General features: G+C 46.1%; 2 protein-coding genes across 3 annotated transcripts; both read left to right on the top strand.

The window, feature by feature from the left end:
* The first annotated feature begins 45,440 nt into the window (after positions 1-45,440).
* On the top strand, positions 45,441-60,080 carry LOC119963284 (G-protein coupled receptor 26-like). Of its 2 annotated transcripts, XM_038792143.1 has the most exons (4): positions 45,441-45,757; positions 46,106-46,821; positions 48,009-48,122; positions 59,143-60,080. In XM_038792143.1, the coding sequence occupies exons 2-4, from the start codon at positions 46,154-46,156 to the stop codon at positions 59,375-59,377; spliced, it is 1,017 nt and encodes a 338-aa protein (XP_038648071.1). In that variant the 5' UTR covers positions 45,441-45,757; positions 46,106-46,153; the 3' UTR covers positions 59,378-60,080. The 2 variants fall into 2 exon arrangements, with proteins under 2 accessions (XP_038648071.1, XP_038648070.1); XM_038792142.1 differs by having other exon boundaries at positions 45,442-46,821.
* Positions 60,081-60,403: 323 nt separating this feature from the next.
* Positions 60,404-124,814, top strand: cpz (carboxypeptidase Z). Its single transcript, XM_038792141.1, has 11 exons — positions 60,404-60,569; positions 85,896-85,925; positions 87,878-88,252; positions 100,290-100,493; positions 101,876-102,072; positions 109,117-109,278; positions 117,309-117,467; positions 117,554-117,689; positions 119,011-119,150; positions 123,905-124,004; positions 124,106-124,814. The coding sequence occupies exons 1-11, from the start codon at positions 60,485-60,487 to the stop codon at positions 124,450-124,452; spliced, it is 1,935 nt and encodes a 644-aa protein (XP_038648069.1). The 5' UTR covers positions 60,404-60,484; the 3' UTR covers positions 124,453-124,814.
* Positions 124,815-144,179: the final 19,365 nt, after the last annotated feature.

Genomic DNA, 144,179 nt, shown 5'->3' with positions numbered 1-144,179 from the left:
TAATTGTTATAGATTCCAAAACTTGAAACTGGTTTATTGATGGGAAAGAAATATTCATTATACACTTAAATTACACTCCAGGACCACTGCCACCATATGACTTGTTTTCTTTTTACCTGATCTGGTGCAATAGTGCATAATTTAGTGAACATCATAGAATTTTGAATTCATTTATATAATAACTCCAAGCCTCTAGCACAACAGTTATTTTGAGTAGGCATATTATTAACATTTTGACCACTGACATTTCAGATAATCTGCATTATAATACAATTATACAATAGTATGCAATGCACATAAGCACTGAAGTGCATAGCTGCGAATATTAATCCATGGGATAATGGCAAGTACAACAACTTTCACAACTTAATTGCAATGTTGTAGTATCATTCCCAACAACATTTATGGCGATTTAAAGCTTCTCATACAAATTTGAGAGCGTTTCATTCTCAAAAAAGTGAGACCAAATTTACACCTCACTCCCATCCATTTTAAACTGCCTATATGAAAATCCAACACTACAGAACCCGGATATCTTAAACAGTGACCTTTACAAATGCTCTAATCATTTCTGATCTTTGATCATTTTCAAATTTACCAATGCACATTCTTCTGAGAAAAAAGAGATGCAATGTTTACCAATATTCCCTCAGGATTTACTTATCTGTGAAAGAATGTGAAACAGCAGGAAGGATATTTGTTTTTGGGAGGGACACTGGCACTGGAATTAAATCCGGATACAGCCCCGCACCATGTTGGAAAAAGGTCACCTGACATGATTTTCAAAGGAATGGCCAATTAATGCCCAAAGATTAATGCTCACTGTTCAATTAAAGACAACAGGTGGCACCCAATGCTGAACAACCAATAGGAAAGGCAGAAGTATGCCACCCACCTTATTGTTTCAGGCAAACAAATCAGGGGCTGGAACCCATATCAGTCCTTGTAGGGCTCAGTGCAAACCAACCAACCTGAATGACAGGAAGATATAAACAGGATGGTCAAATGGGCAGTAAAGTGGCTGAGGGAAGTTAACCCCGAAAAATGTGAGGTGATACACTTTGGAAGGTGTAATATGACTAGGAAGTATTGAATGAACGCCTGGCACTGGGTGGTTCCGAGGAACAAAGGGGCATTGGAGTGTTTGCCCATAGATCTCTGAAGGAAGAAGGGCAGGTTAATAGGGTGGTGAAAAAGGCTTATGGAGCACTTGCCTTTACCATTCAATGCAAAGATTACAAAGGCATGGAGGTCATGTTGGCGTTGTATCGAACTTTGGTGAGGCCACAGCTGGAGTAGTGTGTGCAATTCTGATCGCCACATTATAGGACGGATGTGATTGCCCTGGAGGGGGTGCAGAGGCGATTCACCCAGATGTTGCCTGGGATGGAACATTTAAGGTAGGAAGAGAAGTTGGATAGATTTGGGTTGTTTTCATTGGAGCAGAGAAGTCTAGGGACGACCTGATCAAGGTGTGTAAGGTTATGAACAGCATAGCCAGGGTGGATAGGGAACAGCTGTCCCCCTTAGTTGAAAGGTCAGTAACGAGAGCTGACAAGTTAAAGGTGAGGGGCAGGAGGTTTAAAGGGGATTTGAGGAAAAGCTTTTTTACCCAGAGGGTGGTGATGATCTGGAATGCACTGCCTGGGAGGGTGGTAGAGGCGGGTTGCCTCCCATCCTTTAAAAAGTACCTGGATGAACATTTAGCACGTCATACATTTCAAGGCTATGGGCCAAGTGCAGGCAGATGGGATTAGGTAGACAGGTCAGGTCTTTTTCATGCGTCAGCGCAGACTCGACAGGCTGAAGGACCTCTTCTGCACTGTATTATTCTGTGATTCTGTAAGTAAGTATGTAAATGTACTGAGCTTAATGTGGAACTGGGGTGTGAAGAAAATAAAGTTAGTTTTAAAGAATTTCTATTTGTTTTGGTAAGCATTAAGAAATAAGGTATGGTTTTAAGTGTGTTTAATGTTTCTGCCTGCAAAGGTAAAACCTATAGTTAGATTCCTACTGGACAAAGGTGTTTGCATGTGTGGGGGTGGTTCAGTTCCAACTGTGTCTCCATTGTGCTTAAAGAGGGTTACACCGTGAAACCTAAATAGAAGTAAGTCAATGCTTTGCAACAGGACACCACTTTCCAGAGGGAAGGACTTTCCTTTGATTTGGTTTAAACTGGAAGCCAGAGCAGCTGGAGACAAGACACTGAGGATGAATAGCTCTTGACTCTGCCAGGGAAAGCTGGACAGGAAAAGGGACTTTCTGAGATGCAAGCTTCCTAAAGAACGAGATATAATCCAGATAACTAGGGAATTGGGACAGAAAAAAAACATTTAAGACAACTAAAGTTAAGAGAACAGATGCCAACGTATTGTTCAGAAGAATTCAAGGAAGACTATACAAAGCATTCTGAGTTAAAGAAACAATTGCAGTAACTAGATGTAAAGTGGGACAGCAGACTTCAGAGATAGATGAAATATTTAATGTCACTATAATATGTCTGGGAATTGAGATTTAAAGTAATTGTGATTAGCTTGTATGGCCATCATGACAAGAAATCCTAAAATGGGTTGGTGTAAAATCCTGGACTGGATTTGCTCTTAGAAGTGTAGTGAAAGCTTGGGTTAAAAGATTAATTTGTAAAACCTGGCTTATGCAGGCAGCACGGTGGTGCAGTGGTTATCACTGCTGCCTCATTCTCCCCATGTCTGTGTGGGTCTCACCCCCATAACCCAGAGATGTGCAGGATAGGTGGACTGGCTATGCAAAATTGCCCCTTAATTGGGAAAACAAAATTGGGTACTTTAAATTTAAAAAAGTAAAACCTGGTCTGGATGTACAAATTAGGGGCATTGGCCATGCCAAAATTGCCCCATAGTGTCCAAAGATATTCAGGTTAGGTGGGGTTACGGGGATAGGGCTGGGGAGTGGGCTGAGGGAGGGTGCTCTTTCAGAGGGTTGTTGTAGATTCAGCGGGCTGAACGGCCTCTTTCTGCACGGATTTTATGGGAAAAGCATTATTATGAGAGAGGATTGTTTTTGGGAGTGGAGTTTGGAAACTCTCATGAGATCATTGGGGGATTCTAAGGAGAAACCCATAGAAAATTGCTTGGGTTCAGAACGGAGTGCGCCCATTTCATCATAGGTATCTTGTGTCTAAAAGGGACTTTATATGTTAATGAGACCATTGTATTTTAGGATGCACTTTTTAATCCCTGTTAATCTTAAATCTATGTGTATTTGTTAAACTAAGGGGGGAGTAAAGGAGTATGGCATGATAATCCAATTTTTCTATGTTTATTCAATGTCTTTTCTTGTTGTTGAAACCAATTAGTGGTCATGTGACTGTTCCTCCACGTTAAAAACAGAAAAAAAATTATGGGGCGGGATTGTCCATCGGCCGACGGTGAAAGCGGAAAAGGTGATTGGGCGGAGAATCGGTTTCGACACCAAAATCATGGTGGACCCTGGGTTCATGCCAAATCACAATTCTCTGCTGCCTTGACAGTGGTGCCAATGTATTCCACTCCGCACGTACAGGAAATGCCGTTTGCATATCATTATTTGGACTGACCTGGTATTCTCCGGGGCCTCCACGATGCTCTGCCTCCACTAGGGTGAATTCCTGACAGTGAGTTTCAAGTGTGCTTTTAAAAATCCGGAAGCAGGCGTCGTGGCTGATGAGGGAGTGAGAGGAGGTGGGACATGCAGAGGCACGACGGTGGGCTGCCGGTCCTGACACTGGCCAGGCAGAGGCGCTCCAGTGCTGGGTGACCCCCCCCCCCCCCCCCCCACAGGACTGGACCTATGTCCAGAATCAGACCGCCATTGCCGTAGCCTGCAATGCAGCCATTTTGCTGCGCACTCCACTGACCCACACCTTGGTCCCTGGTTCAGCAGTGTGCCACTGGCACCCAACCACCCCCGTACCCCAGCCCACACTCTCCAACTCAGGCACCACCCCCGCACCCCACCTTTCGCCATACCACCCCTCCACAACCGGCTGGCTCCACTGGCGGGGCATCACGCAGCCCGCCCAAGGGTAACGCTGCAGCCCGCCCAAGGGTAACGCTACAGTAGCCCCTACAGAGGGCCGCCGGATGGGCGCTGCGGAGCGTACTGCTGGCAAGGGTAGAACCAGCCGACGGTGCCCCTAGCAGGGATGAGCAACAGGGCCAAAGACCCCCAAGGTGCCAGGTACCAATGGGGCTAGAGATGGGGGAAGGGGGGTACATACGAGGGCAGGGTCCGCAGTGCCAACTAGGGCCACCATGTAGCCCGTAGGACCTCGTTGGGCACTGGGTAATCACCATGCTAACATGTCAGCCTTTCACCCGCTTCAGAACATGGATATTGGAATACAACCAGACATAGTGGCCTTGCGCCTAGTCACCGCAACCCTGGGGGATGTACTGTTGTTATATGAGCTGCGGTTATTGCTCGAGGAGGAGAAAGCTGTAGCAGTGAAGCCTGCCCCAGAGGAACAGGAGGCAGCCGGTGAGAATGGAGAGCCAGCTGTCCAAGAGGCCGAGGAGAAGGAGGAGGTAGAAAGGCGCAGCATGAGGCCTCGCGTGTACCGGCAGCACTTGTCCTTCAAGGATCTGCCAGACTGGGCATGCCGTTGAAGGCTCTGGCTGAGCAGATGACAGTGTGACCTATCTGTCAGATCATGACATACCGCTCCCATTGGCTGTCAAAGTGACTGTCGCCCTGAACCTTTACGCCATGGGGTCCTTCCAGGCGCCAAGTCCAGGATCTCACGTAGCTCAGTGCACAGGTACATTGTCGCCGTCACAGAGGCCCATATGCCCAGTTAGCCCAATGCATCCATTTCAATGTTCTTTGCCCATCAGGATGCCCGGGTCCAGGGGGTGATCAATAGGATGTCGCCTTCGAGCACCTGCAGATGACAGGCCGATCTTCACAAACCGAAAGGGGTTACACTCAATGAACATGCAGTTGGTGTATGACCAAGAAATGCGCATTATGCACATCTGTGCCCGATACCTGGGCAATATGCACAATGCCTTCATCCTGGCATACTCGATGGCTCCTGGTGTCTTCGAGGTGCACTCCCTGGCTAGAGATTTGGCACCTGGGCGACAGGGGTTATCCATTGCAGTCGTGGCTGATGATGCCTATCTAGAGGCCACAGGCCAACGCAGAGTCTACAACAAAGCCCATGCAGCGCCCAGGAGCGTGATCACGTGGTGCTTCGGCATCCTGAAGGTGTGGTTCAGGTGTCTGGACCGATCGGGGGAGGCCCTCCTGTATGACGCTAAGAGGGTTGCCTGCATTGTGGCGGCCTGCTGTGTCCTCCACACATTGCGTAGCAGAGGGGTGACATGCTGGAGGAGGAGGTTGAACGGCAGGCCTCATACGATGAGGAGGATGTGGGGGTGGGCGAGGATGGGCAGGACATGGGGCCCAGGCAGGCATGGGAGGCCGCACATCATGTGCACCAGGGCCAATGCGGACGGGACACTCTCATTGTCTCCAGGTTCACCGACTAGTGGCCAGGGGCATGGACACCATATCCCACCTCCACATCCCATTTCACCCCCAACAATCCCACTCCCAGCCTGCAACTCCCTCCCTGATACCTACCCACTGCATTGCAGTGTGCAGGGCTAGGGTTCTCAGGTCTGGTCCATGGGATGGAGGATGATGAGAACCTGCTCTGCGATGAGCTCTGGTGCTCTGTATCATTTGACAAAGTATGACTCATGCCCACAGTAACATTTTCCACTGTCCACCTGGGTTATTCCTGCATGTGAGCTCGCCATTCCATCACGGTGCCATGGAATTCCTGGGATGGCGGAGGTGGGGGGAAGGGGAGAGGGGGACACTGGAGCTATGAGCTCTGGCTGAACCGCGGTTCCTGGGCCAAGCCCACCTGCAATGTCCGCCAATCCCGCATCACCGGTTGTCATCCAAATTCAACCAAAAACACCAGCGGTTGCAGTCAACATGAAAAAGCAGAAGCCTGAGGTTCCCTGACAACCACACAGGAATCAATGTCCTCCGAAATGTTGTTTGTTAATTGTTCATACTGTAAATTTTGATTGTTAATGTTATACTGTGTTTCATTGCAGGAACCTCTTGTGTAAAGGGAAAGGAAAGCGTTGTAGCCTCTTGTTTGTTTTTAGTTGGAACAAGGTCACCTTTTGGGAGTCTGATTATGTGACGTACCGATGATGTCATCAGCTGTTGGGGCGAGCTAATAACCAGTCCAGTCTAGCAACCTGTAGAGAAGACCCTTTTCCAATAAAGCTCTTGTTTGTTTGTACCTTTGGTGGTCTGCAAGCCTATCTTTTTAAAAGATATCACAACAACAACCTATCAGAAACTTACCTTGACGTCTTCTATTTGAAGAATCATAGAATGATACAGTACTGTGTGCAGTTTTGGTCTCCACATTTAACAAAAGGTTAATGTGCCACGCTGCATTGAAGGCAGTGAAGGTTCACTGAAATTGTCCCTGAAATGAGGGGGTTGTCCTATAATGAGAGGCTGAGCAAATTGGTTCTATTTTCTTTGGAGTTGAGAAGCGCATGACGCAATCTCGTGAAACGTACAAGATTCTGAAGGGGCTTGATAAGACAGGTGCTGAGAGGTGGTTTCTGCTGCTGGGGGAATCTAATGGGCAGGGCCACAGTCTCGGGATAAGAGGCCAATCATTCAGGACTGGGCCGAGGGGAAAATTACTTCACTAAAAGAGGTTGTGAATCTTTGGAATCCTCTGCCCCAGGGGGTTGTGGACACTCCATCATTGCTCTTGTGATTTGGCGCTGACAAGGTCATTCGGCCCATCATACCTCTGACTCGGAAAGAACTGTCTAAATAACCCCATTTCCCCTGCTCTTTCTCAGGACTCTGCCAATGTTTCTGATGGAACCATCAATTCAGCGAACACGTGTAGTTGGATCTGAACAGAGGCTTTAATACACTTACAACAGAGCCAGCCTATTCGTCGTTGAACTCCAGATGAACTGCAGGCTGGCTCTAAGGCACTGATCTTTATACATCGGTCCCAGGGGGAGGAGTCCTGGGTGGAGCCAAGGGAGGCGCCCAGTACAAACTCTCGCGTACTCCCAGAGCGACTCTCCCTGGTGGTCGGATAGTGCAACTGCACTTACAATGGTGGATAGTGAACATATATACACGGAGTTATATTGGCAACTATATACAGCATTGATCTTACAACGGGTAGATAACGAACATATATACATGGAGTGATATTGGCAACTATATATAGTGTGAATCATATTCACCACAGTTTCCACTTCAAGTATTTATCAATTCCCTTTACAGGGACATCTGTTTTGACAGTCCTTTCAGGTCCTGCCTTTCGGGTAGTGAATTCCAGATCATCTTAAATCCGACATAAAATTAATTCTCCTCACCTCATACCTGGTTCCTTTAAATGTACATTGTTTCGTTACCAACTCTCCTGCTATTGGAAGCCATCTCGCTTCACTTACACTATCAAAATCCTTCATGTTTTGAACACCTCTATGTTACTTTTATCTTCTCTGCTTAAAGGCGAGTAATTCTATCTTCCCAGTCTCCCACATAAATGTTGTCCCTCGTCTCTGGCACCATGGGCAGGATTCTCTGATCCTGAGGCTAAGTGTTGACGTCATCGTAAACGTCGTCGCGTTTCTCGACGACTTTAACATACCCTCAGGAGCAGTGATTCTGACCCCTACAGGGGCCCACCATGGCTCTGGAGCGACCCACGCCACTCCAGCTGCCGATTACAGCGTCAGATGGGCGCCGCGGGTCTGCGCATGTGCAGTGGGACTGGCGCCAATGCATACATGCGCAGTGGCTCCCTTCTCCCCTCTGGCCCCGATGCAACATGGGGCAGAGCTACAGGGGCCGGCGCAGAACAAAACAGGCCCTGAGCCTGAGAGGCCGGCCCGCCGATTGGTAGGCCCTGATCATGGGCCAGACCACAGCGGAGGGCCCCCCGCCCCCCAGGGTCAGACACCCCCCCCCCCCCCCCCCCCAGACCAGGCCGTCCCCGGATGTATGCATACCGAGGTCCCGCCGGATAAGAACACACGTGGACGGCGCCAGCGGGAGTCGGATTTTTTGTGCTGCCCATCCTGGGCAGAGAATCGCCGGGAGGGCCGCGGAGAGTGGCCCCCGACCGGCACCGTGCCGGTGCCAATGGTGCCGATTCCCCACTCTCCGGCGTCGTGCGATCTGCACCCGGATCCGCGATTCTTCGGCCTGGCCTGGGCTGAGAGAATCACGCCCCATATTCTTAACAACCTCTCTAAACCCTTGACAGCCGTGCTAAAATGTGGCATCCAGAATTGGACAAAATACTCAGCTGGAGTCGAATCAATGGTTTCTCAAGCTTTGGAATAATGTCCTTACCTTTTACGCTTCCTGGGCAGAATGTTACAGCCCTGTCCCAGCTGTGAGTGGTCAAAAATCCATTGATTTTAACGGGACTGGAAAATCCCGCCAGTGCGTGGGAGCATTAAATTCCACCCTGTGCACCTGCTTAGAAGTTCATGGATCTGATTAGCTTTTTTAACAGACTTCTCGACTTGTCCTGTCCCTGCGAAGATTGTGCACGTGTACCCCAGCTCTTTGTGCCTGTGCCTGCCCTAGTATGGCAGCTTTTATTTTACATTGACTCTCCTCATTCTTCCTACCAAAATGAATCATTTCACACATCTCTGCACGAAATGGCAGCTGCCATGTGTCTCCCCATTTCACCAATCTGTGCAAGTCCTCCTGAAGTCTGTTACTATCGTCCATGCTATTTGCTACATTCCCGAGTTTCATGTCAGCAACAAAATTGACATTATGCCGTGTATGTGAGTTGTCATTCAATATGGCATCTTAAAATATGAGGCTGATGAAACGCTTTATCTCTGACTCTCCCTTTCTCTCATTCTCCTTCTTCATTTGTGATTCTATCTCCATTTTCCTTTATTCACAAAAGAGATCCGTCTGTAGCTCACATTTTGTACACGTGTTCTACATTTTCTGGACACTCAGTGTCCTTCTCGTATACATTGGGTGAAATTTATTGCAGGCAATATGGGTCCCTGCCACGGACCTGAAAGTGGGTTTCAGTGTCGCTTGAACAAATGGGCTGGGCTGAATGCAATCGCATGACAGCTGGTCAACTAACCAGATAAAAGCACGGGACTTTTTGATTCAGATAACGTGGCGGGCTGAAAGGTGGAAATACTGGCGTAGCTGCTTGTAGCACATTTGCTGCTGCCATTTCTAAATGGCAGCCAAGCCTGCTTGCAATGGTTCCAAGATTTCTAACTCCTTTTGTGACTGTGGCTGGATCTATATCCAGCATTGGCCACAACAGAATCACGCGCTTCCAATGAGGTAAGAGACTGCAAACTGCAAAATGGCGCAGGTCAGACAGAGAATGGCCTGATATTTCCAAGTTGCTGACCCACCCCACCCTGGCAGATTATCCTCCAGGCAGGTCTTGTTCCCGCCCAACTGAAAGAAGTGACCATCCTACCTGAAGGAAATTTGGACGCAGGTGGCAATGGAGGTTAGCAACTATGGAGTCCAGCAGAGCAACTGTCAGAAATGCGTCGATGACCTCCTTAGCACCAGGATGAGTGTGAGTGAATGGTGAACATAGTGTGGTTGCCAGGTGGGAAACACGTAATGGATCTCAAAGAAGGGGAGGGATCAACCTGCTGCTCAAAAGGATATTATGCCCTAGCTGCAGCTGCCTCAGGAGGAAAGGATGTAAGCAATAGCCATCTGCCATTCAGTGCCAACATCTTCAAGTCCCATGACAGTGTACGTTATGAGAGAGAGACATTCATGAGGACTCGCCATGGGCCTGAGTGATGCCAGGAGAGGAGGGGTCAGTTGATCATTGGCTGGAGACTCACTTTCCCAAACTGCATGCTGAAGGAAATGGTCCACAATACCAAGGAAATGGCAAATATGGGCAGGAGTGTGCCAGATCTGAGGACCCAGGCAACTGCTTAGATGGATGCTCTAAAACTGGGCAGAGAGCATCATGGTCAGGCAATCACTAATTGAGAGGTCAGAGCAGTATGTTCTGTGAGTAAGGTGGCCTAAAATGTTTGCAGAACGGAAACATGTGACAAGCATGAATGGGAGGAGCAAGTGAGAAGGCCTAAGACTTAACTGTTTCTGTTCTCCCATCCAGGTATGCATGCTCCAAAGGGACTGGTTTCTGCCCGGACAAATACCCTATAATCCACCACTAAGGAAGAGGGCATCCTAAGGTTAATGGATTTGGAGACATAACTTTCCCCTACACCAGCACAGATACATTAACCTTGTTGGGTATACTTTTGCGAGTTTGATCGAGGTCACAAACTGCTGAACGCTTCACAGACATGCAGGAGCAGCTGACCGAGGACGTGACAGCCAAAGGCCCTGAAAGTCAAAGGACTGTTGGGGGCCACACCCACCCCAGGCTGATGATGGACCTCTGGTCTCAGCCACACTCAACACTTTGGAGTTGCAGTGGCTTACAGAGGAACATTGGGTAGAGTTGCCAGACTAACTGCAGCCATTGCATGGAAACCATGCAATCCATGAATTCCATAGAACCCAACCAGTGCATAAGGAGGCCATTCAGCCCTTTGAGTCCGCACCAATACTCTGAAAGAGCACCCGACCTAGGCCCACTCTCTCGCCCTATCACCATATCTCTTCTAACTTGCACATCTTTGACATTAGAATTAGAATTAGAATTAGAACAGTACAGCACAGAACAGGCCCTTCAGCCCTCAATGTTGTGCCGAGCAATGATCACCCTACTCAAGCCCACGTATCCACCCTATACCAGTAACCCAACACCCCCATTAACATTATTTTTTTTAGGACGCTAAGGGCAATTTAGCCTGGCCAATCCACCTAACCCGCACACCGTTTTGGACCTGTGGAGGAAGGAACAGGAGACACCCGGAGGAACCCACGCACACAACGGGGAGGACGTGCAGACTCCGCACAGACAGTGACCCAGCCGGGAATCGAACCGGGGACCCTGGAGCTGTGAAGCATTGATGCTAACCACCATGCTACCGTGCTGCCCATTAATAGGCAATTTAGCATAGCGAATCCACTTGACCTGCACATCTTTGGATATGTAAGGTGCAATTCAACGTGGCCAATCCATCTAACATGCACATATTTGGATGGTGGGAGGAAACATTGCCACCCAGAAGAAACACCACACAGACTCAGGGAGAACATGCAAACTCCACACAGACTGCCCCCAGGCCAAATTGAACACAGGTCCCTGGAGCTGTGAGCCGTAGTGCAAACCACTGTGCCACCAGCCCCCATTCCACATGCCGCAGGTATGTGACTTTCCTCCCTGGGGAAATTGACAACAGTCATGGGGAGCCAGGCAGCAGACCACTCAGTGACTAGAGGGTAGGCGTGCAGAGCCGAATACCATCAATTTTGGCGACAGCTCTAGGCAGCAGTGGCCTGGCCAAAAGGGGGATGGAGCAGCTGCAGTCCTCACCATCTCTGGCGAAAAGAAAGGTTGGAAGATTTTTGAGCAAGCAACCAGTGGCGTGCATCAGTCACTCATAAGCATTTGCAAAGTAACAGTCATGATTTGCAGCTTGGAACTCATTTGAATTCTTAGGCTATGGCATCCAGATATGGACAGGCTATGATTGTGCACAAAGGTAAGAGTGGGTGGGGGGTGTCACAGTCATAGAATGTGGGGTGCGGGGAAACAGTTCCCGAAATATCAGAACTGCTCTGAGAGCACTGATTTGTATCTCAAAGGACCTACTTTGGGGAGGTGGTGGTGTTGTGGTATTGTCGCTGGACTAGCAATGTAAGAGGTCCAGGGCACTGCTCAGGCGATCCACGTTCAAATCCCATCATGGTAGATGGTGAAATTTGAATTCAATATAAATCTGGAATTAAAAATTATGGAATTATGACCATGAAACCATTGTCGATTGTTGCAAAATGTACACTAATGTGCTTTAGGGGAGGAAATCTACTGTTCTCACCTGGTCTAGCCTATATGTGATTCAGTGTGCTTGACTCTTACCTGCCACTCACTTTGAGGGCAATTGGGGATGGGCAACAAATGCTGGCCTTGTTAGTGATACCCTTGCCCCATGAAAGAGAGAAGAATACTGCCCTCTGGGCATGAAGAAGCAGGCACCTTTCCGAATGCCACCATTGGGGGAGACATGGCATAGTGGTAATGTCACTGGACCAGAGGGCCAGGCTAAAGCTCTGGGAGCAGGGTTTCAAATCCCACCACAGCAGCTAGTGCAATTTGAATTCAATTGATAAATCTGGAATTAAAAGTTGGTCACTGTGAAGGTGGCCACTATCACTATCATCCATTGCCATAGAAATCGACTAATGCTCTGCAAGGATGGAAAATTCCCAACTGGTCAAGCCTGACTCAGGAGAAAGTGCCCCGACCAGTCAGATTTTTCATTCCGGAAGAGTGGGTATTATAATAATAATCTTTACCAGGCTCCCCCAACAGGCGCCGGAATGTGGTGACTAGGGGCTTTTCACTTGTGACAATAAAGATTATTATTATAATAATCGGTATTATAACACAGTAACTTCATTTGAAGCCTACTTGTGACAATAAGCGATTTTCATTTTTCATTTCATTTTAAGTAGGCTTACATTAACGCTGCAATGAAGTTACTGTGAACATTCCAGCGCCTGATCGGGTACACTGAGGGAGAATTCATAATGTCCAAATTACCTAACAGCACGTCTTTCAGGACTTGTGGGAGGAAACCAGAGCACCCGGAGGAAACCCACGCAGACACGGGAAGAACGTACAACCCAACACAGGCAGTGACCCAAGCCGGAAATCGAACCTGGGACCCTGGTGCTGTGAAGCCACAGTGCTAACCACTGTGTTGCTGTGCTGTTAACTGGATCCGGACCCACTGACAGCCCTGGAAACAATTTGGGGACCGCTGGGTGCCAAGGCAGGCAGGCTAAAGGACCAACTTTAGTGATCTGGGACTTTGCCCTAGTTAAAAAAACAGCAGTAAAATGTAAAACAGCCATCCAGCCTTCACCACTCATACACCCTCACACCCACAAACTCCCCTTGCGCCATTCCTGTGCAATTTCATACCCCCAGGTACTTGATGCCCTTCAGAACAAACCATGACCTCAATATCACTATACCCTTTAGAGCCCTTATACCAACACAGTGTAAACTCATGCTGACCCATAATGAATGAAAACAAAACTTGTTGTACTTGAAATGTTAACTCTGCTTTTCTTTCCACCAATGCTGAAGGACCCTGCTGAGTTGTTCCAACACTTTTTGTTGTTTCAGTTCTCCTGCATCCACAGTATTTTACTTTTATTTCCATGCCAAACCATGATTCTCACTTATCCCCATAGCCCTTTTATAGCCCCATACCAATTTAGTGCTAACCCATGCTAATCCATTACCCTATCCAGCACCCTTTGCCTTTACACCTCCCTGAAAGCCAACTCACCCAGCATCCACCATGGGTAGACATCAGGAGTCATGGTGAGATTAAATAAAATATATTTCTAAGTGTATATTACAGACTGCACCACATGAAACAAAACTATCTAATTGATTTAGGGACATTTAATACATATACATCTCTTTAAGTACCTAATCCCATCTAAAGACAAATATTTGTATTCATAGCCCCACATTAAAGACAGTTTAATAGCCATTGGAGCCTGTGAATTTACAGGCTCCCACTATGATAATAGGTTATGGAAGCAGTCAAGCAGAACTAATACGATAGTGATAGCACTCGGGTTATGTCATGGAATAGCTATTGAAATTGTAAGCACAGATGTTTTTCAACTGCAGGCTGGATTTTGTTTTAATTTAAAGGGCAGCAGATTTAAACAGCTTGGCAGCTTGACCATTCCTTAGAGTTTATTCACATTATATGCACAACCATGTATGCTATTAGCAATCCTAAAGGATACCTGATATCTCCCAAAGGTTACTTGACCACTCCAAAAGGGGCACTTGGCACCTACAAAAAGACATCTTACCTCTCCAAATAATTCTAGAAGGTCCAGACCTTTTCCTCAAATGTTTAAAGCCACTTGTTGTGTTTCTGAAACTTTGATGACCAAAATTGAAGGTAGCTTCTCTTTTCAGAGGAGTTGTGAAATATGTCTCCCTACTGTTCATCAACAAAAATGGTCGGTAGTGGTTCAGGGGCGCAACTTCCAGAATTGAGGCTCCAGTGGCCATTTTAACTTAGACACTTCCAACTTTCCTGAATCTTTAGGCCTCCATCTCCATCTGCACTACCTTCTTGCTTCTCTCCCTGTTTCGGATCTCTTTTCACCATCATTCTTTGTGTATTTCAGTCTTATCTGTCTCCTTAGCTGTGAGGCTGGAGAGTCCTCTCTCTTCCTGGTCCCTTTATCTAGTGTTGATCCTGTGACTATTTCTTTGGCTGTCTGTCTTATAAGTTGCTTTCTTTGTCTCTGTCTGTCTCTGAATTTCTCTTTGCCTCTCTCACTCAAACCCACTCTGCCCCTTCTTGTCCCACTGTATTGGTCTGTCAGCAGTAAAAATGTCTTCTTGAAAAGGCATCTGTGCCAAAAGGTGCTCAAGAGAAGTCCCAAAATTTATGCTTGAGCTTATTTTGACCTCCAAAACAAACACATTTCTTACAATTGCAAGAGTCGCAGGCTTCAAGGAGCAGGGAACAATTTAGCCGCTGAAAATGAAACCAATGCATGCTGAGAATTGCTCCACAGTGCAGACACTCAGACTGTGACATACTGGGAATGCTAGGAACAGATGTTTGTTGAGACTTGCAGTTGTTAAGTGCCCTCAGCTGCCAGGTCTCAAAAATAATACCATATCACACTCAGTGATGCAAAAAATAATTATATTGACAAATTTAGTTATATTATCGGAAAAGTAAATACTTTACATTTTGATTGTGTTACAAAGCATGCCATCAACCTTATTTTTAGACACTTCAGGAACCAAGAAAACCAAAAGTACAACAGAAGGAATTTTGAGGAATATATTTTGAGTGTTTGCACGTAATTCGACTTTTTTTTATACTGGTAGCTGTTTTGATCACTAACTTTCGGTGCATTTTTTGATATTCATTGTTACATATGTATACATAATGTGGATTTCCTGCGGTTTTACTGATTTAGAATTAGAGTTTGTGTTTTTTACAAGGGTGTTCTGTATTATAACAAGATGTAATACAACTATCATTGATTTATACTGATTCAGAAAGCACCCTCGCCAGGATTCTCCCCTACCCGGCAGGTCGGGGGGTCCCGGCGGGATGGAGTGGCGTGAACCACTCCGGCGTTGGGCCGCCCCAAAGGTGCGGAAGTCTCCTTTAGGGGCCAAGCCTTCGTCTTGAGGGGCTAGGCCCGTGCCGGAGTGGTTGGCGCTCCGCCGGCTGGCGGGAATGGCCTTCGCGCCGCCGCTAGCTGGGGACGAAAGGACTTCGCCGGCCGGGGTAAGTCCGCGCATGCACCGGAGCGTCAGCGGCTGCTGACGTCATCCCCGCGCAAGCGCTGGGGAGGGGGTCACTTCTGCCTCCACCATGGTGAAGACCATGGCAAAGGCGGAAGGAAAAGAGTGCCCCCACAGCACAGGCCCACCCGCCGACCGGTGGGATCCGATCGCGGACCAGGCCACCGTGGGGGGACCACTCAGGGCCAGATCGCCCCGCGCCCCCATAGGACCGCGGAGCCCGCCCGCACCGCCTGCTCCCACCGGTCAGGTAGGTGGTTTGATTCCCGCCGGCGGGAGAGGCTTGACAACGACGGGACTTCAGCCCATCGCGGGAAGGAGAATCGCCGGGGGTCCCGCCGACTGGCGCGGCGCGATTCCCGCCCCCGCCGATTCTCTGGTGGCGTATAATTCGGGACACGGAGGGGGCGGGATTGACGCCGGACCCCGGCGATACTCCGACCCGGTGGGGGGTCGGAGAATCCCGCCCATGATATCATAACATTCTAGGATATTTGACAACACTTTGACCTTATGTTCCACCAAAAACTTAAACTAATTGGGAGGGATTCTCCATTTGTTGACGCCAAAACGCGGAACGCGATTGTGCGAAGAATAGGTTCTGTGTCAAAATTGCAGCAGGCGCCGATTTGACGCCAAGTCGCAATTCTCCATCACCTCGACAGCGGTGTCAATGCAGTCAGAATGCATATAGAGTAAACATCGTTTGCATGTCATTAACAGGCCGACCCGGTATTCTATGGGGCCTCCGCGATGCTCTGCCTCCGATGGGCCGGGTTCTCGATTGTGCTTTGAAGAATCGGGAAACCGGCGTCATGGCTGCTGAGGGAGAGAGAGGGAGTCCGGTAAGCGTCAAACATCGACATAGTTTTCTGACAGCTTTGGCACTGGCTGGGGGGCTTTTGCTAGGGCCGGGGAAGTAGTAGGGAATGACCAGGAGGCGGGCTTTGTGGTCGGGGTGAAGGGGCATGGAACACCATTGCCACAGCTGGCAAGGCTGCCATGCAGCTGTGCACAGCGCTGACAGCCTACTGTGAGCCGAGGGCCATGGGTCATATAGGTGTCCCCAAAGGCCACCCCTGTAGGTGCCTTCTGGCCCAACCGACCCATCAGCTGTATGAGCACACTCCAGCACAACCAGTGCCATCTTGTTGGCTGGGATGAGTGTGTGTGGGGATTGTAATGTGTATATGTGGCTGCCGCTTGTCAGCCTCTCGAATGTCAATCAAAGACACGGTGAATCCCACACTGTGTTCCACATGGTGCCGATGCTTGCCCCTCCACAGTTGCTGAATCGGTCCAGGTTTGGGACCAGTTTTCCTGTCGTGAAAGTCCATGAATTCTGCTCGTCATCACACTTAGTCCCAAAAACGGAGAATCACACCCAATATCTTTAATATTGTTAAGTTATTTCACTTCTTGCATTATAACCTTATAAAAATGGACGCTTGTGAGAAGATGGTCATGGTCGATTAGATTAGAGGTGAAATATCAGTACACGGACCAGACATCATGAAGTTCAGCACCAGTGCGGTTTGGTTGCATCAGGGGCTGGTTTAGCACAGGCCTAAAGAGCTGACTTTTAAAGCAGACCAAGGCAGGCCAGCAGCACGGTTCAATTCCGTACCAGCCTCTCCGAACAGGCGCCGGAATGTGGCGACTAGGGGCTTTTTCACAGTAACTTCATTTGAAGCCTACTTGTGATAAGCGATTTTTCATTCATTCATGTTTTGAGTAACAGAGTTGCCTTAAGATTTGTCAAAGCTGAAATGGTAGTTCTGTAGTTTAACAACATTAGACAGATGTTTTGAGGTTTGTTAGCACAAAGACGATATTTGAACATAGAACAAGAACATAGAACATACAGTGCAGAGGAGGCCATTCAGCCCATCGAGTCTGCACCGACCCACTTAAGCCCTCACTTCCACCCTATCCCCAGAACCCAATAGCCCCTCCTAACCTTTTTGGTCACTGAGGGAAATTTATCATGGCCAATCCACCTAACCTGCACATCTTTGGACTGTGGGAGGAAACCAGAGCACGGGGAGAACATGCAGGCTCCGCACAGACAGTGACCCAGCGGGGAATCGAACCTTGGACCTATGCGCTGTGACGCCACAGTGCTATCCACTTGCGCTACCGTGCTGCCCACGGCCGAATCTTGGTACAGATTATTGGTTACTGGCATGGAGGGGTTCTTGGCTTTGCAACAGTTGTTGTGGGGCATCCATTGATTTAGCAGCAGTACAGAGAGGGAACGTTCCAGTTAGGTAAAGTACAGGAGCTCGGTGGGGGAGGGGTGGGGGTGCAGCACGCACAGCAGAAATTCCAGGAAAGAATTCTGTAAGAAATCAGATGTAGAAGGGTGAAGAAATTGCTGAATTCTTGGAAAGTATAAATGTTCTTCTTTGCCGCCACAACGGTAAAAAGACACATGCTCTTCTAATAATACGAAATTGCCCAGGGAGCATCAGTATGATTTCCTTGGAGCAGCTGCAAGCATAGAAACCAATCCTAGCATAGACTTTGTTTATTGAGTTTAAGAAGTTCAAGCTTAGACTTCTGGAGACGGGGATGTGCTGACTGGATGCATGGAAAGATGGATCTCCTCCTAAGAATTCAAAATTAGGCACTTTTTGTCATGCGCACCGATGTCGGGCACGCATGTGCAGTGTGGCCAAATTTTTTATCTGTTCCTGGCCATTTTGAAGGTCGCTCGCAGCTGGTATTATTAAAAGCGGACTGCTGCAGCTGTTGCGCGCAGATTTGCATGATCGGGGGCGCTGTAACAGACGGCTCCGCGACCCTCCCGACACCCGTCCGTGACCCACTCGCGGGTCGCGCCCCTGAGTTTGAAAACGCCTGGTATACACCATCAACGCGGGGGGGGGGGGGTGGGTGGTGGGAACAACTGGTAGTGCACAGTAAGGGGGTGGGGGGAGGCGGGAGGGGGATAAGCAGAACCATAGTGGGAGCATAGCGACAAGGTGGTGAAGGGCTCTAGGCTGGCTACAACAGGCCACCATGCAACAGAAATGAAATGGCACTGCAGGCAGCCACTTCGGAGGTCCCCAACATAGGGACTGTTTTGATCACTAACTTCGGTGTCATTTTTTGATATTCATTGTTATATATGTATACATAATTTGGATTTCTTGTGGTTTTACTTATTTAGAATTAGAGATGTGTTTTTTACAAGGGTGTTCTGTATTAAACAAGATGTAATACAACTATCATTGATTTATACTGATTCAGATAGCACCCTGGCCGGGAATGCTCCCCTACCCGGCAGGGCGGGGGGTCCCGATGGGGATGGAGTGGCGTGAACGCACTCCGGCGTGTTGGCCGGCCCAAATGTGCAGAAGGTCTCTGCACCTTTAGGGGCCAAGCCTTCGCTTCAAGGACTAGACACGCGCCGGAGTGGTTGTCGTTCCTCCGGCTGGCGGGAATGGCCTTTGGCACCACGCCAGCCGGGACGAAAGGACTTCGCCGGCTGCGTAGGTCCCGCGCAGCGCCGGAGCGTCAGCGGCTGGCTGACGTCATTCCCGCGCAAGCGCTGGGGAGGGGGTCACTTCTGCCTCCGCCATGTTGAAGACCATGGCAAAGGCAGAAGGAAAAGAGTGCCCCCACGGCACAGGCCCGCCCGCCGATCGGTGGGCCCCGATCGCAGGCCAGGCCCACCGTGGGGGCACCCCCGGGGCCAGATCGCTCCGCATCCCCTCAGGACCGCAGACACCCGCCTGCGCCGCCTGCTCCCAACCAGTCAGGTAGGGGTTTAATTCCCGCTGGAGGGAGAGGCTTGACACCGGCAGGACTCATGCCCATTGCAGGACGGAGAATCGCCGGGGGGTCCCGCCGACTGGCGCGGCGCGATTCCCGCCCCCGCCGATTCTCTGTGGCGTATAATTCGGGACACGGAGGGGACGGGATTGACGCCGGACCCCGGCGATTCTCCGTCCCTGCGGGGGGTCGGAGAATCCCGCCCATGATGTCATAACATTCTAGGATATTTGACAACACTTTGACCTTATGTTCCACCAAAAACTTAAACTAATTGGGAGGGATTCTCCATTTGTTGGCGCCAAAACGCGGAACGCGATTGGGCGAAGAATAGGTTCTGTGTCAAAATCGCAGCAGGCGCCGATTTGACGCCAAGTCGCAATTCTCCATCACCTCGACAGCGGTGTCAATGCAGTCAGAATGCATATAGAGTAAACATCGTTTGCATGTCATTACAGGCCCGACCCGGTATTCTATGGGGCCTCCGCGATGCTCTGCCTCCGATGGGCCGGGTTCTCGATTGTGCTTTGAAAAATTGGGAAACCGGCGTCATGGCTGCTGAGGGAGAGAGAGGGGGTCCGGTAAGCGTCCAACATCGACATAGTTTTCTGACAGCTTTGGCACTGGCTGGGGGGCTTTTGCTAGGGCCGGGGAAGTAGTAGGGAATGACCAGGAGGCGGGCTTTGTGGTCGGGGTGAAGGGGCATGGAACACCATTGCCACAGCTGGCAAGGCTGCCATGCAGCTGTGCACAGCGCTGACAGCCTACTGTGAGCCGAGGGCCATGGGTCATATAGGTGTCCCCAAAGGCCACCCCTCTAGGTGCCTTCTGGCCCAACCGACCCATCAGCTGTATGAGCACACTCCAGCACAACCAGTGCCATCTTGTTGGCTGGGATGAGTGTGTGTGGGGATTGTAATGTGTATATGTGGCTGCCGCTTGTCAGCCTCTCGAATGTCAATCAAAGACACGGTGAATCCCACACTGTGTTCCACATGGTGCCGATGCTTGCCCCTCCACAGTTGCTGAATCGGTCCAGGTTTGGGACCAGTTTTCCTGTCGTGAAAGTCCATGAATTCTGCTCGTCATCACACTTAGTCCCAAAAACGGAGAATCACACCCAATATCTTTAATATTGTTAAGTTATTTCACTTCTTGCATTATAACCTTATAAAAATGGACGCTTGTGAGAAGATGGTCATGGTCGATTAGATTAGAGGTGAAATATCAGTACACGGGACCAGACATCATGAAGTTCAGCACCAGTGCGGTTGGTTGCATCAGGGGCTGGTTTAGCACAGGGCTAAAGAGCTGACTTTTAAAGCAGACCAAGGCAGGCCAGCAGCACGGTTCAATTCCCGTACCATCCTCTCCGAACAGGCGCCTGAATGTGGCGACTAGGGGCTTTTCACAGTAACTTCATTTGAAGCCTACTTGTGATAAGCGATTTTCATTCATTTCATGTTTTGAGCAACAGAGTTGCCTTAAGATTTGTCAAAGCTGAAATGGTAGTTCTGTAGTTTAACAACATTAGACAGATGTTTTGAGGTTTGTTAGCATAAAGACGATATTTGAACATAGAAAAAGAACATACAGTGCAGAGGAGGCCATTCGGCCCATCGAGTCTGCACCGACCCACTTAAGCCCTCACTTCCACCCTATCCCCAGAACAAAATAGCCCCTCCTAACCTTTTTGGTCACTGAGGGCAATTCAGCATGGCCAATCCACCTAACCTGCACATCTTTGGACTGTGGGAGGAAACCGGAGCACGGGGAGAACGTGCAGGCTCCGCACAGACAGTGACCCAGCGGGGAATCGAACCTTGGACCTTTGCGCTGTGACGCCACAGTGCTATCCACTTGCGCTACCGTGCTGCCCACGGCCGAATCTTGGTACAGATTATTGGTTACTGGCATGGAGGGGTTCTTGGCTTTGCAACAGTTGTTGTGGGGCATCCATTGATTTAGCAGCAGTACAGAGAGGGAACGTTCCAGTTAGGTAAAGAACAGGAGCTCGGTGGGGGAGGGGTGGGGGTGCAGCACGCACAGCAGAAATTCCAGGAAAGAATTCTGTAAGAAATCAGATGTAGAAGAGTGAAGAAATTGCTGAATTCTTGGAAAGTATAAATGTTCTTCTTTGCCGCCACAACGGTAAAAAGACACATGCTCTTCTAATAATACAAAATTGCCCAGGGAGCATCAGTATGATTTCCTTGGAGCAGCTGCAAGCATAGAAACCAATCCTAGCATAGACTTTGTTTATTGAGTTTAAGAAGTTCAAGCTTTAGACTTCTGGAGACGGGGATGTGCTGACTGGATGCAGGAAAGATGGATCTCCTCCTAAGAATTCAAAATTAGGCTCTTTTTGTCATGCGCACCGATGGTCGGGCACGCATGTGCAGTGTGGCCAAATTTTTTATCTGTTCCTGGCCATTTTGAAGGCCGCTCGCAGCTGGTATTATCAAAAGCGGACTGCTGCAGCTGTTGCGCGCAGATTTGCATGATCGGGAGCGCTGTAACAGACGGCTCCGCGACCCTCCCGACACCCGTCCGTGACCCACTTGCGGGTCGCGTCCCTGAGTTTGAAAACGCCTGGTATAAACCATCAACGGGGGGGGGGGAGAACAACTGGGAGGCAACAGTAAAGGGGGGGAGGCGGGAGGGGGATAAGCAGAACCATAGTGGGAGCATAGCGACAAGGTGGTGAAGGGCTCTAGGCTGGCTACAACAGGCCACACATGGCAACAAGAAATGAAATGGCACTGCAGGCAGCCACTTCGGAGGGTCCCCAGAGGGGAACTTCGGTGTGCAGGGGCTCACCCACATGGCATACACATTGGTGGCGGCCATGTGTGTGACCCCTGTACAAAGGGAAACCCCGGAGCGCAGCTGCCTGGCCTCTTGTTGAGTATAGTGACCGTGGCCATCTTGGATGGCGTCCTAACAAAGGGAAACTTTGGAGTGCAGGCCGCATCCACAGGGCAAATATGGTTGATCCAGCGGGGGTGGAGGGGGGGCAGAAACCCTCCCATTAGTATATTCACCTGGAACTTCAGGGCACTTAACAGACCAGTGAAAATGTCCAGAGTCTTCGCCCACCTGAAAAGTATGAAAGCCAACATAATAATAATCTTATTGTCACAAGTAGGCTTACATCAACACTGCAGTGAAGTTACTGTGAAAACCCCCTATTCACTACATCCCGGTGCCTGTTCGGGTACACAGAGGTAGAATTCAGACTGTCCAAATTACCTAACAGCACGTCTTTCGGGACTTGTGGGAGGAAATCAGAGCACCCGGAGGAAACCCAGGCAGACACAGGGACAACGTGCAGACTCCGCACAGACAGCCACCCAGGCCGGGAATCAAACCTGGAACCCTGGTGCTATGAAGCAACAGTGCTAACCACTGTGTTACCATGCCGCCCTAGTCTACCTTCAAGAGACACACCTGAGCGAAAAGGACAGACTGTGGGTAAGAAAGAGCTGGGTGGGACAGTCATACCATTTTTGCTATGGGACGAGAACTAGGGGGGTAGCCATATTGCTTAATAAGAGGACAGCATTTACCACAGCGAGGTCAGTTACAGACCCAGCGGGACGGTACATCATGGTCAGAAATGTCCTGGAAGGGGCAACAGTGGTCCTGGTCAACGTGTATGCACTCAACTGGGACAACACAGATTTCATAAAGAGGATCATGACGGAAATCCCCGACATACACATGCACCGACTAATCATATGGGGGGCTTTAACTGTACAGGACCCAAGGATGGACAGATAAAACCCCAAATCGGGGAAGACTGCAAATATGGCGAAGGAACTATGTGTATTTATGGAACAGATGCGGGCAGCGGATCCATGGAGGTTCACACACCCAGGGGTGCACAAGGTATGCACACACATTGACTTCTTTGTGGTGGAGAAAGCGATGCTTCCAGGGACGGTAAGAGCAGAATACTCTATGATGGCAACCTCCAACCACGCTCCACACTATATGGACGTGAGGTTGGAGACAGGCCATGCCCAACGCTCCCCACGGAAGTTGGACACGGCCCTCCTTGCCATCAAGGCTTTTTGTAATAAAATATCACAGGCCATAGATGAGTATATTACTAAGGGAGGCGCTGAAGGTCAAGGGTGAGATTATCGCTTATAAAGCGTGTAGAGACAAGCACAAAAGGGTGGCTGGGCAACAACTGGTTGACTCCATACTGGAGGTGGACTGGTAATACTCTGAGGCCCCAATCTGAGAGCTTCTGATGGAGAGGAAAAAGCTACTTTGGCTGGCTCTCCACCAACTCCGTCGGAAAAGGGGGCCCTTTTATTATCAGAGTCAAAGCCTGCCACTTGCTGGCTCACCATCTGAGGAAGCAGCAGCCACAAGGGAAATAGCACAGATTAGAGAAAGCTACGGCAGACTAGTAGCAGAGATGGCAAAGGTCATCAAAGCATTTGAGGCCTTCTACAGGGGACTGTACACCTCCGAGCCTCCCGAGTGGGACTCGAGGATGCAGCAGCTCCTCAATGGACTGGATGTGCCAATCGTGGGGGATGGATCGTAAACGGGGCCTGTAAGCACCATTAGAACTGGGAGAAGTCATGGAGAGCATCAACTCCATGCAGGCCGAGAAGGTCAGGACCAGATGGATTTCCGGCGGACTTATACAAAACATTTGCAGCAGCACTTGCACTGTACTTGTGGGATATGTTCACAGACTCGCTAGCAACGAGCACTCTGCCTCCAACATTAGCACAAGCCTCAACCTCACTGATACCCAACATAGATCCGACTGAATGCGGGTCCTACAGACCCATCTTGCTGCTCAATGTAGACATGAAACTACTGGCCAAAATCCTGGCTAGGCGACTGGAGAGCTGCAGACCAGAGTTGGTCGCAGAGGACAAGACAGGCTTTGTCAAGGGTAGGCAGGTAACAATGAACATCAAGCGCCTGCAAAATATGATAATGACCTCATCCTGGGAGAGAACACCAGGAGTGACATCTCCCTGGACGGAGAATAGACATTCTATGGAGTTGAGTGGAAGTACTTCATAGAGTTACTGGAGTGGTTTGGGCTTGAAGCGGGGTTCACCACATGAGTGCAACTTCTGGACAGCACTCCGATGGCGAGCATGCAGACTAAATACTTCCAGGTGCAGAGGGGCACAAGGCTGGGATGCCCGCTGTCCCCTTTCCTATTCGCCCCGGCAATCGAGCCACTGGCAATCGCCCTCAGAACAGTGAAAAATTGGAAGGGGATCCAGGGAGTTAACAGAGAGCAAAGAGTCTCACTCTATGCGGATGACCTACTCCTCTATGTTTCAGACCCCCAAAGCTGCATGGAAGGGATCATGAGGTTCCTGAAAGAGTCTGGAACCTTCTCCGGTGACAAACTCAATCTGAGCAAAAGTGAAGTATTCCCAGTGAACCCGCAAGGGAGAGGGGCAGAGCTGGAGGAACCGCCTTTCAAGCAAGCCGGAAAAAAAAATTCCGCTATCTGGGGATCCAAATTGTCCACGACTGGACACGGAATCAACCTGACAAGTCTGGTGGAGGAAGTAAGAAAGAACTCGCAGAGGTGGGACACACTCCCATTCTCCCTGGCGGGGAGGGCAGACAATCAAGATGAACTTGCTGCCCAGAGCCCTCTTTCTGTTCTGATCCACGCCGATCTACATCCCCAAGGCCTTTTTTTAATACAGTAGACAAAATGATCATGCATTTGTGTAGTTGTGGTCGGGAGGAAGAGGGTGGGGGGAATCCAAGGATTCCCAAAAAGTCCTGCAGAGAAAAAGAAACATGGGAGGCCTGGCCCTTCCAAACCTACAATACTAGCACTGGACGGCCACAACAGAAAGAATGAGGGGATGGGTGACGATGAATGAGAGCTCCTTCATCGGCCTGTCTCTCTAAGCTCTGACCACAACAGCGCTCCCATCCCTGCCAGCCAAGGACTCAACAGGCCAAGTGGTAATAGCCACGGACTGGACATGGAACCAGCTAAGGCAACACTTCAGCCTGACCAAAATGTCCACCAAGGCCCCTATCTTCAGCAATCATAGGTTCACGCCAGTCACAATGGAAGCCACCTTTAGAAGGTGGAGACAGGATGCGGGGGGGGGGGGGGGGGGGGGGGGGGGGAAACACAGACAGTTGTGACTTTTACATGGACAGACTAGCGACGCTAGAAGAACTGACAGAGAGGTTTCAACTGCCCAAAGGGAACACGCTACACCACATACCCATCAAAAATGTCCTCCGTAGGGAAATGACGAAACACCCATGGATGCCGGGACACTCACTGGTAGAGGAGATGTTGCACTCGGTGACTTAGGGAGGGAGAACTGCAGGGACGTGTATGGGCGACTGTTGGAGAAGGCATGCTCCCTGCTGGACAAGACAAGGGAAAAATAGGAGGAAGAACTGGGGATAGAAGTAGGGTGGAGATTCTGGAGCGAAGCACTGGCTAGGGCAAACTCCACCTCCAAATGCGCAAGGCTAAGCCTAATGAAGGGCAGCACGGTAGCACAAGTCGATAGCACTGTGGCTTCATAGCGCCAGGGTCCCAGGTTCGATTCCCTGCCGGGTCACCTAACCAGAACCCAAATGAGCAGGTTCTTCCCGGAGGACAAATGCTAGGGAGGCCTGGCCAACCACACCCATATGTTCTGAGCATGCCCCAGACTTGTCGGGTTCTGGACAGCCTTCTTTGAAGCAATATCCAAGGTTATGAGGGTGAGGGTGGAGCCGCACCCAAAGTGGTGGTCTTCGGGGTCTCCAAACGGGTCTCTGACGGGTAGGGGAGCTGACGCCCTAGCCTTTGTCTCCCTCATTGCCCGCTGATGAATCCTGCTCGGCTAGTGATCAGCAGCACACCCAAAGTTGCAGTCCAGTTGTTGTCCAACCTGTTGGAATTTCTCGAACTGGAGAAGATCAAATTCCCCATCCAGGGGTCGGAAGAGGGCTTCCACAAGAAGTGGAAGCCATTCACCAATGTGTTCCAAGACCTGTCTATTACAAACAGTCAATAGAGCGGGGCACGGGGGAGGGGGGATGGGGGAATCTAAAGCTGGACCACAAAGCAAAAAGGAAAGGGAAGGAGGAACGGGAAAAGGGGGAATGGGGAAGATGAGGGGAAAGGGAGGGGGAGGAGAGGGGAAGGGAGGAATGGGGTAGAAACCAACAAAGCAGACATTAGAAGGTAGAAAACACAGCCGCAAAGGAAGGACCCAAAAGCAGAGTCAAAAGTTTACAGGGCGGAACAAAGGTGGGACACACTTATATTTACACCGGCCATAACCTGTGAGGTGGGGGGGAAGGTGTATTTGTCAGTCTCTATTTCATCACCCCCTTTCATAATGAAGTAACAAGTAATCAGCTGACAATATGGAAAGCTTTACTTTAAAAAAAGTACTTAAAGTCATCTTTCAGATTTCAAATTGTTAGGAACAATTGAATCATTTAAAGTATGCAGAGGCAAACACCCAATTTGCACTGAGATAGATTTTCTGCAAGCAATGGCTGTTTTTTGAGGGGTGTGTAATGTCATCTCTTCGGCTGGATTTTTGTGGAGTTGGGAAGGTTTGCCAGACCTTTAAAAATGGAAGACATGCGGTAGTCTTCTTTGGTAGTGTGGGACTACCGAATGCGGTAGTCCCACACCCATTTCCAACAGAACAACTTATTGTCAGTCAGGGGAGGGGTGTGAATCACACAGGGTGAAAACCCAAATTAGCAGTGCCATTTGAACTTAATGCTGAGTTCAAACAGACCCTATTTTAGCAGCAGCAGCGCCTGAATCAAGAATAAAAGTCTTGCATTGATGAGCGTTGCATTGATAAACACTCTTGAAGGACAGGTAAAGCTGTAAGAACTGTCATGATCTGAAGCTTTTTAAATGCCCATTCTTTAAACATGGAGAAAATTAGGCTGCAGCTTTGCATGATAGATAAAAAAAACAAACATCTGCTGGACTGCTTTGATAGACAGGTGCAGGTAAGACAAAAACAGTAGCCTTTGGTGGTGCAGGCAGAACAGAGTTATTTTTTGACATTTCCCATTGGCTATCATTATGCCATTTTGAATGCTTGCCTGATTTTCAAAAAATATTAATATCTCAGCAGAGAGTTCCAAGGTCAGAGTTTGATAGTTTTATCAAAGGATTAGCATCTTTTATGTGGGATCAAAAATAGAAGTTTGTTTTATCAGAGATTAACCACTGGAAGAGATTTAAATGTATTGGGTGGATCTTATGTATTGGAGATTATTTTTCAGTATCAAATGTACATGAATGAGAGCTAGATTAGATTGTTAAAAGTTTATTTTTTCAGCTCCATACAGCTGCTGAGGCCGTCCTATGGTGAATTCTGGGTGAGTAGCTTTGGGGGTGGCATTGAAGATATGAGGGGCCTTGAGGGTTTGAGAGTGGGAGGGTGAGGTGGTGGGAGGGACTCAGGACCTAAGAACTTCTATCCATCCAGCCTGAGCACTCCCCAGCAGCCACCTAAGCACTGCGTTTTGGGTCAATTGTATCCTGCTGCTTATTGATCAATTTTTATCAGTGTTAATAGTTTTTAATTGCGAAATGTCACTTTAATAAAAATAAGTTCGATCTAATCAACTTAATTTCTATAAATTGATATTTCACTTTATCTGAAGTATGAGGGACATTGAAATGTGCCATTGAAATATGATAGAAAAATGTATAAAAAACATAAAATTTTTAACTCTGAATGAACTGCTTAAAAAAAAGTTCAAGCTCCCCCCACCCCGCGCCTCACCCACATATTTTATTTTTAAAAATACAGCTGCTAAGATTCTATATTCAGGTACAGTTGACTTCAATGAGATGAGACAGGATGTTCCCAGTAACCTGGGTAAAAAAAACAAAAAATCAGTGGGAGGTTTTCAAAAAAGGTGCAGGCTGGGATTTTCCCACCAGTCGTGGCGACCCATTGCAGGACATTTGGCAGCCAGTCAAACACTCATTGGAGTTTGGCAGCACTAGACAATCCCAGTGGTGGGCTGGGCTGGGAAATCCCACCCACAAAACCAGTTTATAACCCTTAGGAGCAAGAACTCTTCTTTAAAAAAAAACAAGTCATTGTAACTAAAAAGAAAAGAGCCAACAAATAACTAAAAGTAAAAGGATTCATGCAATGAATAAAAAAATAGATCTCGGTGACTGGGAAAGACACAAAGAACAAAAATACATTGTAAGAGCTACAAAAAGGAAGCAGGAAAAGAAATGTGCAAGAGAGATTAAAATCAATACAAAAATGTTTAATAACTATATTCAGAAAAAGTGGGTGGTCAGAAGTAATGTGCGCCATTTGACAACACTGATATTGCCAATGTGAATAAAGAAATAATAATAATCTTTATTGTCACAAGTAGGCTTACATTAATGCTGCAATGAAGTTACTGTGAAAAGCTCCTATGGTAGACATTTTGAATAATTATTTTTGCCTTCACCAATCTTTTTCTCTTCACATACCTAGAGAAGCTTTTACAGTCAGCTTTTATGTTTCCCGCAAGCTTACTGTCTTACTCTATTTACCCCTTGTTAGTCAATTCCTCTACCCTCCTTTGCTGAATTCTAAACTGCTCCCAATCCTCGGATCTGCTGTTTTTGTCTGGCCAATTTTTATGCCTCTTCCTTGGATCTAATACTATCTCCAATTTCCTTGAAAGACATGGTTTGACCACCTTTCCCATTTTACTTTTGTGCCCGACAGGAATGAACAATTGTTGCAGATCACCCATGCACTCATTGAATGTTTGCTATTGCCTATCCACAATCATTCATTTGAGTAACATTTACGAATCTATCATAGCCAACTCGCACCTCTTACCATCATAGTTTTCTTTATTTAGATTCAGGACCCTAGTCTCAGAGTCTCCTACATTCCTTCCATTCCACCTTGGTGGTCACTCCTCTCCAAGGAGTCTCGCACAATTAGATTGCCAATTATTCCTTTCCCATTACACGATACCCAGAGTAGGTGGCCTGTTCTCTAATTGGTTCCTCAATCTATTGGTCCAGAAAACTATTCTGTTTCCAGTTCAGGATTTCCTCCTCTGTGGTATTGTTACTAATTTGATTTGCCAAATCTAGATGCAAATTAAAGCCACCCATAATTACAGATGTTCCTTTATCTGTCTCTACTTTCCTGTTTAATGCCATTCCCAACATCGTCACTACAGTTTGGCGTCTATATACAATCCCCACTAATGTTTTTTCTCCTTGATGTTACTCAGCTCTACCCAGGTTCCACATTGTCAAAGCTAATATCCTTCCTCACTATTACGTTAATTTCCTCTTTAAGCAGCAATGCCTTTTCTTTTCCTTTGCACTGTCTTTTCCTTTTTGCCTGTCCTTCCTAAATACTGAATATACCTTGTTATAACCTGCCTGCTTACCATTGGCTGGGGACTAATGGCGGAGAAATCATTAGCAGACTCCCTGCATAAATAGAGCTGGCCAGTTTGGAACCAGCAGAGAGAGAGGAGTGACCAGCAAGGGAAGTTGCTGTTGCTGTTGCTGTTGCTGCTGCTGCTGCTGCTGCTGCTGCTGCTGCTGCTGCGTGTATATGTGTTATTGTAAATAAATGTTATTTCTTTGTATCCTGAAAACTCGTGCTGGATTCTTCGTGGCCCTCACAAAACACCTGTATGTTCAATTCACATCCCTGGTCAACATGCAGCTATGTCTCTGTAATCTTGACTATATCATACCAGTTTACGTCCATTTGCACGATTTATTCATTCACTTCATTGCAAATGCTCCATGCATTAAGACAAAAAGCCTTAAGGCTTGTCTTTTTAGCATTCCTTGTCCTGTTCCCATTATTTTTCACTGCAGCCCTGTTTGATTCTGGCTGTTGATTTCTCTGCCTATTACATTTCTTATTCCCCTTTCTGTCTTTTGTTTTTGTTTGTGGCTCCCCCTCCTCTGACTCCTTTCACAGGTTCCCATCACCCGACCATTTTAGTTTAAACCCTCTCCAGCCACTCTAGCAAGTACTTCCCCTCGGACATGAGTTCTGGTCCTTACCCAGGTGTAACCTATCCAGTTTGTACTTGTCCCACCTCCCCAGACCCAGTTTCAATGTCCCAGGAATCTGAACCCCTCCCCCTCACACCATATCTTCAGTCGCATATTCATCCAAGATATCCTGCTATTTCTGCTCTGACTAGCACGTGGCATTGGTAGTAATCCTGAGATCATTGCCTGTGAGGTCCTACTTTTCAATTTACGTCCTTTGTTCTGATTTTAGGATTTTGGCCCCCGTGCACGTCTGCAGTTCTGGCGAGTCTAACACCCCAAGTATGGCCAAGGAGTGGGGAACCAGTTAAATTTTCAAAATTGCCGATGTGGTGCTAAAGAAGGAGACCTAAAAGCTCATAAACTTAGGGAAAGAGCAGAAAATGTGCACATGATTGGCCAAACAACCTGACCAGTGCTCATACTTGCCTTCCACCCTTGCAAAGAAACTACTCATTCTGATTGTGCCCTATAAGCAACCTAGTCAGGTGCACCCTATAAGCTACTTTGAGTTGGATTAAACCAAACCTTGCGCATGAGGATATGCAGGGCCTCGCTCCATGCCTTGACATCCAAAATTCCCCTTCCACCTCCCCCCCCCCCCCCCCCCCCCCCCCAAAACCTGGTCTTGACCCCCCTCCACCAACACTGAATACTCCGATATAATCTGCCCATAAATACCAGAGATGTGCCCTTCCTCCGACGCTGCGAGCGAAATGAACCCTCTCTGTTAGAGATTAGCAGCGCCACAGGGAATATCGGGAATTTTTTTTTCGCAAAGTTGCGAACTTGTAGATATCTAAATAAGCCAGGTTGCAAAAAACCCAACTTCTCTGCCAGTTCTTCTAAATTAGCAAACCACCACTCCAGGAACAGAACACCCATTCTCTCCAACCCTTTCCCCTCCCATTCCCCAAAAGTTTCACTCAATCTCGCAGGTTCGAACAGATGATTCGCACAAATGGGAGCCAGCTTCAATACTGACTTAAAATACTGTCGGAATTGTCTCCATATCTTCAAAGTGGAGACCACCACTGGATTCACCGAATACTTTGCCGGTGAGAACGGGAGCGCGGCCATCGCTAATGCCCTCAGACCAGACACTTTCCGCAATTTCGATTCCATATGGACCTAAAAAGTGGTTCCCGATCACTGCACCAAACCAACACCTTCCCGGCATTCGCTGCCCAGTGATAATATATCAGGTTCAGCAATGCCAAGCCCCCTGACTGTCTAAGCCCTTTGAAGGACTGTCCTCCGAATCCTCGCAGTCTTCCCCATCATATAAAGGGCGTAATCAAATAAAGAAGCACTCATTCTTTTCCAAGATTTTTTTAGAAATTTAGAATAGCCAATTATTTTTCTTTTCCAAGTAAGGGGCAATTTAGTGTGGCCAAACCACCTAACCAGCACATCTTTGGGTTGTGGGGGTGAAACCCACGCAGACATGGGGAGAATGTGCAAACTCCACACGGCCAGTGACCCAGGGCCAGGATACGAACCTGGGTCCTCAGCGCCGCAGTCCCCAGTGCTAACCACTGTGTCACATGCCACCCCCCCCTCCCCTTTTCCAAGTTGAGCATATACCCTGAAAATGAGCCAAAATGCTTCATCAGTTCCATTATGTCACCCATGGGGGGACCGGGTCCGTCGCATAAAGTAAGAGATTAGCAGACAGGGACACCCTATGCTCCATCCCTCCCCTCGCTAGTCCCTCTACTTATCTGAAGCCCTCAAGGCGATGGCCAAAAGCTCTATCACCAATGCAGACTAGAGGGGGGATAGAGGACACCCCTGCCTCATTCCCCTATTTAATTGGAAATACCCAAGCTCATGTGTTTGGTGTGAAGACTAGTTGTTGGGGCCTTGTACAACAGTCATACCCAAGACACAGACTTGGGTCCCAACCCAAACTTCTCCAAGACTGCAAAAAGATACCCACATTCTACCATATTGAATGCCTTCTCGGCATCAAATGCATCAATTACCTCCAGATATGACCCCTCAGATGGGAAAAGCACCACCTTTAGCAATCGTCACATGTTAGACGACAATTGCCGACCTTGAACAAAACCCATCTGATCTTCCCCAATAACTTGAGGAAGACATGGTTCCAGTCTCAGTGCACCACTTTGGCCAATATTTTGGCTTCTACATTAAGTATGGAAATAAAGCGGTAAGTGAAATTGATTCTTGCATCAGCGTCTTGGGCAGGGAATCCCATGTTATCAAGTCCTCATCAAGTCCTTATCAAGTTCCCACCAATAAAGGCACCAGCTGTCCCGCAGACTTCTTACAAACTCCACTGGGAACCCATCCAGCCCTGGGGCTTTATCTGTCTACATCCACTCTATTGCTGTCAAGACCACCTCTACACCCAACAGCCTCTCCAACCCTTTAGGCTCCGCATCTGGAGACTCTAAAGCCCTCCAGGAACTCCAAAGTACCTTACCACCCCCCCTCACCCCCCACTCCCGTGGCTCCGACCTATAAATGTTCTTATAGAATGCATCAAACACCCCATTAACTTTGTCCGGAGCAGACACCCGCCTGCCACCCGAGTCACTGACCTGAATAATATCTTGGGAGGCCACCTACCACCTCAACTGGTGCAAGCCAAGAGACAACTGGCTTTTTCCCCATACTCATGCATAACCCCCCTCGAGCACCGCAGCTGGAGCACCACCTTATCTGTAGACAACAGGTCAAACTGCAAATGCACCTTCTTCTGGCTGGCCAAGAGCTCTGGAGGTGGGTCATTCGAGTATCTGCGGTCGACGTCCAAAATATCATCTGCCAACTTTTGGCATTCCGCCCTTGCCTCCCTATCCATATGGGCTTTGAGTGAAATTATCTCCCCTCTATTCACTACTTTCAGGGCCTGCACAGAACCGATGCCGAAACCGACCCATTCTCATTAAACCCACAGACTCGCCTATCGTCCTCAATATCCGTCCACAGAACCCCAGGTCTCCCAATAACCCCACATTCGGCGTCCATGCCGGGGGCTGAAGCGGACCTATTTCTAACACCAAATCTACCGAATGAAGCACAAGGTGACTATCACGGAGTATTCAGCTTTCCTCAGCCCAGGCAGAAGAGACTTTCCCATCATAAAAAAAACAATCCTCAACTATACTTTATGTACCGGGGAAAAAAAGAATTCCTTACCCCCCCAGAGTGCATAAACCTCCACGGATTCGCCTCCCCCAACCCCAGCTCTCTATAAACGCCAACACCACCTTTGCTTCCGCTGATGAAGCCAATGACCGGCTTAGACCGGTCGAGTTTCGGATTCAAAACACAATTCAAGTCTCCCCTGAAGATCAACTGATGCGCATCCAAGTCTGGTATTGCAGCTGTCTGTGCGGAGTGTCCACGACCTCCCCGTGTCTGCGGGGGTTTCCTCCGGATGCTCCAATTTCCTCCCACAGTCCAAAGACGTGCAGGATGGGTGGATTGGCTATGATAAATTGCCCTTAGTGTCCAAAAAAAAAGATTAGGAGAGGTTATTGGGTTACGGAGATAGGGTGGAAGTGATGGCTTAAGTGGGTTAAGTGGGTGGTGCAGACTCGATGGGCCGAATGCCCTCCTTCTGCACTGTACGTTCTATGCAACAGTCTCCTCATGAATGTTACATCGAGTGAAAGCTGATCTGGCAAGGTGGGATGGTCTCCCTCTGTCATTGGCGGGTCGAGTACAGGCGATTAAAATTAACGTGTTGCCACGATTTCTGTTTATTTTTCAATGCCTGGCGATTTTCCTGCCAAAGGCTTTTTTCAGAAAGACAAAGGGAAGGATTACGTCGTTCATATGGGGAGGGAAGGTGGCCAGAGTTAGAAAGGTGCTGCTACAGAGGGGAAGGCAGGCAGGGGGTTTGAGTCTTCCGAACCGGATGTATTACTACTGGGCGGCGAATGTGGAGAAGGTGCGGAGCTGGATCAGAGGGGTTGATTCCCAGTGGGTCAGAATGGAGGACAGTTTGTGCAGGGGGTCGGGATTGAAAGCACTAGCAACAGCGCCGCTCCCGATAGCCCCGGGGAAGTACTCAGGGAGTCCGGTAATAATAGCTTCATTGAGAATTTGGAGGCAGTTTCGCAGTTTCGATTTGGGGGCAGGGTCAAGGGAAATGCTGATTCGGGGGAACCACAGATTTGAGCCAGGGAGGTGGGATGGAAATTTTCGGAAATGGGAGGAGAAGGTGATTAAGACACTGAAGGATTTGTTTCTTAGGGGTCGGTTTGCAGGATTGAAGGAGCTGAAAGCAAAGTATGGGCTGGAGTAGGGAGAAATGTTTAGATACATGCAGGTTTGAGATTTTGCCAGAAAGGAGATACAGAACTTCCCGGAGGAGCCGGCCTCCACATTGCTGGAAGAGGTGCTGACGACAGGGGGACTGGAGAAGGGGGTAGTGTCAGCAGTCTACGGAGCTATTTTGGAGGAGGAGAAGGCACCGCTGGAAGGGATCAAAGCAAAGTGGGAGGAAGAGTTGGGAGGGGATATGGAGGAGGGGTTCTGGTGTGAGGTGCTCCGGAGAGTGAATGCCTCCACCTCGTGCATGAGGTTGGGCTGATACAGCTGAAGGTGGTATACAGAGCACACCTCACGAGGGCAAGGATGAGCCGATTCTTTGAAGGAGTAGAAGATGTGTGTGAACGTTGCGGGGTGGGGGGGGGGCGCTAACCATGTTCATATGTGTCGGAACAGCCAGGGTTGGAAGAGGCAGATGTTTTAGCCTTCGGCTCGTTGATCGCATGAAAGCGGATCCTGATGGGTTGTAGGGCAGCCTCTCCACCCTGTGCCCTGGCGTGGCAGGGGGATCTGTTGTAATTCTTGACTCTTGAGAAGGTTAAGTTTGAACTGAGAAGGATGGAGGGGTTCTCCAATTCATGGGCACTATTTATTATGCACTTTCAAGAACTGGATAACATCGAACATTAGTTGGGGGGGTTGGGTGGGGGGGGTTGGGGGGAGGGGGGCTATGTGTGTTGATGGTGACTATGGGTAATCCCTGATCCCTTTTTATCATTTGTTTATGTGAACATGTGGGCGAATGTTTTGGGTTTGGTGGGAGGATGGGATCGTTGTTATTGATATGGGGATTGACTTATTTGTTACTGATTATTGTTTATTGTTGGTGGGTGTAAATGTGTGAGAAAATTCAAAAAAGGAGGCGAATAAAGAAATATTTTTTTTAAAAATGAATGTTACATCATCCCAGTTTGGGCCGTACACATTAACCAACACCACCAGCTTATCTTCCAGAGTACCATTGGCTACATTATATCTACCTGATCTTCCATGACCCTTTCCGCTAGAAAACAGACCCTTTTATTAATTCAAATTGCCACCACCCCCACCCCACCCCACCTCCGGGTCCTGCTATCAAAGTCCGAGAGAAACACCTTGCTCACCCAGCCTTCCTGAAGCCCAGTCTGATCCCTCTCCTGCAAAAGCATCACATCAGCCCATAAATTCTTCAGGTGAGAAGAAACTCTTGATCGATTCACTAACCCCCCCCAACCCCTAAATTTCCATGTGACTAGCCTGATCAGGGGTCTCTCATTCCCCCTCCCTATCAAGTCAGCCATTTCCACCGTGAGGGATTATCCCTTCCGTCTTCCAGGTTCCTAGCACTGAGGCCCACCTCGGTTTGCAAGTCTTTTCGGGACCTGTGGGAGGAAACCAGAGCACCCTGAGGAAGCCCACGCAGATATGGGGAGAATGTGCAGACTCCACACAGACGGTGACCCAAGCCGGGAATCGAACCTGGGACCCTGGCGCTGTGTTAACCACTGTGCTGCCAATATTAGTTACTCTTGGACCCTTGTTCCCTGGCCCTTGTTACGACAAAATATTGATCTCACAAACTATAAGCGATAAAGTTAGTAAATACTTACCCGACTTACCCCGACCGTACTCACCCAATCAGCTGCTTCCACTTACCCCACATTACTTTTGAATCCTGATGTAATCCCAGGAGCTCCAAACTCCTGGCCAGCACTTCTATCTCAGTCTCACTCTTTCGCTCTATTATCCCACCTCCACTTCCAGTCTCGCTATTTCTCATGCTCTATTATCCTTCCGGCTCCACTGGCAGTCCAGCTCTTTCTCACGTTCTTTTATCTCTCAAGCTCCCCTCTCTGTCCCACTTTTTCTTGCACTCTTTTATCTTCCCAACACTGGTCTCAGTCTTGCTCTTTTATCCTCCCTGCTCCGCTCTAAATCTCTGTCTTTTATCTCCGGGCTCCACTCCGAAAACAACTGACCAATTTCTATAGAGTTTCTATGTACGATACTGTTGGATAAACTTGAAATTCATGAAATATAAGTCAAATTATTGACCTGGTTAGGAAATTAGCTGTGTGGCAGGAGACAGAGATTAGGGACAATGGACAAGTACTCTTAATTGGCAGCATGTAGCCTCATGATGTCTCGCACATCTGCAGCGGAATTCTCTGTCGGCGCGATCCTCCAATGGGGTTTCCCAATGACGTGTGATGGCCACACCAGGAAACCCCATTGGCCAGCTCCAGAATAAAGAGTGCTGCAAATCAGCTCCTATTCATTTTTACTATAGAACAGTACAGCACAGAACAGGCCCTTCGGCCCTCAATGTTGTGCCGAGCCATGATCACCCTACTCAAACCCACGTATCCACCCTATACCCGTAACCCAACAACCCCCCCCCCCTTAACCTTACTTTTATTAGGACACTACGGGCAATTTAGCATGGCCAATCCACCTAACCCGCACATCTTTGGACTGTGGGAGGAAACCGGAGCACCCGGAGGAAACCCACGCACACAGGGGGAGGACGTGCAGACTCCACACAGACAGTGACCCAGCCGGGAATCGAACCTGGGACCCTGGAGCTGTGAAGCATTTATGCTAACCACCATGCTACCCTGCTGCCCCTATATTTCAAAAGGGGCTGCTGATAAAGCACCTCATGTCCCCCTTCCTGCCTGAGGCCTGAATAGGTCACTTTTTGGCTTTCCCCGGCCGCTTGACTCTTTCCGCCAGCCTAAAAATTGCGGCTGCATGAGAAACAGTCCTTATGAGGTCAATAATTGGCCAATTAGGGACCTTGATTGGGCTCAAAGGCAGGTGGGAACCCAGTGGGTAGACCATCTAAAAAATTTAAGCCACCACTGCCTACAAAGCCAGTAGCGGGTGAAGATAAAATTCTTCCCATAGGGTAATGCAGGGAGGTACAATTGAGGAAGGTGAACAGCCACGGTCTTACTGAATGGTGGGGTAAGCACTGAAGATCAAATGACCGATGCCTGCTCCTATTTCTTAATTTCATACGCTACATTTTAAAATTAACCCATCTCTTGCCAGTCACGAGGGGATTAATATCAAAACCATTATTTCAGTTGGGCTGACAAAGTAGTCATCAGTTCTGGGAAATTATGTATTGTGCACTATGTATTGTGCACATGCTTAGACAGTATCACAGATTGGCTCATCACATCTCTAATAGCCAAATGCCTTCTGCCTAACAAAAACTTAACGGTGGGCAAAAATGTCAAGCCAAAAATTGAGATCTCCTTTTAAAAACATTAATAAAGTTAATTAAGACATAAAAGAAACACTTTATAGGTATGTGCATCCATATTATTGTGAAATCTGCAATTTTAATGCATTTGCTGTTTTCCAAATCTTACTTTGAACCATATAAACCTCAGTTCCTGAAAAAAATGTCATGATTTCAAAAGTTATTGTACCTTTCTAGCAGAGTGCCTCACTTCTGAATCTTGCATTGTACCTCGTTGCTTTTTTTTTTACATCCAATTAATGGTGACGGAAACTCTGATAGAAAACATAAATAACATGATAGAGTCACCAGAAACTGAGAGGAAGTGAAAGAGTGGGAGCACAGAATGCAGACAATACGACCTGAGTGTGATGAGAAGTAAGTGCTAACTTAGGAATTTGGTGCATGTGGAAAGTCTCTGGGTTTTTTTTTTCAGCTGTAATTTAGATAAACAGTCAAGCACTGACTTAAAACTTTAAAACTGCAAGCTACTTAAAAAGCTGACTTTAACAGAAACTGCCTGATAGTGGCAGTTATCTATCAATCATTTAAAAGTGGTTGTCTGAATGTGTGGTAATTACTCTAGCAGAAAGCTGACATAGCAGTTGCAGCTGGATGAGAGTGACCAGCCCTTTTTAAAAGCAGACAGGATTTTTGAGCACAGAGTGGGAGCACAGAGAGGTGATGGTAAGGCTTGAATGCAAAGAGTTATGAGTATTAATTTTGGAATTTGGTGAAGACGGGAATTCTTTGGAGAGGTGGATAGACGTTCTGCTACTCTGCCTTTGTTCAGCTCCAGTATCTAGTAAATGTTCAAAGGCATTAATTAGGGGAGCAAATAGGTGATTGTGTGGCGAGTTTTAAGATTTTATCCTGAGAAACATGAGCAGTAGTTCACACAAATACTGGAGAGATAGCAGTATTGCATTAAATTTATGGTTAAACTAATTAAGCTACTTAATATAACTACAGATAACAATTAAGTGATATTTCTGAACTTGAACTCTAATTAGTTTAATAAACCACAATGGAAGTGACAGGGTAAGATGTTGTGTTGCAGCTGCAGCATGTAGGAGGTTGCGGATGCTAGGGTAATCCACTGCAAGCACATCTGCAGCGTCTGCAGCTCAAGGAACATCAGCTCAGAGTTGATGAGCTAACATCTGAGTTTCAGATACTTCAATGCATCAGGGACATGTTGTTCAGGAGGCAGTCACGCCCTTTAAGCTAGATACTTCTGATTTGGTTTGTGGCCAGGGGTAGGAGAGTGTGACTGCTGTTACGACATCTTGGGCAAGTGCACGGTCAATTCCAGTCCCACTCACCTCAGAGTCACAACACAAGTGAGTTAACCAATAATTCTTATGAAAATGCACAAAACCTTTGGCCCTTGGCTGTCCAATAATTACAGTCACCAGGTTTGTATGTTTAAACACAATAACTTTATTTATTAACTGTTTATTAACCATAACAACTATAGAATAGACAATAAAACAACTAGTGGACAGTGAATGAATACCTGACTCCCCTTAAGTCACCTACTCCCTACCCACACACATAAGGCAGACAGTAACAGAAGGGGAAGGAAAGTTGGTAAATAATAAGGATTAAGGTGAAAAGAGAAGAGTCCTTGCTTCAGATAACGTGTCCTTTCAGTGCACTTCCTTCACAGTATCAATGTGGTTTCTCGAGAGAATTCATCAGATATTTGAAAGAGAAAGAGAGAGAGAGTTGGAATTCCTCCATCCAGGCTTCAGAACCAAAATTGGAATGACACAATCAGTCTTGTGGCTCTATAAAATATGCCAGTAGGACCATAGCCAATCAACACTGGTTACCAGCAAAGCCCAGCATTTAGAGCTAGTTCATTGCCCACCAGCCAAGTCAGTCAAACTGAGTATTCACTAATATTATAGCCACCTCGTCAACTCTCAACAGTGGCGAAGAGATTGGACCAGAACCATAACATTTCTAAATTTGTAAGGAGGTATGCAAAGATCGATTTTGGTCCAGGAGTGTTATCATAAGAAATAGGGCCTGGTTACTTTATAAGCAAACTTTATTAAAACAAAAGAAATACAGTATTTAAACTGATAAACTTCAGCCCTAACAATTACAGATCACAGGTAGTTTCTTAACCTTAACACACGAGGTCCGTTAAACATCACTTCAAATGAACATACAATTTTCTTTCCACTTACACAGGAAGGCAAAGATGACTTGTATTTTTGAAGCAATTTTCTGCTGTTAGCCAAGTTCCTTTAGAAACTTTTTCAAAAACATTTCTCTGGGACATTTTTTCATGACGTCTCTCAGTAGTTTTTCAAATCCTGCTCTTCACCTGTTCAGAACAGAATTCTTTCTCTCCCTCTTTGAGCTCTGCCTAGCCTCTCAAACAAAGGTTCTCTCCTAGGGTTCCCAGACTTGAGCCCATCAAGAGGCTGGTTTAGCACACTGGGCTAAATCGCTGGCTTTTAAAGCAGACAAAGGCAGACCAACAGCACGGTTCAATTCCCGTACCAGCCTCCCCGAACAGGCACTGGAATGTGGCGACTAGGGGCTTTTCACAGTAACTTCATTGAAGCCTACTCATGACACTAAGCAATTTTCATTTCATTTCATCAGCGATATCTTGGCTGTTTGATTTCCCTCTCCCATTTACACAAAGGAACAGAGCCATGCTATTGATATGCAACTAACCTCCCATTGACGGGCTAAGAGACCATTAAACTCTGTAATGGGCTAATAGCTGGCTAAACAGGTGTGCCCCGAAGGACAATGGATCTCGAGTGACTCATCCTTGCTGAACAGGGGCATCCTGTGTATTCCACTAACGAGTATAAGTCTGAATGGGACAATGTAACTCAGGCCAGATGTGGGAATATCCCTCTGACTCCATGCTAGCAGTTTATTCTTCAGTCTGTTTAATTGCCTGCTACATCTTCGACCCCATTGCAAGAACCAATTTCCTAATATCTCCCTCTCATAGCACTGATGTTTACTGTTGCTGCAATCCTCTGCTTGAATGTAAAGGCGCAGGCCATGTGAAAGCTATTTTGCCTTAAACATTGAGGCTGCGTTAAAATCACAGGTACATTCATCTTCCATGGATCAAAATTGTAATAGTAAAAATGAAAGAAAGTGGAGAACTGGAAATAAACAGGGTTTAAACAGAAATATCTTAATACTGTGTGTGAGGTAGGTATGGGTCCCAGAGGGTAGAAATGGAGTAACCTCAGCCCCTAAAAATGTTCCAACAGGTTCTTGCAGCTTGTATTAATAACAGATATGGCTTTGGGGTGAATTAGCAAACTGACTATGACACCCTGGTGCAGAGAGCCATTCAAATAGGGGGAGTAAAAACAAATGTAGTTGTAATAGGGGGCAGTGTAGCTAGTAGATAGATACAGCTCACTGCAGCCAATAACGTGGGTACTGAAGGACGTGCTGGCAGCCCATTGCCAGAGTTAAGAACATATTTCCTCAGGGCTGGAAAAGAACTTGGAATGGAAGGAGGAGGATCCAGTTATTGTGGTGCACATATTTACCAATGACATAGGTAGAACTAAGATGAAGGTTGTTCTGAGGAAGAATGAGCAACTAGAAACTAAATTAAAAAGCAGAACAACAAAAGTAATAATCTTTGGGTTATTACCTGGGTCATGAGCAAATTGGCATAGGTAAATAAAAGCAGAGTTGAACGCATAGCTCAAAGATTGGTGTGGGAGAAATGGGCTTCAATTCATGGGGCACTGGCACCAGTGCAAGAAAAAGATGGAACAGTACTATTGGGACAATCTTCAATTGAACTTTACTGGGACCAGTTGCTGGATGAGTCATTTAATTCGAGCTGTAGGGAGGGAGGTTCAAAGAAAAACAGTTGGACGGGGGTGGGAGATGGTTCCTGTGAGAGATTTGGAAAGTTAAACAGAAAAGGCAAAGCAATAGTGCAGGATAGTGATATGGATAATGGTAACCAGTGTGTGGTAGGAAGGAACAGAGTCTGGAAACATCAGAGTGCCTTTAAGGAAGCACGGTAGCACAATGGTTAGTACGGTTGCTTCACTGCTCCAGGGTCCCAGGTTTGATTCCCGGCTTGGGTCACTGCCTGTGCAGAGTCTGCACGTTCTCCCCGTGTCTGCGTGGATCCCCTCCGGGTGCTCTGGTTTCCTTCCACAGTCCAAAGATGTGCAAGTTAGGTGGATTGGCTTTGCTAAATTGCCCTTAGTGTCCAAAAAAGGTTAGGTGCGGTTACGGGGACAGTGTGGAGTTGTGGGGATAGGGTGGAGGTGTGGGCTTAGGTAGGGTGCACTTTCCTAGGGCTGGTGCAGACTCGGTGAGCCAAATGACCTCCTTCTGCACTGTAAATTCTATGATTCCAGAAAATAGCTATAAACTAACAAAGGGGAAGTGGGTTTAGATGAAGGCAATTTGGAAATCCAAAGATAAATGTTGAGACAATAGGAAAATATATCAATGTGGGTAAAGACTAATTGTGGGAAAGAAGGGGAAGGGAGTTTTAAAGTAATAGTGCACCAGAGAATAAGATCCATGTCGGAAATAGTAGTAAAAAAATTAACATTTAAGTCTCATTATCTGAATGCATGGAACATCCACAATAAGTTGGATTAATTAGGAGTGCAAATAGAGATAAATGATTTGGATCTGTTAACCATTACGTAGTCATGATTACAAGCTGAGCAATGTTATGAAATAACTATTCCGAAGTACATAACATTTCAAAAAGACAGACAGATGGAAATGAGAAGGGGTAGCCCTGATAATAACAGATGACATAACGGACATTAGTGAAAAAGGATCTTGGCTCAGAAAAATAGGAAGTAGCATCAGTAAGCATGGAAATTAAGAAACGTAAGAGTCAGAAAATTCTGCTGGAGTCATTTATGGCCCCCAACAGTAGCTGCACCATTAGACAAAGCATTAACAATACATTATTGGAGTTTTCAACAAAGTCTATGTATTAGTTGTGGTGGAGTTTAATCTTCATACTGTCATGTGAGTGTCCCTTTAAGAAATGTTTTGTCTTATCACATGGCTTCAGTGATGTCATTGTGTGACTGTGGCTCTGGGAGTTTTACTTTGGCTTTGGTTTGGGGTGTGTTTGTGGCTCTGAGATTTTGCTTTCATTTCCACTGCTCTATTCAGAAAGAGAAGTATCTTGGAGTGTCTCTATCTTCATTTTAAAAACAGTTTCCAGACTACTTGATAACTAAAATAAGTAATTGATTTCTGGAAGGAATTCAAACCTGCTGTTTTGGAAAGGAAACAAGAGCATCCATACCACGTCTTCAGTGCTGTGTGCTGGGCCACAACTTTTGAAAAGGGGGTACTGGTTTATAGGATCTTGTTGTTAAATTGGAACAGTTAAGGGGGAATTTATTAAGAGTTATACATAGATTACTATAGCTGTGTGGGGTATTTATGGTTGTAGTTGATAAAAATTCTCACTGTGTGTGTTTATAAAATGTTAACAAAATTTGTAGAATAAAGCTTGTTTTTGATTAAAAGTGCTGAAGGCCTCTGCTGAATAACCCCTGAAATGCAGGCCCTTGTGCTCATCGTAACCAAAATAAATAAGCAGTTGTAGATCAGGTGACTCCATGATATATTTTGGAGTTTTCTGAACCCTGCCCATTATAATATAGACTGGACCAATCAAATTTCCAAAGGTGTTCTGAAAGGCGAGTTTGTAAAATGTTATTGTGACAGTTTAATGGAGTAGTGGAGCAATATACTGTGGAACCAACTAGGGATAATACAATTTAGACGATGTAATGAGGCAGGGTTAATTAGTTATCTCATAATAAAATATCTACTGGGAAATAATCATCATAGTACAATTAAGTTTGAAAACAACATATTCCAATCACAATCACGGATCTTAAACTTAAATTACATAAGTGTGAAGGTAACTAAATGGATAGCCTAATTTGCATCATGTCCAGTTCATTCATCACCCCTGTACTAACCATCTTGGCTCCCATGAAGGTAAGTCTCATTTTTTTAATTCTCATCCTTGTTTTCAAATCCCTCTGTAAACTCTTCCAGCCCTACAGTCAGCTGAGATCTCTGCACTCCTCCAATTTTCTCCTCCCATGCATCCTTGATTTTAATTATTTCACCACTGGCAGTAATGCCTTCACTTGCCTGGACTCTCAGCTCTGCAATTCCAACCCTAAGCCTCTCCACCGCTCCTACTTTCTGTCATTCGTTAAAACCTACCTGTTTGGACAATCTTCAGGTCATCTATTAGTTCCTTATATGGATTGGTGTGGCATTCTGTTTGCTAATACTCCTATGAAGCATCTTAGATAATTTGGCTGTTCAATATAAATGCAAGTTGTCTAGAGACAGAGATAGTTAGATATAAATAGATAGACTGACAGACTGACAGACATAGAAAAAATAAGTGATCGTTTTTCTTTCAATAAGAAATCAATTAATCATGATCAACTATAAAATAAGAAATGAAGAGCTTCAGAAAAATGCAAAATGACTTTGCTGAATTAAGTATAATGACTTCAGATGTATGTATTGCTCACTTATCTTCTCAAAGAATGTGATCTATTTTGAAAACGCTACATAATGCCCTTTATAAATGAAGTTAATTTGGAAACTGCCCCTGTAACAGTGGAGATATCAATCACATGAACATCAGTCCAACACACCAATAATTAAAATGAAAACCGAAAATTGTTATTTTTAATAATATCTGCAGATATTACAATGTTAATTAACTTTGCAGGCTCTTGTGTTTTTTTTCTCAATTACAGCTGAATTGAATCACGTTTGCTTCAACATTTAACTTAATAGGCATTATGTTTTCCATGCATGTTAATCACAACACGCTCAATTGTGTCGGAATTACTGGCGGAGTTATGAAACTGAAAATATTGCCTCCAGGCAATCAATATATTTGGAAATGTGCACCACAATGCAAATACCTTGACAACAGGAAAAGGTCAATGGCCCCAATAAAAGGGTTCCTTCAGACTTTTACATCATCTGTTGCAGCCAATCATTCTAGCATGACCTTCCTGTGCATTTCAGAATAATCCACTAGTGCACCGTCCTTAGTAAGGCGATTACTCCCTTACCCTCACAGTGCTGTTGTATTCAAATCAAATTGATAATGAGTAAGAGGGCTGCAATCCAAAAAAGGTATATGTTCCTGGCTGTAGTTAGATGTATGGCTTCCTATCACTGAAGCAGATTTAATTTGCAGTGTTTTAATGCAGCATGCAGATTACAGTCAATGAGGTGACACCACACATTTCGGTATACAGTTGCGAGAATGTCAACAGTTTACAATGACTCGGCAGCATAACATTCATTCCCTCGCTCCCCCCCCCCCCCCCCACCCCCCACCACCAGCTCATGCAAGGCAACAGAGACAGGTGGGCATTGCGAACTTATTGTTTCTTAATGCTCGGTTGCCATTCAATGGTTTCTTTTACTTTTTTTGTTTGAACTGAACGAGCGAAAGCACACCCTCCGCCAGAACTCCCCCTTGTTAGCGCGCTTGCCCCCTGTGCTTGCTCAAAGAGTTAACACTGCTGGTTGAAAGATATCGCCGTCAACTTGTGCTTGAGTGGCGCTGGTAAGACTGCAGAACGTCACGGCTGGCATGGAAATAAGACAACTCCAATGAGGAGACAGGGCACAAGGCGCCACCCTGACTTGGCGAGCAGTCTTCAGGAGAATCCCCATTCCACTTTGGAAGAAGACAAGGAGCTCTCGCTCTCTCGCTGTGTGTCTCTGCCTCACTGCAATGCTGTTCAGTTTGATACCGAGGGTCCCTATGCGCATGACTCGAGCGGTGTTGTTAGACGGAGCTGGTGATGGGAAGGTGACAACCGCTGTCTATTTCTGGGAGAGAGCAACACTGTAGTTGGCTCAGTGGAGGGCTGTGGATGGGAGGTTAAAGCTTGAGCAGGAGAGCTGGGCGGTGCTGAAGTCCTTGTTACTGGGAGCCGGCTGCACAGATGAATAGTGCAGGCACTGAGGTTAACGCCACTTTATTCCAGCAACATTTCCAAATTCTCAACTCTTCACGACTCCCTCCTCCAAGCGGCTCCGGGGCTTCGGACAGCTCCGCTTCCTTGGGCATCTGTTGAGCGCGAGGAGAGACAACGAGCTTCGGGAAAGGTTATTCGTGGCGGTGCTGATGTACCCATTGTTTTTTTTCTCTCTCCAGATTAAAAGATGGGTTTTGACCTGTTGCTCTAAGGCGACCCTTTGAGAAATGGACTTGGCAGAAGTTCTTCTGGTGCTGTTCATCGTTGTGGTGCTGATCGTCTCCTTGTTGTCTAACTTGCTGGTGTTGATATGCTTCATCTACAGCTCCGACATCCGCAAGCAAGTGCCGGGCATATTTATAGTTAACTTGTCTTTCTGCAATCTGCTCCTCACCGTTTTGAATATGCCAGCGACATTGCTGGGGATTGTCAAAAAACAGCAGCCATTTGGCGACTGCATCTGTCAAACAGTTGGGTTTTTGGAAACATTTCTCACCACGAACACTATGCTGAGCATGGCAGCGTTAAGCATAGACAAGTGGATTGCCGTGGTTTTCCCCTTGAGCTATGCCAGCAAGATGAGGTACAAGGACGCCGTGCTTATGATGAGCTACACTTGGGTCCACTCTCTCACTTTCCCGGTGGTGGCACTTTTCTTCACCTGGGTCGGTTTCAATAACATCTACGCATCGTGCACGATGCATCTGCCGGAGGAAGTGGAGAGGAGACAGTTTACAGTGTTCACCATTGTCTTTCACGCCACCAGCTTCATGCTTTCCCTCGTAATATTGTGCTTTACATATCTGAAGGTTCTGAAGGTTGCACGCTTTCATTGCAGAAGAATAGACATTATCACCATGCAGACTTTGGTTTTACTGGTGGATATCCACCCCAGGTAATGCCGGCTGACTTCTCAAACTTTTTTTTTGAAAGTCTGTTGCAACCGGATTTCTATGATATGGGCACCGTAACTATTGAAGACCAGTAAAATGCAATTCAAGTGAACTAAACGTGTTTTATTTGACGTGAACACAAACACCTCTGTGTTCCAAGGGAGCTTCGAGCTCCTATACAACAATCCCCTTCTGTCGAGTGTCTTGTTAGCAAATAAGGTTAAAGGATTATGTAAACTTTTCTAAAATGAGGCCTTTCGGTCCGTTCACCCAGTGCTGGCCCATTTACGCCTCAGAAAGCGGAGCCATTCGGCCCATTCTTTCTGTGCTGGCACCTTTGCTCCATAGTAGGTGGCGATTCGGTCCATTCCTGTGTTGTCTCCTTTAGTAGGAGGCCATTCGGCCCATCGTCCCTGTGTCGGTTAATTGAAAGAGCTATCCAATTAGCCAGCTCTCCCGCGCTTTCTCTATAGCCCACAATGTTTCTTGTTTTTTTACAGGAATATATCAAGTCCCCTAGTTACTATCGCATCTGCTTCTACCAACCATTCAGGCAGCGTGTCCGAGGCGATGAAGTTCTTCTCTTATCCTTTCCGAACAGAAAATTAACATTCAACGTTTGCGGATTTCGACCCCAATTTTATATGATTGCTATTTAATTTATATGTGTGTGCACAGAGTGTCATAACGAATCTTAGTAGATTGGTACCTTTGTTTCCTTTGACCGTATTTGATGTCGTACTTCTGTGATAAATTGCGTCTCCCCCTCCACCCCCTCCCCACCCCAGATTGTGGAGGGGATGTTGGGGAATCGAAAGCAATTTGGTTTTACAAACGATGTTGCTTCTTTTTGCGTCCGGACACATTTGGAATGTTCCCCGGATTGTTCGCCGAGTTGTCACACCGACCAACAGTCACCTTGTTCCAAACGTGAAACGTAAAACACATTGGAAACCGTCATGTCGAATTAAGGCAGGGAAACCGTTTGATTAAAATTTCTGGGGGGGCTTTTATTGCATCCCGTCCCACTGACTGGATATTTTTCTTTGTTCAAACGAGCAAGACGAAGTAAAACGCGATGTTTACTCAAGTGATTGTTTTTATGGTGGTGAGAGCCCCGGGGAGGGCCCTGCATAAGGTATACCTCGGCACAGTGTGAAACTAAGCGCTGCTTTTCTTCTCCTTTCAGTGTGAAACAGCGTTGCCTCGCGGAGCAAAAAAGTAGACGACAACGTGCAACCAAGAAGATCAGCATTTTTATAGGGTCGTTTATTGTCTGTTTTGCTCCATATATTATAACCAGGTAAAAAAAAATGCACTTCAGATGTCGTTAGTTTGCCAAACAAATGAGATTTTCTGATTAAGAACGAGAAATAATTCCATTTGATTAAGACGTATCAGAAAAACGTATGTGTTCGGGAAAGGTGGGGCGGGGGGGGGGGGGGGGGGGGGGGGAGTGTTAACGCACAATGAAATAATCTAAGCACCAGAATTCGCCACAGCGGTTGTGCAATCCCGGGACGGTATTCCGCCATTGGCGCACACGTCCAAACCAGTATATCATGTCCAAATTAACGTGAATGATCGTCCCCCCCCCCCCCCGTCCCCCCGCAAATAATCCATTGCTTATTCTGATATGTTAAATAAACAACCCGCCTGTGAAAGTTACAAGAAACTTCATTCAAGTGTGCAGAAGTGCGCCGTCAACGCGTGACGGTTGTCCCCTTGTGTCTGAAATTGCACGTCCTGAAGATGTGTCAATAATACTGAAACTCCACTCCAAAGTAAATACCGCACTATGGCACCCAAGGACCAGACCGAGCAATTATTTGAACGCCTTAAATGCAATCCACCACTATCCCATTAACATTTCAGCAAGGAACATCTGTAAACTGTGCCATGTGATCCAAATAGGTTTACATGACATATTCCGTCTTTTACCGACTGGCAATGTGACCACCATGTGATTATTTAGTTAATAGTATCTACCTTCTTGTCAAGCATGCAAATAGTGAAATGCATAAATGCCAATTCAGCTAAATTCATTGCAAAACAGCAAGCTGCATCCCGGAGTGATACATGCTTTGGGGAATGATTTGCAAGGTGCCAATCAATGAATGTGCAATGTGGTCCCTTCCACACCCGATAATGATAGCACGCATCGATTCTGCCTGCCTTTTACGCGCCCCTGCCAATAGCAACATGGACCACAAAACTTTTGCCTCATGCGTTATCTCTCAGAAAGTAGGAGCCGACCAGAAAACATTCGGAACAGATTATGTCAATCGCGGTTCAGTTTGATCCATCAGTCCGCCCAAGAGAACAAAAAGCTTCAACTCATGCGAAATGGATGTGTGAGCACGGCGTTAATCACTTGTCACACACACACATTTACAATAACATGCGGAGGATCAGTGCAAACTGCTGGGTGTTAGACTGGACGGTATGCGGGGTATCACAAACAAACGCGAGCCTGTCCTTGACTAACATCCACACAAAGATGCTTGCAGCTTGACTCACTGTATTAACGATCAGACCAGGAATGCTGGTTATTTCGGTTCCTCTCTCTAACCTAATGGTTCGGAGACTGCTTCCTACAGCACCCCCTCCCCCCCCCCCCCCCCACCGGAAATCAGCTAAATCAGGAAGAGGGGGATTAAATATGGATTCTTTCTCTCCATTGAGTTTATTTTAACCTAATCCAATCTTCACTAAAATGTAAAAATGAGCAGTATATAAACTGGACATCCAATGCGATTCTGTCAGTACCAGGTTAGATGACAATTATCCTGATGCAGGGTCCAACACTACAGGGCAGTTACCATTGACTCTTTGGGTAATGGAAGTTTTATCTGTTTGCATCTGAATCAACTTTGCAAAGTGTTGTGTTGAGAACAGAATCTCTTTCGGAATGATAGGAAGAACACTTTCAGTTAATTATAGCTTCTTACTGAAAATATACAGACTAGGTTTCACAGTGTGATGTCCAGTCTCAAACAAAGTTAGCTACCTACCTCTGTAATTTCCTGTTTGGTCATAACAACCCTCCTCTTCACTGACGAAAAACGATTGCAGTCCATGAAATATGGCCATGCCATTTGAATCAGTTCAAATGAATGCTGACAGTCTCTTTTCAGTGCCTCACAAGCATACCGACAAGGCTTCAGAACCATATTGTTTTCACAACGTGGAGCAATGATGGAACAGCCCAGCAACTTGAGATCAGTGTTACATTCTCCATTCAACAGGTTGTCCAGGACGCTGATAAGAACATACTCAGCACTTATCTCAGCTTCTTCTCTCGATATTTGACCAATCAAGTTAGGGAACACAGTAAGAAGTCTTACAACACCAGGTTAAAGTCCAACAGGTTTGTTTTGAATCACTAGCTTTCGGAGCACAGCTCCTTCCTCAGGTGAATGCTGTGCTCCGAAAGCTAGCGATTGGAAACAAACGGGATTTTAACTTGGTGTTGTAAGACTTCTTACTGTGCTCACCCCAGTCCAATGCCGGCATTTCCACAAGTTGGGGAACATAATCTTTGAGTCAGACACACCAGAACAGTAACTTAGATAGTTATTCGAACACTGTGCTGTGGAAACATAAAATAGAGCAAAAACAGAATATGTTGGACAATCGCAGCAGATCTGACAGAATCCGTGGAGAGAGAACGTTGCTTCCACAAAGAGTTATCCAGACTAGAAATGTTAGCTCTGTTCTCTGTTCACAGATGCTATCAGACCTGCTGAGATTGTCCAGCGTTTTCTGTTTTTGTTTCAGATTCCAGTATCTGCAGTGATTTCCTTTTATAAAATAGAGCAAGCTAGTTAAACTAGTTGTTCATTGCCATGTTCTGAGGTAAGTTACAGTAATGGATGATCAGGTCCTTATTTTAAAATCTGTGCATTAGGGGAGTGCAGGTCACAAAATAAAAACAGAAACCAAGTTTGACTTTGTTTGGTTTTGTCAGGCCATGTTAAATCTAAGCTTTGAAAGGCTCACATTTCCGTACATTCAATTTTTTAAGTTTACAGGGGGGTTGTCTCTTGCTGGCAAAAATAATTGAAAAGGCTCAGAATTTATTTTCTCACAGTCACACCATAGTAATCGTTGCAATGATATTTTTCAAGGTAATATTGCTGTTTGAATGCAATTTGTATTGTAACAGGCTGTCTTTATACAACAAAGTAACAATGCTCTTCAAATTATGGAATTTGTAGTATAATTATTTTTTATTTGTTGAGGAACATGGAATTGTGGCAGGTTATTTGCCTTTCCCATTAAAATATAGCTTCTCAGCCTTTTGGCTAAGATTAAGTGCTACTTCACAGCTCCAGGAACCTGGGTTCAATTCCCAGCTTGGGTCATTGTCTGTGCGGAGTCTGCACGTTCTCCCTGTGTCTGCATGGGTTTCCTCCAGATGCTCCGGTTTCCTCCCACAAGTCCCGAGAGACATGCTTGTAGGTGAATTGGACATTCTGAATTCTCCCTCAGTGTACCTGAACAGGCGCCAGAGTGTGGCGACTAAGGGGCTTTCACAGCAACTTCATTACAGTGTTAACGTAAGCCTACTTGTAACACTAATAAAGATTATTATTATTAAGTGTTGGATCATGTGTGAGATCAGGTGTAATGCCTGTTCTTGTCAGCTTGGATCTAGTATGTCTCTCTTTGTGGACCATGTTTTGGATTCAACTTGAATTTGAATTATTTTTTGGAGCAAACAATCAGATTTATAAAGGACTGGCCCTGACCACTCTGCACATTGGCTTTGTAACTCTGAGAAAGGAATAATTTTTTTTTTAAACAATCTTCTTAATATCTTTTGATATGAATTTTTAATATATATTCATTCATGGGGTGTGGGCATAATTGGCTCAATGAGCAATTATTGCTGATCCCTAATTGCCCTTGAGAGTCATAGAGTCTACGGTACAGAGACAGGCCCTTCGGCCCAAACTGGCCCATGCCAACCAAAAAGTCCATCTAAGTTAATCCCATTTGCCTGCATTTGGCCGAGAGGTTGGTGGTGAGCTGCCTTCTTGAGTTCATATGGCATAGGTACATCCATTTTGCTGTTACGGAGGGAGTTCCAGAATTTTGACCAAGCGACAGTGAAGGATTGGCGATATATTTCCAAGTCAGGATGGTGAGTGGATAGTTTGGAAACTTCCTGGAGGTGATGTTCCCATGCATCTGCTGACCTGTCCTTCTAGGTGGCAGAGGTCACAGATTTGGAAGCTGCTGTCTAAGGAGCTCTGGTGAGTTCCTGCAGTGCATCTTGTAAATGGTACATACTGCTACCACTGTATATCAACGGTGGAAGGGGTGAATGGGGTGGATTATTGTGGTGAATGGGATGACAATCAAGCGGGCTGTTTTGTCCTCAATGGGGTTGAGCTTCTTGAGTGTTGTTGGAACTGCACTCACCCAGGGAAGTGAAGAGTATTCTATTACACTCCTGACTTGTGCCTTGAAGACGGAGGGTAGGCTATGGGAGTCAGGAGGTGAGTTACTCTCCACAAAACTGACAGCCTGTGAACTGTTTTTGTAGCCACAGTATTTATATAGCTGGTCCAGCACAATGTTTGGTCAATGGTAACCCCCAATTTGTTGATAGTAGGGGATTCAGCAATGGTAATGTCATTGAATGTCAAGAAGAGATGGTTAGATTCTTTCTTGCTAGAGATGGTCACTGCCTGGCACTTGTGTGGTGTGAATCTTATTGACACTTATCATCCCAAGCCTGAATATTGTCCGGGTCTTACTGCATATGGCCATGAACTGCTTAGGTATCTGAGGAGTCGCAAATGGTGCTGAACATTGTGCCATCATCAGCGAATATCCCCACTTCTGACCTGAAGATGGAGGGAATATCAATAATGAAGCAGCTGAAGATGGTTGGGTTTCGGACATTACGCTGATGAACTCCTGCCGCGATGTCCTGGAGCTGAAGTGATTGACATCCAAGAACCAAAACCACCTTCCTTTGTGCTAAAATGGTTTGTTTGAATTGATCAAGTTAACATTTGTTGAATTAATTCTGGTGTGTTCTGATGAAGGATGATTTTGTTTCTATGCAGCCACTTGGCGGAGTGACGGAACTGTTGAAGTTTCAATACAGCTGGAGAATCTAGGCTGTGAGCAATAGGCTCACTTTATAATTACTTCTTAGTATCTCATTACTTTATTTCCAAGTCTGGAAAAAGATAGTGAGATTAATGAAAAACATTTCAATTGTGCTGGCATTCTATGAAAATTAAACTAATTTCTCAGTTTATGAATTAAATCAGCACAATGCTATGTGAGAACATGTGTGTCAGTTGTAAGTGTCAGTTGTAAGTATCAGGAAATATTGAACAGGCTGGGGCTTGTTTTCTAAGGGGTGATCTGAAGGAGGTATGTCAGATAATGAGATGGATTGATGGGATAGATATGGAGAAAATGTTTCCACTTTTGGCAGAGACTAAGACTAGAGGCCATGGATAAAAGATATTGAGTACATCTAATAGGGAATTCAAGAGAAATGTCTTTACCCAAAGAGAAGTAGGAATGTGGAACATCCACCATGGTGAGTAGTTATGATAAATAGCAAAGCTGTAGAAAAACACATAATGGAGAAAGGAATTGAAGGGTATCTGAGAGGGTTAAACAAAGGTGGGGGTTGGAAAGAGGCCCATGTGGAGAATAAACACAGGCAAAAGCCAATTGGGCTAAATGGCCCTTATCTGTCTCTAAATTGTCTGACTGCTTGTCTAACATCCACCATTGTATCAGAGAAGCTTTCCTGTAACTAAATATTGGGAAGACCAAGGCCATTATCTTTGGCCTCCACCAAAAAATGTTTTACTCTTGCCACTGACTCCATCCTTTACCCCTGGCAATTTTCTGAGGCTGAATCAGACTATTCTGAATCTTTGTCATTGTTTTGACCTTGGAATGGCTTCCGGCTACATAATCATGCCATCACTAAGGCAGTCTATCTTCACCTCCATAACATTGCCTTAACCCTGCCCTTGCATCAGCTCATTTGCTGCTGAAATTACCACCCATGCCTTTGTAACCTCTAACTCTGATTATTCCAATGCTCTCCTGACTGGCTTCCCACATTCTACTCTCCATAGACATGTGGTCATCCAAGTCATGTTTACTTATCACCCCTGTGCTTGCTGAGCTGTATTGGTTTCCCTGTTAAGCAATGTCTTGATTTTAAAATGTTTATCCTTGCTTTCTAATCCCATCACGGTCTTGTTCATTAGCAGCTCAGTAACCTGCTCCAACCCTCAGCCTTCTGGGATGTCTGTGTTTGTCAATTTGAGCATCTTGCCGTTTCTGATTTTAATCACAACAATATTGGTGGCTCTGCTTTCATCTGACAAGGCTGGAAACTCTGAATGTTCCTTCTTAAACCTTTCCATGTCTCCACATCCCTCTCCTCTTTTCAGACAATCCTTAAAACCTATCATTTTGAGCGGGTCTTTTTCTTCTGACTAATATTTCCTGATGTGACTCAGTGGCAAGAATTTGTTAGATAAGGCCTTGGGGCATCTTACTACATTGAAGAAGTTATTTTTGTTGTTGAAAAGTTCTATAAAATGAGTTGGCCGAAAGCTGCTAGCCTCACCATCACTTAATTTGAGATTCATCGGCTGATTCCTTGGAATCTGTTAAATCCAATTAAAAATGTGTGAAGTATTCATTAGTTTATATTGTTGTCATTTGGTACTGCTGGCCTTGTCTTGCCAGGCTGACAGCAATTCTCAGAAGGTAAAATGTGACAGGAGATTAATACAGCTAACACAAAATAGACACAGATGAAGCAAGACACACACAGCAGTCAGGCAACATTTGTTGAGAGCGAATGACTAGCCCACAGTTTCCGCTTTGGATGAAATTGGCAATCCTGACACAAATTGCACTCAAATTGGCTAAATTAACTTCAGCTCAAGCTTCACGCAAATTCATTTGCATATTACCAAATGTAAAATCTTCCATGAACTCGGGCAATCGGTGTTTTAGAATATGATTGTTTTTTTCTTGCATTAAGTAATATTTATTTCAAAAGCGGTAACTCACAGCAGATTTATTAGTATAGTTAAAATGAATTAAGATGAAAAATTTAACATTTTTAGCAAAAGTGCCCAGTGTACCAACTGCCAGTAACCTGATTTCAACTCACTGAAAATGGCGTTCGAAAACTATACAGAACCAATTAACAGTTTCATTGTCATAAAGTCATAACAGCACAAAAGAAGGTTGCTCAGCCCATCAACATCATGCCAGCTACCTGTAATCTAGTCAGGCCATTCCCTCTCTATCCCAGTAGTCCTACAAGTTTATTTCTTTCAAAGCACCAACCCCATTTCCTTCAGAAACCAATAGTATCTCGGCTTTGCCCACCCCCTGTAGGCCATGAGTTCCAGGTCATTACCATTTGCTGTGCAAAATATCTCTTTCTCACGACACCCCCTGCATCTCTTGTCAGAAACTTCAAATCTCTTTCCCTTAGTCCTTGTAGCACCAACTAAAGGAACGGTATTACTTTCTCTATCTTATCTAAACCTACCATAATCTTGTACACCTGGAAGAGACCTCCTCTCTCCAAGAAAAACCACATCCTCTCCAACCAAACCTTGTAACTAAAAGTCCTTACCCCAGGACCACTCCAGCAAACATATCTCCTCTGCGTCCTCTCCAGGACCCTCACATCCTTCCAATAGTATGGTGACCAGAACTGGACCTTACACTCCAGTTTTGGATTGAACAGAGATTTATAGAAGTTCAGCACACCTTCCCTGCACTTGTCGATACTTCTATTGAGTTCAATATCTCATATGCTCTTCTAATTAATCTTGAAATGTGTCCTATACCATCAATGATCTATGCACATGAACCCTCAAGGTCCCTCTGTCTCTGCACTTTCTTTCGAACTGCACCGTTTCATCTGTATTGCCTCTCCCTTCTACCAAAATCATCATCACACACTTCCAAATTCCATCTTCTACTTAGTTGTCCATTTTGCTAGCCTGCCTATATCCAGTCGGGTGGTACTATCCTTACTGTTTACCACACACCTTCAAGTTTGGTACCATCAGCAAATTTTGAAACTTTACTTTGTATTCTCCATTGGTGTACTCTATTCAGTTCCTTATAGATGAAATATGTTTAAATATTTTAATACTTTCAAAAGGTACCTATTTGAGCTCCTGTACCTAAACAGATGCTGATGTTAGTATGCCTGTCCTTCCCAGCTGATATAGAGAATCCATCTCAGACAGCATTGATGGTACCTCTCCATGACTTTGAGGTCATGGAGGATAATAATATAATAATAATTGCGTATTGTCACAAGTAGGCTTCAACAAAATTACTGTGAAAAGCCCCAAGTCACCACATTCCCGTGCCTGTTCGGGAAGGCCGGTACGGGAATTGAACCCGCACTGCTGGCCTTGTTCTGCATTACAAGCCAGCTGTTTATCCCATTGTGCTAAACCAGTCCCGATGTTGATCTTGATGTTGATGACAGTACACCTGTTCCCCCAGCTCAACGGAAAAACCCTACAAAAACCCACACGTCTGTACGTAGTCCAAGTTTCTGAGCTGAATAGAAGAGTGGAGAATGACTTCACAAGGATCTTGGTATCAGCACGAATGTCACGGTCATCAAAGACTCTGATCCTCAGGTGGCATGTGGCGCAGTAGTTAGCACTGAGGACCCAGATTTGAATCCTGGCCCTGGGTCACTGTCCATGTGTAGTTTGCACATTATTCCTATGTCTGCGTGAGTTTCACCCCCACAACCCAAAGATATGCAGTTTAGGTGGATTGGCCATGCTAAATTACCCCTTAATTGGGAAAAAAATAATTGGGTACTCTAAATTTATAGAAAAAAAAGACTTTCATCCTCAGCATCTGAGGGAGGTGTTCGTGGATTGGCTATGATGTTGGATCTCTGCATCAATGTCCACCTTAAATGAGAGTTGGCTTCCCAGGTAGGAAAATGTTCTTTGGTAGGGTTTTTCTGTTGGGCTGGGGTAACAGGTGTACTGTCATCAACATCAACATGGGGGATGGTTTAGCACAGTCGGCTAAACAGCTGGCTTGTAATACAGAACAAGGCCAGCAGCGCGGGTTCAATACCCGAACAAGTGCCGGAAGTGGCGACGAGGGGCTTCTCACAGTAACTTCATTGAAGCCTACTTGTGACAGTACGTGATTATTATTATATTATGATTATTATCCTTGAAGGAGCCAAGGGCACCAGCATCAAGGCCATAATAATTGGAAACCAACTCCACTGGGCCAACCATGTGCTTAGGATATCAGAGTCCCGAAAGCAAATCTTTTTGCACAGCTCAAGGAAGGCTCCTTGAACTAGAAGACAAAAGAAGTGCTTCAAAGACACCCTGCAGGCCAACCTCGAAATGCAAAATAGACGTCAATGCCTCGGAGACGTTTGCTCAGAAGAGACTTACTTGGAGGAACCTCCTGATTGGAGGGTCACAATTCTTCGAGGACACCTGAAGGCAAGAGGAGGCCCAGAAATGGAGACTGCAAAAGGAATATCTGCAAACTCGAGTCCAAGGACTGACTCCACACCCGGAAACAACTGCCAAGTGTGTGGTTGAATTTGCAGCTCTCCGATTAGGCATAAACCATGCAAGAATCCACAGAACCCGTGACCAGTAACACGGAGTTTCTTAGGTGCACAATCATCGCTGAAGACCTAAAAAGAGTTGCATTTTAAAGGCTGCCCCGAAGAACAAGCAGTTTTGCAAAATTAGGGCTGAAGAATGGCATGACAGGACGCCCTGTGAAAAGCCAATTCTGCGTTGAGAGTGGATTCAATCTAAAAAGTCGAATGGCAAACAGCAGGATAGCTTGGCGCAGATGGAGTGGGGAACAGAGCAGGCAGAAATCCATGTGCGGGGATTGACATTTAATAACCCTTTCTGCCGTAGGTGATAACTTTCCACGAGCTCTGAGCTGTTAGTAAATGAACCATGTGATGTCATTCTAGCTGTTGATAATGTGATTCTAGCTGTCGATAATGTGCACTTTGTTTCGATGCTGAGTGGGGTCATGCACAAGATGGAACATGTGGAACCGATGTGGAACCGATGTGAATTGTAAGTCCAAGATGGCGGTCCCACCAAGTATACAAATCGCATTTCTAGGTTAATATTTTAATTGCAGGTTACAATCGCTCAAATAGCAAGCACGTTTTACCTCTCTGGATGTTATTTCATTGACACTTTGCTGTCTGGGAGGCTGGGAGGAAGCTGAGGTGAGAGTACAAGGAACGCAGCAAGTTAGGATGCTGGTACAGCAAGCAGTTAGGGAGGAAAATGGCAGGGTGCCCTATATGCTAGGGGATTGATGTGTAAAAAATAAGAAGCCTTACTACAATTGTACAAGGTCTCAGTGCGGCCACATCTGGAATACTGTGTGCAGTTTTGACCTCCATGTGTAGGAAAGGATATATCCACAGTGGAGGTGAGACAGCGAAGATTCACTAAATCAGTCCCTGGGATAAGAGGGTTGTCCTATGTTGAGTGGCTGGGTAAGTTCCCTGGAGTTTAGAAGAATGAGAAGTGATCTCAGAGAAACCTACAAAATGCTGAAGGAGCTTGATAGGGAAGGCGGAGAGATTGTTTCTGCTGCTGCTGGGGCAGTCTAGAACACAGGGCACAGTCTCAGGATAAGGAGCCAATCGTTCAGGACTGAGATGACGAGAAATAATTTCACTAAAAAGGGTTGTGAACCTTTGTCATTCTCTGGAGGGTTCTGGTTTCTCCATCACATTTATAGGTTAGATATGTTTTGCTCTCCCAGGGTATTAAGGGATATGGGGAGGGGGCAGGAAAATGGAGTTGAAGGTCAAGATTAGCCATGATCATATTGAATAGCAGAGCAGACTCGAGTTGGATTCTTCCTGTGCCTACCTCATGCATTCCTGTGTTTCAAAAGCATAGGGTGCTAATGCCATTGCATCCCATAACTGGGAAGAGGGATTTTCTTGTGTGGCAATTAAAGATCACAGTGCCCTTCCATCTGGGAAGACTGCATGAGGATAAATGTGTAGATGGGAGGAGGCTGGGAGGAAGCTGGGGTGAGAGAACACATCCTGGTATAGATCAACAGGACCCAAGGGCCTATCAATGATCTCATGGGAAAGAGGATGGCGTCCCCGCTGGCGATTTGATTGCATGTAAACTGCAGGCTTTTAAAACATCATTACATCATTAACGAAGCCCGTCTGGTTTTCTGCCCCCACCCCCCCCCCCCCTTCCTTCCCCCTCCCCTCCTCTCCTCATTCACAGGTTGATTGAGCTGCTTCCCTTTGTGACTGTGAACTACTACTGGGGAGTTCTCAGTAAGTGCCTCGCCTACTCCAAAGCTGCTTCAGATCCTTTCGTCTACTCGCTGCTGCGTCAACAGTACAAGAAAGTCCTGGTCAACATAGTGAACCGGATGCTGAAGAAGGATTTGTATCCTTCCTCTGGACACAACAGCTCCTTGGACACGGAGAACGATTACTGCCTGCAGAGAATCTGAGGGGCCGTCCAGAAGTGATTCCTTAATTTCACCAACTGTAAATCAAAAGTTCTGCCAGTCGGAAGCCCGTGGTGAGACTACGTTGCACTTTTTGATCATTCCAGTGTTATGAAGAAAACTATAAAAAGCCAAAGGCAAAACGTCTTTTTATGATGTTACATATTTTATTGAAAGAATGTATTATGGTCCGAGTTTCCGTCTTTTTTCCGTAAATATTTGTATTTTCGCAGTTTTGTGCAAATTACTATTATCAAGCTTGAGTATTTATATATATATATATATATGGGGAAGGAGTTGTCATCTGAGACTATCTGTTTGCACTGTATCATTGAAACTTCGTTCAGGCTTTCGATAGAGCAAGCTGCACAACGAACACACTTATTGAAGAGTTAAGATGTTGTTCATTAGCGATAAGTCCTGTGCCAAAAAAAATAGAAAGAACGAAATCAACGCATTCACGACCCTATTCAAAACAGCTACAAAGAAAAAGGGAACACAATTAGAGATCGAGGCAACTCCATCAAAACATTTTAGTTTCTCGGTGTCGACAAGTGTGCGCTCAAAGTCCTTGGTCCTAGACTAGATTTCAGGGCGGCGGAGACCGCCGTGAGATGAATCCTCAACTTGTTCACGGTGTTTACATTCGATGTGAGTGAGCTTCGCCACAGATTAGTGGAGCAACAATAAAAGTTTCATGACACCACTTGCTGCGTCCGGAGCAATTTTATTTCAGCGCGAGTGCGGGGTTGGATGAAATAACATTGCTTTTTCAATCGAATTGCGACAAAAGATTACAGTTAACTGCCCGAAATCGAACTTTTTATTAAAGTACATTTCATACAATGGTTGAAGAGTTCTGTGTGTGTGAGCCCAGGGTGGATGGGTCATATCGAGACGAGCTTGGTGCTCCGCCCACCCCTCCGCTGGTTAATCTCCCCATTGGAATTGTGCCTCCACGTGGCAATACGGTAATACGATGTTCCGCCCGTAATTCTTATAGAACGTGCACATTGCCTTTCAGATGCTCCTTCGCCAAGGGTGCACACATATTGAAAGCTGACGGCTCAGCGCCATTTACCAGGGAGAAGGGCAGACAAACGGAGCGAAATGAACCGAGTGGTGTTTGCACTGCTTGTCCTTGTGGCAATAGTTCAGTGCGCTCCACGGTGTGAACCGGCTGATCAAGCACGAGGTAAGTGAAAGAGTAACAACTGTTGGTGTGTGTCCATTAACACTGCATTCCGGGACTTGAGGAACTAACCAGGGAACGTGTTTCACGGCGCCTTGTTACTCCAGTCACATTACCAGGTGTAACATTTGAAATATTTACAAAGTGTCAGATTGTGTTTACATGTTTTGTATTTGGGGGGGGGGGGGGGGAAGAGAATTGTTCACTGTGTCCTGAGAGCTCAAAACAAGGACTTTTCTTTTGGCTGCCTCCATCAGTCAGACGGCACTGTCTGGATGGGAAACATATGCACTGCTCTCTGGGGGAATTATATACATCGTATAAAAAAATGTGCAATTACCAGAGTTACAGCGTTCAATCTGGAGACTCCTTCCTCATGGGGCATGGAGGAAAAGGATAGTTAATCCTAGGGGTGTTCAAGATGACCCAGAGTGTTGAATTACTTGTGTCATCGTGGCGAGTTTGAAATGCAGGCATTTTCAAAACTTTCAAAACCTTTAACTTTCAAACCAATCCCCTCCCCTAAAAAACACACACTAAACAACCTCTGTAATTTTTAAAGCTCACACTTAGATGGAGGATCCAGTGTCCTAATGTTAGAAAACAGCACGTCGACTTGCAACATATTCGCTGTTAGATTCGTACCCTACATCTGACAGCCATCAATCTGGGGCATGTACAGCAGGGATCCCACCCTCCCCTGTTTGCTTTTAGCAGATGTCTGCAGGCTGCTGGAGAAATCAAAGTCGTCGAGAAACGGTCCCTCCCCGCCATTGGCAAATCACAGCAGTTTAGAATTCCTACAGAGTAGAATGAGGCCATTCAGCCCATCGAGTCTGCACCGACCCTCTGAAAGAGCACCTTACCTAGGCTCATCCCCTGCCCCAACCCCGTAACCCCACTTAACCTGCCCATCTTTGGTCTGTAGGAGGAAACCAAAGCACCCGGAGGAAGCCCACACAGACACAGGAGCTTGAGAGCGTGTCCTCAGCAATTAAATATGTGTAGGGTTCAAATCGAATGAGAATGAGGATTGTATCCGTGCTGGAGTCTCACTTCCAGACCACTTTTGAGTGTTCAGGTGGGACAGGCCATGATGCAAACAGCTCAGAGAATGTAATTTCTGAATTATTTTCCTCCAAACCTAAAGGTGCGTTACACTCCGGATGTCAATGAATGCTTCAATCGAGTTTTCCCTGTTTCACTTTTCACCAACTGTTGGTTTCCCGCCCTGCTCAAAGGCAGGGTGATAAAACGTGAAGTCAAAAGGAAACGAGCAGGTGTCACTGCAACACATTCTTTTTCCAAATCAAACATTTCGGTTCTGCTCTGGCTGATGGAGACATCACTTCGAAAAATCTCATCCACGATTAACAACTTTTCCTTTTGTTCTTTTCCCCACTTCACGGTAAATTGTTGTGTTGAACAAAGCTGGACCTAGTCTCTGCTGCCACCTAGTGCCTGTGTATCTAGTGTAGGGCAAAATGTAAAAATGTCAGGACATCAATTCAGGAGTTTTAATTATCTCAAAAAATAAACACCGCCCACCTGCTGAAAAGCTATAAAAATAAAAGAAGGAAAATGCTGGAAATATTCTAGGGTTGGCAGCATCCCTGGAGAGAGAGGGCGGAATATTATAGAGAGGTGGGATTGGATGTTTGCCAGGGGTTAAATCTCCCATAAATGATGGCGGGTGGGAAATCCGTGGTCCCCACTCTCCTCTGCACCAAATGGGCTGGAATTTATTCCCCTTTAAACATAATTGGAGAGTGGATGAACCATTTCCGTGGGTCCCATGCTTGTTGGGTGGGTTCCCGATGCTACAAGCTCAGTCGGAGGATCTGCAACCTTGGGAAGGATGACAGTCCCACCATCAGAGGTGGGTGCGTCTGCTGCAAGACGGGGATCACAATGGTGCCACCATCTTGAGGTGCCCCCTGAAGAGGTTTGAATTGAACAAAAAACTCTGGCTGCAGTTGACAGGCCAGCCGCTCCAAAGGATGGGCAGTGGTTACAGCAGCAGCTCGCTAATCAATGCTGCTCCACCCACAGGCACTTGCTGGGCTATCAATGTCTGAGATCCAGGCAGCACTCACAAGCAGCCCAAAGTTGGATATTCCAATTGGCTACCCATTGCTGCAGGGTGAGGAACCTGCGCTGGTGATGACCCACTGCAGGAAGATCACTCAGGCCTGGAAGTGGGGAGGCAGGTTAAATCAAGGAATTTTAGAGGGCGTTAGATGATTACTTGAATAGAAACAAGGTGCAGGATATGGGTTAAAGGCAGGGGGAAAGACTCTCAGTCATGACGCTCATTTGGAGAGCTGGTGAATACTTAATGGACCAAGTGACTTCTTCTGCACCATAACAATCCTGTGGTTTCGTGAGTTCAAGAGCAGTTATACTGATTCCAGTTCTATGTGTTTTACCTAACCTGAAGGTGAAGTTTGTAACAGCATATGGTATCTCATTTAGACCATATGCTTCAAATTTGTACAGCACTGGCATTGAGTATTATTTTTTAACTTATCAAGCAGGGCTCATGCATGCAGTCTCCTTTGCAAGTCTTCACTCCAGACAGGAAGGAAGAGTTTTTTGGCCAGGGATACAGAGTAATTGGGAACATATTCTACTAAGGCAGAAGTTGTACGGAGTTGGAGCTACTACCATCCCACAGTTTCAAGCTGCTATATTGGGGTGTCTCAATGAAGACAGGGAAAATGGAGGCTTGGGAAAGCATCTGTGGAACTGATCTGATATCCGGCAAGTGTACTTGACAAATTTCGATAAGGAGCACATGGGCAAGGGTATTCAAACTGCGTCCAATCTGATCTCTGACACGCACTAATGGTTAACAATATATGCAGTCTTTTAACTGACAAATAGGAATAGGGAACTGTGTACACTGTGATAAGTGACAAACAGGAATGGGGGCAGTGTGTGTACAGTCTGATAATTGATGAACATGAATGGGAAACAGTGTGTGCAGAGCATGATAAGTGACACACAGGAATGGGGAACAGTGTGTACAGTCAGATAAGTGACACAGGAATGGGGAACAGCATGTGCACAATCTGATACCTGATGAACATGAATGGGGAACTGCATGTATAATGTGATAACTGACACACAGGAATGGGAGACAGTGTGTGTACAGTCTGATAACTGACACACAGGAATGGGGACAGTGTGTGTACAGTCTGGTAAATGACACACAGGAATGGGGACAGTGTGGACAGTCTGGTAAATGACACACAGGAATGGGGACAATGTGTGTACAGTCTGGTAAATGACACACGGGAATGGGGACAGTGTGTACAGTCTGGTAAATGCCACACAGGAATGGGGACAGTGTGTACAGTCTGGTAAATGCCACACAGGAATGGGGACAGTGTGTACAGTCTGGTAAATGACACACAGGAATGGGGACAGTGTGTGTACAGTCTGATAAATGACACACATATATGGGGACAGTGTTTGTACAGTTTGATAACTGACAAACTTGAATGGGAACAGTGTGTACACTCAGATAACTGACACAGGAATGGAGAACAATCTGATACATAACACACAGAATGGGGATCACTGAGTGTACAGTCTGATAAGTGACTAACTGCAGTGGGGATCACTGTGTATACAGTCTGATAAGTGACTCATGAATGGGGAACAGTGTGTGTACAGTCTGATAACGAGCGCACAGAAATGGGGCCCAGTGGGTTTTTTGTCTGATAACCGACAGACCGGAATGTGGTACAGTGTTTGTCAAATTTTTTTTTTAATTCTCTTTTCCGGGATGTGGGCTTCACTGGCTAGGCCATAAATTGTTGCCCAGCCCTAATTGCCCTTGAGAAGGTGGTGGTGATCTGCCTTCTTGAACCGCTCCATATCGTTTAGGTACAACCAATGTGCTGTTCGGGTACGAGTTCCAGGATTGAATCCTGCTACAGTGAAGAAACAGTGATGTATTTCCAAGTCAGGATGGTGAGTGACTTGGAAGGGAACTCCCACATGGTGGCGTTCCCAGATAACTGCTGTCCTTGTCCTTCCAGATGGTAGTGGTCATGAGTTTCGAAGGTGCTACCGAAGGGGCCTTGGTGAATTCCTGCAGTGCATCTTGTAGATGGTGCACACGGCTGCTATTGTGTGTCGGTGGTGAAGGGAGTGAATATTTGTGGAAGGGGTGCCAATCAAAGGGTCTGCTTCGTCCTGGATATTATCGAACTTTATGAGTGTTCTTGGAGCTGCACTTATCCAGGCAAATGGGGAATATTCCATCACACTCCTGACTTGTGTAGTAGGTGGAGGAAAGGATTTTGGGAGTTAGGAGATGGGTTACCCACCACAGAATTCCTAGACTCTGACCTGCTCTGGCAGCCACAGTATTTATTTGGCTGGTCCAGTTCAGTTTATGGTCAATGGTAAACCCCCAGGATGTTGATAAGTGTCTGATACGTGACACACAGGATTGGGGAACTGTGTGTGCACAGTCTGATGAATGACACGAGGAATAGGGAACAGTGTGTGTACAGACTGATAAGTGACACAGGAATAGGGAACTGTGTGTTCAGACTGATAAGTGACACAGAGGACTAGTGTGTGCGCGGTGTGATAAGTGACACAAAGTAATGTAGGACAGAATGTGTACAGTCTGATTTCCCTTGTTTACTGGAGAGGAACAACGTTTTGAAATCATGTGACATCCAATGAAACCTTTATTTTCTTGCTGTAAATCTACCTGCCCTCAGCCATTGCCACAGGAAACGTGTTTGATTTGGTGTAAACTGAGTGTGCAGGCTCTTGGTTTGGTCCAGAATGCACTCGGTGTGTGGCCTCATGTAATTGTCTCCGAGTTTGGTGAGAGGCTACTGCCCACAGCACTTTCTCTCTCAACAGAAGGCCTTCAATGCTTGTCATGTGATTGCCAATTTCCTGCAAGGCACATCAGCTGTCCATCTTTTTGCTCACCTTCAGCTGCTCTTTCTCGCTGTCAGACCTCAGCACAGACTGGGAGGAGCTTATGCACCTACATGCACCTCTGATGAGGCATGAGAGGATCAAGAACACCAGCGCCAACAGTCCCAGGAGCAGGATCAGCACCAGCCGCATTATCTGCCCCCAGCTTCTCAATCACATGCCAACCCACAGGCCAAAGGGGTAGACATCAACATTCAGCTAGAAGGAGGCGTAATGGCAACCGAGGGCTGAGAGGTGGAGGGCCAGCTCCACAACATGCCTGAGCTGCAGCGGCTCAGATGGTTCAGATTTTCATGGCAATTTATTGCAATATTCCTTCTCAGTGGAGCAGATAGAAATGCGTTGCCAGTGGCTGATAAGTTGCCTTTCCTGGAGGACCACCCTACCCACAATGGGTCTTTGCCTATCATCAATTTGTCATAAGATGTCATCAGCACAGTAAAAGCCCTTCGGCCCATCGTGTTGTGCCAGTTGAAAGCAACCTCCTAACTATTCTAATCCTAATATCCAGCACTTGGCCCATGGCCTTGCACTCCTTGGCATCACAAGTACACATCTAAATATTTCTTAAATGTTTTGAGGATCTCTACCTCCACCACCCTTTCAGGCAATGAGTTCCACACTCCCACCACCCTCTAGGTGAAAAGGTTTTTCCTCACATCCCCTCGAAACCTGTGCTCTCTCCCTCTGCAGGTGGTGCTAGTGTTTGTAATCGCTTGTATGGTGAGGTGAAGAAAGAAAGAAGGACAACTCTGGTTTAGAGTGACTGTGAGGCATGGGGGGAATGTGGGTCTTCCTAGGGTTGCTGCAACCACAAAAATCCAAGAGCTACAGTCAATTTGTTTCACTTTCTTCTATTGCCCTTTTTCCTTTTGTGGAGGTTTGGTTTTCTTGTTCTTCATCTTAAACATTCAGACATATGAAATTAATGGACAGGACATCAGGTGTGACATCACGCTGGCTACCCTGAGGAACTCCTACAGTGAGTGATGTCTCGAGAGTGGAATGACTGACCTCCAACAAGCACAACCATCTTCCTTTGTGCCAGACATGATTTCAACCAGTGGGGAGTTTTTCTCCTGATTCCCATTGCCTCCAGTTTGGCCAGGCCTCTTTGATGCCATACTCGGTCAAATGCTGCCTTGATGTCAAAGCCAGTCACTCTCACCTCACCTCTGGAGTTTAACTGTATTGTTCACGTTTGAACCAAGGCTGTAAGGTCAGGAGCTAAGTGACTCTGGCGGAACCCAAACTGAGTGTCTATTATTGCTAAATAAGTGTCACTTGACAGCACTGTTGATGACCCCTTCCATCACTTTACTAACGATTGAGAGTAGATTGATAGGACGGTAATTGGCCAGGTTAGATATGTCCTGCCTTTTGTGTGCAGGAAATACCTGAGCAATTTTTCACATTACTGGGTAGATGGCAGTGTTGTAGCTATACTGGAACAGCTTGGCGAGGAGCACGGCAAGTTCTGGAGCACAAGTTTTCAGTACTGTTCTTGGAATATTGTCAGGGCCCATAGCCGTTGCAATATCCAGTGCTTTCAGTCATTTCTTGATATCACATGGGGTGAATCGAATTGGCTGAAGACTGACAACTGTGATGCTGTGAACTTCCGGAGGAGGCAGAGATGGATCATCCACTTGGCACTTCTTGCTGAAGATTGTTATGAATGCCTCAGCCTTGTTTTTGCACAGATATGCTGGGCATCTCCATCATTGAGGATAGGGATATTTGTGGAGCCTCCTCCTCTAGTGAGTTGTTTAATTGTCCACCACCATTCACGACCAAATGTGATAGGATTGCAGAGCTTAGATCTGATCCCTTGGTTGTGGGATCGCTTAGCTCTGTCTATTACTTGTTGCTTATGTTGTATGGCATCCAAGTAGTCCTGTGTTGGAGCTTCACCAGGTTGACACCTCATTTTTTGGTATGTCTGGTGTTGCTCCTGGCATGCACTCCTGCACTCTTCATTGAACCGGGGTTGATGCTCTGACTTGTTGGTAATGGTAGAGTGGGGGATATGCTGGGCCATGAGATTACAGATTGTGGCTGAGTACCATTCTGCTGCTGCTGATGGCCCACAGTGCGTCACAGATGTCCAGTATTGATTTTCTAGGTCTGTTCTGAATCTATCCCATTTGGCACAGTGGTAGTGACACACAACATAATGGACGGTATCCTCAATGTGAAGAGGGGACTTTGTCTCCACAAGGACTGTGCAGTGATCATTCCTTCTGATACTGCCCTGGACTGATGCATCTGTGGCAGGCAGGTTGGTGAGGATGAGTATGTTTTTCACATTGTTGGTTCCCTCAACACCTTTTGCAGTCCCAATCTAGCAGCTATGTCCTTTAGGACTCGGCCAGCTCAGTCAGCAGTCGTGCTACTGAGCCACTCTTGGTGATGGACATTGAAGTCCTCTACTCGGAGTACATTCTGTGCCCTAGGTTCCCTCAGTGCTTCCTCCAAGTGGTGTTCAACATGGAGGAGTACTGATTCATCAGCCGATGGTGGCCTGTATCTGATAATCAGCAGGTTTCCTTGCCCATGTTTCACCTGAAGCCATGAGACTTCATGGGGTTCATAGTCGATGTTGAGGACTCCCTGGGCAACTGTATACCACTGTGCCGCCACCTCTGAGTCTGTCCTGACGGTCGGACAGAACACACCCATAGTTGTGTCTTGGCGTTAACTGTAAGGTGTGATTCTGTGAGCTATGTCAGGTTGTTGCTTGACTAGTCTGTCAGACAACTCTCCCAATTTTGTCACAAGCCCCCATCTGTTAGTCGGTAAGACGTTGCAGGGTCGACAGTGCCGGGTTTGCCGATGTCGTTTCCAGTGCCTAGGTTGATGCTGAGTGATCCGTCTGGTAAGGATGGCAGATTCCCTTACCTAAAGGACATTGGTGAAGCAGCTGGATTCCTAATGGCAATCGACAGTAGTGTCATGAACCACCACCTGCCATGGTGAGTTTCAAACCCGGGTCCTCAGAGTATTACTCTGGGTCTCAGGATCACCAGTCCAGTGACAATACCACTACGTCACTGCCTCCCCAGCAGCTCAAGAAGGCAGGTCACCATCATCTTCTCAAGGGACGGGCAGCACGGTGGCGCAATGGTTAGCACTGGGACTGCGGCGCTGAGGACCTGGGTTCGAATCCCGGCCCTGGGTCACTGTCCGTGTGGAGTTTGCACATTCTCCCTGTGTCTGCGTGGGTTTCACCCCCACAACCCAAAAAGATGTGCAGATTAGGTGGATTGGCCATTCTAAATTGCCCCTTAATTGGAAAAAAAAATAATTGGGTACTCTAAATTTATATTTAAAAAAAATCTTCTCAAGGGACATTAAGGATGGACAATAAATTCTGGCTGAACCAGTGATGTCCACAACCTACGACCGAATAAAAAAAACATTATTCTGTCAGCTAGCTCTGACACCATAAAGTCACAATCATACCTCTTGGCCGAGATTCTCCGATCCTGCGGCCAAGTTCTGACGCCAGCGTCAAAAGCGGCACGAGCCACTCCGGAGTCAATGGGCCCCCAGGCCCGGCTATGCACCCCTTCCTAGGGGGCTAGAATGGTGCCGGAGTGGTGTCCGCTGCTCCGGCACTCGGAAGCCAGCGCGCTACGGCCGGCCCGAGTCCGCGCATGCGTGCCACGGCAGGCGCAAGTTCACGCATGCGCGGGGATACCCGTCTCCACGCCGGTCCCCGGGCAATATGGCAGAGCCCTACAGGGGCCGGGCGTGGAGGAACATAGACGCCCCACGGAACAAGCCCGCCCGCCAATCGGTAGGCCCCGATCGCGGGCCAGGCCAGCGTGGAGGCCCCTCCCACCGGATTCCCCCGCTCCCCCACCAGGACGGCCCCCGCAGGTCCTGCTAGGTGGGACCATATGTAACCCACGCCGGCGGGACTCGGGCGATCTCGGTGGGCACTCTTCCCGTCGAGGCCCGGAGAATCGCTGGGGGGGGGGGACTTTCAACAGCCCCTGACTGGCGTGGCGGAAATCCCGCGGGCGCCCGTGAATTGGTGCCGGAGAATCGTCGGGGCGGCGTGGCGCGATTCACGCGCCCCCCTGGCAATTCTCCGACCTGGCGCAGGGTCAGAGAATCCCGGCCCTGGTCTCTGTTGATTGTTGCCTAAAAGGCTGTTAAGAACTGTTATTACCACCAGTCTTCAGTGTTTAATCAATACGACAAACATCCTGAAGGAATAGTAAGCAGCAGTAATGGAGTCTCCTCCATGTGGAGTTCTGTTTAAAGCTGGACCCTCTAGATTTGGCTACTTAATCTTTGCTCCTCCACAACCTTTGAAGCAGGTAGATTTATATTGAGTAAGTTCTCCCAAGTTTGAACAATCTTACTGCGTCCCAGTGCCTGCTGGCTGGAGCAAGGTATAATGGGCTGGTTTAGCACAGGGCTAAATCGCTGGCTTTGAAAGCAGACCAAGACAGGCCAGCAGCGCTGTTCCATTCCCGTACCAGCCTCCCTGAACAGCAGCCGGAATGTGGCGACTAGGGGCTTTTCACAGTAACTTCATTTGAAGCCTACTTGTGACAATAAGTGATTTTCATTTAATTTTTCATTTTCATTTCGTATAAGGTCCTGGAACAAATGGGTGTGATTTAGTTGCCTCGTTGCACCTGACTTGGTGTTGGGATGAGGCCACTGAATCTCTCAAGGGGTCCCTGGTGAGTTCATAATTGATCGTTGTTTCATTTCCACACCAGTTCTTTTGCTTTGTGTGAAAGGTTTGTGATTTGTATACTTTTCTGTCAAATCTTCAAAATTCATGCTGCCACCATGTTACATTCTTCTATTTGCTGTGAATCTACCGATCATCTGACAAGATTTGGTTTAAATGTGGGCTCCTTCTTAGAAGATAGGACAACATACACACACTATTAACTCGGGGACCAAGTTGGCACTTCTGCCTTGCAGGTCTGCTGCTGTATCTTGAGCAGAGTTGCAAGTTCTACTACACCACACCCTGTCTCAGTGGTAATGACAGCCATTTAAGATACATATCCTTAAACGTACATTTACATCATATCACAATGCAATGCTGAAGTACTTTTTTCTTGTCAACTATATTATTTTGTAACTCGCAGCAGCAATTATTTAAGTTATGCCATTTTAAAATGCCTACGAAGGATCATATTTTGCTCCATTAAAATTACTTCCATAGATGAAGCTACTGGCATGTCATCAAAAAACATTTGATTATGCACCATCCAGATTTTGCTCTAATAGGACAGAATGTCAGAAACTTCCTTTGATTGAATTGCAGGTTACAACATGTTCCAAATAATTGATTAAAAGAACTATGAAGAACATTTATCTTTCTTCCAGGAGCTATTTATTGCTGTTAAGTTAAACAAGGATTAAAAAGTTGAAAATGTACATGGACTGGATTCTCCAATTCTGGGGCTATGTCCCCACGCCGGCGTGGTGACAGTGGCATTTTACGCCAGAAAAACTGGTGCAAAATGGCCACCAATTCCGCGTTTTGCTGGGTGCTAGCAGGACGGCAGTGTCGAGCATCCGGCTCTAGCTGCCGATATGCCCCGGAGAATTGCCGGGTCCGTGGCCGCGCATGCGCATGGCGGCGGCCTGCAGTGGCCGCGCCGGGCTACAGGGCGCGGCCGCTCGCAGATCCGGGCCTCGAAATAGTCTCCCCTTCGGCCGGCTTGCGCTCCCCCGACCACCCCAGCCCCGAATAATGATCCCCCTGCCCCCGGATCGGCCCTCCCCCGACTGTGGACTGAGTCCGCAACCACCACGCCGAGTTCCTGACGGGTGAGACACACGTGTCCCATGTCATCAGGAACTCGGCCAGCCGGGGGTGGACCATCAGATTAATCATCTGTCTATCTCACCTTTGAGCAGACTTACCGACCCAGCCTCTACAGCTCTCTGTGGTAAAGAATTCGACAGATACGCTACTCTCGGAGAGAAAATATTCCTCCTCATCTCTGCCTTAAATGGGCGACCCCATGCTCGAAGATTATTCCCTCTAGTCCTAGAGTCTCCCACAAGGGGAAACATCTTCTCAGCATCTATCCTGTCAAGGCCCCTCGGAATCCTATATGTCACAATAAGGTCCCCTCTCATTCTTCTAAACTCCAATGAGTTCAGGCCCAACCTACTCATAAGACAATTCCTCCACACCAAGTATCAACCTACTGAACCTTCTCTGCCTCCAATGCCAGGATATCTTTCCTTTGATCTGGGGGCCAAAACTGTTCACAGTAGTCCAGATATGATCTAACTAGTGCCTTGTATAGACTTAGCAGGAATTCCCTATTTTAATTCTCCATTCCCTTTGAAATAAAAGCCAACATTCTATTTGCCTTCCCTATTACCTGCTGAACTGGCATACTAACGTTTTGTGATTTATGCACAAGAGCCCCCACATCCCTCTGTGCTGCAGATTTCTGCAGTCTTTCTCAATTTAACTAATATTCACCTCTTTTATTCTTCCTACCAAAGTGCATAACTTCACATTTTCCTACAGCATATTCCATCTGCCAAGTTGTTGCCAACTCCCTTAACCTGCCTATATCCCTCTGTAGACTCTTTTCCATCACTCTCACCCCTTTGCCTTCCCATCTATTTTTGTGTCATCCGCAGATTTAGCAGTAGTGTATTCATTTCCCTTGTCTAAGTAATTAATTTATGTTGTAAATAATTGTGGATGTAGCAGAGATCCATGTGGCACCCCACTGGCTACAGGTTGTCATTCTGAAATGGCCCTTCTTATCCCAAGTTAGCCAATCCTCTATTCATGCTGGTATGCTACCCCCAAAATCATGGGATCTTCTCTTATTGTGGTATCTTTTCAAACGTTTTGAACATCCTTCCTCAGAGAAGGAAACAAAATTGCACACAATACTCCAGGTATGGCCTCACCAAGGCCCTGTATAATTGTAACAACACATCCCTGCTTCTATACTTGAAACCTCTCGCAATGAAGGCCAACATACCATTAGCCTTTTTTATCACCTGCTGCACCTGCATGCTTACCTTCAGCGAATGGTGCACAAGGACACCCATGTCCCGCTGCACACTCCCCTCTCATAATTTACAACCATTCAGGTAGTAATCTGCCTTTCTGTTTTTGCTTCCAAAGTGAATAACCTCATCATTACATCTTTTATAATGGGCTGTAACATTTTCCCAATGACCGATGTTAAGTTAATTCACCTGTAAGTAGTTCTTGTCTACCTCCTATTGGTAGTTTTCCAGTCATCTGGGACGTCTTCAGAATTTAAGGATTCTTGGAAGATTACTACCAGTGCACCCACTATTTCCATAGATAATAGGATACGAATTGTTATTTTTAGTAGGATATTAACTTCCTTTTAATATCTTCGGATGCAACCAAACAAATCCAGGGGACTTACCAGCCTTTAACCAGAAGAGACGGTTACTGAAAACTAAAATAAATGAAACAATGGACTTCATACTGCAGTAGCAGACTGACAGCTGATTAATATCTTCATTACACAAAACCTGATTGAATAAACAAGATACATGAAAGAATATCATCGCAGACTAGATAATTGTTGCTTTGGCTTCCTTCAAATTAAGAGCGTGACTGAACATGTTCAGGCATATATTAATTTTCTGATGAATTGATTAGAAAGCTATATTTGTGTAATGACTATTGAAAGCAGAGCGTTCACATGAGCTAGAATAATCTAGTTGATGCATGCCTACTGTTTTAACAGCCTGAGAACATCGACTCTTCAGTAGGTCAGTATAATTGGTATTTATAATGCATGTTATGACACAGATTGAATTTGGGAGGTATTGGTCAGAATTTTAACTTGGCAAATTTTGGTTTGAATCCCCCCCCCCCCCCAAAATCCCAACATGTCGGAAACTCAACATGATCCCGTTCGCTTTCAGCTTTTACCGGCATTGGGGGTGAGAAGCTCGAGATATTTGGAACAGTGCTGGAAACCCCTTTGGAGCTGTTGGGTCAGTCATTAAAATGTTAAAACAATCAATTCATTGTGTCCTTAACCCAGAATTCTGACTTTAACAAGCGATGCCTGGTTTACCTGAGTTGCACCAGAGTTAACAAGGTGAGAGCACAATGGGGAGCCATTGATCAGTGAAACTGACATGCTGAAAGGCTTCTAAAAGAGCGAAATTGCATCAGTTACTTCCCTGTCTAAGGGCTGACAGAACCCATTCTCAGACCCTGCTTTCCCTGCTTGACAGGTGATTTCCAACTTTGTGCAAGTCATTCTTCCGACCTTGGACTTTATTCATTTTGCTCTGCACTTTTCTGCTCCTAGCATTCATGGCAGCATGCTTCCTCTGTTAAGGAACTGGAGCAGCAGCCATAATAACACCATCAGCACCAGCAAGAACAGTGACTGAACAGAACTTCTTTACAATCACTGGACAGATAGAATGGACACAACGTGAAGGAGGTAATTCCCCTAGCAGGGGATTTAGACGCAGGAGATCAGCTTCCTCGACATGATGGACCAACAATGCCTCAGGAGGTTCAGACTTTTGCTGCAGGTCATTATTGACATCTGTAACCCTCTGGAACAAGACATCCTTCCAAGAGGACCAACTGTGCAAACATTGCCAGGGTCATCAAGGTCACCACAGCCCTGAATTTCTTCGCCTCCAACTCCTTCCAGGGGTCTGTTGGTGACATCTGCAGGATCTCATCTGTTCCCACCAAAGTGTATCTGCCAGGTACTGATGCCATGTATGGCAAGGCTTCCACTGCTGTTTGCTTTCACACTGTCAGATATGCAGGCCTCAGGGCAGCACGGTGGTGCAGTGGGTTAGCACAGCTGCCTCATGGAGCCGAGGTCCCAGGTTCGATCCCGGCTCTGGGTCACTGTCTGTGTGGAGTTTGCACATTCTCCCCGTGTTTGCGTGGGTTTCGCCCCCACAACCCAAATATGTGCAGGCTAGGTGGATTGGCCACGCTAAATTACCCCTTAATTGGAAAAAAATGAATTGGGTACTCTAAATTTATTTTTAAAAAGATATGCAGGCCTCACAGGTCGGCCGCAGTGGCTGTATCACAGGATACAGGGACTCATTAACTCAATGCATATGGCAATCAAGACACTCGCTGCACATCCAGCAGTCAGTCAGAAGGGATTTCGCTCCATCAATACTGAGCTGTGTTACAATTCCAGTTGATGTTAATACTGGACAAGTCAGATCCCAGAGTGAAACCTGATTGATAAATCCTAACTTTTTTTAGACCCCATGGAGAAAGATATTGAACAAATTCACAGGAGCCTGCTGATGAGCTTTTAACATGAAGAATGAAATGTTTATTAAACAAGAAAAATGAACTATATTACACCAGACAAAAAGGTTTGGAAATCTCAATACCATCATAAGAAGGTCATTCAATTTCCAATATTCATTGACCCAGCAATATCTTTACAGGAACATAAGCCAGTCAAGAGTTACCACTAGCTTGACACATAGGGAACTAGCTTTGGACTAGCACACATGCAAACATTTTTCTTCCAGTGAATTCTTGAATATTCACTTGATGCTTCTCACCCAACTTGTATCTCTCCCCAAAAACGAAATTTACTATTGCTTCAACTGCATAGCAAACACTTGGGGCGCGATTCTCCGCAAATGCGGCGAGTCGTAAAGGCTGCCGTGAAACTGGCCGTGTTTCACGGCAGCCTCCGCGCCCCCTCCCGGGACCCGATTTTCCCCCCTGGGCGGGGCTAGCAGCGGGGCCCCGTGAAGCATGGCATCGCTAAGTCCGCACGCCAAGCGTCTCGCCAGCTGACGCGCATGATGACGTCAGCTGCGCATGCGCGGGATGGACGGCTCCAACCCGCGTATGCACGGATGACATCATCACGCAGATGCGTAAAACCCGTGCATGCGCGGGCCGTCACGCCCCTCAGCCACCTCGCGGACTGATCCTGCGGGGCGGCGGAAGAACAAATAGTGCGCGGGTATCGGACCCGCTGCTCGCGATCGGTGGCCACCGATCGCAGGCCCATGCCACCCTTGGCATGGCCGTGGTGCGGCCGTGCCAATCGGTGCCATGGTTGTCCAGGACGGGCACTTTGTGGCCGTTTTCACGAACGCTGAAAGCAGGTGTGACCGCGGCCTTGAAAACGGCCGTAAACTCCGCGGTATTCGGCCCATCGGCCTGCGGAGAATCGTTGTTCGCCGTAAAAAACGGCGAGCATCGATTCGTGTCGGGGGCCGGCCAGGGGGGGGGGGGGGGGGGGCTGCAGAATAGCGGGAGGCCGTGAAAATTGTCGGGAAGGCCCTCCCGCTATTCTCCGACCCATCGTGGGCAGCGGAGAATCGCGCCCTTGAATTCCCTAAACTCAGTCCCCCAGTAGCCTTGGAATATTTCTTATCTCGAGAGAGCTGAAAATCCGTCTTCACTCTCTGACACACACTGACTGAACTCTTCCCCAATCTCTGTGTTACTGTATCATTTGACCACTGGTGCTCGGCAGAAGCACAGTTTTTCTACTTTGTTTCTTTCCCAAAATCACTAAACATCTAACCTCTTTCTAATCCATCTCTTTAACTTCAGGGGTTGTAAAACCTCATTAAAATGTGTGTATATTTATATATATTTTCTTTGGCGATCACTCACTAACAAGTATGATTGTCCGCCTAAGAATCTCCATGTTACTGGTCATAGGTTCTGTGGTCCTTGCGTGGCTAATGAGCCCAATCCTAGAGCCGCAAATTCAACCACACATTTGGCAGGTGTTTTTGGGAGGTGAGGTCAGTCCTTGGACATATATTGCTCGTATTCCTTTCTTAGTCTCCATCTCCGGACCTCCTCTTGCTTTCAGGTGTCCTCAAAGAATAGTGTCCCTGCAATCAGGAGGTTCTTCCAAGTAGGTCTCTTCTGAGCAAGGATCTTCCAGGCATTGGCGCCAATGTTCCATTCCTGCTGTTGGCCGTCAGGGTGTCTTTGATGTGCTTCCTTTGTCCTCGTTTTGTTCGGGAGCTTTCCTTGACCAGGGCAAGGAAGATTTGCTTTAGCAGTCAGGACTCTGACATCCTAAGCAGATGACTGGCCCAGCGGAGTTGGTTTTGGAAGCTCATGCCTCGATGCTGGTGCTCTTGGCTCCTTCAAGGATACTGATGTTAGTATGACTCTCCTCCTAGCTAATGAAGAGAATCAATCTCAGATAGTATTGATGGTAGCTCTCCAGGGCCTGAGGTGGCATCTGTATATAGTCCAAACCTCTGAGCCATATAGAAGAGTTGGGAGGATGACTACCTTGTACACGAGGATCTTGGTGTCAGTACGAATGTCATGGTCATCAAAGACTCTTGTCCTTAGATGTCCGGAGGACGTGCTCACAGATTGTAAATGATTTAGGATCTCTACATTAAGATAAGCTTTGGATGAGTGGTGGCTTCCCAGGTTGGGGAAATGTTCCAGGTTTGGAAGGGTTTCTCCATTGATCTTGATGGAGGGAGAGAACAGATCTTGCCTTGGGGTGGGTTGGGAAACAACTTGAGTGTTCTTGAGGTTGAGGCTCAGACCAATTCTTTGGTATGCTTTCACAAAGGTGTCAAGCATGACTTGGAGATTCTCTTCTGAGAGTGGAGATGGTGATGTCATCCGTGTACTGACGTTCCACGAGTGATGCCAATATCATTTTCTTGGATTTCAACCGGTTGAGGTTGAAAAGCTTTCTGTCCATCTTGTAGATATGGCTACTCCACCGGGAAGTTTGTTTTTGACAAAGTGAAGGATGGGGCGATGAGGATGGAGAGAAGGAAGGATCAATGACACATCCCTGCTTGATTCCAGTCTTGACCACAAAGGTTTCTGTCTTATTTCCATCGGTGTGGACAGTTGCTGACATTTTGTCATGGAGTAGTCGAAGGATGTTGATTAATTTCTCCATACAACTGACCTTAGATAGGGCCTTCCATAGCACTCCCCGATTGATTGAGTCAAAAGCCTTGGTCAGATCGATGAAGGCCATATAGAGTGGTTGGTGTTGCTCCTGTTATTTCTCTTGAAGTTGTCAAGCAGTAAAAACCATCTCCGCTGTTCCATAGTTTGGTTGGAAGACATACTGGCTTTCTGGAAGAATTTCTTCAGAGACTAGGAGAAGGCGGCTTGAGAGGATTCGGGTGATGATCTTCCTGGCGATGATTCCTCGGTAGTTCGCACAGTCCACTTTGTCTCCTTTCTTGGTGATGGCGGCATCCGGGAGGTCGGCAAAAAATTCTTCTCTGTCCCAGATTTTCAGGAACAGCTGTTGGAGATAACGGGTGATCTCTTCTTCAAGTTTGAAAATCTCCACTGGAATCCCATCCTCTCGTGCGGCTCTTTTCTTCATGTGTTTTATGGCAGCCTCGACTTCGTTCACACTTGATGGGAATTGGGAGATTTCCTCAAACACCTTCTCATCTGTGATTGTATCGTGGTTTAGGAGTTCTTTGAAGAGTCCTCTCCATTGATGGACAATATTTTCTCTTTATCTCAAGAGGGTTCTGTCCTTACTCCATTCCGGTTTGAGACCTCGGGCGTTGTGTCCATATTTTGCCTTGGTGGTAATGAAGAGGCCACGAGTGTCGTGCTTGTCAGCAAGGTTTTACAGTCCTTAGCTTTCTCAGGTTACCATTGGTTCTTGATTTCCCTAGTGCTTCTTTGTACCTCCGCCTTTGCTGATTGATGAGCTCTCCTCTTTGTCTTGTTGGTTGTGTCATTTTACCAAGTGCGGAAAGCTTTTCTCTTCTCGCTGGTGAGGTTTTGAATGGTGGGGTCATTCTCACATAACCAGTCTTGGTCTTGTAGGCAATAGTTTCTTCCACTCTGCTCACCCCCCCATCGGGAAAGGGTTAGAAAAGTAACCCTAAAACTAGTCCATTCTGTCTCCAACTTGGCTGGAAAACTGCACCCAGCAAGCTCATCTACCTTCAATCAGAAAATCAAAGTTAATTTTGGAACCTAGAATGTACGAACCCTCATTCGACTTGAATGGAGAACTGCTCTTGTTGCCTGTGAACTCAGGCACTTTAACATTGATGTCGCTGTCCTGCAAGACACCTGAAGAGCAGGTGAAGGGAAGCTGAGGGAAGGTGCCGGTGGTTGCACCTTCTTCTGAAGAGGAAAACTCAAGGATCAGCCCAGGATGCATGGAATCGCCATCAAGAATAAACTCGTCAGTCGACTCTCAGAGTTCCCTGTCGGCCTCAATGAGTGTTTCACATCCTTCCATCTGCAACTTGCCAAGAATCATCAGGCAACGGCCGTGAGTGCCCAAGCCCTAACTCGAAATGCTGATGCGAGTGATGAGTCCAAAGAAGGCTTCCACTCCACCCTCGACATCATACTCTCCAACATTCTGAAGGAAGATAAGATAATCCTCCTTTAAGTGGATCTTAAAGATGGCTGCTCAGTCATGAAGAAAGCTGTTGAAACCCTCTCCTGTTCCTATTCGAAGAGCGAGACAACTGAATCAAATTCCACCGCCTACATGCGGTCCGAAGCTAGGGACTTCAAGATCTCACGGTCCTGTCCCCTCACGTCTCACCGATCGCCACAGGATTTTTCTGTGTGGGGGTCGTGTTGGTTTCCATGAGGTAAATGCCCTGTGCGGGACATCATTTTACTTGGGTATGCCGTTGCACATCACCAGACATATGGGCAGGATTCTCCATCGGCCAACGCCGAAATCAGAAAACACAATTGGGCGGAGAATCAGTTTTGATGCCGATTTCATGTCAAATCACAATTCCCAAGTGCCTCGACAGCGGCGTCAATGCGTTCCACTCCACACGTACATTAAATGCTGTTGGAATATCATTAGCTGGCCTGACCTGGTATTCTCCGGGGCCTCTGCGATTCTCCGCCTCCACTGGAGAGAATTCCCTGTGGCGAGGTTGACTTGTGCTTTTAAAAGTTGTGAAACAGGCACCGTGGCTGCTGAGGGAGAGAGAGGAAGTATGGTAAGTGTCCAACATCGCCCTAGTTTGCTGATAGTTGTGCTACTAGCTCTGCTGCACTTCAGTGAGGTGTTGAATGGCCAAGATGAGGTTCAAAATGGCAGACTGAGTGTTATGGCTATTTGCCTGGACCAGTCGGTTCCCTGCCACATCTCATTCAACATGCAGATGGCCACACTTTCCATGAAACAAATGCCTGGGACATCATGGAATTCATGGTAGAGACAGATTCCTCCAATCACATTCACAGGATGCACCTCTGTAAATGCTGACAGATCCTCACACACGTTCTTGCTGCTATGGAATTGTTGACCTTGTAGAATTGTTGACCTGAGGCACAGCACCTGTGTCCAGCTGAACATAGCTAGTTGTGCTCTGTGCCCTCCAACAGGGACTCTCCACTTCTATCCCTGTCCATTGGATCCGGTCCTGCTCACATGTGATGCACCCCTCCTCACACGACAACGTAAACATCTCTATTGGACACCACACCAAGGTGTGGGTGCACCAGTCATGTGACAAAGCTCCCCTCAGAGTGCACACACTCTTCTGAGGACACCTTGGCCTCCTCCCAGCCCAGTTTTGCCATCAGGCTTGGAGGACCGGTGGGAGATGAAAGATATTTAGATTTAGGATGTTGCCTGGTATGGAGGGTGCTGGCTATGAAGAAAGGTTAATTAGATTAGGATTGTTTTCGTTGGAAAGACGCAGGTTGAGAGGGGACCTGATTGAGGTTGACAAAATTATGAGAGGTATGAACAGGGTGGATAGCAACAAGCTTTTTCCAAGAGTGGGGGTGTCAACTACAAGGGGTCACGATTTCAAGGTGAGAGGGGGAAAGTTTAAGGGAGATGTGCATGGGAGGTTTTTTACGCAGAGGGTGGTGGGTGCCTGGAACGCTTTGCCAGCGGAGGTGGTAGAGGCGGGCATAATAGCATCATTTAAGATGCATCTGCACAGATATATGAACGGGCAGGGAACAGAGGGAAGTAGATTCTTGGAAAATAGGCGACAGATTTAGATAAAGGATCTGGATCGGCGCTGGCTGGGAGGGCCGAAGGGCCTGTTCCTGTGCTGTCATTTTCTTTGTTCTTTTGAAATGGAAAAGGCTTCAAACTCTAAAATCAGCAAATCTTGACATTTCATTAAATGGTATGAGTATTGTCTGTGTATTTCCTTTGCTCCCAATTATTTTCTTTTTATTATTTTTGTCTGTGGACCCATAATCAGGATTTGTCTTTAAGCAGAAGACTGTTGAAACAGGCCGCTTGCCAGGACATTATATTCCCAGGTTTTACTTTTAGAGAGGAGAAACCAGACTCCTCAGGGCCAAGTGGATCTTAGGAACCAAATTTGGAGGAACTTTGTTTGATTAATTAACTGGAAATAGTGGGTTGGCCAGGGATGTTGTTCTGCCTGACAACATTCAGTGATTGGTTCCTGCGTGATGCTTTCTGAGAGAACTTAGCAGAAGTGTTTAGACATTGGAAGTGAAAGGAACAGTGGGTGGGAAGCTCCGCCCCGCCGCACCACATTTCTGCCTCACCACGCCGGCGGAATGCTCCGTTAAGCTGGCCGGTCAATGGGATTTCCCATTGTGGGGCAGCCCCACGCCGTCGGGAAACACCGGGTGCCGGCAAAAAGGGGCATCCCGGCCTGTCTCTCTCCTGCTTGCTGAAGTGAAAGAACTGTTCTATTGTTCTGAAAGCAATGAGTGCCTGGCACACCCTTTGCTGTAAACCTGAAATGATGCTGAGTCTCCAGAGAAGGTAGACAACATTGCCAGAGAAAACCATCTCAAGCCTAGAAGGAAGAAGTACCAAACAAAAGTGTTCAGAAAGACATTGACTGGAAATCATCCCAGTGCATCAGAGATCATTATTCTTTTATTTTTATTAATACTTTTTTTCCCCTTTCCACAATCCTTTTCCCTCTGTATTGTTTGTCTGTGTGTGCATGAAGGTAGAGAGTGGGGCAAGTTAGGAAGGGAGGCTGGGAAAGGGGTAGTAGATAGCCCGCTACATTTTTCTGTCATATGCTGTACCCAATAAACATTTACATGTGTTTTAAAGTTACAAACCTGGTGATTGTAGTTTATTGGGCTCAACCAAAGACCTCGGCCATTTTAAAATAAAGTGCAATTTCATCTGTGTTGCGACTCTGGGTCGAGTGGGGCTGGAATTGACCGCACACTAGCCCAGGGTGTTGTGACAATGGTGATAACAATTCAACATGAGAGACTGTTATGTACTAAATTGCAGTATGATATCTAATCCTGTCACCAGGTATGTGGGTGTGCCCCATTTCCCTATTGTCAATGTCCATGGACTCTGCCAACTTGCCGATCTCCAAGGCCTCACCCCCTGCAGTAGTCAGGTGCCTATCCTTGCATGGCCACCCCTACGACCTGAGGTCCCTTTAAATAGAAATCCTTTCATTGACTGGAGCGGGTCATCGTGCCTGCACTCTGTGACTGGCTGCAACACTGGGAAATGGGTGCTGAGTTAAAGAGCCATGGCAAAGTCCATTGCCGCAGTAAGCTGGAGCTTGGCCAGCTGCCGGCTCCCCTACTGTGAAGGGATTAGTTCCCCGGTGTCTGTGTATTAAACTGCAACTGAACACATTGCTTTATCACTTGGTCAACACCTTGGGTTGGGATCTAAGAGCACATGATTTGGTCATAGTATATTGAGTTTTTCACAACAGTTCTTTTCTGCTAGTCACAAACGCAGAACAGCAATCCTAATCTACCAGTAACATAAAACATATGGTGCTAGACAAGTAAATTAATTCACTGTTACGAAAACCCACTCCCAATGATTCAAAGTCCATTTTGCACCAAAAATTATGAATTATCAAATAACTTCAATGGAACAAATTTAATACTAAAACCTGAATGATCAGATCATTTGAATTAGTCGCTTTGAATTAGCATTTTGAGGAGTGGATTGGTTTTCAGTGCTACATGCAATAGATAATTTATTGTGTTTCATGCTGGTGCATTTTAAATCCCAAACGAAGGTTATGAAATGTGGACATGGATTAATGCTGAACGATTAGTTCATGTTTTCTGAAAAATTAATTGAATGGTGATTGTTAATACTGAAGATTAAAGTAAGTCACAAGGAGTTGGTTTGCCTCTTTCAAGGAAAGCTTAGCTGCGTTATTTTATCTGGCACGATTTCTTAATCAATTGATCTACTAAGCACTGTCACACCTGATTAAAAACATCTCAGACTTGGAACAACAAATCAATAATCTGTTTCTTCAAACCTTCTTGTGGTTTTGGAAATAACCTGAGCCATTTTTACAACCAGCCATATATCTTCGAGGTGACAGTAATCAGTTGCTTCTAAGTCTATAATGTGAGTTCAGTTAATGCTTTTCCTGGCTTGAGTACGTCACCGGCTGATACCACATTGCACTTTCCAGGCCTCGCTATCGTTATCGCATTGCCAATGTTATTAAAACAGTCCACGATGTGACAAAGGAAGACATAAAATGCTAAAATGGTTAGTATTTTGGGTTAATCAGGCCCGACAATGAATATTTGTGACAAAGTTGGAGGGCGGAATTCTCCGCAGGGGGTCGAATTCGTGAAGGGTGTCGTAAACTCGGCCGAGGTTCACGACGGCCTCGGAGCCCGCTCCCCGCACCTAATTCACCCTCACCCGGGGGGCTAGGAGCGGGCCTCCGTCTTTCCCGGCCGCGACCTTGTCGCGCCGAGAATGTGAAGTCATCCGCGCATGCGCGGGTTGCCGGTTCCAATCCGCGCATGCGCGGATGACTTCATCGCGCAGACGGCACGAACCCGCGCATGCGCGGTTCCGTCATTCTCCACCGCCGCCCGGAAAGACATGGCGGCTTGATCTTGCGGGGTGGCGGAGGGGAAAGAGTGCGTCCGTTTTGGACGCTGGCCCGACGATCGGTGGGCACCGATCACGGGCCTGTCCCCTCCCGAGCACAGTCGCGGTGCTCCCGTCCAAATCGGCCCCCAGGTGCCCCAAACGGGCATCCGGTGCCCGTTTCACGAATGCAGCGACCAGGTGTGGTTGCTGCCATGGTGAAACGGGCATGAAGGGCTGGCCGCTCGGCCCATCGGGCTCGGAGAATCGCCGTTCGCCGTGAAAAACGGCGAGCGGTGATTTTTCCGAGCGGGGCGGGGGGAGAATCGTTGGGGGCGCCAGGTGGGCCTAAAAATTGTCGGGAGGCCCTCCCACGATTCTCCCACGCCACAGAGTATTTTTTAAACATATTATTTGGATGAAAGGAGGGGCACTTGGCGTGTAAAATATAAGAAAAATAATTCCCTGCGTTTCCTTTTTCCTTCAAAAACCACAAGACACAGAATTGGTAAAAGAGAATCACAGTTACAATAACCCACCGAACAAAGTAGAAATTACATTAGCAGAAATTGTTACAGAGGGAAAGCGAGCAGAATCACTCTGAAAACTAGTGCAAACAAAGCTTAGGACAGATGAAAATAATGTCAGACTGCTTTCTTTGGCCGCTTGCCAATTTTATACAGAAAGGTTCTTTCTAAATGTCAAAAAGTTTTATCACTGTTCGTAATTAAAGTCACACATGTGCATGCCTTTGACAAATACTGTCATGGGAGGGGAGGGGGGGAGGGAGGGTGTCACCAATATAGTCTTATTTACAAAACAGAGGATCTGGGGAGTGCGCAGTAAAGTGGAGCAGGTGATCAGCCATGATTGTATTGAACGGTAGGGCAGGCTCAAGGGGTCATGCGGTCTACTCCTGCGCCTATTTCCTATGTTCTTACCTGCATCCATTTGGGTTTTTTTAGAAGTAAGACCTTCCGAGTCTCTGAGGTAATCATTGTGTCTTTTCCTGACAAACTTCATATCAGATTGTACCTTAGGTTATTGTAATGGAATCTCTGCACCCCAGTGGATCTGTAAAAGAATCTTAGGTTCAAGATCATCATATTTCATTTTTTGTTCGCTGACTAGCTCTTCATGTCTGTCGCTCCGTACCGTGCAGCCTGGTTATAATGATTAATATGAACAGCCCCCAGTGACCACCATAACTGAACAATGACTAAATCAGAAGGTTACAATCCCATAATGCCATGCAGGTCGGCTGTTAACTGAAACTCAAACTACGCTCTGGCAATTTACACGGCAGATCAATATTCAGCTAATGCTGCTGAACCTGCTAACAGGGAGCACAGAGATAGAACCATTTCCGAACGTGTTAGAATTACACAACAGCTCCATCAGCACCTGTAAAAAGAAAAAACAGGCTTATGTTTTGAGCGCAGATCATAACTGGGAACTGAAGGGTAAAGGAGCTTCTTAATAAAACTCAATAACATGAGGGAGGAAAATAGTTCAAAATATATGCAGAAATGCTGAGGCTGTCACAGAGAGGAGTTAGCAGTTTGAGCGATCTGCAGACAGGTTTTTTAAAAAGTCGGAAAGTGGTGAAAACTTATGGAGGCTGCAGGAAGATCATCTCAAGAAGGCATGAACAGAACAAAAGGGCATGAAAACAGCTGGCTGACGTGGTTAAAAAAGGATGGGGCAAGGAAAATAAATGAAAGGATATGTAAGGAATAGGAAAGAAAGTGGGGCAAAAAAGATTTAAAAAAAGGACATGTGAAATATAAACCTGATACAATCAGTAGACCCACCAGCATTCGCTTCGAGCAGCCCTGTGCAATATCATTGGTACTCGCAAGAAGATGCATCTCCCTATTTGGAAAGATACAATCCTTAACACAATATCCAATCGGCCGCATGCTCACAGGAACGAGATAACAGCATACAATTAATTTAGGGAACAAATTTAACCAGACCCACCTGGTGGAAATTTAAACTCCCTTTGTCAGTAAAGAATTGAGAGGACGTTTGATCCTTAACTAAAGTGTTACTGGCATTTAGACATTGCTCAGCAGGATATCATGCATGCACGAAGCATGTCTGTGCAGAATTGAGTCCATCAGATCGTAAGTAATTACAGCAGGGGTAAGCCATTCTGCCACTCAAGCCTGCTCCACCATTCAATAAGATTATGGCTGATCTGATTGTGGCCTTTGCTGTACTTTCCTACATAACCCCCAAAAGCCTTAACCCCTTCGTCAATCTCTAGGGAGCATTTAATCTGCCAGCTTTGGCCATTCCAATGGAGATCCTTGTGTGAAACCAGCATGTGTCTTACAAGTAGCGACAACGCACTAAAATCTGTTTCAAATGTCTGCTTTGACTTCAGGTGACAGTAAAAAACTGATCAGATTGTTTCAGCCTTCTGTTCTATACCTCTCTCAATTTGTATTCCCATTGACCTCAAATGGCCCTTGTCCATTTCTGGCACTGGTATTGTTCTTTTTCACTGACTACCATATCTTTTTTCTTTCAGGGCGATGTCAGGTTGAAGCTGCAGAGCCAGGTAAGGATGAATTTCTTTTAGTTTCCCTGTACCTCTGTCAACAATTTTGGATGATTATGCAAGACAATAATTAAGCCAAATTCACTCAAATGCTCGGCAGAAGTGTCAGTTTATGTACAAATACTGGCGATTGAAGTTTCTTAATTGTCATCTCATTAAGCAATATGATTATCATTGTATAAAGTGGGGTGCGTAAAAATAAATTATTCATCCATTCACATCGGGAATGCTGGCCAGTTATTTTATTTCCATACTGATGTTTTTCATTACCTTGTAATATTTTGCACACTGGGGGAGAGAAATTCATTCATGTTCTCGCAGCCCTGGGCAGATACACCTCGATTCCTCACGGACAGGCCGTGCAGCGAGGTCATCACAGGAGCTGTACTGCCTGGCCCTGGGAAATTGAGGTGAGTCTCCATAGTGCCACTGGTTACCTAGGAAATTTCTCTCCAAGTCTACATCAATGCCCAATTCACCCTAACTGGCATATGCTAATGTTTTTACTTTACACAAACTCACTACCAATCCTCTATATCCCGTACCAGCCTCCCCGGACAGGCGCCGGAATGTGGCGACTAGGGGCTTTTCACAGTAACTTCATTGAAGCCTACTCGTGACAATAAGCGATTTTCATTTCATTTTCATTTCATATCAAATCATTTAAATATACCCTTCTATTCCTTTCTCCCATGTACTTTTCTCTCATACCCTTAAATGTATCCATACGATTCATCTAATCCTTCTGATAGACGTTCCACATCCTTACTGCTCTTTGAGTAAAGACGCCTCTCCAGAATTCCCTATTGGATTTGTCTTGTGTATATATAACCTCTGGCCGGGTTGCCACCACAAGTGGGAACATTGTCTCCATATCTACCCTGTCAAGCCCATCCATTATCTTAAAAACCTACAACAGATCGTTCCTTAGCCTTCTTTTTTCTAGAAAAATAAGCCCCAGCCTGTCACTATTTCTCGATACTTATAACTCTCACACGTGTTCTCACCTAGTTTTGTGCTGGTTTAATTCATAAACTGAGAAATTAGTTTGATTTCAATTGGCATGACAACGCAGTTGAAATATTTTCGATCAATTTCACTCTTATTTTCCAGACTTGGAAATAAAGTAATGAAATATTAAATAATAATTATATACTGAGCCTCTTGCCCACAGCCTGGATTCTCCAGCTGTATTAAAACGCCAACAGTCCCACCACTCAGTCAAGTGGCTGCAGAGAAGAGAATTTATCCTTTGTCGGAACACACCAGAATTAATGCAGCAGACCCTCAATACTTAGCTTGATCAATTCAAAGAAACCATTCAAAATCAAACCACAAGTTGCTTGTTAAAAATGTTATTTATTACTTTATCAATGGGAACATTCAAAAATGTTCTTTCAACTCCCAAGTTCACACAATTTAATTAAATTATGGTACAAAGTACTTGATTTGAAGATACACAATACATTTTGTTGTATTAAAGCAGACTGTTATGATGTGGATTGTAGCCAAACATCATATTGCATTGTAAAAATATCACTGCAATGGTTGTGCATGATGTCACCATGATGTAAGATATAAGCCAAGCTGGTTGTTCTTTTCAGCAATGCAGACACTCCTGCTGCAAACACTAAAAAAGTGGAAATAATGGCTCTGATTTTGTGGTCAATAGTGAGGCAATAGCGCTCATAGCTGACGCTAGATAAAGCTGTCCACAATGACATAGTGACTCGTGTTGCTTGGAATTCCCCATTCCCGGCAAACCTTAGACCTGGCAGTATCTGATAAAAGCAAACAAAGTTAAATTTGTTTTCCTTTCTGTTTTTTGTGACCTGTACTCATCCCTAATGTGCGCACTTTTTAAAAAAAGGATCTGATCAATCCGTTCTCATAACTTTTCCCAGAGCATGGCAATCAATTTCACTAACTTGTTCTATTTTATGTTTCTACAGCACAGTGTTTGAATAACTATCTAAGTTACTGTTCTGGTATGTCTTACTCAAAGATTATGTTCCCTAACTTGATTGGTCAAATATCGAGAGAAGAAGCTGAGATAAGTGCTGAGTATGTTCTTATCAGCGTCCTGGACAACCTGTTGAATGGAGAATGTAACACTGATCTCAAGTTGCTGGGCTGTTCCATCATTGCTCCACGTTGTGAAAACAATATGGTTCTGAAGCCTTGTCGGTATGCTTGTGAGGCACTGAAAAGAGACTGTAAGCATTCATTTGAACTGATTCAAATGGCGTGGCCATATTTCATGGACTGCGATCGTTTTTTCGTCAGTGAAGAGGAGGGTTGTTATGACCCAACAGGAAAATACAGAGGTAGGTAGCTAACTTTGTTTGAGACTGGACATCACACTGTGAAACCTAGTCTGTATATTTTCAGTAAGAAGCTATAATTAACTGAAAGTGTTCTTCCTATCATTCCGAGAGAGATTCTGTTCTCAACACAATACTTTGCAAAGTTGAAACCAGATAAAACTTCCATCACCCAAAGAGTCAATGGTAACTGCCCTGTAGTGTTGGAACCTGATCAGGATAATTGGAATCTAACGTGGTACTGACAGAATCGCATTGGATGTCCAGCTTACACGCTGCTCATTTTTACTCTTTAGTGAAGATTGGATTAGGTTAAAATGATAAAAGAAGAGAACGAATCCATATTTAATCCCTCTCGTCCTGATTTAGCAGATCTCATCTAGGTGAGTGGGAAGATGTGGGGGCAATCTCTGAACCAATGGGCCAGAGAGAGGAACAGAAATAGCCAGCATTCCTGGTCTGCCCGATTATCCAGTGTCTCAAGCTGGAAGTATTTAGTGAATGGGATATTCCACACACCATCAGTCTGACAGACTGGGCTGAATTATTCCATGCATGGTGAAATCCCACCGGCAGGCCTAAAAAGAGGAACCAACCTGAAACTCTGTTAATCAGCGGCTGCTGGGGATGCCGTTTAATAGAGAGTGGCAGCCCACCCCCTTGAGCTGCAGACCCAATTAGAGGGCTGGCAACTCATTAAAACTCAGCAGGGCCAGTGCTAAGACTCCAGTTCCTGGATGCAGGCTCCTCAACGGCGAGGCATCCTCAAAAGAGTAAGTGGATTTTGGGGTGCAAGCCAAAGCCGGGAATACAATCCCTGGGCATTGTGGTTGTGCGGGATATGGGAGTGGGGTAGAGGGTGCTGTGTCCTTGTTGTGCATTGACTGTTGTATTTCCTTAGTGGACGCCAATTTCACTGGGAAGACCCTTCTGTTGGCCATGTAGGAGAGCATTCCCCCTCCAGGGCCCTGCTGGAGGGCCCTCAGGATTTACCTGGTGGTTGCCCCATCTGGTGGTGGACCTTCTCAATGTGGGCAAAATGCCCAGAGGATAGAAAGGTGGCACATAATTGGACAATAAAGTGGCTTAATTGGTCAGCCAGTGGGTTGTTGCATTGCAAATGTTATTGTTGCTAATAACAGGCGTGGCAGGGGCGAAGTCGTATTGTCACTGGAACATAAATCCAGATACCCAGGGTAATGGTCTGAGGACCCGGGTTCGAATCCCACCAGGTGGAGGAACTTAAACTCAATAAAATATCTGGAACTAAAAGTCTAATAAAAACCCAGTACGTTCACTGATGCCCTTTTGGGAAGGAATTTTGTGGATGCCATCCTCTCCTGGTCTGGCCCGTATGTGGCTCACACAGAAATGTGATTGACTCTTAAGTGCCCTTTGAAATGGCCTAATAAGCCACTCAGTTGTATTGGATGGACCACCACCTGACATCAACCCAGAAACCGGAAACGACAACCCAGTCAATCCTGCAATGTCCTCCTTACTAACATCTGGGGGCATGTGCCAAAGTTGGGAGAGCTGTCTCACAGACTAGTCAACAGCCTGACATAGTCAGACTGACAGAATCATACCTTACAGACCATGTCCTAGACACCACTATCAACATTCCTGGGTATGTCCTATCTCACCCGCAAGACAGACCCAGCAGAGGTGGTGGCACAGTGGTGTATAGTGGGGAGGGAGTTGCCCTGGGAGTCCTCAACATCGACTCTGGCCCCCATGAAGTCTCATGGCTTCAGGTTAAAATGGGCAAGGAAACCACCGGCTGATTACCATGTACCATCCAGCATCAGCTGATGAATCAGTACTCCACCTGGAGGGAGCACTGAGGGTGCAAGGGCGCAGAATATAATCTGGGTGGGGGACTTAACATCCATCAGCAAGAGTGGCTCGGCCGTGCCACCACAGACCTAGCTGGCAGGGTTCTAAAGGACATAGCTGCTAGACTGGGACTGCAGCAGGTGGTGAGGGAAACAACAAGAGGGAAAAACATACTTGATCTTGTCCTCACCAGCCTGCGTGCTGCAGATGCATCTGTCCATTACAGCATCGGCAGAAGTGACCACCACACAGTCCTTGTGGAGACAAAGTGCCGTCTTCACATTGAGGATGCTCTCCATCGTGTTGTGTGGCATTACCACTGTGCTAAATAGGATAGACTTTGAACAGATCTAGCAACTCAAGACTGGGCATCCATGAGGCGCTGTGGGCCATCAACAGCAGCAAAATTGTACGCAACCACAATCTGCAACCTCATGGCCCGGCATATCCCCCACTCTACCATTACCACCAAGGCAGGCGGTCAACCCCGGTCCAATGAAGAGTGCAGGGGAACATGCTAGGGTCAACACAGGACATACCTAAAAATAAGGTGTCGACCTGGTGAAGCTACAACACAGGACTACTTACATGCCAAACAGTATATAAGCAGCAAGTAATAGACAGAACTAAGTGATTCCACAATGAACGCATCAGACCTGAGCTCTGCAGACCTGCCATATCCAGCCGGAATGGTGGTGGACAATTAAACAACTCATTGGAGGAAGAGACTCCACAAATATCCCCACCCTCAATGATGGAGTAACCCAGCACATATATGAGCAAAATCAAAGGCTGAAGCATTCATAAAAATCTTCAGCCAGAAGTGGATAATCCATCTTGTCTCCTGCAGAAGTCCCCAGCATCACAGATGTCAGTCTTCAGCCAATACGATTCACTGCACATGATGTCAATAAATGGCCGAAGGCCCTGGATACTGCAAAGGCTATGGGCCCTGCCAATATCCCAGCAATAGTACTGAAGACTTGACACACTTCTAGTCAAGCTGTTCCAGGACAACTACAACACTGGCATATACCCGGCATGTGGAAAGTTGCCCAGGTGTGTCCTGTACACACAAAACAGGACAAATCCAATCCAGCCAATTGCCTCCCCATCAATCTACTCTCCATCATCAGCAAAGTGATGCAAAGAGTCATCAACAGTACTATCAAGCAACACTTATTCAGCAATAACCTGTTCACGGACACTCAGTTTGGGTTCCACCAGGGCCATTCAGCTCCTGACCTCATTAGAGCCTTGGCTCAATCATGGACAAAAGAGTTGAATGTCAGAGGTGAGGTGAGAGTGACTGCCCTTGACTTCAAGGCAGCATTTGACCGAGTATGGCAGCAAGGAGCCCTGGAGTCAATGGGAATCAGGGGGAAACTGTCCATTGGCTGGAGTCATACGCTGCACAAAGGAAGATGGTTGTGGTTGTTGGAGGTCAATCATCTCCGCTCCAGGGCATCACTGCAGCAGTTCATCAGGGCAGTGTCCTAGGCCCAACCATCTTCAGCTACTTTATCAATGACCTCCCTCCCTCATAGGTCAGAAGTGGGGATGTTCGCAGATGTCTGCACAATGTTCAGCACCATTTGCGACTCCTCAGATAATGAAGCAGCCGATGTCCAAATGCAGCAAGACCTGGACAATATCGAGTCTTGGGCTGACAAGTGGCAAGTTACATTCGTGCCACACAAGTGCCAGACAATGACCAACTCCTACAAGAGATTATCTAACCATCACCCCTTGACATTCAATGGCATTACCATTGCTGAATCCCCGACAAGCAACATCCTGGAGGATTACCATTGATCAGAAACTGAACTGGATTAGCCAAATTAATACTGTGGCCACTAGAGTAGATCAGGCTAGGAATCCTACAGCACGTATCTCATCTCCTGACTGCCCCCCCTTCACCCCCATCAACAAGGCACAAGTTAGGAGTGTAATAGAATATGCTCCACAGGCCTGAATGAGTGCAGCTCCAACAAGCTCGACACCATCCAGGACAAAGCAGCCCGCTTGATTGCTCCTCCTTCCATAAATCCCTTCCCCTACCCCTTTATGTATGGAATGATCTGTCTGAACTACGCAGAACAATACTTTTCACTGTACCTCAGTATACATGACAATAAACCCAAATCCAAATATTCAGTCCCTCCACCACTAACGAATAGTGTCAGCCGTGTTTGCCATCTACATGACGCAGTGCAGGACCACGCCAAGGTTCCTTAGGCAGCACCTTCAAAACTCACGCCCACTACCATCTAAAGGACAAAAGCAGCAGATACCTGAGAACCCCACCACTGGAGGTTCCGCTCCAAGACATTCACCATTCTGGCTTGGAACTATATCACCGTTCCTTCACTGTGTCAAAATCCTCAAACTCCCTCCCTAACATCACTGTGGGTGTACCTACACCTCTGGGATTGCAGCAGTTCAAGAAGCTGACTCATCACCGCCATCTGGACAACTATGGATGGGCAATAAATGCTGGCCTAACCAGCGGCACCCATATCCCGTAGATTTATTTTTAAATACCGTGATGACGGGAAGATGTCACGCTCCCTTTCTGACACCTTTCCTGCCAGGTTGCCAACACACCCTGTTCCCAGCCCACCATTCCAAATTCCCAATCTGCGCTGGACACTCTCTCAGATTCTGGCCCTGAAATTCCAGCGTGGGAATCGGGAAGCATGATCAATCCAGACCCATTGTTTCCATTGTAAGCATTTTGTATTGCCTGCTCATTTATGTCATTGCAGTGTGCAGCCAGCACTTAATGTGTTGTTGAATGGCTGCACACCTGAGTAAGGGCTACAGCATTGTGAGAGGCTAGAACGAGTTCAAGCAAGTTGCAGACTTAAAGCCAATCTGCACCTTAATGGGAGGTGCAAGCAATTTCACTGGAGAAGATGTTGGGAGTGACTGTGGAAGAGTGTCTGATCATCAAGGAGAGTGACTCTGGTACCTCAGGGCACAGAGTGTGCTTCAATGTTCTGTGTCACAACACCTGGAGGATCTAATGCAGGAGTTGGACATGAGAGCTCTCTATCCAAATGGGAATAAGGTTCTCCAACCATACCCTGTAAAGACAGTGGGAAAAAATAGCTGCTGTGGTCAATGCCAAAGTTGAACCTGGAAGACCTAGATGCAGTGCAAGAGGTTGAATGACCTCACACAAGTGACCAAAGTCGGTCATCAGGACTGGAAGGAACAAATCCAAGGATGCTGAGCAAAGTAAGGGTGGAAATTGCAGAGGCTCGCGTCATAATCGTCCAGCACTCATTAGATATAGGGATTGTGCCAGAGGATTGGAGGATTGCAAATATTACACACTTGTTCACATAGAGTGCAAAGATAGTCCCAACAACTATGGCTAGCCATTTTAACTTCGGTGGTGGGCAAGCTTTTAGAAATTACCATTTGGCACAAAATACATGAGGGTAACTTGGACAAATGTGAATTAATTAAGAAATGCCAGCACATATTTGTTAATTGAGTTTGCAAAGAGGTAACAGAGAAGGTTGATGAGGGTGATGATGTTAATTTGGTGTACCTCAACTTGAAAAAGTGCCACACACCAGGCTTGTCAGAAAAGTCAAAGCCCATGGAGTAAAAGAGACCGTAGCAGCATGGATATGATGCTGCATGGTAACAGGAAAGAGCGAGTAGTGGAGAATGATTGTTTCTCAGACAGGAGAATGGTATATGGTGGTGTTCTCCAGGATTTGGTGTTAGGATCACTGCTTTTCTTGATACGTATTAATGACCGAGACTTGTGTGTAAAGGGCACAATTTCAAAATTTGTTGAAGACCCAGAACTTGGAATCATTGTGAAATGTAAGGAGGATAAAAGTAATTTTCAAAAGGACACACTGACTGGGTGGAATGAGCAGACACATGGCAGTTGCAATATAATGCAGAAAAGTACGAAGTGATGCATTTTGGTAGGAAGAATGAGGAGAGTCAATTTAAAATAAAGGCAGCTGGATTCTCCGTCGATGGGATCCTCTGCTTCATTGGCAGCTTACCCATGCCCGTGGATGTCCCGATGGTGTAGGGATGTCCACAATGGGAAACCCCTTTGGCCGGCTGCCTGAACGGAGAATCCCGCTGCCGGGGGGGGGGGGGGGGGCACGCCCCACCCCACCCCACCCCACCAGAAAAGGGTGCTGTGGGACGGAGAATCCCGCCCAGAGTCTATAATGGGTGTACATGTGCTTAAATCTCTTAAGGTGACAGAGCAAGTTGAAAAAGAACAGAGAAATCTGATATAAAGTGATTGCCAAAATAAGCAATGGCAACATGGGGAAAAATGTTTTTAACAGTCGGTAGGATCTGGAATGCACCGCTGGAGAATGTGGCACAAGCAATTTCAGTTGAGGCAAAAGAGATTTGGATCATTAGCTGAAGAGAACGAATTTGCCAGGAGACAGGGAAACAACGGGGAGTGGGTCGACACGATGGCTCAATTGACCTTGTTGGGTGCTGCGATTATTCTATTATTTTATGAATGCATATTCAGAGGCCCTAACCCACCAGCTGATCCACTAGCCCCACACACTGCTTTATGCACCGCACCCCCATCACTCATCCACCAACAATCTCTATGATTCACAACTCATATTCTCACATATTCTCATATGTTCACAATTTAGCACTGCTGCAAATCTCATCCCAACATCTCACAGCTTGGACATTCAGCCAGCTGTTCAACTGTGAAAACCATAACACCCAAACAAATTGCACCACATTCACTGACACAATTCCCCCACCCTCTCTTGCAGGACAGGATGTTGCACAACCAAAGGCAGCAACTTCTGACTGATGGAAGCAGGTACGACTGCATTTTGTTGTTCCAACGGAGGAGAGGGTGCTCATTTCTGCAGCAATGATGGAGACTGTGGCCAGCAGAGAGGCTGAAAATAAAGATGACACTATCTCATATCTGATCCTGCTTCCCAAATCCCACTTTCACCCTCATTCCATAATCTCCTGGTTTACAAGCTGCTGATGTTCTTACTCCCCAACTCTTCCCTCAACAACAAACATATCATTGTGCCTTTCTGCTTCCAGGTAGAGATGGAAGAGGAAGGGCAGAGGAGCAGAAAGACAAATGAGAAAATCTATAGATCATGGAATAAAAGGGACAGTCGCAAAATTAATACAAAATTGGCTGAATAATAGGAAGCAGAGAGTAATGGTGAATGAATATTTTCGGGCTGGAGCAAGTTTTGTAGTGGTGTTCCCCAAGGGTCATTATTGGGACCCTTGCTTTTCCTAATATATGTATTAATGTTCTAGATCTTGGTGTGCAGAGGATATCTTCAAAGTTTGCAGATGAGGCAAAACCTGGAAGCATTGTAAACTGTGAAGAGAACCGTGTAGAACTTCAAAAGTACATAGACAAGTTGATGGAATGAGCAGATAGGTGGCAGATGAAATTAAATGTGGAGAAGTATGAGGTGATGCATCAGGAGAACATGGAGAGTCAATGTAAAATAAGGGGTAAAATTCTTAAGGAGGTGCAGGAGCAGAGTGTCCTGGGTGTACGTGTGCACAGGCCATTGAAGGCGGCAAGGCAGATGGAGAGAGCAATTAATAAGGCATATAGTATTCTGGGCTTTATTAATAGGGACATAGAGTATAAGTGCAAAGAGGTAATGCTGAATTTATACAAGACACTAGTTCAGCCTCAGCTGGAATATTGTGTGCATTTCTGGGCACCGCACCATAGGAATGTGAATGCATTGGAGAGAGTACAGAACAGGTTTACAAGACTGGTTCCAGGGATGAGAAACGTTAGTTATGGGGATAGATTGGAGAGGTTGGGACTTGGAGAGAAGAACGCTGAGAGTAGATTTGACAGAGACTTTCAAAATCATAAGGGGGCTGGACAGAGTAGATAGGGAGAAACTGTTCCTGCTCGTAAAAGGATTAAGAATGAGACGCACGGACAGCACGGTGGCGCAGTGGGTTAGCACTGCGGCCTCACGGCGCTGAGGTCCCAGGTTCGATCCTGGCTCTGGGTCACTGTGTGTGTGGAGTTTGCACATTCTCCTCGTGTTTATGTGTGTTTCGCCCCCACAACCCAAAAAAAATGTGCAAGCTAGGTGGATTGGCCATGCTAAATTGCCCCTTAATTGGAAAAAGTGAATTGGGTACTCTAAATGTAAAAAAAAAAAGAATGGGACGCACAGATTTAAGGTGATTTGCAAAAGAGGCAAATGTGACGAGAGAAAAAGCTTTTTTACCCAACTAGTTGATTGCAATGCCCCAGAAATATCATGGAGGCAGGTTCAACTCAGGCATTCAAAGGGCATTAGCTGATGACTTGAACAGAAACAATATGCAGGGTTACGGGGAAAAGGCAGGGGAAATGGCACTGAGGCATTAAGCTCCTGTGTCTTATGGTCATTCACCCCTTCCATTCACCCAATGAGTCAGGCTTTCTGCAGCCAGAGCTGCTCGAGGTTGTCCTGTCAGACATCCACAGTCTGCTCCACTGAAAGGCAGCCACTGGCGCAGCACTGCGTAGGAACACTTGGCCAGACAAAGGCACAGGAACATAGGCACCTTGGGGATGTACAAGGATGAATGGTTGACTTTTTGCAAGAAATATTGGATGCAACATTGCTGAAGTTGTTTTGAATTGGCTTTTATTTCAGTATTCTAACCAAGAGAACACAATGATATTCAGTAACAGAGGTGAGGGACTGATGGCCTTGTATTCACTGACAATGTAATTGGATGAGAGAAACAAGGATGGCCCATCGGGAAAAGGGCAGAGTTGTTCGATCCCTCTAACTCATTGTCCTGCTGTATGCCTCGCTGTGCCCTCATAATGGTGCAGGATTCAGCAATCATGGCAAATACTGTGACATGTTTTGCCGAGTGCTGGAGGGCTCCTCCAAAGTGGTTCAGGCAACTGAAGCATTGCCAAAGTATTCCCGTGTTCTACTCTGACATTTTGTGTGGCAATATAGTTCCAGTTATGTGTTTGTTGTCCATATGTCCTTGGGATGCACACCGGAGTCATAAGCCAGGTGGTCAGTGAATAGTCCTTGTCAGCCAGTCAGCAGCCTCTGGGTTTTTCATTGTGATTCAAATTCTGATGAGCCAGTGCAGTGGCACTGAATAAATATATTGTGACAGCTGGCATAATACTGGGCATTTACCTGCTTGATGTTTTAAGCAGCTGCCCATTCAGGGAGTGGAACTTCTTGAACTTGAGGCGCATCTCTGAATTTGCATGTATTGCCTCCCAAATGCCATGTATAGAGTCTGTGACAGCCTGCACAATGGGAAAGCTCAGTACCCTGGTGAAACCATGTGATTATTCATCCATGTCTCTGCATGCAGACTGTCAGGGTACATCAGTGGTTGTCGATCAGCGAGATGCTACGTGTTCTGACCTGGAATGAGCCCAATGCAGAGATTCATGGCTATGGTTAGCTTTTTAAGTACTGACATTGCTGTCCTCACCCTTATCTAATGTCGCAGGTCTGCAACAGGTGGAAGATTTCAATATGTGCCTCCTTAGTGAACCGACTTTGTGCATACATGGGTGCTTGGGGTTCAGAGAGGAGAATTGCTCCCTCTAGCCCCTGGGCCTCCTGCTGAGAGCTCCCTCCACACCCACCCCATCCCCCCTCAGAGTCTCCTACTCAATCTCTCCTCAAAGGACTATCCTGCCACCCCATATATCGGTCTGGTGAACTTTTGTTGCACTCCCTCGATGCCAAGTATAAGTAAGAAGACCAAAACTGAAAATGGTACTCCAGATACATCTCACCAAGGCTCAATTCTATGATTTTATGATTCTTCCTAATTCTACCATGATTTTCCGGGTGTCCAGTTATCGCACCCTTTGTGATAGATTCTCGCAGTTTCCCTACTACCATTGCCAAGCTGATAGATTTGTCGGTTCCCATTTTCTCTCTTCCCTCCTTTCTTAAATAGAGGGGTTACATCTTCTACCTTCCAATTTACAGGAAATGTTCTAAAATCTGTAGGATTTTGGAAGATGACCACCAACAAAACCACAATCTCTCGCCACCTCTTTCAACACTCTGGGATGTTGCTCATCAGTTCCAGGAGGTTTATCAACTTTTGGCCCCGTTAATTTCTCCAGTACTACCTTTTTATTAATTCCAATTTCTTTCAGTTGCTCATTCTCACCGATCCCTGGTTCTCTTGTATTCAAAGGTGGTGAAGCCAAATACAAGTATTTGTTTAGTTTCTCGGCCATTTCTGTATTCCCCAGTATAAATTCTGCCTGTGCCTGTAATGAGTGACCTTTGTCTTTGCTAATCTTTTCCTTTTTACATATCTGTAGAAACTTTTGCAGTTTATTTTTATGTTTCTTGCTAGTTTACTTTCATCTTCGATTTTCTCTTTCTTTATCAGTTTCTTGGTCATCTTTTCCTAAATTCTAAGATGCTCCCATTCCTCAGGCTTACTACTTTTTTGGCAACTTTAGCAACCTCTTCCTTTCATCGAATGCAATCATTAACTTCACTTGTTAGTTAATGGATGTTCTTTCATCCATTACAAGGATGAATGGTTGACTTTTTGCAAGAAATATTAAATGCAACCCTGCTGAAGTTGTTTTGAATTGGCTTTTGTTTCAGCATTCTAACCAAGAGAACACAATGATATTCAGTAACAGAGGTGAGGGACTGATGGCCTTGTATTCACTGACAATGTAATTGGATGAGAGAAACAAGGATGGCCCATCGGGAAAAGGGCAGGGTTATCTTAAAATTGATTATCTTTCCTATTGGATTTTTGTGCCCAAAAGGAATGTAAACTTGTGTAAGCCCTGTATTAAATATTTAAATGGTGGCCATTGCCTGTCTACCATCTTTTAATATAATTTCGCAATCGTCCACAGCCAACTTGCTCTTCATATCTTCGTATTTTCCTTTGTTTAAATTTAAGAAACTAGTTTTGGATTGGACTACATCACTTTCAAACTGAATGTAAAATTCTATCATATAATGGTCACTCTTTCCTGGAGGCTCCTTTACAATGAGATTATTAATTAACTCTTCCTCACAGCTCAACACTAGATCTAAAATAATCTGTTCTCTAGTTGTTTACATGCCACACCATTCCCTGTAGACTTCACCAACTTTAAGTAGCAGTGAAAACCACAAAACAGTTTTACCCCCTCAGCAACAGCCAGTAGAAATCAGTCAACAACTAACCTGAAAGTGGTTGATGATCCCTTTATGTATCACTGATGAGGGGATCATTTCTGCTGCTGAACTCATGTTCAACAGTGTGAGATTAAGAGGGGCATTAGCTGGAGCATTGAGGTCAAAATTGGCAATGCTAGAGTTAAATCAGCTTTTCATACGGTCACCATGAACTGCCACTCTGCAGAATTCTGCCCTACACTACAAGACGAATGACCTTAACAAATTGTCGCCTGGCATGGCTGGAACCAAAAGTGCACATGTCGCATTTTAGAGCCAAATTTGCACCCATAACTCCAAACATATCGGTGCTCCGCAACCAAACTTTTCGGCATAAGTCTCTTCTAATTAGGAGTTTCCTGTTGAATGAGATAGCAGTATGGTCCATGGTTATTGCAATGATACAGCTTGTTATTTGAACTGGAAGGCGTGTATTTGCACATTTGATCAATCTTCTCAAAGGCAGTTGTAAAACCATGCCAACTGCAAATCCCCGAATCACTTCATTTTGTAACTTAATTTTAAAAAAGAAACTGCTGAAAATTGTAGTTAGTCAGTATCTGTGGAAAGGGAAACTGAGTTAATGTTGCAGTTCAATGGCCTTTTAACAGAGCAACCTTTAAATAATTTTGTACACCGGAATTCTCCAGCCATTGCGATTCATCTTTCCCACCTGCAGCGCACCCCGCCCACAGGTTTCCCAGTGGCAGGGTGGCTTCAATGGGGAATCCCATTGACAAGAGGTGGAAATATAGATTCCCACTGCCAGCGAATGGTGTGCCACCGAGAAGCACGCAGTTGGGGGACATGAGAATCCCTCCTATAATTTGGAATGAACATAGTGCATTGAGGAATATCAGGCCGTGGGGAGGATTGCACACCTGTACAGCTTCATGATTGTTTTTTTTCCATTTAAAACTGGACATTTGCTTTGCAGAAAGTACAAAGGTACCAAACTTGGAATGTAAATAACAGTTGTTTTTTTTTGACAGATTCCATTATGCCAGATGAGCCCGAAACACCCTATACTGTTTTACAATTCAAATACCACAGTTATTTGGAAATGACAAAATTGCTGAAACAAACTGCATCTGTGTGCGCATCTATCTCAACAATGTACACCATTGGCCGTAGTTTTGAAGGCAAGGACCTTCACGTGATTGAATTTTCAAGTAATCCTGGGGAGCATGAATTGCGTAAGTAGCTCATTTATCCATTTTTGCCCATTTCTTCTCTTACCCTTTCAATTTCAGTGCTATTTTGCTTCACAGAGGGGAACTTTTAACCGAAGATGCTTGGTGAGAAAGTGACAGGAATAGATGGGCTGCCAATTTTGCATCTGCCAAGTTTTACTTTCTATTGACTTAGTTGGACGTGGAATCCCTACAGTGCAGAAGGAGGCCATTCAGCCCACTGAGTCTGCACCAGCCCTCCGAAGGAGCACCTACCTATTCCCACATCCACAACCTAACCGCGTAACCCCACCTAACCTTTTGGAAACTAAGGGGCAATTTTGCATTGCAAATCCACCCAACCTGCACATGTTTGGACTGTGGAAGGAAACCAGAGCACCTGGAGGAAACCCACGCAGACACAGGCAGAATGTGCAAACTGCACACAGTCACCCGAGGTCGGAATTGAAACTGGGTCCCTGCACTGTGAGGCAGCAGTGCTAACCGCTGTGCACCATACTTGGGTGTAAAGTATTTGGGAGGAACCTGGCAATGCCAAAGGTGAAGAAACCTTGCTGATTTTAAAATGAGGTTGTCATTTGCGTTGTTGTTCACTGACTCTCGCCCAGCACCTGGTCAATCTGACAGTAATGTGTATGGCAGTAGAAATGACTGGGAGGAGGCTGCAGCCAATCAGCCATAGGATAGACCCTGCAGCCAGTGGAAGGAAAGGGGACATTGCAGGAGCGGTTCCAGCGAGATCAGAGAGGAGGCAAAGGTTGGGGAGAAACATTGGGATAGCAATCCTGCTGCTCCCGGTCCAGAAGGCATTCCTGAACGTGGCATAACTTTAATGTTTACCTGAACCAATCACCGCCCCATCTCCCTCTGCCGTGAGTTCACTGCTGGGTAGCTGACAGTGCTTGACTCCTGCCTTTGAGTTGCGTGACTTTAGATTGCTAAGTGGGCACCGCCTGCTCTTCCAGGGAGCCTTGTTAAAGAGCTGATTTGGAGCTGAAAAATTTAAATGGCCTAGAAGTCGACAATTTGGAGCCTTGGGATCAAATATTAAAATTTTAACCCTACCAATTCTCCCTGCTTGGGGGCTCAAAGTTGGGCTCATTCAGTCTGTAATTTTCCATGCAGTATTTTGTGCTGTATGAAAAAAGATGTGCAGATCCTGTAAGATAAACTTAACCTGACCCACCTAGTGGAAAGCTGCTAGGTTCCAGGTTCCAATCAGTCATGCTTTGTGTCCAATACACTAAGAGAAGGCATAAAACAGGAGGTTGGTCCAATCCTGCCAGTTTGCACCAGGTAGGCTAGGTTAAGTGTCTCCTCTGTTGACAAAATAATTATCATACATTATTTATATGATCATTTAATAATGAATCTTTTTTTCTCAGTTGAGCCAGAATTTAAGTATGTTGCAAATATGCATGGCAATGAAGTACTGGGGAGAGAGCTCCTGATTTACCTTGCACAGTATTTGTGTTCTGAATACTTAAATGGAAACAAAAGGATTCAGGCTCTAATCAATAATACCAGAATCCATCTACTTCCTTCTATGAATCCCGATGGCTACGAAATAGCATCTGAAGAGGTAACTTGTTTCTCTTTTTGAGCTCCTAATTTCATAACTACCAGGGGATCTTCCATGACATTGCTCACAATAAGCTCTTCGTTTAATACAAAGCAGAGTATATTGCAGTGTAGAATTTCAATTTTCATGCAGCTTTAGGTCGTTTTTTAAGGTAACGCAATTTAACTCCAGATATACAAATTGTTGGTCAATCAATTTATTGGCGGGCCAATAATTTTACCCCGCTCCTCTACATTACTTATATTCTCTTAACCTTGACTCTAACATCACTCCCCTCCCTCACCACCTATGCCTGGCCCATTCTGAATCTACCTACATCTTTAATTCTTCTCACACCATCTCCCACTTTAACAAATTACGATTCTCCGGTCCCCCAGCCTAGTATTTCCCAGTGGAGCGCCGTTCGCTGGAGCGGAATTTTCTACTCCTGCCGCTTGTCAATGGGATTTCCCATCAAAGCCAGCCCACATCGTTGGGAAACCTGCGGGCGGAGGTGCACTGCCAGGGGGAACAGAGAATCCCAACGGCTGGAGAATTCCGGCCACAGTTTTCTGATCCCAACAATCCCCTCTCTCTTGTGCATGTACAGTTCCTCTACAATGCCATTCTTTCATCCTTCCTTACATCATAATGTCAGAATTGGGGATATTCGCTGATGATTGCAAAATTTAGCACCATACTCTCAGCTCCTAGCCTGCTGGGCCCTGATGCACTTTACCCAGTTTTCATGTTCTTACTTCTACCTGGCTGAAAGTCCTCTAAGCTATAAGCATATCTTTCCAATCTTTATGCCTTGTGCCATTTAACCTTCCCCTGTTTTATGCTGAAGAGCTTTACAGTGTGTGTGTATTATCTTCACAACCTTTTCCTTTAGTTTTCTTCCTTTTTAAATGCTCTTTGTCTAGCTTATCCTCCTGTGTTTGATACACCCAGTGCCGGACCTGTGATCACTTTATTACAGCAATGTTGCAGGTCTAATTTAACGTAACGTATTTGCAGAACAGAATTAAGAAAAGTTTTTGCAACCACAATGAGCCATTTGCATCAATAATTCATATAAATTAGTCCTCACAATGAGATGCAAAACCTCTATGAGGGAAGAGTTTTCAACTTACTTTCTAATACTGTGTGTGGCAATCTATATCTGTATTGTGTTAGAAATTTAGATGCAATTATTTCTACATTTTATTAGATGTACAAACCTTTAAATTCTCAGGGATATAGTGAGGCAAAGCCACCAATGTCTGTCCTTAGCAGGGAGGATTTGGGGGTAAAATCCATTTGCACTCGGACACCAATCCTTGTGTCTGTGTTTAAAATTCATGCTGTGAGTAGAGGCAGAGATCTTTTGCAATGCCCTATTTATATATAAATCTGAGTGGAAAGGGCAGCACGGTGGCACAGTGGTTAGCATTGCTGCCTCACGGTGCCGAGGTCCCAGGTTCGATCCCGGCTCTGGGTCACTGTCCGTGTGGAGATTGCACATTCTCCCCGTGTTTGCGTGGGTTTCGCCCCCACAACCCAAAGGTGAGCCACGTTAAATTGCCCCTTAATTGGAAAAGATAAATTGGGTACTCTAAGGGCGGAATTCTCCACTCCCGCGATAAATTGGGAAGGCCGTCGTGAACTCGGCCGAGTTTCACGACAGCCTCGGAGGCTGCTCCTCTTACCTTATTCACCCCCACCCGGGGGGCTAGGAGTGGCGCTCCGTAACTCTCGGCCGCCGGGCCTTGACGCTTGCGTCAAGGCGGCGCGCCGAGAATGACGCGACGGCGGCGCTGAAGTGACGTCAGCCACGCATGCGCAGGTTGGCCGGCTCCAACCCTGATGTCACGACGGCTGACGGCTCAAACCCGCGCATGCGTGGTTGCCGTCTTCCCTTCCGCTGCCCTGCAAGACATGGCATCTTGATCTTGTGGGGCGGCGGAGGGGAAAGAGTGCATCGCTTTGAGACGCCGGCCCGACGATCGGTGGGCACCGATCGCGGACCAGTCCCCTCCCGAACACGGCCGTGGTGCTCACTCCCCTCTCCGCCCCCCACAAGCTTCAAACGGCACTTTGGCGCCCATGTTCACGACGGCAGCGACCAGGTGTGGTTGCCGCCGTCGTGAACCGGTTGGGAACGGCAGGGGCGGCCAATCCGGGCCGGAGAATCGCCGGTCGCCGTCAATAATGGCGAGCGGCGATTCTTCCCAGCGGGGGGTGGGAGAATCGTGGGGGGTGCCGGGGGGGCGTGTCGTTAGTTGCCCGGACCGCCCACGATTCTCCCACCCGGCATGGGGAGCGGAGAATTCCGCCCTAAATTTTTTTTGTTTTAAATAAATAAAATTAATCTGAGCGGAAGAGCCCAGGTTCAGGAGATTATGTCAACTTCCTAAAATAACATTACTTCAAGCTCCAGTGTCCCAGCCGAATGCAGCTGGTGATCTAAAGGGTTATGATGTGATGCTGGAGAAAGTGGGGTGAAGCATTATTTGCTAGAGTCAGTGGCAAAGCAAAGCAGACATTTTAAAATGACCACTTTTAAGATGTCAGGCTAGATTTTCTGGCGGGTGTCAGAATCCGGACATCAGCATCAAATGTTCCGAGTTCACAATCAGAGGGCCCGCAGCAATGTCAGGTTGACAGACCTACTGAGAGAAGTGGGCAGTGCCAAGGCAGGCAGATGAGCACGAGGGTGTCTCAACAGGGAGGCATCTTCAACTATCTGCGCTGAATTTAAAAATCAAAAGGCCTGGGGCGGATTCTCCATTGGCTGATGCCGAAACCTTGAAATGCGATTGGGCGGAGAATATGTTTTGACACTAAAATCGTGGCAGGTGCCGATTTGCTGCCAAATCGCAATTTTCCGTCACCTCGACAGCGACGTCAATGCAGTCCAGAACGCACGTGCAATGAACACTATTTGCATATCATTAGTGGGCCTGACCAGCTATTCTCCGAGGCCTCTATGATGCTCCGCCTCCATGGACCCAGTTCCCAATGGCGCGGGTCACTTAAGTTTTAAAAAATCGTGGCTGCTGAGGGAGAGAGGGGGTACAGAAAGTACGAGATGTAATACGGTAAGGCTCCTGTACTGCAGGTACGGGGGTAGATCCCTGCCTGCTGGCTCCGCCCAGTAGGCGGAGTATAAATGTGTGTGCTCACCGAGCTGCAGCCATTTTGGCAGCAGCTGCAGGAGGCTACACATCTCTGCTTAATAAAGCCACGATTACACTCTACTCTCGTCTCGTCGTAATTGATAGTGCATCAGAGGCCACCTCAATTGAGACAGCATAGAGTGGTAAAATACCAGTGCCTGTGCAAAGTGGCCCCTGAATCCAGTCTTAATTGGAATAATTGGCTACCTGCCTTGTTGGAGCAGGCAGCTGACTCAGCTTCCAATCCCACCTCGGTAAAGTCCCAGGGAGCTTTACCCCCTCCCCCCTATTTTCCCAGTCTTCCTCCTCCATCTCCATGGGGCCAGGAAAGTTCATCCCATTATTTTAGGAGCAGAATTTGAACCATGGCACTCTGTTACTCACCGTAGAACCAGAATGCCACTGCATCTCACTTGCTCTTTGCTAGTTCCCATGCGATTACAATTAAAATTTTAAGTGCCAGAAGTCTGCTCAGGAGACATGAGCGGTCACATGTGGTGGTCGAAGCTTTTCATTGGTGAAACCAGCTGTCAGCTGACAATGCTGCCAGTACATGCGAGCTATTAAGGAGCCTCCTGGTCAAACAGTGAGACTCTGCGTAGGAGGTGATAGATAGAACATTCTTCGTGATGGCCGCAACTATCCTGCCAAACTCCATTGCCGTAAATGTAAAATCTATTGACAGCACAAATCTGGCCTTGGCTCCAAATCTTACAATACCCTTGGCTTGCTAAAATCCAGAATTAGAATGAATAGAGCGAGCATCCACCTCTGTGAGAAAGAGTTCCACATTTCTACCACCCTTTGTGTGAAGAAATATGTCCAACCTGCTCTTCGAAATGAATGTGCTCTAATTAAAGTTTATGTCCCCTTGGCCTCGGCATCCTTCCAGAAAAAGGTTTCCTCTATCACCTCCTATCATTGTTTCTGGGCCCTAAAGCTCACATTTGCAACTTCCAACTTCCTGTGACAACTTTTTTGAAAAATTAGCTACCTTGTTGTTTAGTCTGATCATACAATTACTTAATGTTTATGATTTTGGATCCTGAATTGGATCAATTAATTTTCCCTTCAGTATTCATGTGGGACTATTCTTTGTTTTTAGCCTTTGATATCACAGGGAATAAAACCATTACATTCTGTCATTTTCTCCTCGGAGTCCTGGTGAATGATGAATCGAACAAAACGTTCACCCCTCAATATATTTGATAACACTTCAGGCGTTGAGATCTATCTGCCGCAGTTTTTCCACTCACTTAATCTATCAACGTCTATTTGTAGACAAGCAAAGAATGAGTCAACTAGGATTTTGTAGCCTGAACTACTTACTATGCCACCAATCTTTGTGCCACCAGTGGCAAACTTGGATATATAGCTGTCCTTTCTGTTATCGAAAAGATTAATAAATATAATGAACAATTGAAACTCCAGCACATTAGTCACATGCTTCCAAAATGTATTCAAAATCAAGACAGTATGAGCGCGATCCAATTGCCATGCTGCACTGAAAAAGCGTGCACACCATGGCCGATAAAAGCTGGGAGACCCGCTTCCGGGATCTAGCTGGCTCGCAACACCTCGCAAGATCCAATGCGATCTTGTGAGACGTTGCGATGCAAGTCCTGCCCATTGTGGGTTGGATCACATTTTGGAGCGAGATAGTTAGTCTCACTCTAATGTGAAGATTCCAGAGGTACCTGAGGCTTTGGGATCTATCCCCTTCATCTCGGAGACCTCAGGCAAGTACCTTTCAGCACTGGCCCCCACAAACAGGGACCAGACAGAACGGCACTCATGGGGGTCTCCCAGATGATCGGAAGCCCCCAGCTGCATGCCCTTTGGGCAGCATAGTGCTGTGGCACTGCTGGTGCCACCAGGGCACCTTGGCAGTGCCAGCCTGAAATTTGAAAGCTGGCATAGGCACTATCAAGGTGCCCAGTTGGCGGTGCCAAGATGGCATTTTTGTTGTGCAAGCAATCGGGCCAGGATGGCTTGTGTGGGTGTTGGTGAGATGCGGGCAGGCAGGAACTATCCCATAGTGCGTTTGGGCTGAGGGGAGGTCGGGAACATTGTGGGGCCTCGGAGATTGGGATGCCATTTAAAAATGATGTCTCAATCTTGCGCTACATTGGAGAGTTCCAGCAAGCAGATATCTCCAGTGTACAAAACAGGGCCATATACGGCCTCTGCCATGGGTTCCCTGCTGATGCCCCTTATACAACGCAAGTTGCATTGAAAAGCCATGTGTTTCTTGGCGGGGAACACATGGCTAAAAGCACTCGCTATGGGACTTCGTCCCATTTGGCTGAATCAAGCCTCATATATTTCTAACTATCATATCAAGAACAAAAATGTCATAATTATAGTCGTCAAAAATACAGTAAATATGGCTTGCCAGATATCTTTAAATCTAACAAAGCATGTTGACACTAGGCTGGCTGCAAAACAAGGAAGCGTGTTCTTTGAACTGGTGATTAAATGAAAATGCTTATTAGAATTGCTAAATTTTTATTTGATATCAAAATACTGGACATCAAAAGGACATTTTCCCGATCATTGTATTTGTGTGTTCTGTACCCTTTGTGATTGCTGAATTTGTTTCTGCTTCATCTTTTTCCACATAAACACAATACCTACTGAGTCAGTGACAGTTATGTTTGATACTCTGCTATGCAGAACACAAAGGTGCACAATCCAGTCTGCAAATTACTCCAGCTAAAGTAATTGCAAATCATACATTCATGCAAGAGCAGGCTACTAAATGAAAACAACCAAGGTTTACGGGGAAACAGATCTGCTCACAAGTAACTGCTCTGAAATGCCTGATAAGGAAAATGGTGTTCTGAACACTTGAAATCGTGCCAACGGGATGAAAAGCGCTGGTGAGATTTTCCAGCCCTTCCATCCATCTGGATCTTGTAATTCTGCCGAAGGTGACCCCCGCTACCCCCGGCGTGTTCCCCTGCGTTGGGGCGGGCAAGCCACGCAAAATGCCTTTGCCAGTGGCGGGGCCAGAAAATATCACCTGCGGCCAATGACTAGCCGCCTCCACCGCCGGGAAGCACAGGGGGGTGGTAAATTCTCCCCACTGTTTTGTCTTCAGTTGACAGTATCATAGATACCTGAGAATCCACTTTGAACATAAAGGGATTTTGTTGAACAGTGGAACGATACTGGATTTACAAGGTATTTTGCTACTCAGTACATCAAAGCCGCCATTACTTTTATAGTGACAGCTACTTTATAAACAACATTTTGACCTTGCAATAGACTACACATACAATAACAACAGCTTCAATTCATCTGGCACCTGTAATGTTGAAATATTTCAAGGTGCTTCACAAAGGCAAGAGGAGAAAGTGAGTGCTGATCCAAAAAGATGTTACGAAGAACATAGAACATTACAGCGCAGTACAGGCCCTTCGGCCCACGATGTTGCACCGTCCTCTGAAACCCTTCTAAAGTCCCTCTACACTATTCCCTTATCGTCCATATGCCTATCCAATGACCATTTGAATGCGTTTAGTGTTGGCGAGTCCACTACTGTTGCAGGCAGGGCATTCCACGCCCTTACTACTCTCTGAGTAAAGAACCTACCTCTGACATCTGTCCTATATCTATCTCCCCTCAATTTAAAGCTATGTCCCCTCGTGCTGGACATCACCATCCGAGGAAAAAGGCTCTCGATGTCCACCCTATCTAATCCTCTGATCATCTTGTATGCCTCAATTAAGTCCCCTCGGACTTGGGCGGGGGTGGAGTGAAAGAAGGCCACTCAGCAGAATCAGTGGCGCTAACACAAATAAATGAATAACGTAACAATTTAACCTTGTTTTTCACTTTCCAAGGAGCAATGCATGCATTGTAATAATGTTTAATATTGTTAATGTTCTGAATGATGCAGGGTCCTGGGTACAATGGATGGGCCACTGGACGATCAAATAGTCAAAGTATTGATTTGAACAGAAATTTTCCAGACCTGACAACAGTATTTTATCAAGAAAGAAGAAAAAGAGGAGGCCAGGTTGATCACATCCCAATTCCAAGATCATACTGGAATGGTAAGGTACGAGCTTTTAACATGTTGTTCTGTATTAGACTCTTTTTTTAAAATCACTTTCCATTGATGGTGATGTTGAATTTTGGTTTGTATTCTTGTTGTCTTTTGGTTCCCAAATGATGGGAATAATCGCACTTTAAGTTTGGAAAGATGGGGAGTGTGATAGAATCATAGAATCCCTACAGTGCAGAAGGAGGCCATTTGGCCCATCGAGTCTGCACCGAACCTCTCAAACAGCACCCTAACCGAGACCCAATCTCCCACCCTATCCCTGTAACCCCACCGAGGGACAATTTACTTCACCTCTTTGGACTGTGGGAGGAAACCGGAGCACCTGGAAGAAACCCACGCAGACACAGGACGAATGTGCAAACTCCACACAGTCAGTCACCTGAGGGCGGAACCGAAATCGGTCCCTGGCGCTGTGAGGCAGCAGTGCCACCATGTCAGCGGAAACATTTCAAATTCCGCTTTTGTGTGCCTTAGGCGGGGTGTTTCTCAGCTGCTGCAGCGCCAAGATTTTCCCCACTATTCATCGGCATGTTTTGGACCTCAGAGTTTCTCCCCGCCGAGGCCACACTGTAGTCAATCTCCTTGCAGACCGGACACCATTTTGATCGGCTGCTCGGCTGGCAGTGCTGAAGTGCCCAGGTGCCATGGGGAGTACCAGGGTACCGCCCTGCCATGTTCCCGACCACATGGGGGTCTCTCATGACCTGCAAGATTCCCCCCACCCCCACCCCTCCTCGATATGCCGTTACGCTTGGTCCACGTTTGTGAAAAGCAACAGTGCTAAACAGCCCCCTGGTGATGATTCGCAGGTGTGGCCGCTGACTCCTGGGAGCCAAGTGAAAGGAGCGTCTGGGTATTTAAATGAGCCTACTGATCTGGGAGATGTCTAGCGAAGGAACGAGTCGGGTGACTCGCGATCGGCCTTGGGGCTCTCGCGCAATTCGCCTGTCACTGCCTGGATCTGCGCCAGGGGCAATGCGGCTGTTGAATCACTCTCAAGAGCTCTTTATCTATCACTAGCCATGCTGCCTTGTGCCAGTTTAAACCGGTCCTGTTAGACATTGCATTTGTCCAAAGTGTAGCTATGGAATGAAGACGCTGGAAGGCTAACACTTAACCATTAGCTCGTAGCTAATTAGTTCTGAGTGCTTCACAGATATTTACAGATAATACAACAATATATAACATACAATAGTTGAGTTTCACCACGTAGTTCCATTGATTGTAGGTGACTTTTATTTATTTTTTGTACAATAACAGTTCTGTTGTTTACAAAGAGTGCAGAGATCTTTACTGATTTCACATTTCTGGTGGGCTCAGCACATAAGCAGCAAAGATCAAATCATAACTTTCCATCTCAGGTCCTTAATGTGTTAGGCAGGTTGGTTTGACGTTGACTGCAACTGGATGCAGGGAAGCTAGAAACAAACGTCTGACACCGGAGATGATCCAACACTGTTTTATTTAACTATGGACTGCTGTACATGTTCCACTGTGGGTTGACAGCTCTACTAATCCTACTGATGACCTCTTACTGGCTTGACCAGACTTACTAGCTACAACATGGCAGTAGTGCCCACTAACTTGTGCACTCTGACTGTCTCAGTATCTGGGTCCTGAGAGAGAGGCAGTCTTAATGCCCTGTGGGCTTTATAGTGGTGGTGTCCTGTCTGGTGATTGGTTGTTCTGTGTTGTGTGTTCATTGGTCATCCTGTGTGTCAACCATTGCCTGTCTGCATCTCATTATATACATGAGTGGATATTAAGACAGTCCTCTCTGATTAATGTATTATGGGAGCCGTTTAACGGAAATGAACAGAGTCCCATGTTGAGCATATTTAGCCAGGTGTTTCCCGGGCCAAGAACGGCCCTGCTACCAACTGGAACTCTGCTTCATTATGGGGCCTCAGCGAGGAATGTCCCGTCAAGTCTGCACTCAGTCCCAATTCCAGGAAGAGATCAGGCCGCCATTTTTAAATGGCACCTCAATGTTCAGACCGTCCACCGCAGCTTCTGGACACCCCCATGCCACAATTAATCTATTAAGGGGGCCATCAAGCCCCCCACACCTTTCAAGGGCCGAGGACTCTAGCCCAGTGCAGAGGTACTGTGGCACAGCGGTTAGCACTGCTGCCTCACAACTCCAAGGACCGGGTTCAATTCTGGCCTCGGATGGAGTATTTGTGGGGGTCAGGAATAGGACAGGGGATTGAGTTTAAGGTGGTGGGTCCTTCGAAAGGTCGGTGCAGGCTCGATAGGCCGAATGGTCTCCTTCTGCGTTGTAGGGATTCTATGAAAGCGCCATCCAGGCACCTTGGCACTGCCAGAGTGCCCACATGGCATTCGGATTGCCAGGGTACCACCCTACCCAGAGCCTGACCACCCAATGGCCCCCAATAATCTGTCCCCCCCCCCCAGTGCCAGTATTCCTGGTTCACATTTGTGGAGCCCAGTGCTAACCGGCGCTCACGCGGGATCTCCAGGGTGGAGGGGTCAGATCCCGCACTTTAGTTTATTCCGCGAGTGCATATTCAAGTATGCCTTACTGCACACTATGATATGCAAATTTAGACCCCTGATCCAGATTGTGACATCTCGCGAGATCCCGTTAGAGGACTCTCACAAGATTTACAGGGCGCGGCCGTTAGATCGCACTGACAATGGCGGGACCAGAAAATCCTGCCGTCGGCCAATAGCAGACTGCCTCCACCGCCGTGAAATACATGGCAGGTTGCGTGGCAAATACCACACATACTATCAAAGCTTTTCATCTTGCACTCATTAAAACAGCTTGTCAACTAATCAGTACTCTCTTCTCATATAGTTTAAATTGTTGTTCCATTTACTGTTTGTTTATCTTGCATAGCTGGCCTGGTGAATCTAAGATGAATGTCTCTTTTTCAGCAGTATTATAAATCAGTACTTATAATTAAGAACACATGTAAGAAGGAGAATGGAGTTCTGTATTGCCCTTACAGTGAGTTTTCGTACCGCTCATTTAGGGGAATGTGCTCTCTCTGAACAGTTGTGCAGCGTAGATCCAACAAATGTGAATCTTGGCACGTATTCTGTCAAGTACTGCAGGGCTCCCCCGGCTGATCCAGGTGGTGGAACTGTTGTCGAAGTATCCCAATGGCGGCTCGTGTGTGACAGCATGGTTTTTGTAATATGTATTGTAGATTGCACACCAGGGGCAAAATTCTCCGATCCCACGCAGGGTTGGAGAATCGGCCGGCAGCGGCGTTAACCCCACTCCCGCCGGGTTTTTTATTCTCCGACCGGCCAAAAACCGGCGTTGTGCAAATCCCGCCGGCAGCCTCTGAAAACAGCTGGTGCCGGCGGGATTTCATTATATTTTTCTTTCACCAAATCTCCGGCCCGGCCGAAGTCCCGCCGACGTGGCTATGGGTCACGTCGGCGAAAAACAGAGTAGCTTTAAAACGGCGTCAACCATTGATGATGGTTGACGCCGTTCAGTGTCCGAGGGCGAGTGCGGGGGGGGGGGGTTTGCGGCGTTGACGGGTTTGCGGCGTTGGGGGGGGGTTGCGGCGTTGGGGGGGGGGGGGTTGCGGCGTGGGGGGGGGGGTTGCGGCGTTGGGGGGGTTGCGGCGTTGGAGGGGGGGTTGCGGCGTTGGGGGGGGGGTTGCGGCGTTGAGAGAGGGGGGGGTACCGGCGTTGAGGGGGGGGTTGCGGCGTTGAGAGAGGGGGGGTACCGGCGTTGAGAGAGGGGGGGGCGGTGTTGGAGGGGGGTAGGGGTGGTGGGGAGGGGGTAGGGGTGGTGGGTAGGGGTGGTGGGGAGGAGGGTAGGGGCATTGGAGTGGGTAGGGGTGGTGAGGGGGTAGTGGTAGTGAGGGGGGTAGGGGCGTTGGAGGGGGTAGGGGTGGTGGGGGGGGTTGGGGTAGGGGGCAGCGGCGTGCAGAGGGGGCGACGGTGCGTTGGCCCCAGCCATCCGTCCCCCCCCCCCCCCTGCACGCCGCTGCCCCCTACCCCAACCCCCCCTCACCGCCCCTCCAATGCCGCCCCACCCCTCTCTCAATGCCGGTACCCACCCCCCCTCTCCTCTCAACGCAGGTAACCCCCCCCCTCCTCTCCTCTCAACTCAACGCCGCAACCCCCTCCCTCCCTCCCTCTCAACTCAACGCCGCAACCCCCCCTCCTCTCCACTCAACACAACGCCGTAACCCCCCTCTCCTCTCCTCTCAACTCAACGCCGTAACCCCCTCCCCCCCTCTTCTCTCAACGCAGGTAACCCCCCTCTCCCCTCCTCTCCTCTCAACGCCGCAACCGCCCCCTCCCTCCCTCCCTCCTTCCCTCTCCCTCCCTCCCTCCCTCTCCCCCTCTCCCTCCCTCCCTCCCTCCCTCTCCCCCTCTCCCTCCCTCCCTCTCCCACTCTCCCTCCCTCTCCCCCTCTCAACTCCGCAACCCCCCCCCCACAAACGCCGGGTCTCTCTCTTCTCCTCTCCCCCCCCCCCCCCAAACGCCGAGTCTCTCTTCCTCCTCCCCCCCCCCAACGCCGGGTCTCTCTTCCTCCCCCCCCCCCCAAAATGCCGGGTCTCTCTTCCTCCTCCCCCCCCCCCCCAAACGCCGGGTCTCTCTTCCTCCCCCCCCCCCCCCCCAAACGCCGGGTCTCTCTTCCTCCTCCCCCCCCCCCCAACGCCGGGTCTCTTGTCCTCCTCCTCCCCCCCCCCCCCAACGCTGGGTCTCTCTTCCCCCCCCCCCCCCCAAATGCTGGGTCTCTCTTCCTCCTCCCCCCCCCCCCCAACGCTGGGTCTCTCTTCCTCCTCCCCCCCCCCCCCCCCCAACGCTGGGTCTCTCTTCCCCCCCCCCCCAAATGCTGGGTCTCTCTTCCTCCTCCCCCCCCCCCCCCAAACGCCGGGTCCCTCTTCCTCCCCCCCCCCCCCCCAAACGCCGGGTCTCTCTTCCTCCTCCCTCCCCCCCCCCCAAACGCCGGGTCTCTCTTCCTCCTCCCCCCCCCCCCCCCCCCCAAACGCCGGGTCTCTCTCTCCCCACCACACAAACGCCGGGACTCGCCACTTCCGCAGCGGGTGAAACTGACGTGTATCGCGTCAGTCCGCTGCTGGCCCTTTCGGGAACGGAGATTACCGGCTTAAAAGAAGGCCCGGACGCCGGAATCATCCGCACCGCTTTTTCCCGCCGGAAATGGGCGTCACGTCGGTCCGCGGAGAATTTCGCCCCAGAATTGTGAGCTGAATAGTCAGCGGGTGGCACTTGTTGTCCAATGGTCATCATTTGATTTGTCATGATGACTGAAATGCAGATGGTGTACTAATTGCCACAGAGTGAAGGTACTGTTGCCAGGATACTGGGTATTGATCTGCATGATATATATCGTGTATATGATTAAACACCAGCTGGACATTGAGAAAGTGTGGTAGGTCTCAATGTTGATGGGCGGTGCCCACAAACTGATACACATGCTGTAAATGGTTCCTTGTGGAAATCTGCAATCTTGTTGAGGTGCACATTCTCACTCTGCCTCCTTCTCTCCGGCAAGAGAAAAACCACCAAGCACATCTACAACTGCAGCAACCTTCAGCAGAATTCAAGCAATAGCTAAACCTGAAAGTTGTTCATGATCCCTTTAAATAGCACAGGGGTTGGGGGTGGTGTGCGGCTGGAGTGGGAGGCCTCCCTGCTGCTAAACACATATTTAGCTATGCAAATTTAAGAGGTGGCACTGGCTGGAAAGCTGAGATTCAAATTGGAAGGACCAGCAACAAATAATTGTTATATATTTATCGGAATCACAATCTGCCTGCCCTAGATCTGTCGAATGTTCCGAGTGCATGTGCTCTTAACCTCACCAAAATGGTGTCAACGCGTTTAACACCAAAGGTGTGTATGCATGTCACAGGCACCATTTTGGTGTCAAAATAGCACTTGCAGCATCGAGGTATTGTGGAGATGAATTTAATGTACGGGAAGTGAAATAAAGATTGGTAAAGATAGATGGGATTAAGAAAGAGAGCGATAATGAAGCCAGACAATTAAGTCAAATTAACTTCTGAAGGAATAAGACTCCACATTGATAAAATTCCATTCACTTTCTTCTGAATACATCTAACTTTTTCCAGCATCTTTACTGGGGAGTTAGTGGAGAAGTACCCCAACCTCATAACATTACATTGAATCAATGCAGGGATTTCTGACAGCAGTTCCCAGATTTTTGTGTTCAATTATCCATGTACAGATGCAGGAGGTTAATGTCTGATTTACTCCAAAACAGCAATGAGCTCTGATAACCTCATTGTTATTAGCTATGCAAAATCCAAACTCTTGCCAATTATTCGTAGCTAATAAGAAATTGTTCCCAATGGCTGAAGGGTCAGGAAGCAAAGGTTGTAGACATAAGAACATAAGACATAGGAGCAGAATTAGGCCACTCGGCCCATCGAGACTGCTCCGCCATTTAATCATGGCTGATATTTTTCTCATCCCAATTCTCCTGCTTTCTCCCCATGACCCCTGATCCCATTATTAATCAAGAATATATCTATCTCTGTCTTAAAGACACTCAGTGATTTGGCTTCCACAGCCTTCTGCGGCAAAGAGTTCCACGCACTCACCACCCTCTGGCTGAAGAAATTCCTTCTTATTTCAGTTTTAAAGGAACGACCATTCAGTCTGAGGCTATGCCCTTGGGTTGTAGCTTTTCCTAATAGTGGAAACATTCTCTCCACATCCACTCTATCCAGGCCTCGCAGTATCCTGTAAGTTTCAATAAGATCCCCCTCATCCTTCTAAACTCTAATGAGTACAGACCCAAAGTCCTCAACCATTCCTCATACGACAAGCTCCTTATTCCAGGGATCATTCTTGTGTACCTCCTCTGGACTCTTTCCAAGGCCAGTACATCCTTCCTTCGATACAAGGCCCAAAACTGCTCACAATACTCCAAATGGGGTTTGACCGGAGCCTTATATAGCCACAGAAGTACATCCCTCCTCTTGTATTCTAGCCCTCTCGACATGAATGCTAATATTGCATTTGCCTTCCTAACTGCCGACTGAACCTGCACATTAACCTTAAGAGAATCTTGAACTAGGACTCTTAAGTCCCTTTGTGCTTCTGATTTCATAGAATCATAGAATTTACAGTGCAGAAGGAAGCTATTCTGGTGGGGCCGGTTAAGCTCAGTGGGCTAGACAGCAGGTTTGTAATACAGAACAAGGCCAGCAATGCAGGTTCAATACCCGAACAGGTGCCGGAATGTGGCGACTAGTGGCTTTTCACAGTAACTTCATACTTGTGACAATAAAAGGTGATTATTACTATTATTCGGCCCATCGGATCTCCACCCTCCCTGGGAAAGAACACCCTACCTAAGCACACATTTCCACCCTATCCTAGTAACCCAGTGACCCCAAATAACCTTTTGGACACTGAGGGGTAATTTAGCATGGTCAATCCATCTAACTTGCACATATTTGGACTGTGGGAGCACCAGGAGGAAACCCACACAGGCACGGGGAGAACGTGCAATCTCCACACAGTCACCTGAGGCAGGAATTGAACCCAGGTCTCTGGAGCTGTGAGGCATCAGTGCTAACCACTGTGCCACTTAGCATGATTTTCTAAGTCTTTTCCCATTTAGATAATAGAAAGTAAATTTCGTAAGCTAACTGGCAACATGAGAAAAATCATCTATGCAATGAGGGGTTAGGATTGTAATGCACTACTTGATAAACTGGTGGCTACAGGTTCAGCAGTAACCTTCAAAAGGAATTGGATTCTTAAAGGATAAAAAATAAAACAGTGATAGGGGAAGGGGCAAGAGAGTGAGTCGAGATAGAAAGCTCGGTGAAAGACCTGCCACAGATTTGGTGTTAATTGACCTGTCCTGCTATGATTCCGTAATAATAGTTCATGTTTTTGACTTCTGGCAAAATATAACTTATGCAACATGAATTACATCAAATAAAGATAAATGAAATGTAAATAAATTCCACACTGGATTATCTATTATGTTTCAACAAGTACTACTTCCTTTCTGATACCTTTAGGTAGCACCTGAGACGAGGGGAGTGATAAAATGGATGAAGAAAATACCTTTCGTTCTTTCTGGAAGTTTGCATGGTGGAGATTTAGTAGCGAGTTATCCTTTTGACTTATCGAGACTGCCAGAAGAAGACAAGTTTAATTCGCCCACTCCGGATGATCAGGTATATGATGAATGACATGCGAAATGTTCCTTATGAGAAAGTAAATCAACATGAAATCTGATTCATTGTCGCATTTATGATTCTAGATGTTCAAGATGTTGGCTAAGACGTATTCCGATGCACATCCCATTATGTCAGACACAACAGATGAACGATGTGGAGGGAACTTTGCTAATAAAGGAGGCATTATAAATGGAGCAGAGTGGTACAGTTTTGCTGGAGGTAGTTCAATTTCTTAAGCTTCTGCAAAATGTGGATGAATAACGTTTAAGTGCATTTATATATTAATTAATGCAGTTGTGCAGTAAACAATGTGAGCACCGATTACTGCTGTGATCTTTGAATTAAAACTTCTCTGTGATTACAATTTGACTTGCCATATTTTTGGCAATTTTTCTCAGTTCTCAATTCTATTGGCTTCACTTTGAGCAGCGCATCTCATTCTGAAAGAAATCCTTACCTGTATTCCTTAATTTGGGGCAAACAACTTGAGCCATGCTTGGCAGGAGGTATCCAATCGTGAAGTTGTGTCAAAAGTCTTCTCCCATTTCTTTCAGCGTTGTCTCCAAAAAAGCTTCCCTTTCAAGCCAAATGCTGCTTCTCCTCTTTCAAACTTCTTTAAATCCGATTGGGTTACATTTTCCGGTCTCACCCACTGCGGGAATCGTCGCGGGCAGGACGGAAAATTTGACGGATCATTTAAAGGTCCACAGACGTCAGGAGAGCGCAACCGGAAAATCTAACCAAGACTTGAATACTTTTCTCATTTCTTGGGAGTCTCTTCAAATGGCCCTTGTATCCCTCAGTACAACTACTTCGCCATTAAAGTGTTATCCCTCCAAAGCATTTCCATCACAGGACTCCTCTCTCCCTTTTTCTATTTTTTAATATAAATTTAGCGGAGCCAATTATTTTTTCCAATTAAGGGGCAATTTAGTGTGGCCAATCCACCTACCCTGCACATAATTGGTATGTGGGGGTGAAACCTACACAGACACGGGGAGAATGTGCCAACTCCCCACGGACAGTGACCCGGGGCAGGGATCGGACTTGGGTCCTCAGCGCCGTAGGCAGCAGTGCTAACCACTAGGCCACCGTGCCGCCTTCCCCTCTTTCTATTTCATCGATATTACTGGATGAACATTCAAATGAACTTTCCTGTTCTCAACAAGCTGCAATGAAACACTTTTCCTCCTCCCTGAATCTTCAGTGTGTTTCCTAAATGTTTATGGCTTTTCTGGGAAGGGATGGGATGGAAATTCGCTCTGGGATATTTTCTAACTTAACCTGTTGCCTCTAATTATTATTATTATCATCATTGTTATTATTATTATTAATGCATTTCCCACCTGCTGATGCCCCATCCACCCTCCTTCTCATCATATCCCTCAATTAGTTTGTGCCAGTAACATAATCGATTGCTCCTTCCCATCTTTTGTACTGGATCACTGTGAAAATGTCATAGGAGTCTTATGAAACATTTCAGCTTTTGCATATGTCAGTGCACATTTAAATTACTGCAACATCTATTTTGTAATTCCAGGGATGCAAGATTTTAGTTATCTGCACACAAACTCTTTTGAGATAACATTGGAACTTGGCTGTGACAAATATCCGCCCAAAGATGAACTATATCCAGCCTGGCAAGAAAATAAGGAAGCCCTTTTGACATACATTGAAATGGTATTTTTTTGGAATTTAATCAGTGAATCAAGTATCAATTAAGAATCCTGACTAAAACCACACTTTAAAAAAATCAACATCACAACTTCTAATTTGCTTTGTTTTCTTACTTGAAAATTTTATATATCAAACCTCATGAGTGTACTTATTCTTAAAATATCTATTATGGAACCATCAATTCACCAGACACGTGTTTTCCGATATGAATATAGGCTTTAATCTACTTACTACAGAGCCAGCCTGTTACCCGTTGATGAACTCTCGGTGAACTGCAGGCTGACTCTGGACAAGGGTATTTATACAGCAGCACAAGGGGGAGGAGTCATGGGCGGAGCCAAGGGTGGAGCCCTGTACAAACTCCTGAGCATTCCCAGAGCCACTCCCCCTAGTGATCGGATAACGCTACTGTGCTTACAAAGATACAGTGTGAATTACTATGTTACATTCACCACAATGTAACTGGGCCAAAAATTTTCCTTTGAACCGGCTAGTTTGCCTTCGCTTCACTTTGCCTTTATGTTAGGTGAAGTGGCGAACGTGACCAGGAAACCGATTACTTGTTCCCAAGTAAATCTTTTTGCCAAGCGTCTGCTGGGAACCTGGGAACAGCAAGTTTCTAGAAAACAGTTCCCTGTGTTTACATGTTATTTAAAGTGGCAGACCTGACAGCATAGCAATATTGATGCTCCATATTTTAATTTAAAACAAAAATAATTACACTACCTGGAAATCCCATGATGGTTGTGCATTTATAAAAGTGAAGAAATTGGAGAAGTGGTAAATCTACAATTGCTTTAAGATGGCTTGAGGTATAATAAATTGAAGGAAAATTTCAGAGAAGGTAGTTAAGGGATTGGGGGACAAAGTGCCAGGTCCTTACTAATATTCCTAAAAATTCTTAAGGAATCGGGGAAATAAATATTTGAGGTCGGTGAAACTGTACGTAGGTTCTGAGGTTTTCTGCTTGATGGCAATAGGGCAGTAATGTCCCTAAGGTGACGTTTTCTCACTGCCTCGTTCCTGCCTGGAACTATCAATACACATGACAACCATTAGACTGATGGAGCATTTTTGACACACAAATTGAGATTGAATAATGTCAGTAGGATCTCAATCAGCATTTAGGAAGTCAACTGGGTTGTTGCCAGCTGTACTAGCTCATAATCACTTGGTACTCAATGACATTTTACAAGCTGCAAAAAAGTGAGGAGCATTTGATGAATGTCAAAGTTATTGGAAGATTAAGATATTTTAAAGTGTGTGCAGGAAACATAACCTTCCAAAATAAATCAGTTTTGGCTCCAAATTGAACCACACTGGCCAGATGTTCCTCTCAGCGGTGAAGGTTTTGCCTTTCACCTCGTAAACAGTTACCCACAGATTTTTCAGGGACTTTTCAGCAAAGACTTTCAGTTGTTGGCGATGTGTTTCAGTTTGATGCCCTCTGCACGAGATGTCTGAAATCTGTGAATATGACAAATTACAGAAGGGGCAGAATTATCCCATGCCCCTGCTGGCAGGTTCAATAGAGTTCAGAGGGGGTACAATTTGGCAGGAGGCTCAAAAATTGGTTTTACGCCCGCGTAATTTCCCACGGGATCTTCCACTGATGCCCGCCATGGCAGATTGGGAAACCCACTGGTGGCGGAAATGTAACTGACTTGCATCTCACTAAAGGGATGCAGATGAGGGCCTGACCGGAATCTTCCATCTGCGCCTGATTCACCGCAACGCCAGCAGGAAAACGCACCAGCCCCGAACATGTCAGGAACAACATGGCATGCAGAAGTCAGGACTTACCTGAAGAGTGCCTGGAGCTGCCTCCCGAGTCGGGGTGGAGGTCACCTAACCCTAATCCTGGAATACCATAGCAGTGCGTGGGGGGGAGTATCTATCAGGTGGATCATCCAGCTTCAGTGTTGTCGAGAAGGTTCATCTTCCAGCCTCAGAGCGTTCCTGGAGATCCATCTTTTTAAGGAGGTCCATCCTCTTCATTCAGTGGTGGGTCAATGATGTTGGGTTTGGCACCTTTTCAATATCTCACCCAGACATGATGGTGGGTCGCAAGTCTTCAATCCAGCCCCACCATGCAGTATGGCGCTAAACCGCTGATGCATAATTAATGAGGTCAGGGCCGGAAGATATGGCATGGATCCCTGTTGGCCTCCCCAGGGGAAACATTCTCCATCCCCATCCCTGTCCACGCCAAGGGACTTAGTCCCAGATGGGAGAATTCCGGCCAGTCTTAAACGATTCAAATTGAAGGATCCTCACTAAAGAATGCAGAGTCTAAACCAGGAAGTAAAAACAGAAAATATAAATTATGTTTAAATCATCGTAATGAATTAAAATAAAATCGAGAGATACAGATGCAATTAAGAGATAAATAAAATAGGCAGATATAAAAATAATGTATTTGTAGTAATTTCTTAAAAATCTCCCAACATTAATTTTCTTACGAAGCAATTAAACTCCATACCTTGCAAGTTAGTTTTTCAAGACTCAAGAGGTTTTTCAGCAGCAATAATAAATGATTCCACCATTACACACGTACGCCTACATATACCAACCCGAGTTTCCTTAGCTGTTGTTAGTGTGGGATTGAAATGTAGTTATCCCAAATTCACACAGTTATTCAGTGCAGAGTCTACCAGTGAGGGTCGCCTGAGGGAGGTGCTTGACAGCTATGTCTAGATTTCCATGTTGAAATGCACATGCCTGGATGCCAGTTTTGGAATTTTGTCAGATTTACTGTGTAACACTGGGGAAGCACTAACAGCTTCACTGTTATTGTTCCAGCAAGATACGAGCCACTATGTCCCAAACCCACTGGAAAATGCAAGAAAAAAGCATCAAACGTCAAAATTCCTGGGAGTTGCCATAGATCTTCTTGTGCTTTCAGGCCATCAAGTCAACCTTCATGAAATTTCTAGATCCACCAATGCAACAAATTAATTTTAGTTGTCCATTTCAATATGAGTGATGGATATTTTGGATATTCTTCCCATTTAAATTAGAAGTGCTTTTGCCACCGTGCTCTCAGCTTTTTTATTTTGCACCGGAGCCTTTACACTTTGGTTTTTGTGAAGAATTGCTCTGGATCTTCCAATGTGATTCTCAGACAGTGATGAAAATCCAGGATTTCCATGTAATTCCATTCCTTTTTTGGCCACCACCAATCAATGACCTCCAGGGCGGGTGGCACAGTGGTTAGCACTGCTGCCTCATGGCGCTGAGGACCTCGGTTCAATCCCGGCCCCAGGTCACTGTCTGTGTGGAGTTTGCATGTTCTCCCCATGATGGCATGGGTCCCACCTCCGCAACCCAAAGATGTGCAGGATAGGTGAATTGGCCACACTAAATTGCCCCTTAATTGCCCCTTAAACAGTGTGCCACAATGTCGCCCATGCTAGAGTACATAGGACATGTGCATACAATTGGTGGTGTCCTGCACCTGGGCAACATTTGAGAATCCCAGAGTCTGCCCTACCTGCTTTGTGACCACCACAGGGAAGAGATAAAGTTGTTGGGCGTGACAAAGTCTGTATCGATCAGTTGCTTGATACAGGCTTGCACTACTAATTGACAAACTCTGCTCATGTCACCTACTGCAGCTTGAAATGACCCAAGGTTCAAAGCCATGGTAACTTTCAGAGCTCGGCAAGGACAACATGGTTTGGTGCTGGGACACAGCTGGTACCACGGCAGGTTACATAGATGTGTGATATAGTTGCAGGACAGTCTCCATGATAAAGCTGTGCTTCCACATGCTGCTCCTCACTGAACTGCATAGTGAAGCTTTTGCCCTGTATCCTGCCACAGGATATGGCCTCCTGCAATCTTTGTTCCTCCGCTTTGTCTTTCTGTGGTAGCTGGTCTCCAGCCTCTTGCCTTCTCCTCTTCCAAACACCAAATCCAGAATGCGAAGTTTGTGAGAAGCCCTTTGTTAAAATTCTAGTGCAGACTCAGCAGATAACCATTAGAAAGTTTAATGTCAACTGCAGCAGGCAACTCAACAAAGTAAGCAAAAGCTACACAAAAACAATCAGCATGAACAAAAAGGTGATTTACCTGAGAGCATCCCTCTAAATAGGAGCTAGAGATGTCGAAAGTAGCATTCAGCTTCTTAAACAAGTGCGAGGCCTTTATATGTATGTATTAAATAGTTGCTTTATCATAGATCATAGAATTTACAGTGCAGAAGGAGGCCATTCGCCCCATCGAGTCTGCACCGGCTCTTGGAAAGAGCACCCTACTCTATGTCAACACCTCCACCCTATCCCCATAACCCAGTAACCCCACCCAACACCAAGGACAATTTTGGACACTAAGGGCAATTTATCATGGTCAATCCACCTAACCTGCACATCTTTGGACTGTGGGAGGAAACCGGAGCACCTGGAGGAAACCTACGCACACACGGGGAGGATGTGCAGACTCCGCACAGACAGTGACCCAAGCCGGAATCGAACCTGGGACCCTGGAGCTGTGAAGCAATTGTGCTATCCACAATGCTACTGTACTTCCCCCCCAATTCTCCGATTCCTGAATGTGTCAGAGGAGGCCACCTAAAATGGCATCCGGCGCATTCTTGTGTGAAATGAGATTAGACTTCCAGGGTCTTGAACTTATTTTATTAAGGTGAAATAGGTGGGTACCCATTGAAATTCGCCCCCATGAACTTCTACTGCTATGGGCACATTGTTACTCAGTCAGAACTGGAACTAACTCACAATGTTGTGCTGGTCTTGTAGGTGCATCGAGGAATAAAAGGAATTGTAAAGGATGAGACAGGAAGAGGAATTAAAGGAGCTCAGATTAAAATTAGAGGAATCCGACATAATATCCTTACAGGTAAATGTGTTTATTATTTCTGCAAAAAAAAATATGCTCTGAGAACATGTTTATGCTTTCTGCTTTATGAATATAACTTTGTTTTCCCTTTTTGACCGTAGTCACTAATGGAGAGTATTGGAGACTCCTGCCTCCAGGTACACATTTCGTAAGCGCATATGCTCGAGGGCACACACGCGTTTTGAAGAGAATATATTTACCAGCAAAGATGGAGGGAGCTGGTCGTGTGGACTTTGTTCTGCGTCGCCTAGAGCCCGACATTTATTTTGAAACTTTTGAAGATGGAATGGATGAATTAGATCTGATAGATCATCTGGAGAGGACTGAGCAGGGACATGAAGGTGAAGATGATGAATACTCATCTTCACGTAGCGAAAAGCCTTGGTGGTGGCCCTTCTTTGCCACTTTGGGAACAAATTCACCAGACTGGCTTCTGAGCAACAATTAATTGCCTTTGTAGGTATTGTACTAAATGGAGGATACATGAGCATTGATGCATTGTACTCTCTGTGATTCTTACTTTAGTTAATTACAGTAACCTTAACCACATCATCTATGATATGGGGAAACAATATATTTTGAAAACATGCTCTGTTAATCTTTTAGCCCTGAAGGAGCCAAATATAATTCCAAGCCCTCAACACAAGAGGGCCTCACAGTATTATAAAATGAACATTAAATCATGTGCATTGTTTTCTGAATCTAAGTGTTACTGCATTTTATGGCATAGGTAGCTTTTTTCTAACGAGGAGGATTTGGAAAACATAATTCTGTATCTGACTTTCAATTAAAAGACTATTTTCCATCTAACTATTTAACCTACATGTCATCTTTGAACCAGGTTGTTACTCAAACAAATAATCTGGATGGGATAACTCCATAATTTTGTAATTTTGGTCATCTTGTTATAGGTGATTAGGACATTAGTGGAATTAAAATAGTTTCAACCCTTACAAAGAATAAATACAGATTCCAAAACAACAGATTCTAATGGGTTGAAGATTTTGTTTACCAGCTATAGGTAAATATCTTCCATGATTTAATATAAGGCATAGTGTTATTGTCACTCGACTGGTGATCCACAGACCCAGGGTAATAGTCAGGGGACCCGGATTTGAACCCTGCCACTGCAGATGGAGGAAATTGAATCCAATAAATATCTGGAATTAATGGAATGAAACCATTGTCCATTGTCATAAAAAAAAACAACTGGTTCACTAATATCCTTTGGGGAAGGAAATCTGCAGTCTTCGCCTGGCCTGGCCTACATGTGACTCTAGATCCACAGAAATGTGGTTGACTCTTAAATACCCTCTGAAATGGCCTGGTAAGCTACTCAGTTGTATCAAACCACTACCAAGTCAATAAAAAGGAAAAAAGGTTGACACACCACCCGGCATCGACAAAGAATAAAGAAAAGTACAGCACATGAACAGGCCCTTCAGCCCTCCAAGCCTGCACCAGCCATGCGGCCGATCTAAACTAAAAGCTTTTACATTTCTGGGGTCCGTATCCCTCCATTCAAATCCTATTCATGTATTTGTCAAGATGCCCCTTAAACATCACTGCTTCCACCACCTCCTCCAGCAGCAAGTTCCAGGCACCCACTACCTTCTGTGCAAAAAAACTTCCCTCTCACATCTCCTATAAACTTTGCCCCTCGCATCTCAAACCTATGTCCTCCAGTAATTGACTCTTCCACCCTAGGAAAAAGGCACTGGAAACGACGACGGAAAGTCTGGCCCTGTCTAACCTGCAAAGTCCTCCTGGCTAACATCTGGGAGCTTGGGATGAAATTGAGAGAGCTGTTCACAGACTAGTGAAGAAACAGGCACACAAAGTCATATTCAAGGAATCATGCCTTACAAATGACTTCCCAGATACAACTCTCCCCATTCCTGGGTATGTCCTGTCCCACCAGCAGGACAGACCCAGCAGAGATGACGGCACAGAGGTATATAGGTGGAAAGAGGTCTTCCTGGGAGTCCTCAACATCAACTCTGGACTTCAAGAAGTCTCAGGCTTCAGGCCAAACATGGGCAAGGAAACCTCCTGCTGATTACCATGTATTGTCCACCATCAGCTGATGATTCCGTAATTCTCCACGTTGAACATCACTTGGAGAAAGCACTGAGGGTGACAAGGACACATAATGTACTCTAGGAGGGGTCTTCAAAGTCCATCACCAAGAGTGGCTTGGTAGCACCACTACTCACCGAACTGACCAAGTCCTAAAGGACATAGCTGCTAGACTGGGACTGCAATAGGTGGTGAGGGAACCAACAAGAGGGGAAAACATACTTGACCTCATCCTCACTAATCTGCCTGCTGCAGATGCATTTGTGCAGGACAGTATCAGTCGGAATGACCACCACACAGTCCTGTCTTCACATTGACAATACCCTCCATTGTGATGTGTGGCACTACCATCATGTTCAATGGGATAGATTCAGAACCGATCTCGCAACTCAAAACTGGACATCCATGATGTGTTGTGGGTCACCATCAGCAGCAGAATTGTACCCTGCTACAATCTGTAAGCTCAGAGCCTGGCATATCCCCCACGATACCATTATCGACAAGCCAGGGAATCAAATTTGGTTCAATAAAGAGCAGAGGAGGGCATGCCAGGAGTGGCGCCAAGAATACCGAAAAATTAGGTGTCAACCAGGTGAAGTTACAACACAGGACTACTCGCATGCCAAACAACATAAGCAACGAGTAACAGACAGAGCTAAACAATCAACCAATGGATCTGATCTAAGTTCTGCAGTCCTGCCACATCCAGTCATGAAAGGTGGTGGACAATTAGAAAACTCACTGGAGGAGGAGGCTCCACAAATATCCCCATTCTCAGTGATGCAGGAGCCCAGCACATCAATGCAAAAAACAAGGCTGATAATTGTCAGCCAGAAGTGTAGAGTGGGGGGATACATGTTGGTCTCCCCCAGAGGTACCCAGTATCGCAGATGTCAGTCTTCAGCCAGTTAGATTCACCCATGTGATATCAAAAAACCGCTGGCACTGAATACTTCAAAGGCTATGGGCCCTGACAATATTCCGGCAATAGAACTGAGGACTTGTTCTCCAGAACTTGTAACACCCGAGCCAAGCTGTTCCAGTACAGCTGCAACACTGGCATCTGCCCGGCAATGTGTAAAATTGCCCAGGTATGTCCTGTACACAAAAAGCAGGACAAATCCAACCCAGCCAATTACCGTCCTATCAATCTACTCTCAATCATCAGTAAAGTGATAGAAGGAGTCATCAAAAGTGCTATCAAGTGGCACTTATCTAGCAATAACCTGCTCACTGACACTTAGTTTGGGTTTCGTCACGATCACTCAGCTCCTGACCTCATTACAGCCTTGGTTCAAACATAGATAAAAGAGCTGAACTCCAGAGATGAGGTGAGAGTGACTGACCTTGAAATCAAGGCAGCATTTGACTGAGTATGGCAATAAGGACCCCTAGAAAAACGGAGTCAATGGGAATCATTGGGAAAAATCTCCAATGATTTGAGTCATGCCTAGCACAAGGGAAGATGGTTGTGGTTGTTGGAGGTCAGTCCCTCAGGATAGTGTCCTCGGCCCAACCATCTTCAGCTGCTTCATCAATGACCTTCCTTCCAACATATGGTCAGATGACAGGATATTCACAGATGATTGTACAATGTTCAACACCATTCGCAACTCCTCCAACACTGAAGCAGTTCAATGCAAATGCAGCAAAACTGGACAATATCCAGGCTTGGGCTGCCAGGTGGCAACTAACATTCGTGCCACACAAGTGCCAGGCAACGACCATCTCCGATAAAGGAGAATCAAACCATCACCCCTTGACATTCAATGGCATCACCATAACTAAATCCTCCACTGTCAACATCCTGAGATTACCATTGACCAGAAACTGAACTGGACTAGCCATATAAATACTGTGTCTTCAAGAGCAAGTCAGAGTTTAGGAATCCTGCACCTCCTGACTCCCCAAAGCCTGTCCACCACCTACAAGGCATAAGTCAGGAATATGGTGGCATACTCACCACTTGCCTGGTGAGTTCAGCTCCAACAACACTCAAGAAGCTTGACACTATCTAGGCCAAAGCAGCCCACTTGATTGGCCTCCCTTCCACCAACATTCACTCCCTCCTCAACCAACGCACAGTAGCAGCCATGTGTATCATCTACAAGATGCTCTTTGGGAACTCACCAAGACTCCTTATGCACCATCTTCCAAACCCACGATCACTGCCATCTAGAAGGACAAGGGCAGCAAACACATGGGACCACTACCACCTGGAAGTTCCCCTCCAAGTCACTCACTATCCTAACTTGGAAATATATCATCGTTCCTTTACTGTCGCTGGGTTAAAATCTTGGAACTCCCTCCCGAATAGCAGAGTAGGTGATCTACACCACATGGACTGCAGCCAAGAAGGCTGCTCACCGCCACCTTATCAAGGGCACATAGGGATGGGCAACAAACCCTGGCCTAGCCAGCAATGCCCACATCCCATAAGAATGAATAAATAAAAGAAAAACTCTTATTTTGAAGTGATTTTTTAAAAAATACTAAAATAAACACTTTTGGAACATATTATTGCATTGATTGACTCAAGCTGGCTGTATGACTAGCTTTAGGTAAGAGTAATGAATTGTTACCTGCTAGAAAGGACAGTTCCCGTAACAGCCTCCCCGAACAGGCGCCGGAATGTGGCGACTAGGGGCTTTTCACAGTAACTTCATTGAAGCCTACTCGTGACAATAAGCGATTTTCATTTCATTTCATTTCATTATGGACGTCAAAGCTTACAGCTCTCTACAAAGGCCTTCCCGCTTTTCCCGAAATGGTTTAGTCACAACTCGATTGCTACTGATGGTCATTTACCAAACTTTTATTAAAATTGAATAGTTAATACACATGAACAATGGAGCTATTTTTGTGCAATCTTTTCTCAATTGATTTATATGAATGATCAGAAGTCACATAAAAGCATATCCCAAAAGCACATCATAGTGACATGGAAATTGCATCAGATTTACTCATGTAGAAAGTTAAAATGAAAAATCGGGTCAGATTTTCCTGGGCAAGATTGGGTTCAAAGGAAGATGGGCAGGTAAAGGAAATGGCTGTGACATCAGGATGAATCAAGCATCAATGGTGGGGTCTGCACCTGCAAAACTGCAGCATTCTGAGTTCTGAACCCACCATTGCTCAGTGCCCGATAATGCGCCAATTAATGGCAAGGGCGGGTTACAGACTGTCATCCTGCCCAATGAGTGCTGGAGGATGGGATGTCCAGTCTGGCAGTGAGTAGGCCAGACCTGAAACAGGATTAACCACCAGCACTTTGAAGGGCCACCTGGTACAGGACAATGTCGGGTGACCTATCAGATGATCAGTGGAGAGCAGAAACTATACACTGTAAAGATTTGTAAATTTCCCTGGCTACCCAGGTAAGTCAGTTTAAAACCGCACTAATCTCTGCCAACCGTGTCAATCTTCATAGGTAGCACGGTATTTAAAATTCAGCCAATCTCCCATCTTTTGGCATTGAGGAGTTATACATTTATTATCTATTTCCATGCATATCTGCCATCTATCTGCCATCAGATCAAAAGGAGATTCATGCCACAAGTGTCAAAGCAGCTCCCAGACTCAGTGACACTACTCTTGGTGTCCCCTGTGCGTTAGACGTGGCCATCTCATGCTGTTCACTGGGAACAGGAGGACACCCAGGTAGACTCCTTTTGCATGCGCGGAGGTGACCGATGAAATCAATAGTTTTGACGTAGTGAGGAGGACTTGGTTCCAGTGCCACAGAAGGCTCAATGCCCAAATAAGTTTCAGGTATCTAAATCTCTGCCTTTATACCCTTGGGGCGGCATAGGTCCATCTGTGCTTTCACTGAAAGCTTCTGGGCTCTGTGGTATCATCATAACTATCAGCATAATGGCACAGTGGTTAGCATTGCTGCCTATGGCCTATGGCGCTGATGACCCGGGTTCGAATCCTGGCCCTGGGTCAATGTCCATGTAGCGTTTGCACATTCTCCCTGTGTCTGCGTGGGTTTCACCCCCAAAACCCAAAGATGTGCAGGATAGGTGCAATAGCCATGCTAAATTGCCCCTTAATTGGAAAAAAGAATTGGGTACTCTAAATTTATGTTAAAATAATAACTATCAGTATTGCAAAGGTTAATGTAGTGTGGAGAGTAGCCACTAGAGGGAACTATAGTTACAACTATATAAGGCAGTGATGCGAGACCTTAGGAGTGGAGTGTATGTAGGAGTTAGCTAGTGAAGGTCAGAAGAGCAGATAGTGCAAGTCAGGTTAGATTATAGTTTATACCAGTAATAATAATAATCTTTATTTTCACAAGCAGGCTCACATTAACACTGCAATGAAGTTACAGTGAAAAGCCCCTAGTTGCCACATTCCAGCACCTGTTTGGGTGCACGGAGGGAGAATTCAGAATGTCCAAATTATCTAACAGCACATCTTTTGGGACTTGTGGGAGGAAACCGGAGCACCCGGAGGAAACCCATGCAGACACGGGGAGAACGTGCAGACTGCACAGACATTGACCCAAGCCAGGAATCAAACCTAGGACCCTGGTGCTGTGAAACAACAATGCTAACCATTGTGCTATTGTGCAGTAGCAAGATTAGCAATAGATAAGTGTAGTTAGATGTTATTGATCAATTGCCTATTCTTAAGCATAATGTGTTGAATCCCAGTATAGTAGTATAAATAAAATCATAGCTTTGTTTACGTTAAAGTTATTTTATGGTCTTTGTGAACACTACGCCACCCATCCTGAAATAAGCAACACAAAGAACACCACATAGTACCAAGAGTCTATTCCTTATAAGACGCAACAGTTAGATTAGGTTAGAATAGCATTGGAGATTGAAGAAGCAATCTAGAAGCTACAACTCAGAAAACAATCGAGGTAAAGCCTGATCAGAAGATGGATCATCTCAAGGAACCTGACCGCTTCAAGACACACGGTAAACTATGCCAGAACTGGGCTTTCTTTAAGCAATAGTTTGAAATTTTCATTTCTGCTTCCGCGCTTGAAAATGCATCAGACCAACAGAAAATAGCATTCCTTTTTTATAAAATTTAGAGTTCCCAATTTTTTTTTCCCAATTAAAGGGCAATTTTAGCATGGCCAATCCACCTAACGTGCATATCGTTGGGTTGTGGGGCTGAAACACATGCAGACATGGGGAGAATGTGTAAACTCCACACGTTCAGTGATCCAGGGCTGGGAATCGAACCTGGGTCCTCAGCGCCGCAGTCCCAGTGCTAACCACTGCACCACATGCTGCCCGGGAAAATAGCACTCCTACTAAATTTGTCTGGATTGCCAGCATTAAAACTGGATAATTCATTTGAATTCAGTGCAGATGAGGATAAAAATAAATAAAACATGGTGCTACAAAGATTAATGATCCTGAAATATTCCATGAGCACTACATGTTAAGAAAACGGCTGTAGTTCAGAGGAGAGTCTATCGCTCCCTTCATTACAGTTCTGAAGCTGCGAGTGCAGCCCTGTAATTTTTCCTCAGCATCCAATTCTATGCTGCGGGATCAAATTGTGTTTGAAATAAACAATGGGCGTTTTCTTGAGAAAATGTTAAGACCGGTTTTATCGATTGAAGACGTTTTAATATGTGTAAGTCCAGTGAACAGGCATCGAACGAATTTGTCGCAAAGAAACAGTGCGCAAAAACGGAAAACGTGGCTGACGCCATTAATGCTGTGTCACAGCGAAGAAAACTGCGTACAACAGCAGGTGGCCATTTTGAAAGTGACATCACGAGCGTGATGGCATGCACACTCTGTGGACATGCCCACAGTCAAAGAAATTGTTCGCCGAAAGGGAAACATTGTTCCAATTGTTGCAGCATGGGTAGCACAGTGGATAGCATTGTGGCTTCACAGCGTCAGAGTCCCAGGTTCGATTCCCCGCTGGATCACTCTCTGTGTGGAGTCTGCACATTCTCCCCATGTCTGCATGGGTTTCCGCTGGGGGCTCCGGTTTCCTCCCACAGTCCAGAGATGTGTAGGTTAGGTGGATTGGTCATGTTAAATTGCCCTTAGAGTCCAAAAAGATTAGGAGGGGTTATTGGGTAAGGGGATAGGGTGGAAGTGAAGGCTTAAGTGGGTCGGTGCAGACTCGATGGGCCGAATGGCCTCCTTCTGCACTGTATGTTCTATGTTCACAGTGTTGTATCAGCAACTGTTCCAGTAACCAAATTTAAAAAGTCCTATAGTGATTTCAAACGGATCCAAAGTCCTGGCTGCTCCCTGTCGTCGCCATCAGCTCCGGGTAACTCTCTTCCAGAGGCTCAGCATCAGGCTGGGACCCAGCTGGATCCTGGGATGCAGCAGCCCTCCGACTGCTGTCGCACCTGGGCGTTATCTGGGCCTCCACCAGATGTGCATCATCTGCGGTGTGGTGCTCACCAGATTGTGCCCCAGACGCCTGACCACAAGTATTTCCCACCGAGATGTGTGTATCTGCGTTGGTGAGGGTGGGGATGACAGCTGTGCCGCGACTGTAACAGTTGCATCCTTGGGCCTCCCCTCCAAGGTGTTCTCCTTGGAGTCAGGAGAGGAGGCCGCTGGGATAGGCCAGTTCTGTCGACTGGAGGACCTGCGGGAGAATGGACATGTGGTCAGTGGGAGGGATGGGTCAGTCAGTAAGGCAGTCACAGTACTCACATTTGACAGATCCTCTGAGTGGAGCCCGGGGTCGGCATTGGTGTTGACTCACTCCTGCTGCCCGTTGTAGGTCGTTGACCTATTTCCGGCACTGAAGTCCAGTCCACCTGGTCACACTCCCCGAGCTGACGACCGCCGCCACCTCATCCCAGGCAACACTGGCTGCCTTGTGGCTCACCCTCTGGGGCCGTCAGAGGAACAGGCCATCTCTCCTGGCCGCCGCCATGTCCAGGAGCCTCCCTAGGTCAGCGTCTCCAAATCCTGGGGCTGGTCTCCTCAGCGCCATTATTGCGAGCTGGCTGGGGTTGGCTGAGCAAGTGCAGCTTACATGCGGCTCAAACGTGTTAGCGGGGGTGGGTTGGCCAGCGTGGGCCCGGTGAATCAGCTGGCGAGCCGTCATTTCCAGCGAGAAACTCATGAGGCCTTGTTAAGTGGACCAATTAACATTGAATTGCGTTGCCGGCTCGCTGGGCTGAGCATCGGGAAGCTCGCGGCAATTCCCATTCACTGCCACACTCAGAACGTTTTCCGGAGAATCGTGCCCATGGTATACTTGCCTTTATTAGCCGAGGCGTAGAGTTTAAGAGCAGGGACATTATGCTGGAACTGTATAAAACATTGGTTAGGCCACAGCAAGAGTATTGTGTACAGTTCTGGAAACAACATTCTAGGAGGGATGTAATAGCACTGGAAAAGATGCAAATGTTGCCTGGGCTGGACAGTGATTGGATAAACTTGGAGTGTTTTCCAGAGGAGACTGAGGGACATGATTGAGATGTATAAAATTATGAGGAGCATAGATAGAGTAGACAAGAATAAACATTTCCCCTTGATGGAGGGATCAAATACCAGGGAGTTTAGACTTAAAGTAAGGGGCAGGAGGTTTAGAGCGGATGTGAGGAAAAATGTTTTTACCCAGAGTGTGGTGGGAGTTTGGAACTCACTGCCTGTATGGGTGGTGGAGGCAGAGACCCTCATAACATAGTATTCAGATGTACGCTTGCAGTCCGAAGGTATACAAGGCTATGGGCCAAGACTGGCGCAAACACGATGGACCGAAGGGCCTTTTCTGTGCTGTATGACTGCTTTAGCTCAGCGCGCTAGACAAGGGCAACAGTGCAGGTTCAATTCCTGTTCCTGTTCGGTACCCGAACAGGTGCCGGAATGTGGCAGGCTTTTCACAGTCATTTCATTGCAGTGTTAATGTAAGCTTACTTGTGACAATAAAGATTATTTATTTATTTATGACTCCATGACTCTCAGGGGAAAAAATAGCAGGACAATTAGGGAAAGAGCAGGAGAGTGCAACTAATTGATAGCTCTGTTGAAGCACAGAGACAATGGGACTGAACAGTCTTCTTCTATGCTATGTTTTTCTACACTGGTGAAAGAGAGGATCCTTCCGCCACACATTCAGATGTTTTCTCGCATAGTTTTTAGATGCAGTAATATTGGGTCGAATTTTTTGCCATCCTGACAGAGGGGAAACCTATCTCAGGGAAAAGAGGGGGATAGGACCTGATCTTGTGCTAACAATGTGGCAAAGTACCATAATTGATTGAGAATTGCCACTCACATACCAAGCTCAACATTTAACAGGTTAACATTCCCAGCAATATCCTAGATGATGTAAAAATATCACTCACAGCTTCTGGCCAAAAATCTAAAAACTCTGCTAGTATGTGCTGTTTCTGATAATTTCAGATAAGAATTCTGAACTTCGATGATTGTAAAGTTTGCACTTAAGTATGATAAATGTTCTTGAAATAAATATACACATGAAATACATCTACCTGAATTATGTGAGCTTGTGAAAGGTCATTTTTGACTACCAAGAATGGATTTGGCATGGGGTGGGTGGGCACGGCAGCACAGTCGTTAGCACTGTTGCGTCAAAATGCCAGAGACACGGGTTTGATTCTGACCTCGGGTCTGTGTGGAGTTTGCACATTCTCCCCGTGTCTGCATGGGTTTCCTCCGGGTGCTCCGGTTTCCTCCCACAGTCTAAAGATGTGCAGGTTAGGTGGATTGAGCATGTTAAATTGCCTGTTAATGTCCAAAGATGTGTAAGTCAAGTGGAAATATAGGGTGACGGTAGGGGAGTGGGCCTAGGTAGGATATTCTTTCATCGGGTTGGTGCAGACTTGGTGGGCTGAATGGTTTCCTTCTGCGCTCCAGGAATTTCATGTTTCTCTTTCTGTTTACTGACCTGAAGGATTTTCCTAATTTCAAAAATATTTTGCTCCATGAAGGACAACTTGCCAAGGATATGTACGGCTGATTTTCATAAATTATCAGATGTTTTTATATCTGTTTTAGAGCTGGTTATTGAAGTGGATGAGGGTCGATGTATTTCAGAGAGCTGTGGTCGGGCTATTCCTTAAAGTCTGTGAAGCCGATATTCACCCTTTGGCCAGTGTAATATTATCCTTCTTTGCAAGGGCAGATTAATGAGCATAATACATTCTTCCGGAGTTGGGGGAAGGGAAGAGGCATCATGCAGCATCTCCAGGGGCCTGGGGCTAACACAAAGTTTTTTTTTCAGAATAATAAAGATCTTTTATACAATATAAAATCAGATGCAATTAAATGGGGGTTTAACTTCACACTAATTCCTACTGCTTTTTAAAAATTGTATCACATCATGGTTGAATAATACACTTCGTTAGCCCATTGCCTCTCTATGTGTACAGTTTAAGCTCTTAAATTTAATACATCCTTTGTTATAATAACTCCAGGATGACGTTCTGCTAATTGGAAGACATCGGATGCAATAATCTAATTTGTTGGCTTCACGGGCTCGTTGCAGCAGTAAAACGTACTGATGTCGTGCCACAATTAATTACTTACAATTGACTACTTAATAAAGCAATCAGAGGCTAAAATGCCTCCCAGACATGGAACTAGTGTATCAACAGATGCAGCGTATTGTAACACAAGGATGCAGAGATTCGTTCAATGACAATGTCTGGTCAAGTCTTCCAGATGGAAAAAACAAAATCAAGTGTGCGTCAAGATCACTGTGAATGATTAATCCAATTATTATGCTTGCTTTCTTCATAATTCTATTCTATTCATTGTAATTTGAAATTGCATTTTCGTGCCAGAATTTCTTATAATTGTTGGGCATGATTCTTATCAAGATGAGGAGTAGCTGTGCTTCAGAAGTGAGCATGTCTGTCACTGCATGCATCTGGGAACAGCATCAAGGACACACACAGAGTAGGAGTGAACATGATGCTGAGCCAAATGTTTGCCTGACTGAAGTGGGCAGATTCAATCAGGGTGGTCTGCGGCTAGGTTTTAATTGGGTCAGTTTTGGTTGGGCATTTGCTTCCTTGTGCATGGTAAGACAATGACCGAGGAACTTTAGGTTCATGTTCCATCTGTTCCTTTTTAAAGGTATATAGAAAAGCAAAGCAAATTCAAGAATTTATCTGCTAATTAGGACACACCTTCTGATCTTTACCAGCACCTTTCATGGATGTAATGCGATTGGGTCAAATTGCAATGCCTAATTGCAACTGAAGTGGAAAGGGACTAGTGAGTGAACTGATGGCAATCATAATTGCCACATAGGATAACTGAATCTGTGAATTGAGAGATCAGCATAGAAAACAAAATGATCTTGTCATTGAATATGTCGTGCTTCAATGTTTTTCGGTTCTTCAGTCACTTAATATTTCAGTGCTTGTCAAATTGGTTTTACATGTGAAAAATGCTCAAAAAAGGCTTGCTGTGGAATGTCAGTATAAATGCAGTTAGAATCTTAGGGCTTGATTTTAACTCCCAGGTGGGAATGCAGCCGAACAAGTAGCCAGCCCAACCAAGAGTTGCAGAAGGCAGGTTCGGCCTACTTTAATGGCTGGACACGATTAACGTGCCAGGTGCCAACTTTCTGACCGAAACAACCAGAAAGTGAAAGTGCAATATGGCCGTTAAAATAGGTAACAAAGAAAATGTTTTCCGGCACAAGGTATGTGTTCCTCATTGGGGGAATCATGGTGGGTGTGTGGGGAAAGCCTTTTGTGAGAGCAGAGGCTCCAGATTTCCTTGTGGGATGTGAGGTGTGATGCACTATCAATTAAGACGAGACGAGAGTAGAGTGTAATCGAGGCTATATTAAGCAGAGATGTCTAGCCTCCAGCAGCTGCTGCCGAAATGGCTGTAGCTCGGTGAGCACACACATTTATACTCCACCTACTGGGGTGATCTGTAGCTGGTGTTGGAAGGTCCCTGGCTGGTCGGCAGCGGTTGCAGACCTTGAGCGGCCCGATGAGATGCCCGATGAGCAGGGGTCCTGAGGCGAGGTAGATGGCGGCGCCCATGGGGCGCATGTGGCGGGTGGCGTTAAATATAGTGGTGCCGACGGGCCGCACGAGGCCTGATGAGGGGAAGATGTCGGCGCCCTGGGGCCGCACGTGTCCTGAGGCAAGCAAAATGGCGGCGCTCACGGGCCGCACGTGTTCAAAGGCGAGGAAGATGGCGGCGGCGGCCACGGGTCGCATGTGAGGGTGTGCAGGAACAATGGGCCTGGTTACAGCGGCGATCGAGTGGGTCTGACACACAGCAGCGCAATATCCTTTCTTCCTGCAGACCTTGCAGAGTGCGCTCTGCGCCAGTCAGCGCTGCCGGGGGTGCTTTATCTATCTGCAGAAGTAGCAATTGGGTCGCCCAGGGTTGACTGACTGCCGCCCGGCACAGACTTGGGGTTGGCTGGGGCGGTCGCTGGTGGTATGAACGATGGGGTGGTCGCTGGTGGGGTCTGCGATGGGGTGTTCGTGGGTAGGGTCCACAATGTCCAGGAGGGGGGCGCCGTGCGGTCGGGGGCGTACGCTTGTACATTACAGGAGGCAACCATTAGTGAGATTGCGAGTTTCTTGCTCGCTGCGAGGTCGAGGGTTGGCCCTTCTTTTTTTCTTTTTTTTCATAAATTTAGAGTACCCAATTATTTTTTCCAATTAAGGGGCAATTTAGCATGGCCAATCCACCTTACCTGCAGATCTTTGGGTCGTGGGGGTGAAACCCACGCAAACACGGGGAGAATGTGCAAACTCCACATGGACATTGACCCAGAGCCGGGATTTGAACCCAGGTCCTCAGCGCCGTAGGCAGCAATGCTAACCACTGTGCCACTGTGCTGCCCGAGGGTAGGCCCTTCTAAGATGCCCTGGCGGATGTACGCAGACCCTATGCCCGTAACGAAAGCGTCCCTGAATAGGAGTTCGGAATGTTCAACGGCCGAAACGGCCTGGCAATCACAGTCCCTCGCCAGCGCGTGCAGGACACGCCAGAAATCTTCCACAGACTCATCGGGGAGTTGATACCGCGTGGACAGAAGGTGCCTGGCGTAGAGTTTGTTGGTCTGCTGGGTGTAGTTCTCTTTCAGAAGCGGCATGGCCTCAGCGTAGGTAGGTGCTTCCCGGATGAGGGGAAAGATATCGGAGCTCAGCCGTGTATACAGAATCCGGAGTTTCTGTGCCTCTGTGGGTGGTTCTGTCGCAGATCCGATGTCGGCTTCAAAGCAAGCTGGCCAGGGGGTGAATGTCGACTTGGCGTTGTCTGCTTGAGGGTGCAGTTGCAGGCGATCTGGCTTGATGCGGAGGTCCATTGTTATAAAATCTCTGCTTAATAAATGAATGCACTATCAATTACTACGAGACGAGAGTAGAGTGTAATTGAGGCTTTATTAAGCAGAGATGTGTAGCCTCCTGCAGCTGCTGCCGAAATGGCTGCAGCTTGGTGAGCACACACATTTATACTCCGCCTACTGGGCGGAGCCAGCAGGCAGGGATCTACCCCCCATACCTGTACTACAGGAGCCTTACTGTATTACATCTCATATGTGATATATACAACATTGGTGACTAACACAAGGTGAAATGCTGCTCCTCCTGCCCCACAAAGAAACTAAAAAAATACAACTTTTATATTCACCGGACTGACCTCTTCTCTCCACAGTTGCTGTTCCAGGCAGGGGTTTGCCTGGTGGGGAGGCCATCACTGTTCCAGTGTTGAAGTTTCAAACAAGCTCCTCTGAATTGAAATTCACAGAACTTCAGGGACTGGAAGTCAGTGTCCAGTGGCGTACCACAGGGATCTGTGCTGGGTCCCCTATTGCTTGTCATTCAGAAAACAACATAGATGACTAAGTGGGGGGTCGGATCAGTAAGTTTGTGAATGACACAAAGATTGGCTGGGTAGTTTACAGTGAGGTTAAGTGCCTTGGGTTACAGGAAGATATAGACAGAATGGTCAAATGGGCAGATAAGTGACAGATAGAATTTAACCCTGAAAAATGTGAGGTGAGACATTTTAGAAGGAGTAATGTGACAAGGAAGTACTCAATGAATGGCCTGACACTAGGAAATTCCAAGGAACAATGGGTCCATGGTGGTGTTTGTCCATAGATCTCTGAAGGCAGAAGGGTGGGTCAGTAGGATGGTGAAAAAGGCACATGGGACACGTGCATTTATCAATTGAGGCATAGATTACAAAAACACGGAGTTCACTTTGGATTGTATATTCTGTGCAATTCTGGTCACCACATTATAGGAAGGATGTGATTACACTGGAGGGGGTGCAGAGGCAGCTCACCAGGATGTTGCCTGGCTGGAACATTTAGGTTATGAAAAGAGGTTGAATTGTAGCATTGGGTGGTTTTCGCTGGAGCAGAGAAGACTGAGGGGCGACCTGATTGAGGTGTACAAGATTACAAGGGGCATGGATAGGGTGGATAGGGAGCAGCTGTTCCCCTTTGTTGAAAGGTCAGTTCCAAGTGGACAAAAGTTCAAGGTGAGGGGCAGGAGGTTTAGGGGGGATTTAAGGAAACCTTTTTATGCCGAGGTGGTGACTGCCTGGAATGCACTGCCTGGGAGGGTAGTAGAAGTGGGTTGCCTCACATCCTTTAAACATTACCTTGATGAGCATTTGGCCCATCATAACATTCAAGGCTGTGGGCCAAATGCTGGCAAATGGGATTAGGTATATTCCACCACTTGTGTCTTTGTCCTTAATCCATGTGAGGCTCACCCATTCTTAACTTCTACCCTCATTCCTGTAGATCCATTCCTAACAAGAGCAGCATTTATATGGTGCCTGTCAAGTCATAATGTGTCCCAAGTCACTTCATGCGAGTGTTATCAACCGTAACATGATATTAGGACAGGTGACCAAAAGTTTGGCCAAAGAGCAAGGTTTTGGGGAACATCTTGAAGGAGACTAAAGTTGTAGAGGGGCAAAGAAGCTTTGGGATGGAATTCCAGAACTCTGGGTCAAGACAGCTGAAGGCATACTTGACATGGTGCTGTAATGGAAATCAAAGGTACAAGAGATCAGAGTTGAAAGGGCAATGATGCAGAGATCTCCGAAGATTGTAGGACAGGAGGAGATCATGAAGATAGATAAGGGCAAGGCTATTGAAGGATTCAAAAACAAAGAGGAGAATTTTAAAGTCGAGGTGTTGTCAAACCAGGAACTAACGGTCAGCGAGCACAGGGTTATGTGTCAATAGACGTTGGTGTGAATTAGGGTATGCAAACAACAGTGGTGCTTTGTCTCCCAACCAGAAGTTCCTCCAGAGACCTCCATAGAATAGAAGTCAGAGGAGTCCATGTTTCTTTGCCCCAACCAATCCAATCACCTCCAATCACCCCTCCAAACACTCCCTGTATAATTTGTGCATTCACTCCCTGTGCCAGCTCAAATATGTCATCTGTTTATTTTCAAAACTGCAGCTGGGGCCACACAACAGATTTGAGCGAGTCCACGAAAGCTTTTGATCAACCCTGACAAAACTCACCTAATCAAGCTCATTTAGAATGATGATCGGGATGCAACATGGCTTTTGTTTGGGAATCAAACACCGCTACAGCTTGGGCTGTCAAGACAACCATAGTTCACAACTGAAGATAAAATGATCAGATATCTCTTTGTCAGAGATTAAGATAAAATGAACACAGAAAATTCTGGAAATACACAGCAGATCAGGAAGCATGCGCAGAATAACACAAAATTGTTAACAAAGATTCTACACTTCCCCATAAGGTTCACTATTGAGGTAACTGCCAGAGTATTATCAGTGGAAAATCAATTGCACTGAATGATATCGCTGTAAAAATCCTTGACAGCGATGCACCTTATTTAATGAGGTGTAATTAGATTTTTAATGTCTAACTTCATACTAACTTTATAATTACTGCACTTATCCTGAGCAGCAAATGTTATATTTGTGGAATGTTAAATTTCATCATTAGAAATACATATTTTTGTTTTTAAAAATAAAGTGTGTTTACCTTTATTTTAACTTTGTGTCTTTATTCAATCATAACCATTTATTTCTCTGTATGGAATAAATAAATTAAAAGTGATAGATATTTTGTGCTTTTCGCCTGCTGATTTGTCATGTGTTAATACTTTAATGAGATTGGCTGCTTAACTGCTTGCTGACATCATTGCTGCTACATACCAAGGGATCTCCTTGACATGAGCCATATTTAAATTGCTGTCGTGTGAGGGTGAAATCATGCCACAGATATTGTTTGATCTCTTGGACAATATATTTCAGGTCAGCAGTAAGTGCCACTATTTCGCTGCCAACCTCACATTTCACAGTTGATAATTAACATATAATCAACACTAATCTCTTCACTACTAGATTAACTATGATCTGCTCTCACTCACACTATTTTTAAAAATATTTATTTTATTTCACTCTCTTAATCCAATCTTTCTCTCCTCATTTTGCTTTCTGTACCTGGTTTCACACTGTTGTAGTGTGGGTTCTTTTGACATCTCAATGATGAGAGCGTGAGACTTCTATGTTTAAACATCAACCTTTTACTGGCTGTCTCAATAAAGGCATGGGAAGTCCAAGGTGAATTGTAGAGACATTATTAACTGAACATTATGTACATGAGGTCTGGCTAAGCTTAGCAGGTCCTCTCTCCTTTCCAGTCAGCCTCATACTGGCTGACTTTTTATCCCAGTGCTAGTAAGCCACCCCACCGCCAAGGAGCTTGCAGTCCGAATGTGCACAGGAAAAACAGTCATCCTCAATTGGATGTATCATGTGCAAGTTAGAAAAATGGTCTTCAACTAATTCCAGGTTACTAACTTGCATGATTCTGCTGCCACGCAGGTACGTTGCTTCTAGAGTGTTCTCTTTAGACTGTTCTCTCAGAGCTAGTACCATTGGGACATCTTATTAAAGTTGTACAAGACATTAGTAAGACCACACATGGAATACTGTGTTCAGTTCTGGTCACCCTATTACAGGAAGGATATTGTTAAACTAGAAAGAGTGCAGAAGAGATTTATGAGGATGCTACCAGGACCTGATGGTCTGAGTTATAAGGAGAGGCTGGATAGGCTGGGACATTTTTCCCTGCAGCGTAGGAGGCTTAGGAGTGATCATATAGAGGTCTATAAAATAACAAGGTGCTTAGATCAGGTAGATAGTCAACATCTTTTCCCAAAGTTAGAGGACTCTAGAACTAGAGGGCATAGGTTTAAGGTGAGCGGGGAGAGATACAGAAGAGACCAGAGGGGAAATTTCTTCATAAAGAGAGTGTTGAGCATCTGGAATGAGCTGCCAGAGGCAGTGGTAGAGGCGGGTACAATTTTATCCTTTAAAAAGGATAAGAACTAGAAAGAGTGCAGAAGAGATTTATGAGGATGCTACCAGGACTTGATGGTCTGAGCTATAAGGAGAGGCTAGATAGGCTGGGACTTTTTTCCCTGCAGTGTAGGAGGCTTGGGGGGTGATCTTATAGTGGTCTATATTTTCTTCAGTTGTGAGTTATAGTTGTCTTGACAGCCCAAGCAGTAACAGTGTTTGATTCCCAAGCAAAAGCCACAAATTCAATCCCTATCATCATTCTTAATGAGCTGTCAGGGTTGATCAAAAGCTTTTGTGGACTAGCTCAAATCTGTTGTGTGACCCCCAGCTAGAACTAGAGGGCATAGGTTTAAGGTTAGACAGTTACATGGGAAGTGTGGGTATAGAGGGATATGAGCTAAATGCAGGCAAGTGGGACGAACTTAGTGATAGAAACTGGGCGGCATGGACAGGCTGGGCCAAAGGGCCTGTTTCCATGCTGGGGTAAACATCTATGACTCTCTGACTCTCTGTGACTCTATACATCATACTGTGAATGGGGTTATTATCCAGTTCCACATTAACTCTTACTCTGCTGAGCACCTTTTCATTACAATGGAATGCAGATAATATAATACACACTGGATTAAGTAATTTAACTGAATCTTCCTAGATCAAATAATGAGCTGTTCATTAACATTTGTAATGTGATTGGTTAAGGAGATACGCAGTTTACTGCTGTGTTCCTGCAGGTTTCAGGTGATGTGTAGATGGAGCTGCATTTTTGGATGATTGTCTTCCAGTACACCCACCATAGAACGTTTATGGGCAAGCGCAAGTACAACAAACTTCATTCGCTGCTGACATCATAATCCTACCCTTCTATTCCTTCCAAGGCCTGGGATAGTTTCACTCATTCCCTACATCAACAATGGACCATTTAGAACACGAGTAGAACATTTGCCTGCCTGCCGATGGAAGTGTTAATGGCAGCATTGGCTGTTGGGCCCTGGTAGGGATTCTGAATCTTCTACCCAAAAGACAATAAAAATTATCTTCTGCTCCCCATTGTAAGTGAGGCAAAACTATATATTGTTTTAAATTCAATGACTGGGAGTCCAGGCGAGACTCATAGCAGCCTCTGGAAGTTCAGGAATACATGAACTCCGAGAATTGACAGCTCCCACCAGTTGTAATTTTCCCTTCCAAATCAAATAACCATTGTCAGTTTTAGCCATTTTTAGTTCTAGGTTGATTCCTTCAAGAATTAGTGATTTTCCAATCAATCAGATTCATAGAGCTACCTGAATTTTAGTTAAAATTTAGTTGAATTTTAGTTGTTGTGGCATTGATGGATTTAACTTTTGCATTTCAAGTAGGTGCCAGATTGCGTGTAATAGGAGTTTCAGCCAACAAGAAACTCGATGAAAAAATTATAGTGGGAGCAGTAGGAGGGTGGGGGTCATGGCGAAACAGCTCCCAATCCTGCTGCTTTTGACAGACCAGTGGGTTGTCCCATGCGCAACGCCACTGGCAACTCGTATAATTTTGTTTGGCAGTGACTTCGCTCTTGTTGCGTGTTATTCTATTTAGGTGGAGAGACGCAAGTTTACCATGCTGATTTTTGTAAATAGTGAATCAGCCAATCGGCTATTAGGCTGTGTTCCGGCACCACACCCTACTGCCATTGCTGCAGTATGTGTTTTAAAGCTCACCTCTGGTGCTACTTCCAGGCTCCTGGCTGCACACACTGCTGAGTGCTGCCGGTGTCTTTTGAATGCTCAGAGAGCCTCTGGTCATCTGGACACCCTCATGGCCCAGCTATTTCATCAAGGGGAT

The sequence above is a fragment of the Scyliorhinus canicula genome, chromosome 3 (genome assembly GCF_902713615.1).
Source record: "Scyliorhinus canicula chromosome 3, sScyCan1.1, whole genome shotgun sequence".
Classification (NCBI taxonomy): domain Eukaryota; kingdom Metazoa; phylum Chordata; class Chondrichthyes; order Carcharhiniformes; family Scyliorhinidae; genus Scyliorhinus; species Scyliorhinus canicula.
Note: the sequence above shows the minus strand (reverse complement) of the source record. Positions and strands in the feature narration are given on the sequence as shown.

Excerpts from the sequence above, each read along its gene's own strand:
- LOC119963284 (XM_038792143.1), top strand. The coding sequence starts at position 46,154 with ATGGACTTGGCAGAAGTTCTTCTGGTGCTGTTCATCGTTGTGGTGCTG. Across the intron at positions 46,822-48,008 it reads CTGGTGGATATCCACCCCAG|TGTGAAACAGCGTTGCCTCG; the intron begins GTAATGCCGGCT and ends TTCTCCTTTCAG. Across the intron at positions 48,123-59,142 it reads GCTCCATATATTATAACCAG|GTTGATTGAGCTGCTTCCCT; the intron begins GTAAAAAAAAAT and ends CCTCATTCACAG.
- cpz (XM_038792141.1), top strand. The coding sequence starts at position 60,485 with ATGAACCGAGTGGTGTTTGCACTGCTTGTCCTTGTGGCAATAGTTCAG. Across the intron at positions 102,073-109,116 it reads ACGAAATAGCATCTGAAGAG|GGTCCTGGGTACAATGGATG; the intron begins GTAACTTGTTTC and ends TGAATGATGCAG. Across the intron at positions 117,690-119,010 it reads GTGGTACAGTTTTGCTGGAG|GGATGCAAGATTTTAGTTAT; the intron begins GTAGTTCAATTT and ends TTGTAATTCCAG.